Source organism: Cryptomeria japonica, chromosome 9 (assembly GCF_030272615.1).
Source record: "Cryptomeria japonica chromosome 9, Sugi_1.0, whole genome shotgun sequence".
NCBI lineage: Eukaryota > Viridiplantae > Streptophyta > Pinopsida > Cupressales > Cupressaceae > Cryptomeria > Cryptomeria japonica.
Window position 1 is genome coordinate 208,485,226 of NC_081413.1, and position 144,179 is coordinate 208,629,404.

A 144,179-nucleotide genomic window follows, 5' to 3' on the forward strand; every position below is an offset into this window, starting at 1 on the left:
TGGAGGCATTTCCATTATAGTTTGGACCTTTTTCAGGGTCAACCTCAATTCCTTTTTTTTAAATTATGTAACCAAACAATTTTCTTCATGTTACTCCAAATGCACACTTTTTAGGATTTAATCAGAGCTTGAATCTTTCCATTCTATCTAGTATGAGGCCTAGCTCTTGAATATGAATAGATCTATTCATAGTCTTTACTAGGGTGTCATCAACATAATCTTCCATGTTTTTATGCATCATATCATGGAAGATAGTGGTTACTGCTCTTTGGTAAGTTGCTCTCACATTCTTTAGACCAAACGACATAACATTACAACAGAAGGTTCCCCACACACATGTGAAAGCTATCTTTTCTTGATCTTCAGGTGCTATCTTGATCTGATTGTAACCAGAGAATCCATCCATTAATGAATACATCTCATATCAATAGTCATATCTACTATCATGTCAATGTTGGGCAATGGAAAATCACCTTTTAGACATGCCTTGTTGAGATCCCTGAAGTCTATGCAAACTCTAATAGATTTGTCTGCTTTTGATACAAGTACTATATTTGATATCCATTCTGCGTAGTCTATAGCTCTAATAAATCCAACTTTTAGCAACTTCTCTAGTTTAGCCTTGACTAGCAGTGCCACGTGAGGATGCATCTTACAGAGTTTTTGCTTAACTAGTTTAACTCCTGGTGTAATAGAGAGATGATGCATGATCAGATCAAGATCTAGTCCTAGCATATCTAAGTATGTCCATGCAAAGTTGATCTTCTTTTCTAAAAAAAGGTTGCTGAAATCTTTTAACTCTTCTGCTGATAATGATTGAGCTAAATGAATGATGTGTGGTGTCTCTTGACTCCCAATGTTCACTAGCTGAGTTGGCTCAATCAATATGGAAGATCTCTCCTGGAAGTGACTTAGCAGTATATCAAGTATCTCACCTTCAAGCGCCTCAGAGAGGTTTTCACCTTTAGGTATGTCCTTTAGGTAGGTAGGTTTGCCATCAGATCTTTTATTTTTATTTTTCTTCTTTTTTTGACTAAGATACTTGATATCCACTTCAGTCATGTTTTCATTTTGTTTGTTGGTGGAAGAGTACATGGGTTCAATTGCATTGAGATAATAAGCTAATGTATAGTCATTGGAAAAGTTAGGTACATTCAAGGGTTGGTTATAAAGAGTACAATCAATCAGTTCTAGATCCATTAAGGATAAGGTTGGAATAGGCTCAAGGGAGTTCATGGTACTATCATCATGGCTTCGGACTGACCAGTTGAGTTCTAGAAGACTACCTTGCGTATGTGTCTCGAGACTAGGAAGAGTTACGACAAGATTATCAAAATTCATGTTAGTATTTATTGGACCTAACCCAACTGACCTACTTCTAGCATCATCACCTACTTCAGATTGGACTATATACCATGGTGTGACAGTAGACAGTATCTCATCATTCATGATAGAGTAGTCATAATGCATTATTGAATAGTTGTTGTTATAAATAGAGCTAAGGTCTGAGTCATCAAAGTCATAAGATGAAGTTGCTGACTCATCTTCAAGTGGCTTAGTAAAGGTATATATAGTATCAACACCCACATCTTTGATGCTGCAAGTTCCTTCATGATTTGGTTCATTGATTGCTTGTATTTGACACACTTGTGGACATGACTTTGACAGTTTTGTTAATCCCTATCATCTCTATAAATTTCTGATGCCAATAGCTAACAAGATGAGAGGGGGGGGGTGAATCATACAAACTTAATCTTCCATATATTCAACAGATTCAACCTTAGTAGCTTATAAATCAAAATATGTAACCAAAATTGTAAAACATTCAAACTTATAAACACATAACATCACAACACATATAACACCAGATTTAACGTGGAAACCCAAATAGGGAAAAACCACTGTGGGATTTTGAACCCACTAAGAAATATACCCTTTTAGATTATCCTCGGTTAAAAGCAAATCTTGTTAAAGATTACAACCACATTGCTAGATGTGACCCGGTTAAGGGATTTCCCTCAGACTTGTTAGAATCTTGCAATTTGTTAGAAGTGACCTTGTCAAAGGATTTCAAACACTCATTTAGAATGTTACCTTGCTAGAGTATTTACAAATAAGACTATTAAGTCCACTCGATTAAGAGATTTTATGTCACTTACAAAATAAACAATAGTAATAAAATATATCTGCAACTTCACATCTAAAATGCTAATGCATATTCTATTTGCTCAAGACAATCTTGTCATAAGGCTTATCTAGTCCCTTGTTGGGCTTGTCAATCTGTTCTTCAATCAGATCTTCAAGCTTTTGAGCTCGGTAAACAATCCTGTAGCATCACTGTGCATACATTTGCCCACATCCATTGTTTATCAACAATTTCTTATTTATAAACAATTTCTAACCGCTTAAGCTCCTTGATCACATTTCCCATGATCAATCTTAGCCATCAGATCATTAAACTTGACTAGGTTCAATGTATCCTTCAATTTGAAAATGTTTTACCTCGCCTTGGAACTTGCATTCCTTCCTAGGCACTTGTGCTAGGTTAATGCAGTTCAATATGTGCTATAGATCTTCCTCTTGATTTTCCATTACCATAGATCCTTAACAAACTTGTGCATGACATACCAATCATTTAATCAACTCTAGCTCATTAGCATCCTTCATTAAATAATGCTTTTATCCATCCAATGCGATCTATTATAACTCGGTTGTTACTCGGTTAATACTAAACTTCACTCGGTAGACATTCCGCCTTCTTTAACTGACATCAATAATCTTAGGGTTTACCAACTAGGTACCTTAGGGTTTACCAGCTAGGTTCTTTGCTCGGTGACATGGTACAATATTAAACTTATAATCAACAACATGTGTAGGATATCAAAACAATCAAAACAACATGATCTCATCATTGTCTAACTCGGTAATAGTTGCCCATTGAATAACTTATTTCTCCCCTTTATTATCACATTCTTTCTGTGTCACTTACCAACCTCTTAATACTCATCAACACATACATCTCAAGATATGGCAACATCATACTAAATCAGAAAATCAATATTATTAAGACAGTAATCATCCTTCTTCAATTATATCAACAATCTCCACCAACCTTCTCAATATCCTTATTGAAATGCCAACAATCTCCTTTCTATTGTAATGCCAACAATCTCATTTTTATTGTAATGCCAACAATTTGCCCCTTTGGCATTGATGGCAAAACCAACAATTAAATGACAATACCAACTTGATTTATTCCAACTGATTCGGATTCAGATTGTTGTTAGACTTCTCTTGTTATCCTTGAGCTGTTAAAATCTTCTCCTGACCGTCTTCTCCCCCTGTCATTAGTCTTCTATTATTTTCTCCATTTAGTAGATCTTCTCCTTTTAGTCTTCTCCCCCTTTGACAACAATGCCAAAAGGAAAAAAAAATAATTCATGATTTCTTCCCCTGTGAAGTGATTTGCCTTGTTGTGTTACACATGTATCATCTTAGTCTCGATCAGAGCAACTTGTCTCTATTCACTATTTCCTACAAACCTTTAGAAAACCTCCTAAAGTGTGTAAATCAACATCAATCCACAAATAATATTCTATAGAGTCATCGAATTGATTCTTTCATTAAACTCTGTCAGTGAGTAAAAGATAGGGATAGGACCCCTAACTTGCTTCTGAGATACTCAAAAGTGTCCCTTGGCAGTGGCTTGGTGAAGATGTCTGCTATTTGCTCCTTTGAACTGATATATTCCAGCACAACTTTCTTCTCTTGAACTTCTTCTCTAAGATAATGATACTTTATAGAGATATGTTTTGTCTTAGAGTGCATTACTAGATTCTTTGAAATGTTAATGGCACTAGTATTATCATAGAATATAGTTACTGGCTCTCTAACTTTCTCATTTATTCCTTCCAACAGTTTCTTTATCCATGTTATATTTGTACAATTCAATGTTGCAGTGACATGTTCAGCTTCAATTGTTGATTGTGAAATGCATCCTTATTTCTTGATAAGCCAACTTACTAGTCTATTACCCAGAAAGAAAGCTCCACCACTTTTTCTTTTCTTGTCTTCAATGTTTCCTGCCCAATCAACATCAGTATAAACTTTTAAATCAAAATCATTCCTCTTTTCATATACTAAGCTATAATCTTCAGTGCCTCTCAGGTATCTAAAAAATTCTCTTAATTGCAGTCATATGGGTTTCTTTGGGATATGCAGAAAATCTTGCAACTATTCCTATTGCATGTTCTATATCTGGCCTGCTATGAACAACATATTGCAACTTTCCAATCATAGATCATTAAAGTGTCTCATCAACAGATGTAGATTCATCATTCTTTGATAGTTTATAGTTAGTAGTCATAGGAGTACTTACAGGTTTAGAATCCTCCATTCCAAATTTCTTCAAGATTTCCTTTATGTACTTGGACTGAGTAATGAAAATCTCATCTTTCATTTGCAGTATTTGTAAACCTATAAAATACTTTATCTCACCAATTAATGACATCTCAAATTCTTTGCACATTTCATTTCCAAAGTTCATGCATAAGGAGTCATTACCACAAAAAATAATATCATCAACAAAAATGGTCGAGATCAGTATTTCATTGTCCTCATCATTCTTCATGTACATATTGTTGTTTTCACTTGTCCTTATAAAACCAATCTTGATCTAATAAGAGTGCAGTCTTTCATACCATGCTCTAGGTGCTTGTTTCAGACCATATAAAGCTTTGTTCAATTTACATACCTGATCTTTACTCCTGTCTTCATCAAATCCTTCAGGTTGTTCAATATAAACTTCTTCTTCTAGTATACCATTCAAAAAAGTAGATTTAACATCCATTTGATATACCTTGAAATTTTTGAAAGCAGCATATGCCAACAATGTTCTTACTCCCTCAAGTCTAGCCACAGGTGCAAAAGTCTCACCATAATCTATTCCTTCTTCTTGAGCATAACCTTTGCAAACCAGTCTTGCTTTGTTCTGAATGACCTCACCTTTTTCATTTAGCTTGTTTCTGAAAATCCACTTTGTATCGATTACATTTTTGTCCTTCGGTCTTGGGACCAATGTCCATGTTTTATTCTTCTTGATTTGATCAATCTCTTATGTCATAGCATTTACCCAATCTTCATTGTTGAATGCCTCTTTTACTAGTTTTCAGTTGAAATTCAGATATCAGACATGTATTCTATCTCAGTTTGTTCCTTGTCATCACTGGATCATCCTTATCTCCTATAATCGGACTTGATGCATGATGTCTTCTGACATATTTGGCTAATATAGGCTCGGTAGGCTCTGTATGATCTTCTTCATCACTCGGTAACTAGACATTATCTTCATTTTCTTTAGCAACTTTCTTGGTTGAACATAAACAAATTCTTCATAATTTTCTGTTTCTTTGGAATTTCCTTCATCATTTCTTTCTGCAAATTCATCAATTTTCACATTTGCACTTTCTACCATTTTGTTAGATGATTTGATCAGACATTTAAATGCTTTCCTTCTAGAAGAATAACCAAGAAATGTTCCTTCCTTGCTTTTCTAATCAAACTTTCCATTTCTGTCATCTGTGTGAACATAACATCTACTTCCAAAGATTTTAAAATAACTTACTTTAGGTTTCTTGTCATACTAGATTTCATATGGTGTCTTCATATTTCCTTTCTTTAGTTGTACTCGGTTCAGGGTGTAAACTGTAGTGCTGATTGCTTCTCTCCAAAATGTTTGAGGTATCCTCTTTTCTATCATCCAGGTTCTGGCACAATCTAAAATTGATCTATTTCTTCTCTCACCTATCCCATTTTGATGAGGTGTTCTTGGTGCAGACACTTTCCTTTTTATACCATGATCATTGCAGAATAAGTTAAATTCATCAGAAGTGAACTCTCCTCCTCTATCAGATCTAAGACATTTCAGTTGTCTTCCTATTTCATTTTCAACTCTTACCTTGTACCATTTAAACATTTGGAAAGCTTTTGATTTTTCTTTTAAAAACATGACTGACGTCATCCTTGAGTAATCATCCACAAATAATATGAAATATTTATCACCATAATAACTTTGAACTTTCATGGGACCACAAAGATCAGTGTTTACTAGATCTAAAAGTCCTTTAGAAGTGTAGGACTTACTTGTAAAGCTTGATCTTGTCATCTTACCCATCTGGCATCCTCGACACATAGCATTCTCAGGTTGTTTCAGGCTCGGTAGACCTCTTACTAGGTGCTTCTTACTTATTTTGATCAGATTATCAAAATTTACATGACAAAACCTTTTATGCCATAACCAGGTATCTTCTATTTTTGCATATAGACATTTGTTCCGAGTTGAGTCAAGATGAAATGTATTACCTTTTGTTTGTATCCCGGTAGTAGCTAGCTTTCCATGTTTGTCATGAACTTTGACACATCCCTTCTGGAATTCTATTCGGTATCTTGTATTGTTTAGTTGTGCTACACTCAAGAGATTGTATTTCAAACCTTCAACCCAGTATACATCATCACATTTAGCATTGTCAAGAAGTGTTATAGATCGTTTAGCTTTCACCAGACATGGTGCATCATTACCAAATCTTACATAACCTCCATCATAGTCTTCTAATTTAACAAACTTGTGTTTATCACCTGTCATGTGATGTGAGCATCCACTATCTATGATCCAACAATCATTTTTATTTATGTGAGATATTAGGGCTTTTTCTTCATACCTTTCTTCATCTGATCCATCTTTAATAGCCACATAAACAACTTCCTCTGTATCAGTTTCGTCAGATTTATCATCATTGGATTCCTCATCAACTACTAGGCATGTCTTTCTGTCTCTTCTTCTGAAGTCTCGGTGTCCTCTATATTGGTTATCTTTCTGCCTGTTAGCTCAGTATTCTCTCTTTTCACTAGATTCTTTGTTAGGGCAGTTAGAAGCCATATGTCCTATTTTATCACAATTGAAACATTTTAAAGGTACCTTTCCTTTATACTTACCTTTTCCTCTCGGTAACCTTCTAGCTAATAATGCTTCAAACTCTTCTTTCTTTTTGATTTCTTCATATAGTTTGTGTACCTCTTCCATGTTTTCACAAAATCTTTCACTTGCTCCACTATGATTTCATTTAGTATATTTGTACTTTCTATTGTTGTAATCATCAGATTCACCAATATGAAAAGAACAGAATGCAGATTCTACTTTATTTACCAAAGACCTACTATTATCAAAATTACTTAAATGCATGTAGCTTACCAATAGTAGCATCCAAAGAAACTAACATATTTGGTACATGCCTTAGTTCATTGATTGTAGAGACTCGAATGGCATAAGTAGGTAGAAGTGTTCTAAGCAACTTACTTGTTACATCATTTTCTTCAATAGTTCCTCCTACTCCTTTGATTTGATTGGCAGTCTCCTTTAACCTTGTATTGTATTGAGTTATATTCTCACCTTCATTCATTCTCATGGATTCAAGTTGACCTCTTATACTATCTACTTTTGCTCTCTAAACATGTTCATCACTGCCATACACAGATATGAGCTTGGTCCACATTGCTTTTGCATCATTACAACCTTCTAGATCATTAAACTCTGAGCTGGTTAATGCTGATGTTATTTCAATCATAGCTTGAATGTGTTCTTGCTTTTCCTTTATCTCTTCCAAGGTCATCGGGTTGGTGTCTGGTGGTATGTAATCATTCTCCAAATAATATGTTGCATATTCTCCAATTCTTGATAAATGCAGCTTCATCCTTTTTTGCCATGTGAAGAAACTTGACTTGTTCAACTTTGGTGCATCCCTTTTATACATCTTCAGATCTTTGCCTGAAGTACCTTTAAACTTTTCTTCCAGAGTCCAAAGCCTGATACCAATTGTAAAGTTCTGATGCCAATAGATAACAAGATGAGAGGGGTGGGTGAATCATACAAACTTAATCTTCCATATATTCAACATATTCAACCTCGGTAGCTTATACTTCATAATATGTAACCAAAACTGTAAAACATTCAAACTTATGAACACATAACATCACAACACATATAACACCAGATTTAACGTGGAAACACAAATAGGGAAAAACCACTATGGGATTTCAAACCCACTAAGAAATATACCCATCTAGAGTATGCTCGGTTAAAAGCAAATCTTGTTAAAGATTACAAACACATTGCTAGATGTGACCCAGTTAAGGGATTTCCCTCAGACTTGTTAGAGTCTTGCACTTTGTTAGAAGTGACCTTATCAAAGGATTTCAAAACACTCATTTAGAATGTTACGTTGCTAGAGGATTTACAAATAAGACTGTTAAGTCCACTCGGTTAAGAGATTTTCTATCACTTACAAAATAAACAACAGTAATAAAATATATTTGCAACTTCACATCTGAAATGCTAAAGCAGATTCTATTTGCTCAAGACAATATTGTCATAAGACTTATCTAGTCCCTTGTTGGGCTTGTTGGGCTTCTCAATCTATTCTTCAATTAGATCTTCAAGCTTTTGAGCTTGGTAAACAATCCTGTAGCATCACTATGCATACATTTGCCCGCATCCATTGCTTATCAACAATTTTTTATTTATAAACAATTTCTAACCACTTAATCTCCTTGATCACATTTCCCATGATCAATCTTAGCCTTCAGATCATTAAACTTGACTAGGTTCAATGTATCCTTTGATCTGAAAATGTTTTACCTCACCTTGGAACTTGCATTCCTTCCTAGGAACTTGTGCTAGGTTAATGCGGTTCAATCTGTGTTGTAGATCTTCCTCTTGATTTTCTATTGCCGTAGATCCTTAACAAACTTCTGCGTGACATGCCAATCATTTAATCAACTCTAGCTCATTAGCATCCTTCATTAAATAATGCTTTTATCCATCCAATGTGATCTATTATAACTCGGTTGTTACTTGGTTAATACTGAACTTCACTCAGTAGACATTCTGCCTTCTTTAACCGATATCGATAACCTTAGAGTTTACCAACTAGGTACCTTAGGGTTTACCAACTAGGTTCTTTGCTCGGTGACATGGTATAGTATTAAACTTATAATCAACAACATGTGTAGGATATCAAAATAATCAAAACAACATGATCTCATCATTGTCTAACTCGGTAATAGTTGCCCATTGAATAACTTATTTCTCCCATTTATTATCACATTCTTTCTATGTCACTTATTGACCTCTTAATACTCATCAACACATACTTCTCAAGATATGGCAACATCCTACTGACTCAGAAAATCAATTTCTTGACATCAATGACAAAACAATATTATTAAGACAGTAATCATCCTTCTTCAGTTATATCAACAATCTCCAACAACCTTCTCAATATCCTTATTGAATGCCAATAATCTCCTTTCTATTGTAATGTCAATAGTCTCTTCCATTCAACTTCCTTTGGACTGATGTCTGGTTCTATTTCTGTAGCTTCTAATTCTTCTTTTGTAGTTTCATACCTAATTTGTCCTACCTCATTAGAGGTAGAGTTAGTGGGTGAAGAAATTGCTTGTGTCATTTCTTCCTCCATCTGTCGTTCATAGTCTTCTTGTCTTTTTAGTCTAATTTCTTCCATTTCTTTTTGCATTTTTAGGCGTATCAGCTCTTGTGCATCATCTTTGATATCACTGGATTCTTTAGGGGTTTCTGTAGTCAATGTATCTGAGAGATGGTTAGGACCCCATTCATACTCATTTGAATTAGTTTCTGAATCATCTGCTTGTTGTCTGTCAGTATATGTGACCGGAATGTTCAATGGTGCAAACAATTCTCTGATTTTGTATACTTCATCTCTCATATCCTCTAGGACTTCTACTTCCTGTGGTATTATAGCTAATATAACTGGAACTTGATTACCATCTGTTTCCTCTCTCTAGGTGGGCAATTCTTTTTATTCACCATCACATTCTTCCTGAGTTTGTTGAGTATTAATTTCTTGTGTTGTTAAAAGTAGTACCTTTTCCACTTATGTTGATGGTGGGGCATGTGCTTCTGATTTGATGACTTTCTTGGATCATATCCCATTCCAGCTTTATCATTGGTAGACTTAGTTTGTAACTGAATAGGTTCAACAATACCTTTTTGACGTTTGCCAAGAGGACCAATACCTGAATATCCCATGTGTTGAAGCATCTTATAGCCTAGACCATATTGTGTCGGAGAAATCTCACAATGTCGTATTTCTTTATTTGCACTGTCTTCTTTGAAAAGTGACTTGAGAACATCATCCTCTTCTATTTCACTTGCAAGAAAAGTAGAGGATTGTATAAAGACACCATCGTAAATGAATTTTGGAGTTGAAGTTTGTGGCTTCATAGCCTCTGATAGTTTTCTTGACTGTCTTGGTGATGGAGGAAGAGACATTAGTGAGAGTATAGGCTTTATTTTGTAGCCATCTATGCTAGTGTTTGTGATTTTCAATTTCTTTTGTAAATCTTTCAGCAAAGATTCTGAATTTTCAGGTGTGGATGCCACTCTATTATGAGGAACAAAAGCATCAGCACTCTGTGTTAATGCATTGCATGTATAACTTGTATCGGCAGGAATACTAACTTCAACTCCATTATAAGGAAACTTCAGACATTGATGATACGTAGATGGTACTACTTTCATTTCATGAGTCCATGGCCTGCCTAGTAAGATGTTGTATGAAAGATGAAGATCCAGGACTTGAAAAATGACATCTCTTTCTATAGGTCCTATCCTGATCGGTAATTGCACCAGACCCTTAGAGTTTCTTTCTTCTTCATCATAAGCCTTGATTGTTATTATCTTTGTTGGATCAATAACATTTGCAGAAAATCCCAGCTGTGTCAGTGGATTGTATGTATAGATATTCAACCCAGTGCCTCCATCTATCAAAACACATTTAACTCAGTGTTTATGGATCATGGCTTCAATGTGTAATGGCTCGTTATGCGGGTGACTCAGTGAGTTATCATCTTCTTCAGAGAAAGTGAGATAATAAGGTGAAGTCAGGTGACCTACCATAGATTGAAACCAATCTACGTCTAAATCTTTAGGGACACTGGTGGTAAGTAGAGCCTTGTCCAGGACCACTCTATGAGTAGAAGAAATCTTAAGCAGTTCCAAAATAGAGATTTGAGCATTAGTTCTCTTCAATTGTTCTGTTGGTATTATAATAGACAAAAAGAGATTGTTGGCATTTCAATTAGGATATTGAGAAGGTTGTTGATGATTATGGATATAACTGATTAAGGATGTTTACTGTCTTAATATTATTATTTTGTCATTGATGTCAAAAAAATGATTTTCTAATTCAGTATGATGTTGCCATATCTTAAGAAGTATGATTTGATGAGTATAAAGATGTCGGTAAAACACACAGAAAGATTGTGGTGAATAAGGGGAGAAATAAGTTATTCAATGGGCAACTATTACCGAGTTAGACAATGATGAGATCATGATGTTTAGATTGTTTTGATATCCTATATATGCTATTGTTTGTAAGTTTAATACTATACTATGTTACCATGCAAAGAACCTAGTCGGTAAACCCTAAGGTTATCACTATCAATTAGTGAAGGCGGAATGTCTACCGAGTGAAGTTTAGTATTTATCAAGTTGCACCTGAGCTGTAACTGAATGCATTAAATGATTAAAAGTGTTATTTAATGATGGAAGCTGATGAGCTAGAATATATTAAATGACTGGTATGTCATGCATGAAGTTTGTTAAAGAATCTATGGCAATGGAAAATCGGCAGGAAGATCTACAACACAGATTGAACTGCAATAACGTTGTGCAAGTTCCAAGAAAGGACTGCAAGTCCCGAGGCAAGCTAAAACATTTTTAGATCGAAGGATACATTAAAACTGGTCAAGTTTGAAGATCTGATGGCTAAGATTGATCATGGGAAATGTGATCAAGGAGATTTAGCGGTTAACAATTGTTTATAAATAAGAAATTGTTGATAAACAATGAATGCGGGCAAGTGTAAGCACAGGGATGCTACATAGTGATTACCAAGCACATAAGCTTGAAGACTTGTTTGATTAAATAGAGTATAGAGCCTCGCAAAGGGACAAGATAAGTCCTATGACTAGATTGTATTGAGCAAATAAGAATCTGCTTTAGCATTTTTGATGTGATGTTGCAGATATATTTTATTACTGTTATTTTGTAAAGTAACAGAAAATCTCTTAATCGAGTGGACTTAACAATCTTATTTGTAAAACCCTCTAGCAAGGTGACATTCTGATTGAGTGTTTGAAACCCTTTAACAAGGTCACTTCTAACAAAGTGAAGATCCTAACAGGTCTGAGGGAAATCTCTTAACCGGGTCACATCTAGCAATGTGTTTGTAATCTTTAAAAGGATTTGCTTTTAACCGAGCATACTTTAGAAGAGTATATTTCTTAGTGGATCTGAAATCCCATAGTGGTTTTTCCCTATTTGGGTTTCCATGTTAAATCTAGTGTTATGAGTGTTATGATGTTTATATGCTTATTAGGTTGCATGTTTTACAGTTTTGATTACATATATCTGTTTGAGCTACCGAGGTTGAATCTGTTGAATATATTGAAGATTAAGTTTGTATGATTCACCCCCCCTCTCTCATCTTGTTAGCTTGGCATTTGTACATAAAAATTAGTATCAAAACTGTCAATTGGTATCAGAGCTTTGGACTCTAAAAGAAAAATTTTAAAGGTACTTGAGGAAAAGATCCAAAGATGTATAAGAGGGATGCACCGAAGCTGAACAAGTCTAGTTTCTCTACATGGTAGAAAAGGATGAAGTTGCACCTATCGGGAGTTGGAGAATATGTTGTATATTATTTGGAGAATGATTTCATTACACCTAGCACCTATCCATTGACAATGGAAGAGATAAAGGCAAAGCAAGAACATATTCAAGCAATGATTGAAATTACATCAGCATTGACCGACTCAGAGTTTAATGATCTAGAAGGTTGTAATGATGCAAAAGCAATGTGGACTAAGCTCATATCTGTGTATGGAGGTGATGAACATGTTCAAAGAGAAAAAGCAGATAGTTTAAGAGGACAACTTGAATCCATGAGGATGAATGAAGGTGAGAACATAACCTAATACAGTACAAGACTAAAGGAGATTGTCAATCAAATTAAAGGAGTAGGTGGAGCTATTGAAGAAAAGGATATAACAAGTAAGTTGTTGAGAACCCTTCTACCAGCTTATGCTATTCGAGTCTCTGCAATCAATGAATTGAGGTTTGTACCTAACATGCCAGTTTCTTTAGATGCTACTATTGGTAAGTTACATGCATTTGAGTTAAGTAATTTTGATAACAGTGGGTCTTCGGTAAATAAAGTTGAATCTGCATTCAGTTCTTTTCATATTAGTGAATCTAATGATAGAATGAGTAAGTACTCTAAAGGAGATCACAGTGGAGCAAGTGAAAGATTTCACAAGAACATGGAAGAAGTGCACAAACTGTATGAGGAAATCAAGAAGAAAGAAGAGTTTGAAGCATTATTAGCCAGAAGGTTATTGAGAGGAAACAGTAAGTATAAAGGGAAGCTACCTTTAAAATGTTTCAATTGTGATAAGATAAGACATATGGCTTCTAACTTCCCTAACAAAGAATCTAGTGAAAAGAGAGAATACCGAGATAACAGGCAGAAAGACAACCAATACAAAGGACACCGAGACTTCAGAAGGAGAGATAGAAAGACATGTCTAATAGCTGATGAGGAATCCAATGATGACAAATCTGATGAAACTGATACTGAGGAAGTTGTTTATGTGGCTATTAAGGATGGATCTGATGAAGAAAGGTATGAAGAAAAAGATCTAATATCTCACATAAATAATAATGATTCTTGGATTATAGATAGTGGATGCTCACATCATATGACAAGTGATAAACACAAGTTTGTTAAATTAGAAGACTATGATGGAGGCTATGTAATATTTGGTAATGATGCACCATGTCTAGTAAATGGTAAAGGATCCATAACACTTCTTGACAATGCTAAATGTAATGATGTTTATTGGGTTGAAGGTTTGAAATATAATTTGTTGAGTGTAGCACAGCTAAACAACACAGGTTACCAAATAGAATTTTAGAAAGGAATTGTCAAAGTTCATGACAAGCATGGAAAATTAGCTGCTACCGGGACTCAAACAAAAGGTAACACATTTCACCTTGACTCAACTCAGAATAATTGTCTTTATGCAAAGATAGATGATACCTAGTTATGGCATAAAAGATTTTGTCATGTAAATTTTGATAATCTGATCAAAATAAGCAAGAAGCACCGAGTAAGAGGTCTACCGAGTCTTGAGAAACCTAAGAATGCTATGTGTTAAGGATGCCAGATGGGTAAGATGACAATATCAAACTTTACAAGTCCTACACTTCTAAGGGAATTTTAGATCTTGTGCACACTTATCTTTGTGGTTCTATGAAAGTTCAAAGTTATTATGGTTATAAATATTTCATATTATTTGTGGATGATTATTCAAGGATGATGTCAGTTATGTTTTCAAAAGAAAAATTAGAAGCTTTTCAAATGTTTAAATGGTACAAGGAAAGAGTTGAAAATGAAATAGGAAGACAACTGAAATGTCTTAGATCTGATAGAGGAGGTGAGTTCACTTTTGATGAGTTCAACTCATTCTGCAATGATCATGGTATAAAAAGACAAGTCTCTGCATCAAGAACTCCACAACAAAATGGGATAGTTGAGAGAAGAAATAGATCAATTATGGATTGTGCCAGAACCCTGATGATAGAAAAGAAGGCACCTCAAACATTTTGGAGAGAAGCAATTGACACTGTAGTTTACACCCTGAACCGAGTTCAATTGAAGAAAGGAACTATGAAGACACCTTATGAGATCTGGTATGACAAGAAACCTAATGTAAATTACTTCAAAATCTTTGGAAGTAGATGCTATGTTCACAAAGATGATAGAAATAGAAAGTTTGATCTAAAAAGTGAAGAAGGAACATTTCTTGGTTATTCTTCTAAAAGTAAAGCATTTAAATGTCTGATCAAATCATCTAACAAAATAGTAGAAAGTGCAAATGTGAAAATTGATGAATTTGCAGAAAGAAATGATGAAGGAAACTCCAAAGAACTAGAAGAATATGAAGGATTTGTATATGTTCAACTGAGAAGTCCTACCGAGAAAGCTGCTGAAGGAAATGAAGATAATGTCCAGTTACCGAGTGATGAAGAAGATCATACAGAATCTACCGAGCCTGTATTAGCCAAGTATGTTAGAAGGAATCATGTATCAAGTCAGATTATAGGAGATAAGGATGATCCAGTGATGACAAGAAACAAACTGAGACAGAACACATGTCTGATATCTGAATTTGAACCAAGGATAGTGAAAGAGGCATTTAACAGTGAAGATTGGATAAATGCTATGACATAAGAGATTGATCAAATCAAGAATAATGACACATGGACACTGGTCCCAAGACCGAAGGACAAAAATGTAATTGGTACAAAGTGGATTATCAGAAACAAGCTGAATGAAAAAGGTGAGGTCATTCAAAATAAATCAAGACTAGTTTGCAAAGGATATGCTCAAGAAGAGGGAATAGATTATGGTGAGACTTTTGCACCTGTGGCTAGACTTGAAGGAGTAAGAACATTGTTGGCATACACTGCTTACAAAAATTTCAAGGTATATCAAATGGATGTCAAATCTGCATTTCTGAATGGTATATTAGAAGAAGTTTATATTGAACAACTTGAAGGATTTGTTGAAGACAAGAATAAAGATTAGGTATGTAAATTGAACAAAGCATTATATGGTTTCAAACAAGCACCTAGAGCATGGTATGAGAGATTGCACTCTTATTTAATCAAGATTGGTTTTATAAGAACAAGTGAAAACAACATTATGTACATGAAGAATGATGAAAATGGAATACTAATCTCAGCCATATTTGTTGATGACATTATATTCTGTGGGAATGATTCTCTATGCAAGAACTTTGGAAATGAAATGTGCAAAGAATTTGAGATGTCACTAATTGGAGAGATAAAGTATTTTATAGGTTTACAGATATTGCAAATGAAAGATGAGATTTTCATTACTCAATCTAAGTACATAAAGGAAATCTTGAAAAATTTTGGAATGGAGGACTCAAAACCAGTAAGTACTCCTATTACTACCAACTGTAAATTATCAAAGAATGATGAATCTGCATCTGTTGATAGACACTTTATCGATCCATGATTGGAAAGCTACAATATGTTGTTCATAGCAGACCAAACATATCACATGCAATAGGTATAGTTGCAAGATTTTTTGCAGATCCCAAGCAAACACACATGACAACAATCAAGAGAATTTCTAGATACTTGAAAGGTACTAAGGATTATGGTTTAGTATATCAGAAAGGAAATGACTTTGATTTAAAAGTTTATACTGATGTTGATTGGGTAGGCAACATTGATGACAGAAAAAGCACAAGTGGAGGAGCTTTCCTTTTAGGAGAAAGACTAGTGAGTTGGCTTAGCAAGAAACAAGGATGTGTTTCACAGTCAACAACAGAAGCTGAATATGTTGCTACAACATTGAATTGTACCAATATAGCATGGATCAAACAACTGTTGGAAGGTATAAATGAGAAAGTTACTGAGCTAGTAACTATATTCTGTGACAATACTAGTGCCATTAAAATTTCAAAGAATCCTATTATGCACTCTAAGACAAAGCACGTTTCTATCAAATATCATTATCTTAGAGAAAAAGTTCAAGAGAAAAAAGTGGTGTTGGAGTATGTTATCACAAAAGAACAATTAGCAGATATCTTCACAAAGCCATTTCCAAGGGACACTTTTGAGTATCTCAAAAGTAGGTTAGGGGTCCTACCCCTATCTTCTACTCACTGACTGAGTTCGGTGAAAGCATCAATTCGATGAATCTACAAAATATTATGTGTGGATTGATGCTTATTTACAGACTTTAGGATGTTTTCTAAAGGTGTGCAGGAAACAAATACAGGGAACAAGAATTGAAGACATAATGCTCTGACCGAGACTGAGTTGACACATAACAGCAAGGAATTCACTTCTTAGCGGAAGAAAACATGTTTTAGCTCTTTTACTTTTTGGCATTGTTGTCAAAGGGGGAGAAGACTATTGTATGGGGGAGAAGTCTGATGATAGGGGGAGAGCATTTTAGAATCTCATAGCAATTTGAATCTGAATCAATTAAGTCAAATCAATTGGTTTTGCCATGAATGCCAAAGGGGGAGATTGTTGGCATTTCAATTAGGATATTGAGAAGGTTGTTGATGATTATTGATATAATTGATTAAGGATGTTTACTATCTTAATATTAGAGAAAGACTAGTGAGTTGGCTTAGCAAGAAACAAGGATGTGTTTCACAGTCAATAACAGAAGTTGAATATGTTGCTGCAGCATTGAATTGTACCAATATAGCATGGATCAAACAATTGTTGGAAGGTATAAATGAGAAAGTTATCGAGCTAGTAACTATATTCTGTGACAATACTAGTGCCATTAACATTTCAAAGAATCCTATTATGCACTCTAAGACAAAGCACATCTCTATCAAATATCATTATCTTAGAGAAAAAGTTCAAGAGAAGAAAGTGGTGTTGGAGTATGTTATCACAAAAGAACAATTAGCAGATATCTTCACAAAGCCATTTCCAAGGGACACTTTTGAGTATCTCAAAAGCAGGTTAGGGGTCCTACCCCTATCTTCTACTCACTGACCGAGTTCGGTGAAAGCATCAATTCGATGAATCTACAAAATATTATGTGTGGATTGATGCTTATTTATAGACTTTAGGATGTTTTCTAAAGGTGTGCAGGAAACAAATACAGGGAACAGGAATTGAAGACATAATGCTCTGACCGAGACTGAGTTGACACATAACAGTAAGGAATTCACTGCTTAGCGGAAGAAATCATGTTTTAGCTCTTTTACTTTTTGGCATTGTTGTCAAAGGGGGAGAAGACTATTGTATGGGGGAGAAGTCTGATGACAAGGGGAGAGCATTTCAAAATCTCACAGCAATTTGATTCCAAATCAATTAGGTCAAATCATTTGGTTTTGTCATCAATGCCAAAGGGGGAGATTGTTGGCATTATAACAGACAATAAGAGATTGTTGGCATTTCAATTAGGATATTGAGAAGGTTGTTGATGATTATGGATATAACTGATTAAGGATGTTTACTTTCTTAATATTATTATTTTGTCATTGATGTCAAGAAATTGATTTTCTAATTCAGTATGATGTTGCCATATCTTAAGAAGTATGATTTGATGAGTATAAAGATGTCGGTAAAAGACACAGAAAGATTGTGGTGAATAAGAGGAGAAATAAGTTATTCAATGGGCAACTATTACTGAGTTAGACAATGATGAGATCATGATGTTTAGATCGTTTTCATATCCTACATATGCTATTGTTTGTAAGGTTAATACTATACTATGTTACCGTGCAAAGAACCTAGTCGGTAAACCCTAAGGAACCTAGTCGGTAAACCCTAAGGTTATCGCTATCGGTTAATGAAGGCGGAATGTCTACTGAGTGAAGTTTAGTATTTACCAAGTTGCAACCGAGTTGTAACCGAATGCATTAAATGATTAAAAGTGTTATTTAATGAAGGAAGTTGATGAGCTGGAATAGATTAAATGATTGGTATGTCGTGCATGAAGTTTGTTAAAGAATCTATGGCAATGAAAAATCAGCAGGAAGATCTATAGTGCAGATTGAACCGCAATAACCTTGTGCAAGTTACAAGAAAGGACTGCAAGTCCTAAGGAAAGGTAAAATGTTTTCAGATCGTAAGATACATTGAACCTGGTCAAGTTTGAAGATCTGATGGCTAAGATTGATCATGGGAAATGTGATCTAGGAGATTTAATGGTTAGCAATTGTTTATAAATAAGAAATTGTTGATAAACAATGAATGTGGGCAAGTGTAAGCACAGGGATGCTACATAGTGATTACTGAGCATAGAAGCTTGAAGACTTGTTTGATTAAACAGAGTATAGAGCCAAACAGAGGGACAAGATAAGTCCTATGACTAGATTGTATTGAGCAAATAAGAATCTGCTTTAGCTTTTTTGATGTGAAGTTGTAGATAGATTTTATTACTGTTATTTTGTAAAGTAACAAAAAATATCTTAACCAAGTGGACTTAATAGTCTTATTTGTAAAACCCTCTAGCAAGGTGACATTCTGATTGAGTGTTTGAAACCCTTTAACAAGGTCACTTCTAACAAAGTGAAGATCCTAACAGGTCTGAGGGAAATCTCTTAACCGGGTCACATCTAGCAATGTGTTTGTAATCTTTAAAAGGATTTGCTTTTAACCGAGCATACTCTAGAAGAGTATATTTCTTAGTGGATCTGAAATCCCATAGTGGTTTTTCCCTATTTGGGTTTCCATGTTAAATCTAGTGTTATGAGTGTTATGATGTTTATATGCTTATAAGGTTGCATGTTTTACAATTTTGATTAAATATATCTGTTTGAGCTACCGAGGTTGAATTTGTTGAATATATTGAAGATTAAGTTTGTATGATTCACCCCCCCCTGTCATCTTGTTAGCTTCGCATCTATACTTAACAATTAGTATCATAACTATCATGTTTGACAATACTATAACCAGGAGATAATGATGAAGCCAGTTGTTTTGATTTAGCCATGATTGTGTCTGTTTGTCTATTTGGTAGACTTGAAGTTGTTTGATTGAAAGTTTAGGAACTAGCTCCTAGAAGAGTAATCTTCCTTTGAGCACGAGTCATGACATTAGCAGTTTGTGTTTGATTTTGGTGATCTGGGACTATGATCACATTGCAATCTTCAGTTTGAGCAGATTCAATCATGTTGATCACATTATCATTGTTAGTGTAAGTATAATTGACTCTAGCTCCTCCCTTGGATTTTGAGGAATCTCCTTGTTCATAAGTGGGTAAGGGATCTTTAAGGGCCTTATGATCAACATTAGTCGCGTGATTTCCAACAACGATCTTGCCTACATCAATGAGATCTTGGATTTCATGTCAGAGTTTCATGTAGTTGTTTATGTTATGTCCCTTGTTCTAATGGTAGTCATAATATTCATTTTCTCTCCACAATTTGGGTCTAGTTTTTGGGTCATATGGTCTAGAATAGTCTAGCAATGTTATCAGATTATTTGCCAATAAAGTTTTAAAAGCTGATTCATATGATTCATCTAGAGGAGTAAAATCATGCTTAGACTTTCAAAGCCAAGGTTTTTCTTTAAACCATTCTCTTGTTTTCTTTGGGGGATTCTCTGTTGTAGTTTCAGCTGCCTTGAGTGCTTGCGTGCCACTGGCCAAGTTAAATATTGTGGATTTTGTTTTTGCTTGGAAAATATCTACCACTCCATCATTAACGACATTCTTGCTGCTATCTTTGCCATATTTCCAGTATTTACTCTTTTCTTTAGAGCTAGAACCTTGCGATGTTTCTTTCCAAAGTGATATATCTCCCTTTTTGATAAGCACGTCTTCCATTCTGAGGGCGTTATCTACCATTTTGTTGAATGAAGGATGTACTTGCATCTAGACATTGTACTTCAATTCAGGGACTAAGTTGTTGACAAAGATATCCATTTTCTCAAGATCTGGGATAGTCCATGAATATCTAGAGAACATCTTTCTCCATCGTTGGAGGAAGGTGAGAAAGAGTTCTCCTATCTTTTGTCTGGTATTGCAAAGCTCTATCATAGTGACTAGGTGATGAATGTTGTATGAGTATTGTTGTAAAAATAGCTGGATTAGTTCTTCAAACATTTTTATCCCTTTGGGTAGGCTTGCGAACCATTCCACTGCTTGACCCCCTAAACTCCTTGGGAAAAGGCTCATGAGGTACGTTTAAGCATGCATGAACTCCATACAAGTGGCACAAAACTCTCTAACATGATCTTGAGGATCTAAGGTACCATCATATTTGTCAAATTTTGGGATCTCAACTCATGAAGAAAATGGAGACATGCAAAGGTTTTTGTCAAATGGGAATGGGTATATTGTGTCCAGAGAATATTGTTTTGGCATTTTATCTTTGTCTTCTATTCTTGTGACCGCAGTTTGTAATTCTTGCATTTGTTTGCTTATTTTTCCCCATGGTGTCTCTTCCTCTTTAGTGAGGAGGGCCTCCACATTATAACCAGTAGGGAGTTTGGCACCTTGCTTTGCTAATTCTAGGAAATAGTCTTCTTTTTCCCTAGTCATGATGACCTTCATCATTTTTCAAAATTGTTTATCATTCTGACATCTATGTACTTCAGCTTTAGGAGGTTTAGGAAGCTCAGATTCAGTCGATGAGGAATCACTATCAGTGGCATGATTGTTAAAGTCATCATGAGTGTCTCATTTATTAGCTTCTCTTTCTTGTCTTTCCCCAGACATGGTGGGAGATAGGGGTTGACCAAATATTGGTATGTCGTAAACTGGTATTTGTGACGAGGATGGTTTATTGTAAAAGGGGTTTTCCACAAAGAATGGATTGTCTTTTGACAAAAAGGGTATTTCTTTTTCTTTGTCTCTTTTGTTGTGAGAATTTCTGGTTTGAACAGGTATTTGTAACCGACAGGACTGAGAGCCAAATGTTTTGTAGATGTCAAGATCAAATTGTAGCTAGTAGTTCATTTAACGTAGTGATTGAGAGAAGTAACTAAGATCTGGTCTAGTTTCAGGAATGATCTATCTTGTGTAAGACATTATCTAAGTTAACTTAGGTTTGATAAGATATTTGTTTGAACTAGCTTAAAGATGATCGACAAAATCATGCAACACAACGACAGAGGTACACTATCAAGGTTGTTTATGCTCAGGAGGATGATAACCAGTTTTAGGCTCGCTTTAAACTATTTTGGACAGGTTTGACTATTTTGGACTGGCAAAATCAGAGACCCGTACGACATAATTTCTGAAACCATACAATAGTATAACAGGTTCAGGATGATGGCAGTTCTATTTCGTACAAGTTGTTGCCTAGTATCGTACGACAAATGGGTAGGTCCTGAACGACAAATAATTCTGAGTAGTTATTTTTCGTACAACACATGATTTATCTTGAAACGACAGACTGTTGGGTTTCATACGACAGAGAATTGAGCTTTTTACAACAATTTAGTAGACTCGTACGACATAGGATATGGTGTAGGATGACAATTTACTAGACTCGTACGACTGTTAATAGGACAGAGACAAAATTTTGAGTTTTTCAATGGCTGGGTATGACAACTAAGTATGACCAATTCTGAGATGGACTGATTTTTGACCAGGATAGACTAGTTTGTGACATGGACAAAGTTTTGATCACTGAGTTTGTTGATTTGTTTTCTCTAGTTTTAGTATTCCAATTTTAGTTTGAGGGATGAAAACATAGAAAACATGCAGTATGAATAGTAACTCCAATCACAACATGCAAACCCTATGGAAGTTGGCTTAGAGAAGAAAACCTTTGCTTGCTGACTTAGGTACACACCCAATAGCTAATCAGAATATCGCTATTGAGTCTCACGCAATGGATTCTCAGTGCCGTATTAGCCAACTCCAAATGTTAATGGGGGCATGATATGGCAAGTGTCTTGGGAGAGTTACTATCTCTCTTGCACAAAGATTATCAACCTTTCAGAGGTGAATCAGATAGCTTCTAATTTTAATTGGATCTAGTAAGGGTTTCGTTTGGTGCATCAAGGTATAAACTCAATTAAGAGGTCTCCCAGCCTTGAAAACCAAGGTTCAATATACCCAAACGTACTGAGGAGAGCTATTCCCGAGCACTGTCGTTGACTTGATTTTCATCAAATCATGTTTATTTTATAGTGGGTTGGAGTACTTGGCATTTAGCCGTTCCCACTTAAGTCGTTCCCCTCACACCAACTGTAATGGCTTTAAGAATTTTTCAACCCCTCAGGAGGGCAGGCCTGCTAAAGATTTACAAATATCAAACAAAGAAAAAGCCTCAAGGGTCTAGATTTCTGATTATCTTAGAAAGACAAGAGCATACTCTCCTACCTCTCAGAATTTTCCAAAAAAACACAAAAGACAGCTTTGTTCATTACCCAGATAGCAAGTTAGGTGCCTTAAAAAAAATTAAAGAATACACAATGTTTGATTGATTTCTCTTTAGGCAACTTGCAAAAACAACGCATAAGTAGTCATGTTGTTTTTATTCTTTGACAGGCATGTGTTTGATTGATAAATTCTTTGACAAGCGTCCTGCAAGAAACTAGTTAGGCTGTGAAAATACCAGGCAGACAAAAGACAATTCAAGGTTTAGCATCAGTATAATCAAAATTTAATTCAAGAAAAAAACCCCGAAAAGTGAAACTTGCTTTTAATCTAACAGAGAACAGAATTGTACGACAATTCTCATAAAATGGAACAACAAAAAACTTTTATCGTACGAGTCAGAAATCAATAAAGAATGACAGAAGATAACAAAAGTAGTATGTCGTACGAGTCCATATTATGATTCGTATGATAATTTACAGGATATAATATTGTGTCATACCATAAACTGAAGGCTTCAATATAATATCGTATGATGCAGTGAAACTGCTCATACAATATTTCACAGAGACTATACAGACGGAACTTGCAGGATAAAAAGAATGATTCTAAGGCTGAAAAAGTAGTTTTCTACCCCACGGTGGGCACCAAAAATGTGTGTGTGAAAAGTGGACCTGTATCTATATCTAGAATACACAACACTTCAATTAAGTCATTACATGTATGGTTAGACAGATATAATCAATGGATATGAAAAACCATAACAAATCGACCCATTGGCTTCTAAAAGATGCGAGTATAAGATTGCTCTCAGATTTGTATAAGCAATCCAGTGACTAGACTACACCGAGACGAAGGATTTTAATCTATATGAGCATGATATTAATGCTAGATGGATGCAAGATTAATCTAACATGATTTAAGCAATAAATGAGATAAATGATCTAAATATGTATGCAATATTCTCAATGAACCTAGAGCAAAAATAGCATAATAACAATATATTCTCTAGGATTTTTTGAATGAGAGATGAGAGCCTGAATTTATAGAAAATTCAGAAAGAAACCAAAGGCTGAGATCAAATGATGATGAGTAGTCAAGATTTTCCAAGAGGAAGCACAATCTAGGTGAATTGATGTGGTTGGATGCTTTTCTCAGTTTTAAAGGAAATTGAACTAAAATTAAGATAAAATCAAGAAAAACTGATTTATTCTCTATTTCATTCAATTTTAATATTTAATTGTTTTAATTGCTTTCTTTGAGATTATTCATCAATTTTTAATTTCTTTTTCAAGATTATCTCCAATTGATTTCTTTTCTCAAATTTTAATTCTTTTTTGTCAATTAATTCCTTTTTTGAAGATTTGTGCTCATAATTTTCAATTCTTCTTTCTTGATTTGTTTCCTTTTTTGAAGATTTGTGGCAAATTGATTTATTTTCAAATTAATTCCTCTTTTTGATGATTTAATGGAAAATTGATTTATTTAATTAAATATGCAAAAGATATTTAATTAAAATAAATAAGATAATTGTTTAAAATGATTTACTTGAAATGATCAATTAATTAAATAAATATTTAACTAATTTTGAGTGATTAATTTTGCCATGTGACATTTGATGATTTGAGAAATTAATTGTGTGCTCAAGATTTATTTAATTGCCTTTGATTAGGACCTTGGTGACGTTGTCGATATTAGGGGCCCCTGGTTTAGATGACCATTTTTAGGGTATTACACTACCTTTATCGGTCAATGTTTCAAATGCAACAACTTTAGTCATAAGTCAACCATGTGCAAAGAAGTGATAGATCATTTCCAAAATAAGAGATGTTATGCTTGTGGAATGTTTGGACACATATCTAACCAAATCAGATGAACTTCAGGCCTATGCAAAGAAATGTTGTTTTCTATGCATGCAACAAATCTGACCACATTTCAAAATATTGCAGAGGCAAGAATGTGAGTTAGAATGCTCCGATAGAAAAAAACAAATCAAATGAAAAGGGAAAAGCGAAGTTTGGAGAGATTAGAGAATAGGGTAAAAGCACAAAATTATGTCACGTTTTAGGCCAACTTATCAATACAAGTGAATTTACATAATTCTAACCAAAAACTAATTTTAGTCAAACATATGGTCTATATAGAATCATTATCGCTAAGTTATATATGGGCCACAACTTTTCCAATTGGAAATGTTGACTAAATATATATTTTATACCACTTTGGTTCTAATTACCAAAAGCAATAAAAACTCGATGTTTCAACAACTCCTACTCTCATAAATAATATTTTTCTTGAAATGTAAAAATACCCTTTTATAGATCTATAAGTGAATTTTCTAAACTATATATCTTTTAATATTTTAACTAGTTTTTATATTTTATATTTTATTTTTATTGAATGTAGGTCATCAACACTAAAATATGAGGTTGATTATCTTGTCAAGGAAAAATATTTAAATTTATTTAAAAATTTTGAAAAAAATATGATGCAATAGAGAAAAGAATCTATGTCAAGATGATATAATTATTTTCTAATTTTGATAATAGTTAAGAAAAAAGTGGTGGGAATTGGAAATAGTTATATTTCAACACACAACTTTTCAAAATTATTGAAAAAATATATATTTATAAAAAATAATAAAAATTATATCCATGCACTAAAGTTTCAAGTTATCAATATATATAAAACACTTGAAGAAAAAAACGTAAAATTTACTAAACAAAGTGTGGTGGCTTGTGTAACTTCAATTTCAACATTTTATCAGCAACTAAATTAAAGTGTTTACTTTATAAAAAACTACATTCAAATAATTTTTTAAATTTTTTTTAAAATTACAAACATAAAATAGACAAAAGAATATAAATTTTATTAGTTTACATCATTTCAAAATTCAAAACATGTATTTCACTTTCTATTGATTTAATTTTAAAATTTGAATCAACATTGACCATTTCCTTTATAAATGTGTGACATAGCTTTGTACTTTTACCCAACAACATAAGAAGATGTGGGTTAAGAAGGAATATTCAAATGCACAAAATGGCTCCACACCAAATTCTGGTGTTGGAACCTCATCCGATAACTAAGGCATTTGGGCCTTAGGGGGAAGCTTTTGATGCAGATTCTTAAAACCCCCTTTCATAGATCTGTAACTAGCTAAGGAAGGTTGTAGATGATTAATATTAATTATGTAGTTGATATTCAGAAGATTACATGCCTATATGATAATTCCTTAGAAAATAGGGCATCCAAAAAGCCTTTAGGGTTGTGCATTTATTACAACTTAAAGTTAGGTTTTTGGTGGATAAAAAGGCATTCTATCATTCATTCTTCACATTGCAAATCAAGAGAACGAGCAGAAAAGCAAGGCGAATGATAATGAGCAGCGATAGAAGAGATTGAAGTGATTTGATAGTGACTCCTATCATCTGGTTGAAATTGAAAAGGTATTTATCCATGTTCTAGCTATTTTTCATACCCTACTTTCAAAATGGCATCAACATCTAGTGTAGAAACTTTGTTGGTAGTAGAAATCACTGAAAGGGCAAGGACAATATTTAAGAAACATCCATTCAAATCATTCAAAGATGATTTAGAAGGAGCATTTTCTTTTGTGGCATATGGCATGTTGTATAATGAGGATATTAGGGCATACATTCATTGTAATATCAAAGAGCTTGGAAAGATAGACATGTTATCATTATACACTAAGCATATGATGGATGGGATGGGGAACCTAAAGCTTGAATTCAAATCATTACAAGACAAGGGTTTTATCCAGTTTGTTCACTTTCTGGTATTCAATGAACCTGAATGGATCAAGTATGTCTTGAGTTTAATCCATGATGAGTTTATATGGCTAGATAGACCTCACAAGATCATAAAGAAAGTCATTCAAGTGGTAACCTATTTGAATTCAACCGGTGAGATCCCCGGTCTAAGAAATGTCAAGAACACCATAGTGGTAGAGATTACCGGATCCCAGCATGACAACCAGTCAATGATAATAAGTGATATCATAGAACATGATGTGATATTTTCCTCAATGGTGATAGTGTTGGCATGATGATGATTTTTATATTTGATGACTTTATGTGTTGTCATTGATGGCACACATATGTTTTGATTGGCATGGTCATCTTTCAAACCTATACTACTATTAAGTCTTTGTATTGTAAACCGGTATCATGTGTATAGAGTAATTCTAACTAGTATGAAGGTGTCTAAACTAGTATATGTAGACAACCGATATATGTAGTTAAGACAATCGGTTTTGGTCAATTCCACTGTTACCAATTTCAAGATGCAGTGGAGAGAGACAAGGAAGCACATGGAGACAATCAGTCTGTGAGTTTGATGCAATCAACACTCAATCGGTTTCCCACTTTGTGTGATGAGTTATCATTGGTTGTGATGTGTTACCACCAACTGACACTTTGGCAAAGATTTGTGTTGTGTTAAGTAAGATTGTCTAGATTCGTTGAACCTAGAAAATTGTGTTGAGTTTCAGGAGCCGACATGAAATCTAATGTCTATAAAAAGACATTGTGATGAGTTATTTTCATATGCAAGATATGAGTTATGTTATGAGTTAGAGTTGATGCAATTTTTTGAAGGAGTTGCAAAGTATGTTGGTGATGCAGTAATGAGTGAACATAAAAGGATCTAAACAAGTAGAATGTGTTATTTCTAGATCATACCACTTGTTGTTTTCTAATCACTATAGTAGTTAAATCCACTAACCGAGTAAGCTCTAACAAGATTCATTGTAGAAATCCTCTAACAACGTGGTTCATTAACTTAGATCTAAATCCTCCACTGAGGTTATCTTTAATTAGGTATAGCTCCTAATAGGGCTTGGGATCTTTAACAGTATCTACACCTAATAAAGAATTTGTGGACCTTAACCAATCAGTTACCTATTTCTGCAGATAGTTAACTTGTGAGTTCCATCTCACCATGGTTTTTCCTAGTTGGGTTTTCTATGTATAAATACTTGTGTTATGGTGAATGTTTTACTTGTTGTGAATGCTTTTATAACACTTTAGATTGCATGCAAAGTCATAAGTAAACTATTTAAATATATTTACCAGTCTGTGATTAAAGTGTTATTGTTTTTGCTATCACTGATTCACCCCCCCTCTCATTGCTTTATAATTATGTTCTTGACATAAGTAGAAACATGATTACATAGTCTCATCTAGCTCCCTAGGGTATATTGACGCCACTGCTTAAATTCCATACTAAATTTATGATTCTTAATCCATGCATTAGATTAACAATCAACATGACATTGTACATATGCACTTAATTATCTAGCTATAATAATGTCTCCATGCAAGAGTATACTATATGGGCTACCCTCTAATCTCTAATGCATTCTACTATCTATAATGCTTAGAAATCTATGGATCTACATGTCTTAGCCTACCTAAAGAAATGGCACTTCATACTCTTTCTAATGCATGATATTAAATGAGAAACCTCTATCATATGCACCTTACTTATGATTACACATTCTATGCCTACATGATTACCATACATTCAACTAGATGATCTATCACACCATGCAACACATAATTACTAACTCTCATCCTACAACATACATGCTACTCAATGCTTATGCCTTAACATGCTAAAGAAGATCTCCTACTACCATTTTCTTAATGTTCTTATCACTGCTCACATGTTAGATGCACCATCTAAATGTCAAACAACCTAGTACTACCATGTTTCTAATGCTACTACTGCTGCCCATAAGCTTAATGCATCACTTACTTAACATCCAACCTATTGCTAACATGTTCTTAACTACCTTACTACTGTCCTTGCACATAATACATTATGTACATGTCATTCCATCTACTGTTGTTATGAGGTGCATACCATGCTTACCTATACTTGATTTCAACACACAACTATTATTTTATTGCAGCCATCTCATTGATGGTTTCATAATCAATTATGTCTCATACATGCCTAATTTTCTAAGTCTTGTTATGATTTCCAACCACATGGCTGATTTGGATACTATATTATTAACTATGGTTTTGTTGTATTTGTCATGCTTTCTTGTTTCCACATTGATTGTTTGCTAAGGTATTTTATTTAAATGCCATTACACAAATAAAGGGATCTCATAAACAATACACTAACATCTACTTGTATTACATCAACATTCTCATGAGAGCACATCACTGCTAAATACTAGTTTGTTTCCAATGTTTAAAACATAACATGAAGAAAGTAAATAAATACATCTTTTCTACATTACAACATGGAACTAACTCTATGTATATTCATTACATGCCATGATAATGTCACATAATTGTTCAAATTGGTGCTCCAAGAATAATTCCATCATAAACGCATAAGATTACAACATACTAGGTACAATGCAGCATAAGCATGACAATTACAACACAAGTTTAAAATGTTGTCCTAATGATGAAAAAACTAAGAGTCTATACTATTTTCACATGATTATAATGCTGTCCAAAAAGAGGCATAACCATTCCTAAATCCATAATACATATGAACCATTACATCACAAACCAAGAGATGAAGTCCATAGAATGCCTAACTCTAGTGTATATCATGGATACACTACATGCTAATATTATATAATCCATATGATTCTAAGATTGTTCAATCTTCAAATGGTTCCTACACTATTACACAACAATTACATCTCATATGATATGAAGTTTGATACATAAATCTTCTTCATAGAATCCATATCCATCACGAAGAAAGATCCAAGTCCACGAATAAGAAGTACAACAACAAGGAGGGAAAAACCCCAATGGAATAAAGCTCCAACCACCCGACCAATGTGGAACCTACAAGGAACCTTCCCCCAAGATAGGAGATACCGCTAGGTCCCAACTCACACACTAAACCTAGGTTGACACTTTTAACGAAAGGGACTATCACCAACAAACATTCACACACACAACCACACACCAATGTGAACAATGATCAAGAAAACTCTAGAGACCAACACAACATTAATACAAAGATGCAAAAGTGAAACATAAGGGAAACACAAGTACAAGGGAGTGTCATCAAATACTAAACCAAGAACAAGGCACTAGCCTATGGGCATGCAGATCCATCTCAACCTATGAGAGACCAAGGGAGATTGGCTTATCATCTCCATGGCCTTCTCATGCTCAAAACATCCTCCCTAGGACTGAGTCATGAGGCACTATCAATTTATTATCTTGTTAATTTTCTAGCTACCCATACTCATTCATTAATTAGTTATCACTTGATTAAAATATAGTAAACTCCCTTACGCCCATGATGTCTGGACTTCACGCATCCTTACAATAAACCTCATGATAGTCCATCTCTCATTACCCCTAGATGTCGTAAAAGAGCCCACTCCCAAAACATCAAACTGTGCCAAACAATTCATAGACACATGCTCAAAATGACCAAACATCAACATACAAGAAAAGAGACTAGCCTCTTGACCACAAAAATCATAACCCAAGTTGTAACACTGTTGCAATCAAGTAAAAGACAACCCAACAAGGTCTTCACACTTGCTGTTATAAAATCAGTAGCATAAGCAAGTCATCATCATGGAAAAATCATCATGAGGGGATGTCAAAATAACAAAAAAAAACTCACAAACAACCATGACACCAAATTGAATTAAACCTCATTTAAAATACAATTCAACAAGCAGCCTCCAGAAACCAAATACATCAAGACACATTACAATTGATTACTACACTAAAGAACAAAGAAATAAGTTGGGGCAGTGAACATGTCACACTTAGCCCACGCTATCACTCCCGAGCTCTCCCCAAATCACGATTAAACTTCACCAATAAACACATATAGACTCCTTGGCTGAACATTACTTGGCTCTTACAACCAATAAATGTAAACACATGGCTAGAACAAACAAGTTAAACAATGAAATAACTATCGTTGATTACATAAATACATATATGAAACCATAACATACTCAGGGAATTCGAGAAGGAGAAACAATGCGAATTTTAACAATAATCTAAAAAAACCACATATTCTTAAACACTATATCATTGCCCAACCATAGAATTGGGCAGCTGAAGCACAAATGAAACGACCATTAATGAATTCATGAATAAACAGTAAACTGAAACTAAATTTCATAATTATTAATGCAAACTAGGTGAATGAAATTACACCTCATGCGTTCGCAAGATGGGCAAATTTATTTCCAGCAGGGAAATCAACATTTGTAGGTTTGCAATGCTAAATATGGTGGTGTTGTGCAGTAGAATCCACCACAATATTGGTAGTTCTATGCACACACCATATCGTGGGTGGTACTATTGCACCAACATGATGTTGGTGGTGCTGTGCACACACCATATCGTGGGTGGTGCTGCTGCACCGCCACAATATTGGTGGTGTCATGATACCACTATGTGGTGGGAGGTGATAAGCACCTCCACCCCATGGTGTTGCCATGACAACACCAAGTTGTGGGGGTGAAGGTACCTACCATGATATGGGGGATGCTTGTGGTGCGAGGTGTTAAGGACCTCCACCCCATGTTGTTGCCACGACAATAAGTCATGGGGGTGTAGGAACCCACTACAATATGGTGGATACCACAACATCCCCCATATTGTGGGTGGTGTCGTAGCATCCAACCCACAATGTGGGTAAAAATAATTACAACAACAACAAAAATATTAAGGGGGTGATAGTAATACGATTTGCAAGCCTTCAAACATGGGTAATGCAAAATATGGATAATCCAAAATGTAGGGATAACAACAAACATCAAAACAAGTTATACTGATCAACACATGGATCAAAACATGAAGTCATGAATTCCAAAATTATCAGCAGTCAACAAGAAATCACAGACTCCATGGAACACAAGAAGGATTTGACAATCAAACTTCTCACAATTTACATTATGAGAAATAAACTACACATTATACCCTGAGTTTACAAGCATCTTCAAACATAGAAGAAACACATAAACACTAAAATTTGAGAGAAATACAAAAGGGGAAATAGGAGGCCAATCTCTTTCCTGTGTTATGGAAGAGAACCTCTGATGGAGAGCTTGCCCACTGCCTCTAGTAACTGCACAAATCCCCTTCTAGAAAAAAACTCCAAACCACAAATTGCAGAGCCAAAATCCCCAAATTCTCCCTAGTGTCAGTAGAAAAATGAGTGCAGAAGAAAACAACATGTTTTCATGACAAGCAAATAAAAGCCCAAGAAAAATAGTGAAAACCCTAGCCCTTCAATTAGCCAATGGGAATATTTCATTTTGAAATATATTTCCCTCTTCAACTATGGCATTATAATAAACTTATTTATTTATCATTTTATTCTATTTCTACTTATTAAATATACTAATTAATAAACTTGATTAAATAGTCAAATAGATCAATTTATTGAATAATCAGACTACACAATAATAGCTAAATAGAAACTAAATTCGACATTAAATAAATAATCTAATTAAAGTAATCAAAGTAAATAATTAATTAAAGATTAAAATCGACAATAAGTAAATAAAATTAATAAAGAGAAATAAATTAAATAATTCAATAAATCAAATCAACTAAAAACATAAATCATTAAATTTGATCTCAAAATCCCGATTGAATATTAACTCAAGTTCAAGCGGGGAAAAATAATAAATAATTAAAAATCGTTAAATCTTAATAATTTGAAATAACACTATTACTAATAGTCATAAATTAGTATTAAATAGCTACTCATTCATAAGCAATCAATTACCATGATTTAAATAAATCAAATAATAAATCTATCACTATACTCAATTAACTTCAATCAAATAACCAATCAACTGAATAATCAAACTCACCATGCCACATACTCACAAGTCATGATGATAATGACGACAGGGCGAACTTCGCCAAGACTAACGATAAGGACTCGACGTCAAACCTAGACCTAGAGTGTGGGTAGGGCACCAACAACATCTCTGAACCACATATTTGCCATCAAGAAGAGACATGCTCGCATCTGTAAAGCTAGGGGAGCTTGTACCCGGTTGCTCGAGAGGAATGAATGTCTTAGTACCTACAACACTGCAACCACAATGAAGATACATGTGCATATATATATACAAGATAGTTAGGTGGAGGGATATCACAATGGCACATCCATCTCGCAATGAGTGATGTGACATTGATCCCCCCATGAAGACAGTCAACATATCCATACAGTGAACATATAACCCATGAAAAATTGTATCATAAGTAAATCAAACTAGGGTTAGTATATCCATTCCAAGATGAGGCATGATCCATAAAGTCCATCAAAATACACGATAATCCAAAATGCCATTACTTACCATCTACAAATCATATCCAGTCATGAGCACAGTCAATAACATCAATAGTATAAGATCATGTAATGTCTATCATCAAAATCATCAATTGAGAATGTAAATAGTCATAATCAATATCCATGCACCACATAAGTCAAATCATAACTAGCGTATCCATCGCACAAAATAAAAGTCCGATCGAGTCAATCCAAAATGAAACAAGAGTCTACTCAAGAGTGGGCACTACATGCTTTGGGTTTTTCTTTGGTGATGTATGTAATGTGTTGACATGTTTGATGAGGAATGGTGTAACATGGGCCACTTCTCATTCCTTCCCACCACCAGAATGTTTAGTGGAGACCTATTTTAGATCTTTGTCTTAGCTAACATTGATAATTATGTTTTTTAGGAGACAATATATGTAGGAGTATGGATTGATGAGATGATATAGGAATTTTTGTGTTGAAGACATGTGATATTGAAGGAATCCAATTGTTGTGTGAGTATAGTGTTGTGGATTTTTACTCGAAGCAGTTTTGGTATTGTAGACTATGTTTTTGTGGTGGATTCTTTGTAATCTCTCTTTCTTCTTCAGTAGTGAACCTTTAAGGGTAGTGAGTCCACTGACCGTGAGCCTTTCAAGGCAGTGATCCCACTGGTAGTGAGCCCATCTATAGTGAGAATCTTGGTTGTGAGTCATCCTTTGTAAAAATCACCTTAATTAGTATCACCTTAACTAGTGTCACCTTAACCAGTGTTTATATATTGAGAATTAACATTCCTTGTGGTTTTTCCCTTGGGTTTTCCACGTAAATTATGGTGTTTCTTTTGTCCAATCTATTTTGTGCATGTACTCTCATGTTTTGTTAATTCTCTTAATCATTCTCGATCTGTGAATTAAAGTTAAAAGAAAATTTTATTGTCACCTGATTCACCTTGTCCCCCTCTCAATTGCCTGAATATTCAAAAAAAGAAAGAGAATGTATCAAATGACAAAGCATGATCCAACAAGTAGTAAAGCTATGAGCTCATGGAGAGAAGAAAGGAGAAAGCATGGATTCTACAAGCTAGCAAGATGTGTTATGCTAGGTGATCCATGAGAGAGAGTAAGGAAGGTGGATTGCATGAGCTAGCAAGCTGTGTCATGCTAGGTGATCCACAAAAACATGAATTCTCATGGGAAAACAAGTTGTCTTATGTTGTGTTATTCATGTAGGAAGGAAGAGTCATAATAGTCTAGCAGATTATGTCATGCAAGATTCACTCATCTAAAAATGCAACACAAGGAGGGTTGAAAGATCTAGAAAACTATAACATTCTAGTTAGCCTACTCTAAAGAAATTTAAAAAGATTATGAGTTGAAATCCTACTATATATGTCATTCTCTAGATTTAGGCATTAATAATTTTGGTCTAGTTTCAAGCATGCAACAACCTAAATAAGACATGAAATAAGGATATCCTGTAGACACCCAAAATTGTCATGTCTAATTAAATAAATATTTTATTTATTTAATTATCTAAGCCTAATTCTTCTATTAATTAAATAAATCTTTATTTATTTAATTAATTCATTTATCCTCTTCTAGCCTTATTTCTCATTTAAATAAATACATTTATTTATTTAAATTATCCCTTTCCTAAATTAAATAAATATTTTATTTATTTAATTGTCCTACTTCTTCTATTAATTAAATAAATCTTTATTTATTTAATTAATTCATTATCTTTTTCTACACATGACACATGTCATTCATCTCTTATTTCCTACACTACCTACCTCTTTCATTATTTTGGTATTTCTTATACCTACCCTCTAATCCTAGCCGACCTCTCTTTTTACACCTCTCAATCTTAACCCTCCATTTTCTATTGTGTCTTCTATTTAAGGAGATGCTTTCTTCATTGTCAAACCCTAATGACATATTCTAATGACATACCCTAATGACTAATGACTAATTTTGGAGTACTTGGCTACACTACGATCATACTTGCAACCACATTCCGTTCTTTGTTGAGCTCTTGTGCATACAAAAATCTGAGAGCAAGCATATCAAACAAGATCAATGGAGATAGGAAGAATGGAGATCAAAACCCTAGTGGACATGTGATGGTATAATCTTTGTGATTTTGAGTTATTTTGCATTGTCTTAGGTTATCTTCATATGTTATGGTGGATCTTTGTTCATTGTTAGGCTAGGGTTTGGTGGTTGAATCCATTTTAGTCTTTCAATATTGTTGTTTATTGCTATCCATTTTCACCATATACATTTTGGCACGCCCGGTGGGACTCTTGTCCCTTTGCATTTAACATTTTGTTGCAGATTTTGCATTTTTGAAGTTGCAGATCGGACGATTTCGACGACATTTTAGGTTTTTTCCGCGTCTGCGAGTGTTCGGATCGCGTTTTTGTATTTCAGAGGCGTCTGTGACATCTTTTATCGCGTCTGTGTTTCTGTCATTTTCTATTTTTGCAGGTTTCCGAAAGTCGCGTCTGTGATCCCGAGTCGCGCCTGTGATCCCTAATCGCGTCTGTGAACCATCTGATCGCGTCTGCAGAATAAAAAGGCGTCTGTGTTCTGAAATCACGTCTACGAATCACATAACCACGTCTGTGTCGGACAGACGCGTCTGTGTCTGGTATAACAGCGTCTGTGCATTCTGTTTTGCAAAATTTTTTTCAAGTTTTTCGATTCGGCTTTTCGGATTTTGTACTTAGGGTTTTCAGATCTGGCTTATTTTTGGCTAACCTTTGCAGATCTAGCTAACCTGGTTTGTACAGCTTGCTTTGGAGGCAAACACGTTTTTGTTGAAGGCCCCTTTTCACAAAGTCTTTTTGGGTTTTCTTAAAATTTACCTAACTTGTGTGCTTGCAGGAAGGGGTTATCATTTGAAACAACCCAAACTACTAACAATTTTGTTGCAGGGCCTTAGCTAGGGTTTTGTAATTTTATTTGTGTGCCTTGTCTTCATAGCTTAGCAAACACTTCAATTGGTGCACTAAAATTGAACCATTGTCTTTTGTGTCTTGAGCAATAGGCTCTTTTTGTTTATTCTTTAGAGGGCCTGTCTTCCCGTGTGGTCATTAGGACTACTAGTGAGAAGAGAACGACCCAAGTGGTAGCGAGGAAAACCCACCTCATCCAAACCACTATAATCAAATGTATTCGTGGTGAAAACTATGAATAACGTGTGCTGATTAGTTCATACCGACACTATGTCTCCCCATAAACCCGTTTGATCAAATTTATTTGATCATTTGTAGGGCGTAACCCCTACCGGCTGGGAGCCTTCTGTATTTACAGAGCTGAAAGTGCCGCATGTATGGCCACATGAGCGGATGCCCTTACTAGTACCTCATTGTTTTAGATGCCCAAATCCTTCTAGTTGTTGAGGCAGGAGGTCGGACCTCTGGTAGCGGCCCACACACATACGGTTCTTAGTAGAGATACAAAGTTCGCCATGGGGAGTTTTCATGGGGACTGATACTTGGCTGACCCGAGAAGTGAGTGCCGAGGGTGGAGCCAGTGAGGTCAAGCATCTAAGTATCCGCTCTGAATAGCGTAGCCTCGGGGGTAAAACCCCATGTGGGATCAACAATTATTGTCCTGGCCAGCCATAAGAATTGTGCTTGACTTATGATAAACACTCAAACAATCAAGACAAAACAGCAAAACATTGTGTCTTTTGTGTCTTCAAGTGTATGCAAAAACTTTTTACATCAAACAACACACTTTTTGGAGTCTAAACAGTCTGCAAACATTGGGTCATCAACACTGTGTCCTCTTGTCACGAAAAACAGTCGAAAAATCAGATTTGGTCACAGCAAAACAAATTCACAGATAGGAAAGATTGCACTAAGGTTACAGAAACGCGTCTGTGTCTGTTAAAACTGCGTCTGTGTCTGATAAACGCGTCTGTGAAGTACAGAATAGCGTCTGTGTTTTTACCAGCGTTTGTGTCGAACAGAGACACGTCTGTGTCTGGAAATAGCGTCTGTGAAGTATACAGGCGCGTCTGTGTCCACAATTGCAAAAAAAAAAACTGTCAGTCTTAGCAAACATCAACAGGAAATCTCAGAATCACGTTTGTGTCAAACAAAAAGCGTCTGTGTCTTCAAACCGCGTCTGTGAAATATACAGAGGCGTCTGTGTCAGGATTTGAAAAAAGTTTAACAGTCAAGCAAACAAAGAAATCAGTTTCGGCACACTTGAGCTTCCTAGGTTATCTCTTCAGGTTTCATCTAGCATTCAGCCTGTTCTAAGGTCTTACACAGTCCATCATTGCTTCATACCTCATTTTACAGTCATACTTGTCTAAACTTGAGTCAAAAGGTCACTTGCTTGTCCTCACTATACTTTGTCAACACACTACATACTACAACACTTTGCTAAGTGGTCCCTCATCAAGGTTTCTTACCTTTGGGTCTCATTTGGTCTTACTTAGAGTCAAGGTCAGCTTACCTCATCAAGAGAAACTATCCTCTCTTTGGAAGTCACACCTACTCTACAACATACATATTTGGTCTTACACTTTGGACATTGCAAGTAAACTTCAGATTCATTTACACTCCATACAACTCTTGGTCTTACATACTCTTGTCATTTTCGTCTAAGTCTCTCACATATTGGTCTAACACCTAGTTCATGGTTGAAACCCGTCTTCAAAAATCTAGGAGAAAAGCTAAAGAAGCTCAAGGGCCCGTAAACATGAGTTCTTATGAGTATGACAATGATGTCTTCTACAATCCTGAGCACACTACATTACCAGACATGAATGTTTATAGACACAATCCAAATATGGAAAGCGCAAACGCTATACACAACGCTACACACAATGATAATGTGGACAATTCTTCAATACTATCAGCAGACATACAAGAATCTATAATGGATCCTCAATTCAATAGATTGGTTGAAGAGATAATGAGGAGAGATCGTCAATACTTTCTAAACATGATGGCACAAAGTGGAGCTAAGATACCACATGATTTTGACTTATCTCAACTTATGGAAAGTAGACCTTCACAACAAACTCAACCAAATAGTGGAGGACCAAATAATATGATGCCGGAGTCACCATCAGTTTTGCTTCAGAAACCAGCAATCCCACATACACAAGCTCAAATGCATGATACTTACACTCAAAGACCATCATGGAGGCCTTATGCTCAAACACATGCTCAAGATATGGGTCAACCAAGACAAATGGATACTCAAGGACTTCCTCAAAATTTTGACACAAGGAGACCTCATGCCAAAATTGGGGGCAACACAATGGAAAATGAAAGGCCTATTGAATATGGTTTATACACACAAAACAGATATGGGGTCCCTCAACAAGAAATTATGCCAAGTGCTCCATACATGTCGCAACAATATAGACCTCCATATGGACATGTCTACGATCAGTATCATCCATACATGCAACAAGCTCCTCCTCAAATGGGTGTTTCAAACATGGGATATGCTACAAGAAATCCATCTCCTCCCAAAAATAATTTGGAGCAACAAATTAGAGATCTACAAAAGAAAGTGGAAGACATGGGCACATCAAAACCCACATATACTATGAGAGATATATGCCCTTATCCCTTTGATAAGAGCATTCCAATGCCTCCGTTTCCTCCGCACTTTGCAACACCGAAATTTGATAAATATAGAGGGAGAGGAGATCCCAAGGCACACATAAGACAATTCTTCACAGCTTGCATTGAGGTAGCGGCAGAAGAAACATACTTAATGAGGTTGTTCCCACAGAGCTTAGGAGATCAAGCGATGGAATGGTTTTCTCAATTACCTCCCGGTATTAAGTCATGGGGCGACTTGGCAGAGGCATTCATTCAACATTTCTCTTACAACATTGAAACAGATGTCTCAGTTACTACCTTGTGCAATACGAAACAAAAAGAAGGAGAATCTTTTGCGTCATTTTTGCAAAGATGGAGGAACTTAGCTAGCAGATGCTCTTGTGAAATCCCGCAAAAACAAATGGTGGAAATGTTCACACAAAATGTTAACAAGGCTATTGGTTATGATCTCAGAAAAGCTTGTTTGTCTACATTTAAGGATGTCATTGAAAAGGGCCTAGCAACAGAAAAGGTCTTGATTGAACAAGGAGTTATCAAACTATTCAAAGAAAACAAAGAGGACTTTAAGGGAAAGGACAAACCAAAGTTTTGGAACAAGAACAAGAATACAGTTAATGATGGTGTTGTTGATGCCAACACAGTGAGACCAAAGTTCGTCTTTTCTGGATCAAGTTCTACCAACAATCAAGTGAACAATCAAACGGCTGCTAAACCACGAAGGAAATACACTCCATTGGGAGAACCACTTGAATCAGTATTCAAAAAGCTTGTAGCAAACAAGGTGATCACGGTCCCAGATTTTCCTCCATATGAACCAAAGGTAAAACCGAATTGGTGGAATGATGATGAATATTGCGAATTTCATAAGAGCAAGGGTCACAAGACAAGTAATTGCCATCGATTGAAAAACATTGTACAAGATCTCATTGACAGAGGAGATATTGAGATTGAGGGACATTCATCTAACCAAGAGCATGAGGTGTTTAAGGAACCATTCCCAAAACATGACAAGGGAAAAGGCAAAGTCACAGATGATCAAGCAAATTACACCAGAACATCTTACAATTATGATTCCACTATTAATCACATCTCAATGGACAATCATATTTCTACCATTACTATCAAAAATAAAAATCCTGAGAATCCTCCTCAGCGACCTAAAATTGTCCTAAAAGGTGTGGGATCTTCATCCGAAGCTACCTCTGAATGTCATGTTACAACTCGTCGAGGTAAGATCACATTGCCAGGAACCTCTTCTAAGAATACCAATCTTCCGTCAACTAAGCCTGAGTACGATCTTGTAGAGCAATTAGGAAAAACACCCGCACTCATCTCTATTCTTGAGCTCTTACGTATATCTCCTGCACATAAAGCTGTCCTTGACAAAACCTTGAGAGATACTGCTGTCCCTACGGATCTAAACGTGGATCAGTTTCAAGCCATGGTGGGATACCTATCCGTTCCACACTCCCTCACATTTACAGAAGCCGATGACGCCTCCATAAGTCAGCCTCACAATGCACCTCTACATATTGAAGCCTTCATACATAAACACCGAATAAAACGAGTCCTGATAGATGGAGGAGCAGGTCTTAATATTTGTACATTGAGCACCATCAGACAATTGGGATATTCTGACAAAGCTGTGAATGCTACAAACCAAATCACTATTAAGGCTTATGATGATGAAGAGCGCTCGTCCAAGGGCACGGTCATCTTACCACTCAGAATAGGGCCAGTAACAAAGGACGTGATTTGTCAAGTCCTGGATCTAGACCTCACGTATAACATATTGCTAGGACATCCATGGATTCATGAAATGAGAGCGGTCCCATCAACATACCATCAGTGCATAAAATTTCCTCATAATGGAGTCGAGGTAACGGTCAATGGTGATCCAAATCCATTCATATATTGCAATAACTTGAGATCACATACTGAGATTATCATTCCCAGCAATCGTGAGGCTACTCCTTCTTCAGCATATATTGATCCTGAGTCATTAAAGCCCTCGACATCCAAACAAGGTGAACTTAGAGCCAAGTTTCAAGACAAAGGCATGGGAGAATACACTCTGAGTCAAACAATGTTCTTACGACAAGTCATGAACTCCCCCAAGGAATATGGGAGACCACATCCTAATAAGCAAATCTCCATCATGCTCCTCAAATGGGATCCTACCGTCTTTCAAAAATGGGGCGAACTAGAGGAAGAAAGTTTATATAAAATGCTATATAAGGACGCTGAAGATGATACACATGATCAAATTATAATACCCTGTGAAAACTATGGTAAAGGTTTCAAAATTCTGCAGAGATTCGGGTATGATGGAAAAAGTCCTCTCGGACTACGCAAAGAAGGTGTCATGGAGCCTCTACAACCTGAGCTAACTACAAGAAGGGAACGCTCTAAGGGGCTTGGTTTTCTAAACCCCAAGATTCAACACAAGAGAACAAAACAGATATGGCGAGTCAAAGTGGCTGAAGTTCGACAAGAGGATAATTATTCCACAGACTCCAATGAGTGGGAATGGGGTTCAGACAAATCCTCCAGCGATTATGAACTTAATGAGACATTTAGAGAGCCAGATGAACCTACAGAGGAGGAGGAGTTTTACAAGAAATTCAGAGTTGGTCAAGAACCGACCCATAAGGATCCCGCACAAGCTTCGTTTCAGGGCCCTAGGTCAGGATCACATAGGATGAGGACACCTGTCCCTGAGGGTGCTACTAGTGATGATAATTTGGACTCACTCACGATCGACACTGATGAGGAGAGTGCCATTGACGACCTCGATGACTATCTTGACATACCTGAATATAACCACATCTTCACTATTAGCCTTGCGGATTCTAAAAACACTAAAGATCTTCCCCTCGTTCACCCCCAACTCATTGACTGGGATCAGGATGGACCACCACAGATTGATACATTTCAAAATGACGAAGCTATTGTTGATTATCTTGGCATTCGCGATGATCTTCCTCTTGGAGACCATAAAGCAGGATACGCCATAGAGCTAAATAACATGGCATACTTTGGTGAGGGTGTCGGGCCTTCTAGTCGCAAAAATGTGAAAATAAAGACAAAACAAGGGTCTTATGGCGAAAACCACACTGTGGCGCTCTCTGACTCTAAAAAAGTAAAAAGAAAGGACGTATCTGAGGGTGAAAACCTCTCTGAGGCGCCCGAAGATGGAAGGCTTGACATTCTCCCAGCATCATACGAGGAAAAATCATCCATGTTGGTAGAGGAGACTATAAAGACAAACATTGGTACAGCAGAGGTTCCACACAACATATTTTTGGCTCAATCATTGACAGAGGCCGAGAAAGCAAGGTTCATAAGCTTCTTTAAGGAACGACAAGTCAACTTCGCATGGTCTTATGCTGATATGCCTGGACTAGACCCCGACTTAGTAATGCATCATTTAACAGTCAAACCGGGGGCAAAACCAGTAAAATAGAAATTGAGAAAAATGCATCCATAGGTGGCATTGCTAGTCAAGGCAGAGCTGGAGAAATTACTAGATGTCGGATTCATACGCCCAATTGATTATCCTGAATGGATTTCCAACTTAGTACCTGTTAGCAAACCAGATCGCAGCATCCGAATATGTACAGACTTCAGGGATATCAACAAGGCTTGTCCGAAGGACGATTTCCCATTACCAAACATTGATTTAATTGTTGATCTCACAGCAGGCCATGAGATGTTATCTTTAATGGACGGATTCTCTGGATATAATCAGATCAGGATTGCACCTGAAGATCAACATAAAACATCATTCACTTGTCCATGGGGAACCTTCTGCTGGAATGTCATGCCCTTTGGGCTGAAAAATGCAGGTGCCACATATCAACGAGCCATGACTACTATCTTCCATGATCTCATGCATGTAAAGGTGGAAGATTATGTCGACGACCTTTTGGTTAAATCAATAGACAGAAATACACACTTGGACATACTTTCAGTTGCTTTCGATAGGCTGGAAAAATACAAGGTAAGATTAAACCCAAAGAAATGTGTCTTTGGAGTAACCTCCGGGAAGCTCCTAGGATTCATTGTGTCTAAAAGAGGAATAGAAGCGGATCCAGCAAAAGTCAAGGCTATCTTGGACATGCCGCCACCCAAGAATATCAGTCAACTTCGGTCTTTACAAGGGAGACTCCAGTCCATACGAAGATTCATAGCACAACTTGCAGATAAGTGTAATCCTTTCCAGCACCTGCTACACAAAAACATTAAGTTCAAATGGGACGAGAACTGTCAACAGGCTTTTCAGGCACTTAAAGACTATCTTTTGAACCCGCCAGTTTTGATGCCACCAATCCCGAATCAACCATTGCTACTTTACATATCAGCTACTCCAACAGCACTGGGGGCACTACTAGCACAGCGAATACCTGACGGCAAGGAAAAAGCAGTCTACTATATCAGTCGCACATTGGTGGGATATGAGCTCAACTACACACCAATTGAGCGTGCATGTCTCGCTGTGGTCTTCGCTTTACAAAAATTACGACATTATATGCTCACTCACAAGACCAAGTTGATTGCCAGAATTGATCCACTAAAATATCTGCTCAACAAAGCTACACTTACTAGGCGACTGGCCAAGTGGGTAATGATTTTGAGTGAATTCGACATTGAATACGTGGACAGAAAAGCAATCAAAGGACAAGCCATCGCAGATCAACTGGCAGATTCTCCCATGATAGATGATGTTCCTCTACAGTCAGAATTTCCAGATGAGTCCATTCTAACAATATCACCTGCAAAGCCATGGCAACTATATTTTGATGGCTCATACACACAGCACGGGGCAGGAGCGGGTATACTCTTTATAACTCCCCAAGGCGATTCTATACCAAAGTCATACCGCTTATCATTTCCTTGCACCAACAATATAGCGGAATACGAGGCATTAACAATGGGGTTAAGAATTGCAGTTCAGTGGAAGATCCAGGAACTTCGTGTTTTTGGCGATTCTCAACTTGTCATCCGTCAAGCAACTGATGATTATCAAACAAAAGATGAAAAGCTAATGCCTTACAAACAACTGGTAGATGATCTGAAACAACACTTTGCAAAGATAGAGTTTGAGCAGATACCAAGAGAACAAAATCGCGCTGCTGATGCCATGGCTACAATTGCTTCACTCATTGACCTACCGCAAAATGAGACCTGTTATGAGTTCCTGGTTGACAACCTGTTGATTCCGTCATATGAGATTACTCTCACGGAAATGATATGCGTTGTTGGTCCTGAATCCCAGTTATATGGTTCCATATTCACATACCTTCGCGACAACATCTTACCTCCCGATTTATCGAACAACCAACGCCGCACTTTCATCCGCCAATCCTCCCGATACGTTATCCTAGCTGATATCCTATACCGACGAGGTCTAGATGGCACCCTCCTTAGATGTTTAGAGAGTGACGAAGCTCAGATTGCGTTACGAGAAGTGCACGAAGGGATATGTGGTCCGCATACTAGTGGTCCTACCTTGGCCAAGAAACTCATCAGGACTGGATACTACTGGCCTACTATGGAAAAAGATGCATATCAGTTTGTCAAGAAGTGTAAGCAGTGTCAAATTCATGGAGACCTCATACATGCACCAGCACAAGAACTACAGCCACTTGCATCTCCTTGGCCCTTTTGTCAGTGGGGACTCGATCTCATAGGCAAGATTCACCCTCCTTCTTCCAACGGACATAAATTCATTATCACAGCCACAGAGTATTTCACAAAGTGGATTGAAGCCGTGCCTCTCACGCAAGTTACTGGGAAACAAATCGCTACTTTCATCCTGAACTACATCATTTGCCGATACGGGATTCCTACTTCCATTATTACCGACAACGGGCGTCCTTTCAAGAATCAGGATGTTCGTGAACTCTGTGAGCGATTCCATATCTCTCATCGTTTCTCCACACCATATTACCCCCAAGGTAATGGCCAAGCTGAGGCGTCTAACAAAACAATTCTCAAAATACTTAAAAAGACAGTCGACGACGCTGGCCGTAACTGGCATGTCCAACTCAATCCCGCACTTTGGGCCTATCGTACCAGTGTCCGCACACCTACAGGAGCTACACCTTACTCACTTGTCTACGGTGCTGAAGCCATCTTGCCTATTGAGGTCGAGTTACCTTCTTTACGGGTCTCCTTGAGAAACATAATCAACGATGAAGACTACAGGGTCTCTCGCCTACAAGAACTAGAACTGCTGGAGGAACGACGACACACTGCTTTTAATCATCTCAAGGCTTACCAACAACGAATGAGTCGCAGTTACAATCACAAGGTCAAGCCTCGCACATTTGAGGTAGGTGATTTAGTCCTCAGAGAGAACCCCAAGAATCAGCAAGATAGAGAAAAGAAGGGCAAATTTGAACCCAACTGGCTTGGTCCTTACATCATCACAGCAGTATATGGATCTGGGGCATATCAGCTCTCTACTACAGAAGGTGAATCCTTGGAGGATCCTATCAACAGCATGCACCTTCGTAGGTTCTACACATAAGCTCTTTTTGAGTATCCTAATGCAAAAATACAAAAAAATCAAAAATTCAAAAATACAAAAAAAATTATAAAAACAAAAAAACCGTTACTTGGTGAAAACCTGGCAAACAGGCGCCTTGTGACAACAAAAAAATTGCAAAATCCAAAAAAGTAAAGAGAAATAATTTCGTCCAACGGTGAAAACCACTTCGGTGGCGCCCTGGGCAAGTACCATGGTGAAAACTGGGTCACCAGCGCCATGCGTAGGGACTTTGCTCCTCCCTCCTTCAGGATTCCCTTTCATTCTTTCACTTCGCACACACTCACGACCAATTCACTCACAATAAACTTACCCATTCCCATCATGGCTTGTTATTGATCTACCCAAGATTGATTAGCCATCCATAATAAATCAGATCCTATCTGTGACTACGGCCAATTCCTACGTCTAGTAATGGGTGTGGAACTGAGAACATCACATGTTTCGAGGAGTACAGTTTCTTTCAGCTCTCTTCAGTCTATCCGCGCACAATTCGCAATAAAGCAACATTTTGCATCGCAGATCCGCAATAAAGTTCCATCTTCTCCACAATAAGGTATCAGTTTCATGGATTCAGTCAGTTTCCAAGGAGACACAGCAGCAACAATGGGCTTCAACAAAATCAAATCTTTCAACAGACTCAGACAACATATGGTTCAGTGTTAATCTATCCTTTTTGTGAAAGTAAACATTGTGACCACAATCAAAATTTGACTTAAACAAGTGACAAGAGACACAAACTTGAGGACTACAGTGGATGTGGGTGTCGAGTCTTGGTTTTCTTTTGGTTTTATCTTTTTGGTGACATGTCTTTTAGCTTTTCCGGGATGTCTTTGACTAGAGATTCTATCTCCAGGATGTCTTTGACTAGAAAGGCGAGGATGGGGTATCGTCACTTATTTGCATTTGCTGTCTGTGGATTGTCTTTTAGTAATGCTATGACTTGTCCAAGGATATGAGGACACTGTGAGTCTAGTGTGAACTGGGGCATTCCTTGTTTGTGACTGTCTTATCTCCATGCAAACAGGTACAATGACTTTCTGGGCCGAACATATGCCTCGATTGTCATAACCTATTCTGCCATAATAAAGCTCAATGATGATAACGCACAAGAAGCTCTTTCACGTTCATATCTTCTGTCTTCCATCCCCCTTTCTTGATTGACTTCCATTGTCCTTCTCGAGTCCGCGTAGCCCGCTATCACATGACTGAGTATAATGACACACCAAAAACATTTGCATTTCATATAGTTGCACCTGCATCACCACATATAAGCATTTCATACATATAGATATTATAATTGCATCACATCCTGCATACAACACATGTTAGCACATCTCACATTTTCATTATGTAAATAATCATTTGCATCACATACATTTTCATTCGCATCATGCATCACATATACAACATAAAAGAACAAAAGTATATTGCATGGCATCATATAAGCATCCATATCCTAAAACATGCATCACATAAGAACATCTCATCACATAAGGTACACATGCATATAGCTACCGCAAAAGATGAATCATCTCATATATATAATCAATCAAATGTGTCATAATACAATGATGTCAAAAGAATCATATGGCTACAAAAGAATCACCCGCAGGTGTCTACAATACAACAATGATACATCTACTGATACAATGGGAGCCCACTATAGCTATGAGGAACTCCCTCCCTCGGAGCCGCCGCGCCTCGACGGAGTCTGAGCTATAGATGGACCCGCCCCAGGATCCCCCTGTCCCTCTGGTGGTGGTGGAGGCCCCATAACCCCACCGCTGGATGCCTGTCTCCTGCGGCTCCCTCCCGTAGCCGTCGCTGTGCGCGACGACCTCTGGAAGCTCCTAGCCCGCTGCTCTGCTGGCACGGCTGCATAATATAGATCCCTCCAGTAGGCGATCTCCTCTCCAGCTCGCAAAACATAGGCGTAGCCTGCCCCTGCATCCTCTGCTGCCCGCCTACCTACCCTCAGAGCTGTCTCGGCCTCGGTATATCTCTGGATGGCCTGATCCCTCTCCCGCTCTGTATCTCGGACCCTGATCCTGAGGTGGTTCCTCTCTCGAACCAAATCCTCAATCTCATCTGCCTGGCCCTGGCAGATCTCCCGCAGCCTCACCACCTCATCCTCCTCGGAGTCTCCGCTCTCCGTCCCTGCCTGTGGCTCCTCCTCTACAGGTGCCTGTCCCTGTGCCTCTGCCTGCACCTGTCCCTGTGCCTGTATAGGTACCTGTGGCTGTACCTGTCTCTGTCCCTCTGGCTGCACCTGTCTCTGTCCCTCTCTGGGACCCTGTGCTGCTGGCACCTGTAGGGGCAGTCCACCCCGTCCTCTCACCACTGGAGCTGCTCTCTCCTGACCTCCCTCCCTCCGAGGTGCTACCCGTCTCTCTCCCACCACTCCCCTCCGCCTCCGCCGGCCCCTACCTGCATCCCCTCCTCCCTCATCATCATCTCCTCCACCCTCTCCATCCACTGGCTCTGTTGGATCTGTCAATCTAGGAAATGGATGCTCTGCCCAGTACGCAGAGTACTCTGCGTCCATCCCTGCATCATCTACCTCTGGCCACATGTCCCATGGCATCGACATCATCTCTGCTAGCTGCATCACTGCCTAATCATAAGATAGCAGTGGGCCAAACTGCACCCGATCTCTGACTGTACGGGCATACATGCCCGAGCCTCGCGGCATCCTCTGAATCCTGCCATACTGCCTGCATACCCTGTCCACCAGCTGTCTCTCTAATATATAGGGCGTCCGCCCAATCAGGTACCTGCTCCGGAAGGTGTAGGGCAGCTCCAGTGCATCGTCCCCCCACTCCTCGCACCCCAGGTACGGCCTCCAGATCACCATATCAATGTCATCAATGACTCTCCTCCAGTGCTCCAATCTCCCAATCCGAGGCTGGGATGTGATCATGGCATACAAATGAACAAAACTCTGTCCCTGTCCTCTACCTCTGAAATGAATCGGCCTCGTCACTGGAAGGTGCTCATAGGCCCACACCTGCAAGAGAGTCACACCGCAACCCAAACCCACTGATCCATGGTATACAAACTGATGCAGCTCATAGTACAAATGTGCTAGGACACATGGCCCCCACGCATACCTAGTGTGCTCTGCCATCAGCGTCTCCAAGGCCCCTCCCCAACCCACTGCCAATCCTCGTGTGGCCCTGTCTGGACACAAGTATCCACTGATAACTCCCCCAACAACTGCCGGCAATGCCAATCCTGTGGCAGTCATGGTGTCCCAGGCTACATGGCCTGCTCGCATCTCCAACTCAGGATCCTGAAAGACCCGTCTCAAGGCCTCCCTGTCACCGTCACGGTCATAGGGGATCAACTCTCCATCAATAGGAACATGTAATATCCTGTATACATCCTCTAGTGTCACGGTCATCTCACCCATCGGCAGCTGAAACGTGCATGTCTCTGAGTGCCATCTCTCGGCCAGTGCAGTCAGCAACCCCATGTTTGCCCGAAACTCGGGCACATAGAGCATATATGTGAGACCCATCTCCTCAATGGAAATCATGTCCTGGATCGACAACTCTGCTCGCAGTCTCTGTGTCGACGGGAATCTCTCCCGTGACTCTAACATCGGCAAATACTCCTGCAGTCAAGCAAATCAATCTTGTCAGTTATCGTGGCATTCACTGTTTATCACAAAATGCTACTCGCTACCCAAATGCATATGGCTATCTACCCTAGTGACACTCACTGTTCATCACAAAGTGTTGCTATCTATCCTAGTAGTGCTCCCTGTTCATCACAAAGTACTACGTGTGTGACATTCCCTGTTCATCACAAAGTGTCACTCACATTCGCACTCCCTGTTCATCACAAAGTGCTGCATATCCTGGTGCTCCCTGTTCATCACAAAGTGCCTTGATCTATCCTAATCTTCCTAGAGGACCTGCTTGAGTGTATCCTCTCAGCAGCTTATCCAATTGACAGCGTATGTTCATCACAGAACTGCCGATTTGACCTAAAGGACTAAAACCATGCATTTAAACACACAAACGCACTTTTTCAACACACACGCGCTTTTAACTCATAAACGCGCTTATAGACTGCATAAACGCGCCTCTGCAACATAGACGCGCTTTCAAAACACAAACGTGCCTATGCCAGACACAAACGCGACCAGGGAACACAGACGTCCCTGCATGACATAAACGCTATTCAAAAGCACAGACGCTACTACATTTCACAAACGCGTCCGCATTCAACACAAACGCGGTTCCAGGCACAGACGCGCCTGGACCCGACACAGACGCGCCTGTTGGACACAGACGCGCCTGGCGCTGACACAGACGCGGTTGCGCGTTTTTGCACTTTTAAACTACCCTATTTCTAGCGCATTTATTGCTCCTAAACATGCATTTATGACAAAACTTGAAATGCGTGAAAGTACGAGGAGGTTTTCGAGTACTTACTGGCTCTCCTGCATCGGCTGGTCGCTGGAATCGGCGGACACGGTCGAATCTATGAACGAATGCCATCGCTGCTGACTGCTGCTGCTCTTTTCTCGCTCTGCACTGTGATCTCGTAAGGGTGTGAATGACAATGAGGATGTATTTTGCCCATGGTCTATCTTATAGCCTACCCTAGCCCTCGCCCTCATTTCCCGAGTCAGTCTTCCTCATCCCGTGACTTTGTCACTTTATCCAATCAGTCCATTCTATCCCATCTTTCTTATCGAGAGATTGTCTGCAATCTTTCCAGACTTTTTCATCCAATCTCTCGAGGGGGCATATCATTCCCATCCTGGGGCAACTCTGTATCAGTTCATCTTATCTTCTTTGAAACAACGCGACAAGCCGCATTGTCTCAAAGAGGGGCAAAATGTAGACACCCAAAATTGTCATGTCTAATTAAATAAATATTTTATTTATTTAATTATCTAAGCCTAATTCTTCTATTAATTAAATAAATCTTTATTTATTTAATTAATTCATTTATCCTCTTCTAGCCTTATTTCTCATTTAAATAAATACATTTATTTATTTAAATTATCCCTTTCCTAAATTAAATAAATATTTTATTTATTTAATTGTCCTACTTCTTCTATTAATTAAATAAATCTTTATTTATTTAATTAATTCATTATCTTTTTCTACACATGACACATGTCATTCATCTCTTATTTCCTACACTACCTACCTCTTTCATTATTTTGGTATTTCTTATACCTACCCTCTAATCCTAGCCGACCTCTCTTTTTACACCTCTCAATCTTAACCCTCCATTTTCTATTGTGTCTTCTATTTAAGGAGATGCTTTCTTCATTGTCAAACCCTAATGACATATTCTAATGACATACCCTAATGACTAATGACTAATTTTGGAGTACTTGGCTACACTACGATCATACTTGCAACCACATTCCGTTCTTTGTTGAGCTCTTGTGCATACAAAAATCTGAGAGCAAGCATATCAAACAAGATCAATGGAGATAGGAAGAATGGAGATCAAAACCCTAGTGGACATGTGATGGTATAATCTTTGTGATTTTGAGTTATTTTGCATTGTCTTAGGTTATCTTCATATGTTATGGTGGATCTTTGTTCATTGTTAGGCTAGGGTTTGGTGGTTGAATCCATTTTAGTCTTTCAATATTGTTGTTTATTGCTATCCATTTTCACCATATACATATCCAAACAAGATATCACATAAGGAAATATGGAAAAAGGATGACCAAGCAAGGTATCATGCAAGGAAATCTACAATTTGAATGGAAAAAGGACAACCAAGCAAGACATTATACAAGGAAAGTTGTAAATTGAATTGAAAAAAAGATAACCAAGAAAGGCATTATGCAAGGAAATCCACAAAAAGAATATCCAAGCAAGGCATTATGCAAGGATATCTACAACTTGAGTTGTAAAAACAAGTATAACCAAGCAAATCATTATGAAAGGAAATCCACAACTTGAATTGAACAAGGATAACCAAGCAAGGCATTATGCAAATAAATCAACAACTTGAAGTGAAAAAGAATAACCAAGCAAGGCATTATGCAAGGAAATCCACAAATTGAATTAAAAAATATGTTACAAGAGGCCATCATGTATGCCCTCCTTAAGATGTCAACAACCCTATGTTGATTTCTTAAGGTAGATACAAACAAGGATACACATCATCATCACCAAGGAAATATTTTTTAGGCAACAATCTATATAACTCCAAGCTAAAGAGGCATAACTCTTATAAGCAAGAAAAAAATAGCTATAAAAGAGATATCTTGTAAAAAGTGTAAAGAGATCCTTTTGAGGGATGCACGGACGAAGAGATATTTATCTAAAGATATTCAGCTCTAAAAATAGAAGGTATATTTGATAAACATAACGTCTTCTAAAAAAGGGGAAGGAAACTAAGAAGACACATCTTCTCCATTGCTAGGAAAAGTTGATTCTTAGTATAAGATTACACACATTCACTAAGAAGAGATAATTTATAATAAGATGCACCAATAAAGCCAAACAAAGAACAAGTCCAACCAAGGAACATATATGTACTCACATGGATGACCACTCTATGTAAGCAAGGACCTCAAGTTATGATAAATGTAATCTTTAGAAAAGGAAAGAGAATTGAAATATCATCCTTGCCCCCCAAGAATGGAGAGAAGGAAGAATGACTATTATGTTGTTGTCCAAGTATGATTAGAAATTATGTTCTACAACCACTCATGACAAAGAGCCCCAAATCAAGGTAAACTATCAATGTCATAAGGTAAGGAGCAACATTATAGGGTTAAGAGAATGCTAAGGAACTACTTCCAAATTTGTATTGAGAAAAAGCATGAGATCAATTGTAAGAGTAATATGACCTTTATCATATTGATCTTGAAAAAAATCCTTAAAATCTTGACAATTTCCAAGAGAGGGAAAATAACCATGATGAAAAAGACACTACACATCACCATCTTTGTTCTTATTATAATTATTGACATACCTTATGAAAGGTAAAGTAAAATTCATGTCATATTTCAACCTCCAAAAGGTTCTTGTAGCTAATTTTTATTGATTGTCAATATAGATAGGTCTTTTAACTTGAGGTGTAGGGCAAGGTACACTAGTGGTGGAAGAAAGAATTTTTTCTTGTCGTAAAAGAATTTGCAAGGAAGGATAATTTTTTGATGAAGAAGCATGTTTAGATGGATGACAGTTTTAAAGTTTTGTAAATTACTCCTTAAGGATTTTAACCTTAAGAAGATCATCTATATATGTCTATGAATTGGGATATCCTAAACCCTCTGTAGTAGATTGTGTGGTAGGATCTATAGGGATCTTTCTTCCTTGTTCTTTCTTTCTAGGTCCTTGTCCTCTATAGCCTTCTTTTGAAATAATATCATAGGCAACCTCATATGATGTTTTTAATTGTGGAGGATTTTGATTATGAATTTCCTTAAAAATAATTGTGTAAGGGCATGTTGAAGGACCAACATGATGGATATATGAATAAGGGGTATCCATTATAGGAAGATTATCCTTTATATCATCATTATTTATGTCTTGTTTTGTAGGCTGGGGGGGAGGATCCTCATCATATAAGGATTTATATTTACTCAATTTTATGTTAGGGGATAGGTCATGAATAAAGTGCATAACATCATATTGCCTACAAATATGTTGATCAAGATAAGTTCTATGAGAATAAGAAGGATCTAGAGGGATTGATATACCAACATGTTAACCTTTCCCTCCTTCCACCAAAGTATATTTATGAGAAGAGGATGGTGTCATGTTTCTCTTCAATACTTCTTCTCCATTAAAGAGATCATTAATAAAAGTATTGACTCTTTCCTCATTATCATAAGATACCCTAGGAGAGGTATAAGTATTAGCTTTTTCAATACCATCTCTAGGATTATTGTGAATATTATCCACTAAAAACCTTATGAAATATACATATTCCATCAATTTTTTTTAATAATGTCACTATGTAACCACATGAAATATGCATAAAAAGTTTGGAAAATGAATTATAAGAGGGAAATATTATTGAAACTCTTAAAATACAATATGTGAAGGTACTAATAAAATAATGCAAACAACATTAAATGTAAAAGGATATTATCCAGCGTATATTTTTTATAAAAATAGCTAATAATTAATGTTATCACATGTGAAATAGAAAACAAATCAGATTTTGTCAAATCTATTAAGACAAATTAGATTTGAAAACAACAAATCAAAAGTGTGTAAAAGCATTAGGTTCACCAAAATTTAAGGTGTTGGAATTAGGGCTTCAACAACTTGATGGATAATAAAGCCACTGAATTCACTAAGGACCAACCTTACATTAAAGGAGGGAATTGAACTTGATTGATCCAAATCCTAAAAGGACTTAATACATATCAAGTTAATTCTTCCTTTATTAGAGTTGAAATTGAATTATAATTAGGGTTGATTTGAAATTGTAGAGCTAGGACAAACAATGAAAATTGACATAAAATAACAGTAACAAAATGTTCCAAGTGTCATGCAGAGCTATAAACCTAGATCTAAGGAAGAAAAATGGATTAGAACTTGAAATGAAAAGTTTGGGCAGAATTGTCAAGATCAAAGGAGAAGGTTGCCTTGCTCTTATAAATATTGGGGGCTGACAGAGTAGATATTTTTTGGATTAGGGTGTCACATAGAATCCATTGTTAGAAGTCCATAAAAAATGCCAATGACTGAGGGGAGATAATCATCCTATTCCTCCAGTTTTTGTGCCTTCAAAAGTTGATTCTGAGTATCATTGTCTAATTTACTAGAATCCTCTCTCATAGCTCTTGAGGCAATTTCCTACACACAAAAAGAAAGAAATAGGGTTATTGATGGGGTTTTCCTTGGGTCAAACCTTGATTTAGGAATTAACCTTGAATTGAACTGAAATTGTAATTAAAGTACTAAATTAAATGTTATATTATAATACCTGAAATTTGTAATGGTTGTGTACATAGGGAAAATTAACACCTAATATACCAATGTTGTTGGAAATTGACACTCATTGGATTAATTTTGTTGTAATTAATGGCAACAAGATATGATGGAAGTTATAAACTGACACTAGGAGGCATATATCGACAGATACTGGCTTTGGAGCATTTAAGGCTACACCGACACCGACACTGGCATCGACATCAATACTTCTTTGGAAGCCGACATCAAGGAGGATTTACTTAAGTCATTTTGTAATTATTATTGTCAAGGCCGATATTTTTGTAAATGTAATGTAAGCCGACATAAGGTATATCATTTGTAATAGGTATATAGGTCAGTCTGCTAGGTTATTTTGGGAATGAAGAAAGATATATAAAATGTGTGGATATAGTAGAATATAACAGAATTGTATGATGCAAAATATATGTATGGAGATCATTTTGTATGCCAATGCTATATCAAAAAATGATCTATAGATAGCTTAGAAAGCATTCCTGGAGGAGAAGAGATACTCATAGCAATTTAGAGTTTATGAACTGGTACAAAGCAGAACCAGAACCATAACTCTATTTGGCATAGCAGATGCATTCTTGAGTTTATTTTCAGTAATTTACTTTGGAAGAAATCTTGTAGTTAGTGAGGCTCTTTAGTGATGAACAGTATGCTCTAGGTAGTGTGTCTTCATGCAAGTGCAGGCCCCTATTATATGTAATATCTTTTCATATGGCCAGTGAACTGATACTGTGGGTCACAAATCCCATCATGGTTTTTCCTCATTGAGGTTTTCCACATATAAATTCTATGTGTTATGGTGTTCATTTATGTGGATGGTTTATTTTCTTCTTATTATATGTTTATTTGTTTACCAATATATATATATATATATATATATATATGCATGGCCTAGAAAGTTAAAAACTGTTCATTCCGGTAGAACACTAATTCACCCCCCCCCCCCTCTTAGTGTTCTTGGATCCCAAAAATTGGTATCAAAGCCTGGTACCTTGGAAGAAGTTTAATAGCTTGAGGAAGATCCTGAAATCGGAATCTTTGAACATGGCTATGGAGAAGCAACTTGAGATGGCTCTTGACGATTATGATGCTAAAAGGACAAAGAACTTGAAATTGCAAGAAGAATTGAATTCTACAAATGAATTCATTCTTATCCTGCAAGAGAGGTTATCATATGCTCAAGCCAAGAGAAAATAACTTTAGCAACAACCGGATGATGAGGAGAAAAATGCTCTTAAGGAACAATGTCAGAAACTAAGTCAAGAAAACATGCTCATGAAGAATGAAATGCAAGATTTGACTATGAGGTTATCAAAAGATATTGAGGATAGAAAGAAGAAGGAAGATAATCTTGTTATATCTCTAAAGAGAAAATTTGATGAATGTGATAGATTGAATCATGAGAATAATTTGTTGAGAACTAATTTGGCACACTCCTAGAACAATGAACAAGAACTTGAAAGACAAGTAACCACTTTGAGAGATGATCTAACTACTGCAAGTGAGTATAAAGAAAAGTTTAGGATCTATGTTGCACATTTGGATGACTTATTGAAAAGACAAAGATAGATTGATGATCTAGAGGACTTGGATTTGTACAAGGTGAACGCTCTGGTACTGCAAATGAAGATCAGACAACCGGTATGTAGAACTCATCAGAACAAAGGAAACTAGTAAGGAAATCTAATGCTTATAAATTCAATGGTAGATGTTTTGTTTGCAATAAATTTGGGTATATGGCTAAACAATGTATAAATAAGGCAAATAAAAACTACAATTGTGTTCCTGGTCAATGCATAAACTACAAGAAATATGGTCATAGATCATAATATTCTAGAATGAATGTTAAATTTCATGCATGTGGAAAGTTTGGACATTCTGCTAATCATTGTAGGTCAAGAAATGATACCGGATAGGTCAAAGCAATTCAGAAGAACAATGTTACATGTTATGCATGCAACAAAATAGGTCATGTTGCTAAATATTGCAGAAGCAAGACTCAACCGGTTAATAATGATAAAGATAATAAGAAAGAAAAGAAGAAGGTAGATGAAATACAACAAGATCACACCAAGAAATGGGTTAGAAAATCTAAAGAATCAAGTGGAGATGGATCTATACCGGTAACTCCACCGGTAGAATAGAGTATTCCTCCATCAATAGGAAATTCCACTAGTAACTGAGGCATAAGCCTTAGGGGTTGGAAAAGTCATTGCTAAATTTTGCATATTACCCTGGAAGAGATCTAAGGAGATCTGGATAATTGTGTTCATCATCGATGAAGGTTCACCCGACACATAATTGTGAAACCAACATCCATAGGGTTGTTGGTGAAGCATTTATTACAAAAAATTAGGGTTTTATTCGTTGATAAAAGAGGGTAAGTGAATTCATTTTTAATCACCGATCATTCAAACATTTAGAGCAAAGTAAAGGTGAGTCAAGAGCAAGCAGAAGCATTGTGAAAAGATTTTGAGCAATTATCAATCTTTCACTGACATTTACTTTCAGGAATTTTTATGACATGGCATCTATATCTTCAGCTCCTACTCTTATTGCAAATCCCACCATTGTCAAAATAAAGGATAGGTTAAGTCTAGTCTTTAAGGAGGTTCCCAAAATTACAAAAAAAGGAAGACTTTGCAAGAGCATTTTCTAGGGTTCCTGATGACACAATGTATGTTGAAGATGTGAGGGCATACATTCACTATACCCTTGAGGATTTGGGCATTGAAGACATCAAAAGCATGTATCAATTTGTGATACTAGGAGACTCTAGAACCATCAAATAGGAATTCAAATCAATTAAGGATCTAGGGTTAACCGATATTCTGTTCATACCAGAATTCAAAGATGAGGTGATCAGATACATTCTGAGTAGGGTTCACAACAAATTTATTTGGCTAGATAGGCCTTACATGATCATGAAGGAGGAAATTCAAGTTGTCACCAGAATATCCAGGGTCAGATAAGAACTTGGCAAGAAAATTTCCAATAGAGAGGTCGAAAACCTCACCGATACTACACTTGATAGTAGATCAAGGAGGATAAGCACAATCACTAACACAGATATAAAGTTTGCAAGCATGAGCATAGGTTACAAGGTAACTCAATCCACCCAATTGAATTTTTTTGCTAGTTCATGCATTCATGTTGCATATCGGATGCTGAGAAATAATGTGAAATATGATTATGTGAGTGGATGAGGAGTGAGTTGATGTTAAACCTTGGAAAGGTCAAAGGAATCAAGAAATGCACCTTTAGATATGGAAACTTGATTGTTTGTTTAATGTTTTACTTCCTAAATGAGTTACCTGGTATAGGGAACAAGGATTGGGCTCATAACATAGTGGTAGGTATGCAGATCAAGGATGCTATCATCAGTCTTGGTACTAATAGAGATGAGAAACTTTGGGGGTATTTTAAGAATTTTCAAGAAAACATGAAGAAAAGGGAGAGAATTTCAAACAACATTGTGGAAAAGTATTCCACTAATATCTGTTTCATGGTAAAAACTGATGAAACTCTTATGGAAGTAGTTGAACCTAAACAAATCTAGATTATTGAGCTTGGATATGAGGTGGATGATAGCATTTTTTAACTCTATGCAAATATGTTGTTAGATGCCCCATTACATGATAAGACAAAACATTTTGGTACAACAGGAGAGAAGGCTCTTGAAGTGAAAACTAGTTGTAACAGGAAGAGAAGAGAGAAGAAAATAGAAAAGATGTTTGTATATGTACAAGATGTGATTTATAAGATAGACACTCAACTAGGTTCCAAATCAAAACAGGCTGCTAAACAAACATAGGTTGGTACTTAAAAAGTGAAGAAGCCACAAGTTCATATTTCCCCTATCACTTCTAACTCTGATCCTAAGGATAATGAACCTCTGGCTTTCAAAAGGGTGCAAAGGAAGAATTTGGTAAAGTCACCGGTAGAGTAGAAGAAGGAAAAGCCTAGGAGGAGACTTGTTAGAAAGGCAACTAAGCCCACTGCACCTCCACCACTGGCAAGGAAGCCTATGCAGAAGAGGAAACAAGTCACACCAGCAAGCACAAGAAAAAAATAGAAGGGTGATGATACTAGAACCAGTAAGACCACAATGACCTATGCTGAGCTTATTGATGAAATTACAAAAGATGGAATATTGAAAAATATATCTAAGTATTATGAAGATTTAGAAGAGAATGAGCAAAGTGAATTAGAGGAGGATATTTTGTTGTATATAGACATCTATAAGAAAGCCTTAATTGAAATTTTGAAGGAAATACCTTTATCTTTGTATAATAAACTTGAGGCTAGGAGACTTGACGATGTCAAGAGAGATAGGGAGATCAAAGAAGTTGCACTTTTGGAATTGTCCAATACTGTAAATAATGAGGAAATGAAAAGATGTATTGACACTACAAATAGAACAATCTTCAGTAGTAAATATCAACAGATAAGCCTTATGATGGGGAGAGTAAATGAGGTGGTAAATGAGACAAGTAAGGGATGGACCAAATTCTTTCAGAAAAACCCAGAATTTCTCACATCTCAAGAAGAATTTGCAAGGACAACATTTTCCACCATTCCTGACAAATCAAAGTTCAACTCCAGCTTTGACACAACCGGCAGTAACTATAGATACTCAAACAGAACCGATAGCTAAGGAGAGTGTACAGTCTGTACCGACACAAACCATTTTTTTGCAAGGAAATGTACATGACACTAGAAATTCTGTGGATAATACTCCACTGGTAGTAACCGACACTACACCAAGTGGCGAAACCACCGATGCAATAGAGGTTGAGATGGACAAGGTAAAAGACACTAAGTCCATACTAACAGGTAAAACTGATTCCTCGATAAAGGTTTTGGCAATTGACACTTCTCAAGTTGAGAAGAAATCAGTCTCTGAGTTGAGTCCAATAGAATTAATGATGATGGCTACTCATAAATTACTGAAGGAAGGTACTATAGATAAAGAATTAATTGATCAATCAGTCTCTGTATTGCACATATTACCTGACTGTCAGATTGAAGATGGAGCAAGCCCTTCTGGTAAGCTCAAGACTCTAACATAGCACATATCCAACAATTTTCAATCTTTGAGGCAGATAGCATACTGACAGGATTTGGAGAATTTCACAGCAACAAAAACAACAACTTTTGTTCAGCTTATAGAAACAAGGAAGAAGAAAATTGAGGAAAAACTTATCCCTATTGAGGTTTGTTCAAAACAATGTACAAATATCTATAGAGTTTGTTGTAACATAAAAAGTCTTACAGCTAATGTAGATAGCATATTGAAGGAGTTATATGATAAGATGGCTAAAATTGCTAATTATTTTGATGGATTGACTACACTAACCACATTTGTTGATGGACAAATTTTATCCTTGGAGAACCAATTTTATTCTTTTGAGAAGGAGAGAGATAAAATCATGAGAAGAGCAAGAAATATAAGAGGATTGGTGTCCTAGACTAGATTCATTGGGTGTTCATAAGAAAGAGTGCATGGATATGATAGCTAAACCCACACTAGAAAATATCCAAGAGAAAGAAACACTTTCCCACTTACTAAGTGGACTTGCATCTATTTTTGATACTTTCAAATCTGGCTGGGATACATATCTTCAGTTATTACAAAAGGCATACTCGAAAATCCTGAAGATGACTAAGCTCTAGTAAAACTAACAATATTCTTTTATTCTTTCAATTCTTTCACTGGTCTTTGGCATTAATGTAAAAGGGGGAGTATGTTCATATGTGAAAAATATCAGGGAAACACATTTCAAATCGAGTGTATTGCTCAGGGGGAGCATATTAGTAGGGTATCCATTTTTCACATGAGTGTTGCCATAAATGTCAAAGGGGGAGATTGTTGGTAATTGATACTCATTGGATTTATTTTGTTGTTATTGATGGCAACAAGATATGATGCAAGTCATAAACTGCCACTGAGAGGCATATACTAGTAGATACCAACTTTGGAGCATTCAGGGCTACACTGGTACTGACACTGGCACTGGCATCAATACTTCTTTGGAAGCCGACATCAAGGAGGATTTACTTAAATCATTTTGTAATTATTATTGTCAAGGCCGACATTTTTGTAAATGTATTGTAAGTTGACATAAGGCATATCATTTGTAATAGGTATATAGGTCAGCCTGCTAGGTTATTTTTGGAATGAAGAAAGATATATAAAATGTGTGGATATAGGAGAATATAGCAGAACTGTATGGTGCGAAATATATGTATGGAGATCATTTTGTATGCAAATTTTATATCATGCAATGATATATAGATATCTTAGAAAGCATTCTTGGAGGAGAAGAGATATTAGTAGCAGTTCAGAGTTTATGAACCGGTATAGAGTAGAACCAAAATCAAAACTCTATTTGGCATAACAGATGCATTCTTGAGTTCATTTTCAGTAATTTACTTTGGTAGAAAGCTTGTAGTCAGTGAGACTCTTTAGTGATGAGTAGTATGCTCTAGGTAGTGTGCCTTCCTACAAGTGCAAGCCACCATTATATGTAATATCTTTTCATATGGCCAGTGAATTGATATTGTGGGTCACAAATCCCACCATAGTTTTTCATCATTGAGGTTTTCCACAAATAAATTATGTGTGTTATGGTGTTCATTTATGTGGATGGTTTATTTTCTTATTGTTATATGTTTATTTATTTACTAGTATATATACACATGGTCTAGAAAGTTAAAAATTGTTCATTATGGCAGAACACTGATTCACCCCCCCTCCCAGTGTTCTTGGATCCCAACAAATGAAACATTAAAGTGAGAGAATTTAATTGAAATGAATAGACATGGAAATGCAAGAAAACTCCCTCAATTACGTCCCATTGCCATCTATCTCCAAGGACCTATGTAGTCTTCAATTGGTGCTCTTAGATTATGTGCAATGAATCAAATAGATGACTACTTGAAGAATGAGATTGATGAGATGAAATGCAAACACTTAAAATCTATTATGAAAGCAAATGTAAGCTAAACAAAGATAATTGATGATGATAGTGTTACTAAAATGAAGCTATGATGATAATATGGACACTAATATGTGAGTATTAAGATACTAATGAAACCATGATATATACCAAATATTCTAAAAATGCTACTAAAATACTTCTAAAACAAAGATAAAATGGGTTCACATATCAATTGACAAACTATCATTTGTTGGATGGAAAAATTCAAGGATCCTAAAAATGTTGGAAATGCCTCTATTTATAGACTTTCCAAGGTAGAAGGATGATGTGGCAATAATCAAGAGCTGAGATTTGTGAGATTTTGCCAATATCAAGAGGTCAATGAAAAACACAAAATAGAGACAAAATATAGGTCAAGAATAAATTGTATTCTCATCAATAGATAGATGATCAAGACATCAATAGTCCTTACATACAATGAATATGTGCTTGCATATATAGGCAAGGCTATATGGATATGTGAGAACACAAACATGACATGTGGCTCAATAAGAAACAAGGGTAGGTAGGAAATAGGTGTGGTAGGTAGGAGAAATAATAAAATATTCCACATGAGGTGGATCACCCACCGAAGGTGGAATTATCACTCCACAATAAGTGAATATGATAGAGTAGTAACAAGATCACACCATAAAAGGTGGAAATTCTCCTACACACACTATCCCAATGTGGCACAAACACCCAAGTGTCTCATACCAAAACTACTATGAAAAGCATTATCCTAAGTAAACTTAAGTAAGGTGTAATAATATCCATGATGAATAATTATTTACACCAACACCCCCTTTAAGTGCAACTTAGGGGAATGCACTTAAGTTTATAATGCAACTAAGCAATGCAAGATGGGTCCCTACTATGAGGCCATGTTAGGTACCCATGTACAAATGAAAATGCATGCAAACCAATACAATGAAATCTCTCATAAATCAAGGAAAGAGAGAAAAAACCAATGGGAAAAAACCCTTCCCCAAAAGAGAGATAAAAACTATACAAGAGAACTCTCATAGAAGTATGTGAGGAACAAAACCCCATGTGAGTAAAATGTCCCCCCCATATGAGAGAAGAAGACAATCTAGGAAGCCTCCCCTCAATGTAGAATCTACACCAATGGTAGAAGCTCGAGAATGAATGAAGAAACTACTCCATGAACATCAAACAACATTCCTCCCCTTAGGAAGAAACAAAACCAAAGGTGTATCCATGAAGTCTACCCAATCATGAAGGGAATATGTAGGAAAAAAACTCGTGATGAATGAAGTCTCTGAAAACTACTCAAGTGTCCCCTTATTGATGATGAAAGATACCCCCTCCAAAGGTGGTGAACTGCTCCACACTACTGAAAAAGGCACTCCAAGATCTAGTGGAGATGAAAGTAGAACAAATCCCAAATACTCACATGTCTCCTCAAAGCATAAAGAGACTTCCTCCAACTGTTGTACATAAGAATCCACAATCATATCAACCTTGAAAGAATGATCATGTAGAGAATGAACAAGAGGGTTAGAGTGTTCCCTCACAACAATCAAAGAAGGATCATCTTCATCAAAGAGAAGATGAATATCATCAATGATGTCTCCCAAATCTGCAATGTAGGATTCCACAAACAAACCTGCAATGTCTGTCAAGTACTCATCCCATGAAACTGAAGCTGGAAGACATGAAATATCCTACTGCACTGAATCATATGATGGCAAAACTATCGCACTATCTGCATCATCAGGTGTAATAGGTGATGTGATATCAATAGGAGGAGATGAAACACAATGCTCAATAACGGGCTCACATGTGAGAATCCCCAAGTTCTCCACAAAATCTGAACCATCACAAGAAGTGTGATCATCATGTTTAGAATCATCATATGTGAAATCATCATCATCAACAAAATCTGAAAAGGAGTATAACCGAGATGCATGATCAACCACCACGGTCACAATGATAGCTCTAGTCTCCAAGTCTCTGATGAAAACTGACTCAAGTGTGAACTCCACAATTCTCTTAGTTGCGCCATGTGTGATTTGATAGATGGAAAGGATATTGTTTGTCAAGTGGGGTACACACAACACATCATTGAAGGAGTTATCCCCAATAGGAATAGATCATTTCCCAATCACATCCATGTATGTATGATTTCCCATCAAAATCTACGGCATGGTGCAAGGCTCAAATGAAGAGAACATAGACTGTGAAGATGTCATATGATGAGAAGACCCTGAATCTAGAAGCCATCTCCTTGAATCATGACTTGTAGTAGCACAAATAGCTTGTCCTTTTATTTTCCAAAAAGAGTGAGTCTTCCCACTTGTAGAATCCATGAATGCTTTCTCTTTTCCTTTTGAATGTGAGGAAGTGGAAGTTGATGAATCATCCTTCTTGTAGACATTAGGCAAGTTAATGTTATGCTTTTTGAGGATACGTGTGAGCTCATCAATCTTCTTAGAATGGAAACGATGCTCCTCATGACCAAATATTTTACAATAGGCACAAGAATGTCTCTCCCTCTTTGGAGAATTGTCCCTCTTGGAAGAGGATGAATCTCCTTGTTGTTGAGAAGGTGATGCTTTGACCTTAGGCTTTGATTGCCATTTCTTCTTGTTTGAGTTGTCCTTTCCTTGATTTCCTTTGTTCCCTTGAATTGCCACTAATGCTTGAGACTTAGAAGTCTCAAGAATTCCCATGTTTATCAACTTAGTTTTTTCCATCATCAACATTTCAGCGAAAGCATCAAATGTAGGCATTGTGTAGCTTGAACCCATTGTCATCCTATGGGTTCGGAAACTAGAAACAAATGCTATATATTCTTGTGGAAGCTTGCACATCAAGTTGAAGATCAATTGAGTATCCTTCTTATCAATGCCACAATCCTTGAGTTGTGCCCTCAACCCTTTTGCCTTAGTGGCATAATATTGTATAGTATCAAAGTTATTGGGATCTAACATGGTGAGATCACTATCAATTTGATATCCCCTAATCTCATCAACTTGACCATACAAGTCTTGAAACTTTTGCCAAGCATCCTTGATTAGAGTAAATTTATCAATATGAAAAACAAGATCCTTTGATACAAACTTTCTTAAGGTACCAATTGCCATGATATTTTTAGTGAGCCAATCCAAGTGACCAACAGGATCAACCTTAGGATTAGCGAGAGCAACAATAGTTCCATCAATATAATGAGTTAGTCCTTTTTTCATAAGTTTACTCCATGCATCATTTTTCCAAGTAGCATAATAATGATGAGTTAAGAGAGGAAACTTAGAAGAAACCATAGAAGAAAAATAGAAAGAACACAAGAGACACCCCCTCAAATTCAATCAATCAAAGTACCCCCCCAAAATGATGATTTTGGCACTTTATATGTAGTGCGTGTACAATAGGCCACTTGCAAAAAATGGAAAGGTGGGCTTCTGATTTTCTTTTACAACTACCCCAATATGATAAGAACTACAATGCAAAAGACCATCAAGATAAATCTATGCAATACAAGTGCCAAATTGGCCAAAAAAGACCATATGCTAATAGTACAATTTATACCCAAATTGTTGCAAACTGATAGCATATTATGAGAGTGGATGAAAAATCATGCACTTTAAAAAAAATGGCACATGAAAAGGAGTTCGTATGAGCCCAAACGGAGTCCCAAAAGTTGCAGAAATGGGGATTGGATAGGTACAGTCACCAAAACCTGATATTTCTAAAAATTATGTTTATAAAAACCAGAAAATAATTCCACCACAAGAAAGTACATGAAAAATTAGCCCATTTCAAAACAAATTGCACCAAAAAAGGAGCAAAAATGAGCAAGATATGGCCATTTGAAGTTGAATTGCAAAATCAAAAAGCTCAATGAAGGGGGCTTGCCAAATTTTCAAAAAATTGATGACTTTAGAAAAACATGAGGTTAAATTTGATGGTTGTCTAGCCATCACAAAAACTTCACCTCCCTGCTGACTAGGCGTCTGTACCATACGGACTATTGATGTGGAGTATAATCAAGCTGAGTGGGTGCCAACTAAGTGCTGACATGGCATATGGTACTGCCGATGTGGCTTCTTGCGTGGTTGCCAAGGTGGTGGAGGGGCCCGATAGGCCTACAACTAGTGGTGGGAGAAGTAGTCGATGATGGAAGTTTGCCAATCGGGACACGACTGCTGGAGGAGGTTGCACGGAATGGAACAACACCATAGAATGGTAGTCGAATGGGGTACAATGGGGGCCAAAGACCAAAGCTAGGGCTGAGAGTAGTGGCAACACCACCATCTAGAGTGATACATATGGCGGGTGGTGCAGCAGGTGTTGGCGGGGCCCGGGGTACACTAGAGATGCAGGTTGTCGGTAGCTCGGGAAATGTCGGGTGCAGGTATCGAGAGATGAAGGTGTCGGCAAAGGGAGGTACATGGTCAGCAGATGGAAAGTGTAAGTAGCCGGAGCATGAAGCAACTATCGGAGATCGTGTGGGGGGGTACGTAGTTGTATGGTATGGTGACTACAGCTGGCGACAGGGGCTTGCAAAAATTACAACAGGCATTGCAAAAAAAATTGACGGTATGGGGTAGGGTCGGACCCCACCACAATAAATTTTTTTTGCGATTTTTTTTTTTTAAAATAAAAATTCTGAAATGCGTACCGTACTGCCCAAATTGGGCAAAAATTTTCTCCAAGCCCGAAATTTGACTTTCACCAATATAGGAGAATTTATAGTCAAAATTCATGGAAACGGCCACCCAGATGCAATGGCAAGGTTGGATTTGGTCTAGGATGCCTCCAAAAGATGTTCCTCCTTATATATTCCTCTTGACGTCACAATAATGCCTCTCAAGGATGGATCAATGATGCTCTAATGGCTTTGATACCATGTGAGATTTTGCCAAGATCAAGAGCTCAATGAAAAGTACAAAATAGAGACAAAATATAGGACAAGAATAAATTGTATTCTCATCAATAGATAGATGATGAAAAGATAAATAGTCCTTACATACAATGAATATTAGCCTGCATATATAGGCAAGGTTATATGGATATGTGAGTACACAAACATGACATGTGGCTCAATAAGAAAAAAGGGTAGGTAGGAAATAGGTGTGGTAGGTAGAAGAAAGAATAAAATATTCCACATGAGGTGGATCACCCATCGAAGGTGGAATTATCACTCCACAATAAGTGGATATGACAGAGTAGTAACAAGATCACACCATAAAAGGTGGAAATTCTCCTACACACACTATCCCAATGTGGCACAAACACCCAAGTGTCTCATACCAAAATACTATGAAAAGCATTATCCTAAGTAAACTTAAGTAAGGCGTAATAATATCCATGATGAATAATTATTTACAACAACAAGATTCAACCTGGAGAAATGAATGGTGAGGATACAAAATCCATTTATGAAGATAGTGAAAGTAGATGGGAGTTGGAGATGGTTTCTCAGATTTATGGATAAGTATGGGCTCAAGCGACAACCTAGATTAAATGGGTATGGAGACAAGTACCCAAGAGGTTTGTTCACAAGTACTCAAGTGGATGTAGAAAATCTAATTTTTGATTTTCAAAATATTTAATTTCACTTATCATATGTTGAGGTGGTGATGAGGCGGAAAAGATAAGAGGATGTGGATTTTGGATAAAATATGAGGAGTTTTGAAGAGTTTTAGAAAAGTGAACTATATAATTAAATTAATGAATTTAACTATATAATAGAAGAATATTTGAATGACTTGCATCCAATTAATAATATTCTCTAGGTCAAATTTATGTGTATACAGGTTGATTAAAGTTGATGATGCAACTATCTTTGAATGTGATCACAAATGTTGATACAATAACATGACTTGACATAACATGAACATGACCTAATCAAAAAAACATGCTTGCATGAGAATCAATGTGATTTTATACATGATGTTTGAAGGATGTGTTGGGATGAAATGTTGCCTTGAATGATTGATAATGCTTGATGAACATACAAATGATGAGGCATGAATGTGATATAAAAATTAATTGAGGGGATGCCTTTATGCAGGGTTCCTTAGGTAAATTATTAATTATTCCAACCTCCAATGGTCACATTGAGGAACGGGGATGAAAAATCATTAGGGAGAGAGAACTCCCTAACTTATTTAAATTGGAGCATGTTTAAGGGGGACCATGGCACCCAGGGTACCTTGGTCTAGACCGGGGCACCTCAAGCACCCTAGTCCTCCAAAAATAGGGAAAACAAGTTTGGGTTCAAAAGGGCATCATGGTTCCAGGATGGGTTCCACTCAGTTCTGTAGATAGGTGACATCAAATTTGGAGTAAAATAGGCCAAAATGGGCCTAGGGGAGAATAAAGATGGGACACACTAAAGTAAGGGTATAATCTAATGAGGTGTGAATTGTACTAGTTATAATTTATAATGCTACAATCACATAATTTACATATGTTTTATTTGTACCATGACATGTTACGTACATTTATTTTCATTTGCATTCATAATCACTATTATCCTTTGATTATCATAGTCATATGCATGCCACTAAGATGATCAATATTTTGGTGTTTATCTGTATACAAATTGGAGAACTATGAATATTAAATTTAAATTATTTGTTAATTAGTAAATTTAGAGGGATTCGAGGTTTTCTTTATTGAACTAAACCAAGGTATTCTTGCATTCCCTTCAAATTAATAACCAATGACATGTTTCATTAGATCTGTAGTACATGCTCTAAGGTAACCTCTATGCTTCCTACCCTATATATGTCATATCACAATCATAATATTTAGGAACACAAGAACTTAGATATGACAATCCTCATAATTTATTTTTTTTAAAACCATTTGTTATACCCATTGCCAATTCTACATATCCTACATCCATCTAGAATCATAATAATATTGTAATATTTGGTTGAAAATCCTACCCAATATATAAATGAGTGGAGAAACAAAAATAGAGAACTTAAAAATTAGCGAAAATAAAATATTGTATTCTACTCAAGAGAATACAAAACTTACAATGAGCTTGATAATTTGTGTGTTCTTGAAAAGGGAACTCCTTGGTTATATAGGCCAAGGTGAGGCATGAGATAGCATAAATTTATGAAAAGTATCTTAATCTTATGATATAGGATATAAAGTAGATAAGTGTCATAAGATTGTAACAAGCGGCTTATTGTTATGATATGATGAATAAAATGGATAAGTATCATATGATTGTGATAAGTGACTTAATATTATGATATGAGTTAAAAGTGATAAATATCTCATGCAGACGCTAAGTAAACTTAACTAATAAGATGTGAAAGGGACCTAAATGGATACCAGATGAACTAGTTAGATAAAGTACCCTATTTAGACCGACACCCAACTTAAGTTTAACTTAGGAAGATGTATATAATGTAAATATGGGTCCTAACTACTAGGCTTGATGAGGTACCCATGGATAAAGAAATATTTCACAATTGGAGAAAATGAAAAATAAACCAATGAGACAAAAAACCTCTCCAAAAGATTAAAAATAAGAACAGTGCTCTCAAAATGTAAAGGGAAAATCCCTCCCATAAGAGAGAATGAATAGAGAAGATAAAGTGAACCCCTCTAAACATATAAAAATTTCAATAATGGTGGATGATTGACATGAAACTTTAAAGATGATCCAATATTTTTGAACAACATCCCCCTCCCTTTTCATGAAGAAATAGAGTGAATGATGCATCCATAATATCTTCCCATTTCTTAAAGAATATGAAGAAAGAAGGATATGTCTCTAGAATGTGCTCTAATATCACAATGTCAAGAGTCCCAATCTTAATTGAAGAAGGTGATGATATAGAACAATGTGAAGATTGATGTAGGGAATGGACCAAATATGAAGATGAGTCCTCCAAATGTTGCTATAAAAATATGCCAAATGGTGATAAGAACTTATATAAAGAATCAAGAGTCATAGAAGAATATTTCAACATGAATGGATATTGTAGTGTCGTAAATTATTACCAGTCCAATTTACACTTGGGTAAAAGTGCAAAAATATGTTACATTTCAGGCCAACTTATCAGCACAATTGAATTTAAGCAATTCTAACTAAAAATAAATTTTAGTTAGACATATGGTCTATATAGATTCATTATAGCTAGGTTATATATGGGCCACAAATTTTCTAATTGGAAGCATCTACTAAATGTGTAATTTATACCACTTTGGGTCTAAATGCCAAAAAATTTTTTTTTTTTGAGAAACTTGATGTTTCAACAACTCCTACTCTTATAAATTTTTTTTTTTGAAATGTAAAATACCCTTTTTATATATCTATAAGTGAATTTTTCAAAATATATATCTTTTAATATTTTCATTAGTTTTTATATTTTATATTTTATTTTTTATTGAAAGTAGGTCGTCAACACTAGAATATAAGGTTGATTATCTTGTCAAGGAAGAAAACTAAAATTTATTTTAAAAAATTGAAAAAAAATGATGCAGTAGAGAAAATAATCTATGTGAAGATGATATATTTCTTTTCTAATTTGGAAAAATAATTAAGAAAAAAGGTGGTGCCAAATGAAAAGAGCTATATTTAAGTAAACAACTTTGCAAATTTATTATATATATATATATATATATATATATATATATTTAAAAACTAGTAAAAAATACATCCATGCACTAAAATTTTAAGTTATCAATATACACAAAAAATTTGAAGAAAAGAAGGTTAAATTTACTATTAGTGTGATGCCTTGTATAACTTCAATTTCAGAATTTTATCAGCAACCAAATTATAGTTTTTACTTTATAAAAAAAACTATATTCAAATAATTTTCTATTTTTTTTTTAAATTACAAATATAAAATACAAAAAAAAATATACATTATATTATTTACAACAGTTCAAAATTCAAAATATATATTTTTCTTTCTATTGATTCAATGTAATAAGTTGAATCAATATTAGCCATTTTTCTTGTAAAGCCTGCCAAAATATCCTAGAAAAAATAACTAAACTAACTAACAAATAGAGATAAATTTTTTTTCTAAAACATCTACTAACGCAATATATTAAACCATCATTACATAAGATCATAGAATAACTTCACATAAATGGATAGAACATCATGAACATATCTATATCCATAACACCATATAACACAAGTGGAAATAACATCATAACCATAAACATCTCAAAACATACATATACCCATTTATAGTTTCCCCTAGGGTACTCCAACATCAATACTTACTATCCACAACACATAACACATCCATATCAAGAAACCATTTACATCTATAAAATAAATTACATTCTTCCCAATTAGTTACTATCCTCCTTATTATGGAAATCATTTACTTTCAATGCATAATTTAGCATGACCCTTAATCCTTTAAGTTCATTTTAGGGATCCAACCAAGTATTCCTCATTCCCTTATCTTTCATTATTCATCTATCACATCTTAATTATACCTATATTTTTCACCTTCAATGGAACTAGATTATTTTCTTAAGAATATCGTTTACTCAACGCATCAAAATTATTAACCATTCATACACAATTTTATAACAAGAAGAACTAATCTTATTTTCAATTGGAATCTCATGCAACTAACCGATTGAAGAACCACATGATACAAGAGGAATGCACATAATCTAATCATTCAATTTCCTAATCAACATAAGATCTCAATCTCATCATAATGAACAACCTTACAACATGAATCATATAATGAACACAACATCTTATACCATCACAACTACTACACCATGTCCTATTGCATAAGAATACTTGATACAAGTACATAGTCTCTTTTACATTTACAATGTCATCATGATACAATTAACTATCTTAGTACATAGAAATAAGCTCAAGAACTATCCACATAATAAAGAATCATAAAATCCACATCCATGCATGCTAGCAACCAATGAGGAACATCCCAATGGAATAAGGCATCAAACTACCTGACCATGTGGAACCAAATAGGAACCACCCCCCATGATAGGAGATGACATGGGGTTCCAACGCACACTCAAGACCTAGGCTAACATCTAATAATTAAGGGACTCAACATGACATCCACAAGATAACAACCATAACAATGAATCAAATCACATCACAAGGTTGATCATAAATCAATAAACTCCTAGAGGCATAATAAAAAAATGAAGGCATAAGGATAATGGACACATGTAGGGAAAGAGTTTCATCGCATGTATTAATCATGTGAATCTGGGAACCTGTCTTGACATCCGTGATACCCATGCGGAGCCATCTCAGCCTAAAAGGATATCAAGGGAGTTTGGCTTACCTGGATCACCAAGGTCTTCTCAACCATTCCTAGATCAACATAAACATACCAAGGACATGATTTGAGGCCACAAATTCATTTCTTATATTATTAAGGTGATTTTCTTCTACCCAACATACTTGAGATTAATTAATTATGTAATCACTTGATTACAAAATGAACTCCCAATGAGATATCCCGTCAGTCTAGAATCTGAGTAACTTGGCTGTGTAATCCTCATGACCCTAATCACTCAAATGGAAGCTCAATCCCCCTATCCATGGAACATAATGTTAGGATGAAAATTACATCAAAATAACATCACAACAACATCATGAAGGGTCACAAATGATATAAACACGGTCACAACATTACTGATACAATATAAAACATAAGAAGATACATATGCTCAAAGATCGAGCAAAAGCCGCCATCAAAACATTGCAATAACGAACCAAAGTATAAACATGATATCAAATGACAAATCAAAAGAAATACCACTCATCAATAGTGAGTCAAGCTCATCTCATTGGAGCTTATATAAGCATTCCTCAATAGCAAGGCATTCTTCCTCTCACTAGAGCTATATAGCCAAAGGGCCTAATCCTCAATGGTAAGGCACAAAACCTCTTACTGGGGAACAAAATCATCATGCAAAGATAAAAATAACATCATAGACATCTTTGATAAATCCAATGCAATCCAAACATGCCTATGGAAAATGCACAAAAACTGGAAAACCATTCACAATGACCAACACTAACAAATTCGACATCCTGAAAGCAGTCTAGCGCAGCTCTCAGAATCCAGATTAGCACATCTAGGAGATAGATTAGCACTCCTAGTCCATGTTTTAGCAATCCTAATCTTAGTTTTAGTATTTTGGGTGTTAGAAATAGTGTTTTGGGTTAATATGCACAAAAACACAAAAAACAAACAAAATGTGAAATTCTACTCCCTAAACAATCTTTCAGCATACATAGAGAAGACAATCTTTCAAAAATGAAATTGCAGAGAAAAGCCAAAAGCTCCAACTTGGAAATCACAATCCAAACAAAGGAAGATTTGATGAAGAGAAATCCAATCCAGCAAAACAATCTTCAATCCAGGCTCCAATGAATTCAAAAACAAAAAATGCAATCCAAAATCTACCGAAAGCTAACCCAGACATCACACACATAAAACTCCATAAATAAAAATCAAACTCCAAACTATAGAAATCTCCTAGCCAATCAGAAAATTCGGATAAACTATATATTATACCTACCTTGCATAGTATCGAGGTAAATATTATTTAATAGTATATTTTACTTACCCATTCAAAATCAACCAAGCAAGAAAGAGGGTAGGTAAACTTTATATTATATCAGGTTATGCAAATAATATTAATATATCAATATAAATATGAATGGGTTAATAATAATAAGTCAAATCCTAATAATAAATAAATAAACAAAATCCTTGTATAAATAGAAATTAGTAAATAAATATAAAAATCAAATTAATAATAAAACATAAATAATAAATTATCCATTAAACAATAAATAAATAAATAACAAAATAATAAATAATTAATACAAATCAATTAAACATTAAATCAAATAAATTAAACTCATTTAAATTAATCAAGCCAACTATAAAACCTCAATAATAAATAATACAAATAATTAAATATCCATACTACATGATATATTAAATTAATTAATATAAATATTAATAAATCACATTAATCCAATTATTAATTAAATAATAAACACATACTCGCATCACCTCAATCAACCTCACAAAAGGGTCAACATCAACACATGACTCTAACCACCAACTAGCACCATGACACAATTAACAAGATGAACAACTAAGCCTAGACTATGAGAGGGAAACACATGCCATCTTTGACAACTTGACATTGGGATAGAGACACACTTAGACCTATGAGACTAGGTGGAGTCAATGTCTAGTACCTGCAATCTTGCATCCACCATTACACATGATGCAACATATATACAACACATATACGTCATAAATGATGAGGCAAGTGATAGAGAATTGTAATATCATATCATGCTCGCAATGAGTGTTATGGCATCATCTCTAGTCACGAAGACACTAGAAGCCAATCACAAACATCATAGCATCAATTCAAACATCACATTCATAGAGTATGTAGTGCCACCAATAAACCCGAGGGAAATCTATAGCAAGAAACCTTAAAAGAGTGGAATAATTTTATTTTTTTGTTTACTAACCCAGTTTACATTGTTTGGGTTAATGATATAAAGTAATAAATTGGTTTCATGGTTTCGACTCAAGTTAATTGCTCTTTTAAAAGTTGACTTATTATACTCATAACACAAGAAGATTAGTGTTAGCAAGTTTCTCATTGGCTCCCTAGGGCATTGACATCACTACTAATATTAACATCATTGTGTACATGTTTATCACTTAATATTTTCCATCATGAAGTAATGATATGTTAAGCATATCTAAGCATCTATATGAGTTGCCTTACTACTACCATAGCTATCGATGCACACAAGCAACTAACCAATGCATCAACCCCACACAAGACATTTTATTACTTCTACCCTCTACACTTTTAGTGCATACAACTAGCTACAATACTTAAAAAACTACCAACTTGACATGAGATACACTACACAATCATTGCACCTTCTATTAGCCAATGCATAATTAAAAATCAGCTACACAACTACTTGCATAATGCGCCCTATAACCTTATACCATACACCACCATGAAAAGATATGAGCTACTATAAGTGAAATGACTACTACTATACTACTATCTACACTTTAATCCAACACTTGAGAGTCATTCTACCATACTTAATCACTATCATACAATCATACTAATGCAGCTACATATTCAATGACATCTACTAAGTATTATTAATTTTATTTCAGTGGTCATAATATTAAGTTCATGCTCACTAGGAACACTATGTATGTCAAGTTATTAGGTTTTTATATCAGGTTTCATTCTTAGGCTGATTTTGTTTCCATGGAACTATATACATCATCATTATGAGTATTCTTTTATGATCTAGTTTGGTGTTTTTAGCATGGTCTTTTCTTTTATGCCATTGTTCAATTCCTAATTTTACATTGAGCTATGTGTGCTCTTTAGTTGCATCGGAATCTTGTAATGCATTTGTTTGTCCACATTTGTATCATTCAAGTGTCAAGGTGATTCATAGTGTACACAGTTAAGCATCTTTAAATCATTGCCTTAATCATATTTTACATCATTCCATCTAACATAATAGCTTACATGAGTGAATGAGTTGCTGCATTAAAACTAATCTTAACTAGAGCATAATGAAATTTCAAACAACTAACTAAGATACTCATGAATGAACATAAAGAATCCAACAAGGTTACATGTACTAGTTCAAGGATTTCAATGCTGCAAATACAAGTTATCATTACAAGAGTTTACAACCACTTGCTCCCAACTTACATTAATAGATTAGCATCATTCCATTGGAAGTCCAAACTGATATATATATATATATATATATACTCATGTTTACAATAGGGTTGTTGTTACATTAAGTACAATTGTGAGTACTACTCACTTGTTTACAGTAATCCTAATCTACTACATAATGACAATGTCTCAACCATGAGATGATATGATACAAAAATTTGCTTCAAAGGTTCAAATCAACATTAGAAGGAAGTCCAAGAGCACACATGAGGAATACACCAACAAGAGGGGAAAACCCCAATGGCAAAAATCTCCAACCACCTGACCAATGTGGAACCTACTAGGAACCACCCCCCAAGCTAGGAGATGTCACTAGGTCCCACTCAGACACTAGCCTAGGTTGACACTTGACCGAATTGTTGGTATTACAGTAAGAAAGATTGTTGGCATTTTCAATATCAGGAGATTGTTGATATTCATTAAGGATATTGAGAAGGTTGTTGAAGATTATTGATATAACTGAAGAAGGATGATAACTATCTTTATAACATTATTTTGTCATTGATGTTAAGAAATTGATTATCTGATTCAACATGATGTTGCCATATCTTGAGAAGATTGATTAGAAGAGAATTAAGATGTCGGTAAAAGACATAGAAAGAATGTGATGAATAAGAGGAGGAATAAGTTATTCAATGGGAAACTATTACCGAGTTAGACAATGATGAGATCATGATGTTTAAATTGTTTTGATATCCTACATATGTTGTTGATTGTAAGGTTAATACTATACTATGTCACCAAGCAAAGAACCTAGTCAGTAAACCCTAAGGAACCTAGTCGGTAAACCCTAAGGTTATCGATATCGGTTAATGAAGGCAGAATGTCTACCGAGTAAAGTTTAGTATTTACCGAGTTGCAACCGAGTTATGACAATGCACATTGGATGGATAAAAGCATTATTTAATGAAGGACAATGATTAGCTGGAGATGTATAAATATTGGTATGTCGTGCATGAAGTTTGTTAAGGATCTATGGCAAAGGAAAATTGGCAGAAAGATCTACAACACAGATTGAACCGCATTAACCTTGTGCAAGTTCCAAGAAAGGACTGCAAGTCTCGAGGCAAGGTAAAACATTTTCAGATTGAAAGGATATATTGAACCTAGTCAAGTTTGAATATTTGATGGCTAAGATTGATCATGGGAAATATGATCAAGGAGATTAAGTGGTAATGTATGCAGGCAAGTGTATGCATAGGGATGCTACATAGTGATTACTAAGCACAGAAGCTTGAAGACCTATTTGAATAACAGAGTAGAGAGCCGAGCAGAGGGACAAGATAAGTCTTATGACTAGATTGTTTTGAGCAAACAAGAATCTGCTTTAGCATTTTAGATGTGAAGTTGCAGATAGATTTGTATTACTATTATTTTGTAAGTGACAGAAAATCTCTTAACCGAGTGGACTTAACAGTCTTATTTGTAAACCCTCTACCAAGGTAACATTCTAGTTGAGTGTTTGAAATCCTTTAACAAGGTCACTTCTAACAAAGTGAATATCTTAACAGATCTGAGGGAAATCCCTTAACTAGGTCACATGTAGCAATGTGTTTGTAATCTTTAACAGGATTTTCTTTTAACCGAGCATACTCTAGAAGAGTATATTTCTTAGTGGGTCCAAAATCCCATAGTGGTTTTTCCCTATTTGGGTTTCCACATTAAATCTAGTGTTATGATTGTTATGATGATTATGTGATTATGACTTTGCATGTTTAGCAGTTTTTGATTATATTGCTGAAGTGTAAGTTGTTGAGGTTGAATCTATTGTTTTTATGGAAGATTAAGTTTGTATGATTCACCCTCCCCTCTCATCTTGTTAGCTATTGGCATCTGTACTTTACACTAAGTATCAGAACTATCACAAATGACTAGCCTAAACACTCCACATACACAAACATACCACCATACAACACAAAAAACATCAACTCTAGAGGTCGGTAATCATAAAGAAAATCATGAAAATAGCACAAGAGACTCACATGTACAAGGGAGTGTCATCGCATGCCAAAACAAAAAAAGGGCATAAGCCTATGGGCATGCGGAGCCATCTCAACCTTAGGAGAAAGACCAAGGGAGATTGACTTACCATCTACATAGTCTTCTCATGCTCAGCCTAAAACATCCTCCCTAGGACTGAGTCATGATGTATTGGTAAATATATATATTTTTTAAGTTAACTAACTACCTACACCCATTCATTAATTAGTTATCGATTAATTATAATACGAAAAAATCCCCTATGCCTACGAGGTCTGTAATTCATGCATCCTTACAAGGAACCTCATCATAGACCATCTCTCATGACCCCCAATAACATAAAGGAGCCCACTCCCTTGACATGGACCCGTATCAATAACACAAGAGGCTCTACAAAAGATAAGGAAAGCTAAAATAAATGACATGCCATAATGTAACCATGCACAAACACATCTTCAAGAAATTCTCGACATTAACAGATAAACAAGAGAACCTCTTGACCAAAGAGTGCAAAACCAAAATATAAGACTATTGCAACATAACTAAGAAACTCAAAAGTGTCTCCACACTCATTTTCCAATAAGAAACAATGAACAAAAGAACACATCCTCATGGCATGAAGCATCATGAGGGTATACATGAAACAAAACCCATGTGTCAATAAAAGAGCAACTGAAATCTCAGCCAAATCAATATTGCAACAATAGTTAAAATGATCTCTAGGATTAAAACAACCAACTCCTGACATGTGACTTACACTAAAATAAACAAGTAATTGATTTGGGGCAGTGAGTGTTTCACACTTATCCCATGCTAACACTCGCAGGCTCCCAAATTGTGGACAAACTTCCCCAACCAGATTGAAACATTAACAATCATCACTACTTACAACTAAAAGCATTTTTTTGCACAATGACATAGCACTGGACAACTCAAATGGAATATCAAATTGAATTACACTAGTAGGTAAGGAGAGTCACGCACTTGAAGACATCATAATGGCATTCACAATGAATAATTTAACTAACTAATGAAACCATACTTATGTAACTGCTGAAATAAAGATAAATATTGAAATTTTGTGACACCAGGAAAGTACCAAATTCCTCATCCCATGCTTACAATCATTTCCAGCAAGGTGTAATTTGGCGTTTACAATAGTGTTAAAATTGCTTGCATATAGCAAATTGATTTGTCTCAAATTGTATTGTGTTGTAGGAAAATTCAATATCATAAATTTCATGCTAAAGAATTGTTTTGGCATGTTTTTTTTTTTTTGTTTTTTTTTTTTTTTTTATTTTAATGCGGAAGGACCCAATTAATTCGCAGATTTAATAATCTGTTGGGGGAGGGTGTTTAACGCCACCCCCATAGCATTGCCCAAAAGAATTAACAACAACAAATATATATATATATATATATATATATATATATATATATATATATATATATATATATATATATATATATATATATATATATATATATATATATATATTTTAAAACAATTAAATTAAATTGAAGAAAATCCCCCACACAAATAACAAAGGAGGTTGCAGGTCCAACACTCATGATAGGGGGTGCATTTATATTTATTTACCCTATCAATTAAGGAAAGCATAAAAAAAATTATCTATAACCCAGATGGATTCAACTTCACAGGGAGGATTCAATACATAATGTATTTCACAACTAGTAAAAGAAATTCAAATCTTACAACAATAAAACCCCCAAAGTTCGGATTCTTCCATTAAATAAAACCCCATAAATCAAAAGCAATTATAACAACAATATCTTTCTGGTGCAGAGCACCTTCTACTACACCTCTATTTTAAGCACATGGTGGTGTGTACATGTTCATTTGTGTTGTAATAATGGGTTGGATTAATGATCACCCTTGATGTAATTGAGTGCCTATTTTTATGGTCAATAATCTCTTAGGTGAGCATATAAACCTAGAGGTCTATTAGGCCATGAAGGCTTGGACTTTGGATTTTCAATAATGGTGTGTCTAGGATGTTGTCTTAGGTGTTTGGAGTCTAAAAATGACAAATAATGACCTTAGACGTGTTTCCATAAGGTCTAAGTGGTTATAACCAATGTTGTCCTAAGTTGCAAAATGTTGCATTTGTTGTCAAGCAACTTTTCAAATTTGTTGGTAGGATGCCAACTACTTCTCCAATGCTCCTAACTATTCAAAAGTTGGTTATTGGCATTGGAAAAGGTTTATATATGCTTGGAAAACCATGGGAAAGATAGAGTTGATATTTTTTTAAAGTTTGGTGGAGAAAGTGAATAGAACAAGTTTGATTTTGCCATAATAGTGAAATTTTTCCGTACTGTCTGTATAGGGTGTGAGATCTATTGAATAATTTTTGGTTTTATTAGAAAGAGCACTAAAATATCTTTCCAATGCAATTGGTTTGACCTCTTGAAGTGAAGTTTAGTGGAAGTTATAAGCGTTTTACCCTCTGCAGGTCTGAAACCCTCCATTTTCAAGGGTTACAATGCAAATGGGACCCTAACTTACAATCTACTCATTGGGATCCAATGGCCATTGCTAGAATGCAAGTTAGGGGCATGTATTTTGAGATTCCAAAGGGGAAAGGTCAGAGGATTTTGTTGGTAACCTTACCACCAAGCCCTAATCTAAACTGGTTGAGGGTTTAGATTAGATTAGATGAGTTTCATTGAGAATACTATGAGTAATGATGAGATGATGAGTTGAACTGATGGAATTGGAGTATTTAGACATAGAAGAAACCTCCTAAAGAGTTGTAACCTTCATGTGATCCCATTCTCATATACCTTCTTTGTAAAACTAGTCTAACCTAATCAATTAGGCCTGTGACCCAAGTAGGTGTTGAAGAGTGTTGGAAAAGGGTGGAATTCCAATATTTTGGAATCTAATAGTAATCCAGAAAGGGTATCTAAAACCTAAATTTTTTATTTTCTGGTATTATTTGGAGAAAAATAAAAAAAGATAGTGAAATAGGGCTACTAACTGGTAGGCCTATGCCGGTAGGCCTGTCTAAGCCTCAAAAGCCAATCTTTGCCTTGTGCTCTAAAGTATCATTGTGGAAGACCTTAATAGGTCTTAGGAAGTGTGTAGAAGTGTTGTTCTATCCCTTGTTAGGGGTAAGAGTTGGATTTCACACTTGAAGTGTGGTTGTAGCCTTGAGAGATACTCAAGGGATAGAAGACTAAGGTGTGTGGGTAGGTTTATCACATTAACCTACTAACCTCTACATCAAGTTGTATCAGAGCCTCAAAAGAGCATTGGGAAAGAATAAATCAATCGAAGATGCAATAGAGAATAGTGAGGAGATTCCCACTAGACCCATGACAAACATGGAGTTGGCTAAGATAGTGAGGGAGCAGGTGGCCAAGAATGAAAAGATGGAGGAGGAGATAGAAAAGTTGAAGAAAGAATAGACAAGCAAGGGAGTTGCATTAGCATCTAATGGAGAGGGAGAAGAGGAAGAAGAGAGACAACTGATGCCAATAGATCAAAGGCAATTTGTTGAAGCCCTTAATAGGGTAGGAAGAAGAGACAATAGAGTGAAACTACCTACATTCTCTATAAAGATGAATCCAGATTAGTGTATGGATTGGATACAAGCAATGATCAATTATTTTGAATGTGAAGAGGTACCTAAAAACCAAAGGGTGAAGGTGGCTAAATCCAAAATGAAAGGTCCAACTCTTAGTTGGTGGAACTTTCTACAAAATGAAAGAGATGAAGAATGAAAGAGACTTATAACCTCATGGAAGAAGACGGAGATAGAGATCAAAAGGTAGTTTGTACCTAAGGACTATGAGATAATCTTGCACAAGAGATTACAAAATCTAAGGCAAAGGGATTCAGATGTCAGTACTTACACTAAGGAGTTCCACATGATGATCCTCAAAGCAAAAATTCCAGAGAGTGACACAAAAGCTAGCAAGGTAAATGAATGGTCTTATGTTCAGTATTCAAGATGAATTGAGTTTTTTCAACCCTAAATCAGTGCACAAGTGTTTTCAGATGGCACTTAGGATTGAGGAGAAGCAAAAAAGGAGGGGAGAACACAATAATAGATGAAAGGGTACAAGTTTCAAAGGCAAAGGTAGATTCAATGGAAGAGTATCATCTCCTAAACCCCAAGGAGATTCCAGCCATTAGGAACAAGAGGGAGAATCAAGGAACAAAGGTAGCTTTAGAGGAAGGAGGGGAAATGGTAGAGGAAGATTTGATGGAAGAGGACCCATTGTCTTCACCAGTAGGTGTTTTTCATGGAACCAAGTTGGGAATCAGTCATTTAGATGTCCTGAGAAGCTAAGAAATGGTAGGAAAGGAGGTGATAGGAGAGCACATTTAATACAAGAAGAAGATAGTCAAAGAATGACCTCCTACCACACATCAAATTCAAAGTCTATAGACCCAGAGCAAGGAGAACTCTTGATGATCAATATGACCCTCTTGAAAGTGCCAAACATTAAAGAACCACCTCAGAGGAAATCTCTTTTTAGAACCTCCTGCAAGGTACAAGGCAAGGTATGCAAATTCATTGTGGACTCAGGGTCCACATATGACATAGCTTTTGTTGAAATGGTTACTAAGCTTAACTTGCAAAGAATACCTCATCCCCATCCTTATAAAGTGTCTTGGTTGAATAAAGGTCAACAAGCCTTGATTAGTGAGAAAGTTTGGATAGAATTTTTGATAGGTGAATACAAAGATAGGGTTTTGTGTGATGTAGTAGAAATAGATGCTTGTCATATGCTACTAGGTAGGCCTTGGCAATATGATGTATATGCTAGGCATGAGGGAAGGAAAAATATTTACACCATCACCAAGAATGGGGTTAACTTCACTATGACACTTCTTTTGGATGATAGTAAGGATAAGCACATTGTGACTAGTGTCATGCTAGTGGATGAGAGGGATTTAATAAAGGGTTTGAAGGAGAAGGATACTCCTTGCTTTGCAATAGTTGTCAAGCCTAAGATTGTACCTAAGAGCCAAGAGATAGAAAGGAGAGTAGGTCCTAAAGACGTTCAAAATATTCTAGACTGGTATAAGGGGATAGTTGTTGATAGTACCACAAATTCCTTACCCCCTCAAAGGGAAATTAGTCATTGTATTTACCAGGCGCTACACTACCCAATAAGGCAACATACAAGCTTACCCCTGAACAAAATGCAGAAGTTGCAAGATAGATCCAAGAATTACTTGAGAAAGGGTTCATTAGGGAGAGCATAAGTCCCTATGTAGTCCCTGTAGTACTAGCTCCTAAGAAAGAAGGAACATGGAGGTTATGTACCAACTCTAGGGCCATCAATAAGATAACAATCAGATATAGATTCTTAATGCCAAGAATGGAGGACTTGATGGATTATCTAGGAGGGGCCAAGTACTATTCCAAAATGGATTTGAAAAGTGGTTATCATCAAATAAGGCTCAGAGATGGAGACCAATGGAAGAAAAATTTTAAGACCAATGAAGGCCTATCTGAGTGGATGGTAATGCCATTTGGACTTTCCAACGCCCCTAATACATTCATGAGACTCATGAATGAGGTTTTTAAGCCCTTCATCATGATGGTATGATGAAAGAATAGGTATCTGGTAGATTACTGAGAGGGGGGGGTTTAATCAGTAAATAAAAAAACTAATACAAACTTCCCAAACTCAAACTCAAACATACAAATTAAAATTATCAATGAAATACCACTATCAAGATCAATACTCATTAGAATATCGGTTGACTATTATAGCAACTTAATAGTAAACAACATTTAACTTGTAAACATCCAAATGCTTTATCATATGACAATGCTTCTTTTCTCAATGCTTCTGGTTATCATGCCTTATTAGAAATAGTTGAATAGTTAATCAAATCAACCATAAGATCATAACCACAAAAACATTCACCACATGACACAAGTATTTATATGTGAAAAACACAAATAGGTAAAAACCACAGTGAGATGAGACTCACAAGATAATATCCAAACTCTTCTGAAGTTCGCCCTGTTAGGTGCCAAGCTTGTTAAAGCTTTTACAAAAGTCTTGTTAAGAACCGATCCTGTTAGGAATCACCCAGTTAAGGGATTGAATACAAATGCATTGTTAGAAGCAAATCCCCTATAAGGAGTAACCTCAGTAGAGGATTTGAAAATACAATCTAATGGACCACCTTGTTAGAGGATTTAATAAGTAACCAAGCTTGTTAATGCTTACCTGGTTATTGGATTTCAATTTTTCTATAATTGTTAGAAAACAACAAGAGTTTCTTGATCTGTCTAAATAGCATTACATTTTCTTGATTAGATCCATTTAAGATTCTATCTGCCTTTACTCAAATTGTAGACTCATTCTCTAGTTCGAAAACCACACACTCAACTAGTTTCTACCAACTCTTGCCAACCACAAACAAAACAACTTCATCAGCCTTAAATACAAATCAATTAGGTCGGTAAAACAACAAAAATATAATCCTCTCATCAAGATTACAAACAGGTCGGTACAAGAATGACCATTGGATTTCATAGCAATCTCTACACATCAAACAAGAAAACCTCAACCTATACTTGATTATCACTTCATTGAGCTCAGTAACTCATCATGCGCTTTGCATTAGATGCAATACACTTTTCTCATTTCCTAGACAAACAATCATGCCAAAAAATTTGGAACTTGTCTTCATACAATGACCTTATGTATCACCATCATTACCACTCAACATCAAATCATAAACCAACATAAACAATTCAACAACCTTAATTAGTTACTAGTAGGGTTACCAGTTACATAACATAGAAAGGGTTTAACCTTTTACTCCAATTATCGATTCAACTCACAAACTTACATACTAGTTTACAATAACCTTCACAAAGCTCTTCCTACCGGTTATAATACAATATTAACAATATCATTACCAGTTCAATTGACATCAATGACAACATAACATATCACTAATGCAATCTTCATGCAAATGCCAACACATCAATCATTTTTTACTACTGTATCTAGATGATATATTGATTTTTAGTAAAGACAAGAATGAACACCTAACGTACTTGGAATTGGTGTTGCAAAGGTTACATGAGGAGCAATTGAAGATCAATTTGAATAAATGTATCTTCTTGCAGGAAGAACTAGTGTTCCTTGGGTTTGTGATCTCTCAGGGAAATTTGAAAATGGATCCATCTAAGGTGGAGGCAATCCTAAATTGGCCAACCCCTTAGTCGGCAAGTGAGGTAAAAGGTTTCCATGGGTTAGTAAGGTTTTATAGAAAATATATTAAGAATTTCAGTGGGGTTAGTGCACCAATGATAGAAATCATAAAAGGTGGAAGGAAAATGTCAATTTGTCTAGACTAAGGAGGCTAATAGATCTTTTGAGTTTTTGAAAACTAATATTTCTGATCAACCTATTTAATTACCCCCTGACTTTCACAAGGTTTTCACTATTGAGTGTCATACATCAAAGAAGGCCATATGAGAAGTTTTGAGTTAGGAAGGTAGGCTAGTGGCATTTTTCAGTGAGAAACTAAATGAGGCAAAGAAAAATTATTCTTCATATGACCTAGAGATTTATACTATGGTGCAATCTCTTAGGAAGCAGAGACATTATCTCTTACCTAAGGAGTTTATTGTATATACTAACAACTATGCTCTAAGTTTTTTGAACAGGCAGGAGAAACTAAATCACCAACATATGAAGTGGATGGAATATCTCCAAGCTTACACTTTCACTATCCTGCATAAGAAAGGAGTGGCTAATAAAGGTGTCAATGCACTTAGTAGAAGGAACTTAGCAATCTAGGAGATTCAATTAGAAAGCATGGGAATCAATGCCTTAAAAGACATGTATCAAGGGGATGAAGATTTCAAGGAGGTATATGAGGTTTGTAAGGACATGAATGATAGGTATCATACTGATTTTTCTAATTATATTCTTCAATAAGGTTTACTTTTCAAGGGAAGTCAACATTGTATTCCTAATTGATCCATGAGGAAAATATATTGTAGAGGAAAAACATTGTGGGTCTTGTTAGGATACTTTAGACTTGATAAGATACTTGAATTGGTTAGGAGATTCTACTTTTGGCCTAGGATGCAATCAAATGTGAGAAAGTATGTGACAGAGTGTATGGTATGCCAAAGGGAAAAGGGAACAACTTCAAATGCAGGTCTATATACTCCATTACCCATCCCTACCAAACCTTGGGATTCAGTTAGCATGGACTTTGTCTTAGGTCTTCCTAGGACTAAATCAGGATATGACAATATATATGTTAGTGTGGATAGGTTTTCCAAAATGGCACACTTTTTGCCATGCAAAGTTACACATGATGCTTCCAATATTGTAAGCTTGTTCTTCAAGGAGATTGTTAGACTTCATGGGTTACACTTAAGCATTATATCAGGTCGGGATCCTAAGTTTGTAGGACATTTTTGGAGGACTTTGTGGCGTAGGTTGGGGACAAACTTGTCTTTCTCTTCTGCTTATCACCCTCAATCTGATGGATAGACATAGGTGATTAATAGATCCCTTGGTAATTTATTGAGATGTTTGACTAAGGACCATGGGGTCACTTGGGATACTATTCTGCCACAAGAAGAGTTCTCATATAATGACTGTGAATAGAAGTACATGACTGAGTCCTTTTCAAATTGTATATAGGACCCATCCTAGAGGTGTTCTTGAACTCCGAGAAGTGTAGAATATTGAAAGGAGGAGTGCTCAAGCGGATGATTTTTCTGAAGTAATGAGGGACATACATCAACAAGTCTAGGATAGATTGATACAAACCACTAAAAAGTATAAGAAAGCAATGGATGTCACAAGGAGAGATGTTCAGTTCAAGGTGGGAGGCATGGTGATGATTCATCTCAAAAAATAAACTCCCTAAGGAGAAGTACACCAAGCTACTCATGAAAAAGATAGGTCCTCAAGAGATTCTGTGGATGATGTTTGTGTTGCAGGTCTATTTGATTCTTCTAGTCCAACTATGTTGGAAGGACTTCCTCCCCCTCTCAAAGTTGAGATTGACTGTATTTTAAATCAAAGGGTTAGCAAGTACACAAGGAGGAAGACTTACTTGGAGTACCTAGTCAAATGGAAAAATCAACCTTTAGAGGATTCTACATTGATTACTTTTGAGGCCATTGGGAAGATCAGAACTAGATTTGCAGACATCCCAACTCAAGGGACTTGAGTTTTTTTGGGCCTAGGAGTATGGTGCAAAGCACCTTCTACTACACCTCTATTTCAAGCACATGGTGGTGTCTACATGTTAATTTGTGATGTAATAATGGGTTGGATTAATGATCACCCTTGATGTAATTGAGTTACTATTTGTATGGTCAATAATCTCTTAGGTGAGCATATAAACCTAGAGGTCTATTAGGCCATTAACGCTTGGAATTTGGATTTTCAATGTTGGTGTGTCTATGATGTTGTCTTAGGTGTTTGGAGTATAAAAATGACAAATAATTACCTTGGACGTGTTTCCATAAGGTCTAAGTGGTTATAACCAATGTTGTCTTAATTTGCAAAATGTTGCATTTGTTGTCAAGCAACTTTTCAAAGTTACTAGTAAGATGCCAACTACTTTTCCAATAGTCCTAACTAATGTGGGAAAGATAGAGTTGAGATTTTTGTAAAGTTTGGTGGAGAAAGTGAATAGAACAAGTCTGATTTTTCCATAATAGTGACATTTTTCGATACTGTCCATACACGGTGTGAGATCTACTGATGAACTTTTGGTTTTATTAGAAAGAGCCCTAAAATACCTTTCCAATGCAATTGGTATGACCTCTTTAAGTGAAGTTTAGTGGAAGTTATATGCATTTTACTCTCTGCACAGCTGAAACCCTCTATTTTCAAGGGTTACAATGCAAATGGGACCCTAAGCTGCAATCTACTCATTGGGATCCAATGGCCATTGGTATAATTCAGGTTAGGGGCATGTATTTTGATATTCCAAAGGGGCGAGGTCAAATGAGTTGGTTGGTAACCTTACCACCAAGCGCTAGTCTAAATTGTTTGAGGGTTTAGATTAGATTAGATGAGTTCCATTGATCATACTATGAGTAATGAAGAGATGATGAGTCAAACTGATGGAATTGGAGTATTTGGACATAGAAGAAACCTCCTAAAGAGTTGGAACCTTCTTGTGATCCCATTTTCATATACCTCCTTTGTAAATTCAGTCTAACCTGATCAATTAGGCCTATGACCCAAGTAGGTGTTGAAGAGTGCAGGAAAAGGGAGGAATTCCAATCTTTTGGAATCTGATAGTAATCCCAAAGGGGTGTCTGAAACCTAAATTTTTTTAGGGTGTTGTTTGGTATTATTTGGAGAAAAATCCAAAAAGATAGTGAAATAGGGCTACTAATCGGTAGGCCTATGTCGATAGGCCTATCTAAGCCTCAAAAGCCAATATTTGCCTTGTGCTCCAAAGTATCAGTGTGGAAGACCTTAATAAGTCTCAAGAAGTGTGTAGAAGTGTTGTTCCATCCCTTGTTAGGAGTAAGAGTCTAATTTCACACTTGAAGTGTGGTTGTAGCCTTGAGAGAGACTCAAGGGATATAAGACCAAGGTGTGTGGGTAGGTTTATCGCCTTATGATGCCAACCTCTGCATCACTTTCTCACAAAAAATAAAATGACAACACATAACCAACATTGAGAACATGACAAAGAAATTAAATAGAATAGAAAAAGAAAGCAAAAGAACCTACCTTTACCCTATGTGATGGAGGAGAATTCTGAAGTAAATCTTTGTTCACCTCCAGTCCAACCACAAAATCTCCTCAACCAATCTTGTCTAATTAAAAATTTCCAGCCAACCCAAACTATAGAATCCAAAATTCCTCAATGGCAAGCAAGAAACAACAAAAATTGCAGAGATTTTTCCCTAATTGTGAAAAGAGAGCCTCCCCCCAAAATGCGTTCACGAGAAGACAAAATAAAAATCCCCCAAATTCCATCATGTTGGCATTATGGATGAATTAAGTATGTGTTACTTTGATGTTTTTTCACTGATGTCAACACTAGCTGTTATGGTTGGTTACCGACAGACAGGTTTTGGTTATCGACAGAAGATCTAGTGTTACTGACAGAAGGGACTATCTATTGGACACTTTTGACATGTTTGGATCAATGGAGTATGTTTAATTTTATGTGTTTCATGTTCCTGGAGTATGTTTTGGTTAGTTGGTATTAACTCGGTGACCGATCCTTGTTGGCATTTACATGAAGATTGCATTAATGATATGTTATGTTGTCATTGATGTCAATTAACACTAGTAATGATATTGTTGATATTGTTGTAATATTGTTTTGTAACTAGTAGGATGAACAAGTGAAGGAAACTGTAACTGGTAGGAAGAATTTGAGAGTTGAACCGGTAATCGGTAAACCCTAACTGATTAAGTTTGGTGAATTGGTTATATTGGTTTTTGATCTGATGATGAGAAGCAATGATTATGACACCTATGATTATTGTATGAAGACAATTTCAAGTGGTTTTGGCAAGTTGTTGTAATGATTTTTATCTAGGGAATGAGAAAATGTATTGCATATAATGCAAAGCGCATGATGAGTTACTAAGTTTGATGAAGCGATGATCAAGAAGCGATCAAGATTTAATTGAATGATGTGAAGATATTGCTATGTAATCTAACGATCATACTTGAACCAACTTGTTTGTAATCTTCATGAGAATTAGGTTTTTGTTGTGTTACCGACCTAATTGATTTGTTTATAAGGTCAATGAAGTTGTTTAGTTTAATGAGTTGGAAAAGAGTTAACAAAGATCAGTTGAGTGTGTGGTTGTCGAATCGGATGATGTATCTACAGTTTGAGTAAAGGTAGATAGGAGCATGAAATGGATCTGATCAAGCAAGTGTAGTGCTATTCAGACAGATCAGCAAACTCCTGTTGTTTTCTAACAATTATTGCAAAATTGAAATTCCCTAACAGGGTAAGCTCTAACAATCTTGGTACTATTTAAATCCTCTAACAAGGTGATCCATTAGCTTGGATTTTCAAATCCTCTACCGAGGCTACTCCTTATAGGGTATTTCTTCTAACAAGGCATTATAGTCAATCCATTAACCAGGTGATTCCTAACAAGATTAGTTCTTAACAAGACTTTTGTAAAGCTTTAACAGGTTAGGCTCCTAATAGGGCAAACTTTAGAAAGGTTTAGATAGTTATCTTGTGAGTCTGATCTCACTGTGGTTTTTGCCTATTTGGGTTTCCACGTCAAAAATATTTGTGTCAAGTGGTGAATCATTTTGTGGTTATGTTTCTTATGGATGATTTACTTAACTACTTAACTACTTTGATAAGTTATGATAACCGGAAGCATTGAGAAATGAAGTTTGATGATATATGAAAAAGCATTTGGATGTTTATTAGTTTGAAGTTGTTTACTATTAATTTATTGTAAAAGTCAACCGGTTTATCTTATGAGTTTTTATCTTGACAGTGGTATTAGATTGATATTTATAAGTTTACTTTGAGAGATTGATTTTTGAGATTGGTGAAGTTTGTATCAATTTTTCTATCTACTGATTCTCCCCCCCTCTTAGTAGTTGACCGGATACTTATTCTTTCATCATACCATCAATTGGTATCAAATCTTATAAGGTCCTCTAAGGTCTAAGCCTAACAGCTTGAGGTAAAGATCTTGCAGATCATGATGAAGAAGGAAGGTCCAAAGTTTAATAGAGAGAACTATAGGATATGGAGTGACAGAATGAAAATTTATATCAAGAGTCTTGGAAGTCAGTGTTGAGAACATGTCAATACTAAGTATGTTACACCTACTAGGATGTTGACTGATGATCAGAAGAAAGAGCAACAAGAAAATCATCAAGCATTAGAGGCTATTATTAGTTCTTTATCTGATGCAGAGTATGTAGATGTTCATGGTCTTGAGGCTGGATATGAGGTATGGAAAAAACTTGAAGATATTTATAGCAGTGATGAACATGTTAAGATTGCTAAAGAAGAGATTCTAAGAGGAAATTTTGATGACATGCGGATGGATGAAGGTGAGAACATCTAGCAGTATGGTCAAAGGATAAAGGAGATAGTTAGTAAAATTAAGAGTATAGGAAGTAAAGTGGAAGATGCCATAGTGATCATTAAGGTACTAAGAACCCTACTACTGGTCTATGCTTTCCGAGTTGCAGCTATTCAGGAGCTGATGTCCATTGACAAAACAAAGGTAACTCTTGACTCCATTAGTGTCGTGCTTACTGATTTTCAATTAAATGGTTATGATGGTCGTGTTTAGAAATCTGAGTCTGTATTTAGAGCTTCTGTTTCTAACCCATCTGTGAGGAAAAGTAGAGATGCCAATCACAATTATGAATCTAGATCCAATAGAGAAGATGATGATGAAGACGGTTTAGTTGAGCTTTAAGAATTATTGGCCAAGCGGTTACCTAGAGGTACAAGTAAATATAGAGGTAAATTACCTTTGAAATGTTTTGCATGCAATAAGATTGGACACATAGCTGCTAACTATCCCAAAGGTGACAATGAGCACAAAAAAGAGAAATTCAAGAAGTATAAGGGTAAAGGAAAAAGAGATTATCTTATTGTTGTTGATGGTGGTATCACTGATGAGGAATCTAATGGCGATGATAATGAAGACATTGTGTTTGTAGCTATTAAAGAAGAGTTATCAGACCAAAAGGCATTAGTATCCAAGATGGATAACTCTGATGATTGGATCATTGATAGTGGTTGTTCACATCACATGACTGATGATCGGACCAAATTTATTTCTTTGAAGGAATTTGATGGTAGAGTTGTAAGATTTGGTAATGACTCACCCTGCATGGTTAAAGGTAAGGGGACTATTTCTCTTAATGGAAAGAGTAGTGCAAATGATGTCTACTGGGTTGAAGGTTTAAAGCACAATCTTTTGAGTGTGGCACAACCCAATGACAGAGGATACCCATTGGAGTTTAAGAATGGTATGAGCAAAATCTATAGCAAAAAAGGTGAACTGATTGCAACCCAGAAGAAAACTAAAGGTAACTTGTTTCACCTTAATCCTAGAGTCAACAACTATTTAATTGCAAATATAGTCTATAGTTGGCTTTGGCATAGGATATTATGTCATATAAACTTTAATAACATTGTTAAATGGAGTAAGTCCAAGACAGTGAGAGGATTGCCTCAGTTGGACACATTGGTTAATCCTCTATGCAAAGAATGTTAGTTGGGAATGATGACATCCTCAACTATCAAGAGAAAATCTTTTTCAATGGAACATTTGTTAGATTTGGTTCATACAAATCCTTGTGGACCAATAAGGATAAAAAGTATTCATAGTGATAGATATTTTATGATCTTCACTGATGATTTCTTAAGGATGATGTGGGTCAGATTCTTGAAAGATAAGACTGAAACTTTTGGTATGTTCAATGCATTCAAGGCCTTAGCTGAGAAGGAGAGTGGTAAGAAGATAAAGTGTTTGAGGACATATCAAGGCGATGAGTTTACTTCTAGGGAATTCACTAGGTATTGTAAAGAAAATGGTATCAAATGACAACTTTCTACACTAAGGACACCATATCAGAATGGTATCGTAGAAAGAAACAACCAATCAATTGTTGAAGCTGCTAGGACGATGTTGATACAAGGAGGTGTAGCGAAAACTTTTTGTAGAGAAGCTGTCAGCACAGTTGTCTACACTATGAACCAAATTCTGATAAAAATAGGTAAGGACAAGACTTCTTATGAATATTGGTATGGAAGATCACCTAATTTTAGTTATTTCAATATATTTGGGGGCAAATGTTTTATTAAGAGAGGTGATTATATTAGAAAATTTGAAGTTAAAAGTGATGAAGGTATATTTCTTTTCTATTCCACCAAGAGTAAGTCCTACAAGTGTTTTAACAACCAGACACAGAGAATTATTGAGAGTGCTGAAGTTCGAGTGGATGAATATCTTGAAGTCTCAGAGGAAACCAATTTGGAGAAATAGGATGAAGATCCTTGCATTTTGTTGTTGGAACCAGAGACTGTGAAATCTGAAACCCGCAAAGCAAATATTGATGTACCAGTTCAACGAGAATAGATAAATTTGGAAGAAGATGATGATAATGAAGAAGTTGAACCTAAAGATAATGATCATGTTATTCCAAGATATGTGAGATTGAATCACAATCTTGAACAGATTATTGGGGATAAGGATGCTAGAGTACTAACTAGAAGAATAATCAGAGAGAATTCTTGCATGATCACTATTGAACCAAGAACTGCTAAGGAAGCATTTGGTAATGATCATTGGGTTAAAGCTATGGAGGAGGAATTAGATCAAATTGAGAAGAACAACACATGGACCCTAGTATCTCGATGAGTAAATAAAAATGTGATAAGTACTAAGTGGGTATTCAGGAACAAGTTCAATGAAGATTGTGTTGTAGTTTGCAACAAAGCTAGGTTGGTTTGCAAAGGTTATGCACAAGAGGAAGGAGAAGACTATGGTGAGAATTTTGCACCAGTGGAAAGACTAGAAGGTGTCATAAGTTAACATGCATTTTCAGCACACAAGAAATTCAAGGTATAATAGATGGATGCTACGTTAGCATTTTTGAATGGGATACTGAAAGAAGAAGTATACATTGAGTAGCCAAATGGTTATGCTTTGACTGATAAGAAAGACATTGTATGCAGATTGCATAAGGCTTTATATGGATTAAACCAGACACCGAGAGCATGGTATGAAAGGCTTCATATACATCTGATGAAGATAGGCTTTCTGAGAACTAGTGATGATAGTAACACATATCTCAAATTTGAAGGAGATAAAATACTAGTCAGTGAAGTATTTGTTGATGATATCATATTTGGAGGTAATGATGACATGAGCAATAGTTTTGCAGATGAAATGAAAAATGAGTTTGAAATGTCTTTAGTGGGAGAAATAAAAAATTTCATAGGCTTGCAAATACAACAAATAAAGAATGGTATTTTCATCACATAGTCTATGTATGTGAAAGAGGTCTCGAAGACATTTGGCATGAGTGACTATAAATGAGTTGGGACACCAATGGTTATAGGTTTTAATTTCTTTAAGGAAGATGAGTCCAAATTTTTTGATGAGAAGGAATATAGGTCAATGATTGGAAAATTGTACTATGTTGTTCACAGTAGACCAGACATAGCTCATGCAGTTGGCATAGTTTCTAGATTCCAAAAGATTCCTAAGGAAACACATTTGATAGAAACCAAGAGAATTTTTAGATATCTAAAAGGTACTATTGACTATGGATTATGGTATCCATATTGAGGAAATTTTGACTTGAAGGTGTACACAGATGCAGATTGGGCAAGAAATGTTGATGAGTGGAAAAGAGAAACCAATGGAGCATTTTTTCTTGGAGGAAGATTTGTTTCCCGGAGTAGTAAGAAGAAGAGTTGTACTTCACAATCTACTGCTAAAGCTGAGTATGTTGCATCTTACATGAATTGTACTCAGGCTATATGGATGAGGCACATTTTGGAAGGTTTTAAGATGAAGATTTCAAAACCTATAAATATTTAATGTGATAATACAAGTGCCATAAATATTTTCAAGAACCTTGTTTTGCACGCACGAACCAAGCATATTGCATTGAAGTATCATTTCTTAAGGGAACAAGTACAAAGTAAAGATGTGATATTAGAGCATGTTTCTACCATGGAGCATCTTGTAGATATTTTTACTAAACCTCTGCCTAAGACTACTTTTGAGTATCTTAGAAGTCAGCTAGGGGTTGTCCCTGTTTATGAGGTAAGTTAAGCATGATGTAGATTACATCAGTCTCAAAGCTACTTGCAAAATTTTACAAAAGGATTGGTGTAGAAGTGGAGTTATTCCATAGGGGGAGCATCAAGTTGTAGATTATTGATGATGCACAGTAAAATTTGACAATACATGTTTTGCTTTAAATTTGGCATTGTTGTCAAAGGGGGAGAAGAATTATGTGATTATGGGAAGAAGAACTAGGATCAAGCTGAAGACATGGAGATCATGGTGAATACTTGGTAATGTAAACCTAGATTCCTATTCACAATCACAACAACAATCAATGGTATTGATATTTGTATTGCTATCAATGCCAAAGGGGGATATTGTTGGCATTTGCATGAAGATTGCATTAATGATATGTTATGTTGTTATTGATGTCAATTAACACTAGTAATGATATTGTTGTAATATTGTTTTGTAACCAGTAGGATGAACAAGTGAAGGAAACTGTAACTCATAGGAAGAATTTGAGAGTTGAATCGGTAACCGGTAAACCCTACCTGTTGTTTTTGATAAACCCTAACAATTAAGTTTGGTGAATTGGTTATATTGGTTTATGATCTGATGATTAGTGGCAATGATTATGACACATATGATTATTATATGAAGATAATTTCAAGTGATTTTGGTGAGTTTTTGTAACGATTTTTATCTAGGGAATGAGAAAATGTATTGCATATAATGCAAAGCGCATGATGAGTTACTAAGTTTGATGAAGCGGTGATCAAGGAGCGATTAAGGTTTTCTTGATTGACGTGCAAAGATTGTTATGTAATCTAATAGTCATACCTGAACCAACTTGTTTGTAATCTCTATGAGAATTAGGTTTTTGTTGTGTTACCGACCTAATTGATTTGTTTATAAGGTAGATGAAGTTGTTTAGTTTAATGAGTTGGCAAAGAGTTAGCAAAGATAAATTGAGTGTGTGGTTGCAAAACTGAATGATGTATCTGTAGTTTGAGTAAAGGTAGATAGGAGCATGAAATGGATTTGATCAAGCAAGTGTAGTGCTATTAAGATAGATCAGAAAACTCTTGTTGTTTTCTAACAATTACAACAAAATTAAAATCCCCTAACCGAGTAAGCTCTAACAATATTGGTACTATTCAAATCCTCTAACAAGCTGATCCATTAGCTTGGATTTTCAAATCCTCTACTAAGGTTACTCCTTATAGGGCATTGCTTCTAACAAGGCATTATAGTCAATCCCTTAACCAAGTGATTCCTAAGAGGATCAGTTCTTAATAGGACTTTTGTAAAGATTTAACAGGCTAGGCTCCTAACAGGGTGAACATCAGAAGAGTTCAAATAGTTATCTCGTGAGTCTCATCTCACCGTGGTTTTTACCTATTTAGGTTTCCACATCAAAAATATGTGCGTCATGTGGCTATGTTTCTTATGGTTGATTTACTTAACTACTTAACTACTTTGATAAGTTATGATAACCAAAAGCATTGAGAAATGAAGTTTGTTGACATATGAAAAATCATTTGGATGTTTATGAGTTTGAAGTTGTTTAGTATTAATTTGTTGTAACAGTCAACTGGTTTATCTTATGAGTTTTTATCTTGATAGTGTTATTACATTGATAGTTCTAAGTTTACATTGAGAGATTTATTTTTGAGATTGGTGAAGTTTACATCATTTTTTCTATCTACTGATTCACTCCCCCCCTCTCAGTAGTTGATCGGATACTTATTCTTTCATCATACCATCAATGCTATCATACACTCTTGTAAACCCTTACCGACAGAGCTTTTATTGAGAATCTTCGACAGGATGCATAAGTGGTGTTGGTGCAGGTTCTAGATATATTTCAGGATGGTGAAGATGTTCTTTGATCATGCCTCAATTGATTGAAGATATCACTTTGGTGTGGTGGACCTAGATTAGGTCCAGTACCTATCTAGGTTATGGACCAGTATTATGTTAACGTGTTCTCTACACATTACCGAGATGATTCATGGATTGGTTATTGTTGTTTTGGTCTCAAGCCGACATGGCATATCATTGTAATATGGATGTATTTAATGATATTATTATAATATCTTTTAGGTGGCCGACCTAATTGGTTTAGGCCTTAGGGTTGGTATAAATTGATGTAAGATCTCATTGTAGATCATAGTATGGGAATGGAAATGTAATATCATATGCAAAGGAGTTTTGGTCGATCATTGAGGATCAAATTGGGTTTAAAGAAGAGGTCAAAGGCCTCTAGTATTGAGCTTAAGCAAGACTGTAATCAAGCATGGTAGATGCTATCTCTAGTAGTTCATCCTTTTGGATTGTTGTCCAATTATCTCAAGGTGGTTATAACCTCTCTATAGTCAGTGAGACTCTTTTGTAATGAGTAGTACTCTCTAGGTAATGTGCCTTCCTACATGTGGAGGCCCCTCATTGTATCACATGCTTTCTATAGAAGTATCATTTGACCTTGGGTAGGCTTTTCACTGTGGTTTTCCCCTTTCCAAGTTTTCCTTGTACAAATCATGTTGCTATGTGGTAAAATTGCATTGTGTTGATTATTGTTTTATTGTTAATTTGTATTGTTTACCGGTATCTGTTTCTACCAGTATCTATTTCTGCTATTCCGGTACTTAATGTTTATATGCTCCTGTTAAAGTGTGGTTTGATTGATATAATTTGTTAACAACTGATTCCCCCCCCCCTCTCAGTTGTTCACTAGTTATCCTAACAATTGGTATTAGAGCTTTGTTCCTCTTTTGCAGAAGCTTAACCGCTGGAGGAAGATCCTATGGCAACTAACACTTCAAATCCACTGGCAACTATTTTTAGAAGAGAAATCCTGAAGCTTGATGGAACAAATTATGGGATATGGAAAATACGAATCGAGACTAATCTTAGATTTCTTGGCAAGGATATTTGGGAGATCATTGAGAAAGGATATACACCTTATGATCTGACATCTAGCAATCCTGCTCCTACAGACTTGGATAAAAATATTGAAAATGATTACAGAGCTACAGAAGCCCTCTTGTGTGCACTTATTGATCAACAAATCATGGGATTGATTGATAAATCATTGGCAAAGGTTATGTGGGATAAATTGCAAACTCTAAATTAAGGTGACCCTATTGTCAAAATTGCTAGACTTGATGGTTACCGGGTAAGGTATGAAAACTTGAAGATGGATGACAATGAAAGAATTGCTACATTTATGGAAAGAGTAAATGATATTGTCATGGGAATTCAATGTTTTGGAGGATCTCTGAGTGAAGATGAGATAGTTTCCAAAGTCTTGAGAGCCCTTCCACCAGCTTATAAGATGAAGGCAACTGCAATTAATGAATTGAGAATAATGGCAAACACTTTAGTTAACAGAGACATTCTAATCAGGAAGTTATTTGCTTTTGAGCTTGAAGAATTTGGACTTTGTGGAGCTGCAAAGTCTCAACCCGATTTTCATGCATCATCATCATCTACAGGAAAGAATGATTAGAAACCCCTATATATAAAAGAATTAGAAGATATGAGGAAAGAGGATGAAGAATTTGAGTAACTTGAAGCCCTATTAAAGGACCGACAAGAAGTAAGTTTGAAGGAAAATCACCTTTTAAATGTTTTGCATGTAATAAAATTGGTCATTTTTCATCTAGATGTCCTGAAAGAAATGCAAGATTTGAAGAGAGAGTTAATAAATCATTTGAGCCTAATGAAAATAGATATAGATTCAAGAGAAACAAACAATGCTACATAGCGAATGAGGAAGGAGTAAGTGATGATTGTGAGGATGAACTGACAACAGACTCTGCTAGTGGATCCAACAATGGAAAGGAATGGTTGTTCTATGCTTTAAAGGAAGATGAACCAGAACCGGCTATCAAGAATGAAGAAAAGGCCCTGGTAGCAAAAGTTGAAGATAAGGATGAATGGGTAATTGATAGTGGATGCTCACATCATATGACTAGAGATAAAAGGAAATTTCTATCCCTGCAAAGAATACAATGGCGGCCCAGTCAAATTTGGAGATGACAAAGCATGTATGATCAAAGGTAGAGGTACTATTTCTTTGGATGGTAAGCATAATTTACTGATAATGTCTATTATGTAGAAGGTTTAAAGCATAATCTTTTGAGTTTTGGTCAACTGGTGGACAAGGGATTCCAACTTCAATTCAAAGATAGAAAATGCAAAATCATTAACAAAACTGGTTTGGAGATTGCAACCGATATTCAGACTAGAGGTAATATCTTTCACTTGAACACTGGTAATAAGACATGTTTGATTGCTCATATTGATGAGAGTTGGCTATGGCATAAGAGGTGGTCTCATGTTAATTTTGATTGTATTGTTAAGATTAGTTCAATTAAGGAAGTTAGAGATATACCTAAGATTATGAAGCCTCATAATCCTATATGTAAGGAATGTAAATTGGGAAAGCAAGTTAGAACTTTTAAGAGCATACATGATAAATCTAATGATGTTCTTGATTTGATTCATACTGACTTAAGTGGTCTAGCAAGGACTAGAAGCTTTCAAGGTGATAGGTATTTCATGCTAATCATTAATGATTATTCTAAAATGATGTGGGCGACTTTTCTAAGGGAGAAGTCTAAAGCTTTTGAGAAATTCAAGATCTTTAAAGAAAAGGTAGAAGCATAAACTAGATTGAAAATCAAATGTCTAAGATCAGATCAAGACAGTGAGTTCACTTCTCATGAATTTAACAGTTATTGTGAGACAAATAGAATTAGGAGGTAGTTATCTACACCTCAAACTCCTCAGTAGAATGGAGTAGTGGAAAGGAAGAATAGAACCATTTTGGATGCAACAAGATCCATGATGATGGAAGCCAAATTGACTCACATCTACTAGAGAGAAGCAGTTAGTACAATAGTCTACACATTCAATAGAGTTCACATCAAAGGTGAAACCGATAAGACCCCTTATGAATTATGGTTTGGAAATACACCTACTATTAAATATCTCAAAATTTTTGGAAGTAAATGTTATATCCAAAAGGATGATTCAATTGGGAATTTTGATCCTAGATGTGATGAAGGAATATTTCTTAGATATTCAATTCAAAGCAAAGTATATAGATGTTATAACAAATGATTGCAGAAAATCATGGAGAGTGCTAATGTGAAAGTGGATGAGCAATACAAAAATCAATCTATATCATATGACAGGGAACCAATAGTGGAAATGATAATAACTAAACCGACAATGCCTCAATCGGTACAGGAAATTGAGACAGTTACTCCAGTACAATCAAAAAATTCAACTGTGACTGATGATTAGAACAATGAACCTGAAGTTCAGAAGACACCAAGGTATGTAAGAATAAATCATTCTAAAGATCAAATCATTGGAGATAGGAACAAGGGAGTTATGAAAAGAAGAAGACTAGCAAATGAAGAGGTATGTCTTATTTCTCAAATTGAACTGACATCTGTTATTGAAGCTTGTAAAGATGAACATTGGTTAAAAGCTATGGAAGATGAATTAGATCAGATAGAGAAAAATGAGACTTGGACTTTAGTTCCCCGACCTAAAAATAAGAATGTTATTGGAACTAAATGGGTTTTGAGAAATAAACTGAATGAGGATGGTCAAGTTGTAAGAATCAAAGCTAGATTGGTTTGTAAAGGATATTCTCAAAGGGAAGGAATTGATTATGGTGAGAAATTTTCACTTGTACCTAGAATTGAAGCTGTTAGACTATTTCTTGCCTATGCAGCTTATAAGAAATATAAGGTCTATCAAATGGATGTTAAATGTGCATTCTTGAATTGTGAGCTTGAGGAAGAAGTATACATTGAACAACCTGATGGATTTTCACTGACATATGATAAAGATATGGTTTACATATTGAGGAAAGCTTTATATAGATTGAAACAAGCTCCTAGAGCTTGGTATGCAAGGTTGGATAAATATCTTTTGAAGCTTGGTTTTACTAAAGGTAGTGCTGATAGTAATTTATATTATAAGATCACTGATCATGCTATTCTGATTATTGAAGTATTTGTTGATGATATCATTTTTGGAGGAGAAGGTAAATTGTGCATGGAATTATCTAATCATATGAAGAATGAATTTGAAATGTCCATGATTGGTGAGATGAGATTTTTCTTAGGTTTGCAGATTACTCAAACTAACAAAGGCATATTTATCTGTCAAACTAAGTATCTAAGGGAATTGTTGAATAAGTTTGGTATGGATAATTCTAAACCGGTAAGTACTCCTATGGTGACAAGTGAGAAATTATCTATCAAAGATGCATCTACACCAGTAAATTTGACAAGGTATAAGTCAATGATTGGTGGCTTGTTATATCTAACTCAGACTAGGCTAGATATTATGAATGTAGTGAGTATTGTTTCAAGATATCAAAGTAATCCTAAAGAAAATCATGAATGTGCAGTAAAGAGGATATTCTGGTATTTGCAAGGAACAATAGAATATGACTTATGGTATTCTAGAGATGATGACTTCACTTTATGTGCATATACTAATTTAGATTGGGCAGGAAATACTAATGACAGGAAGAGCACTTCTGGTGGAGCTTTCTTTCTTGGAAAGAAACTAGTTTCATGGATCAACAAAAAAAAATCATGCATTTATTTATCTATTGTAGAAGCTAAGTATGTTGTAGCAACAACTAATTGCACTCAAGTCTTGTGGATGAAGCAAATGTTGAAGGATATGAAGGTAAATTGTAGTGAACTGGTAGTTATCTATTGTGATAACTCTGCAGCCATTGACATGTCTAAGAATCCATTATTTCACTCTAAGACTAAGAACATATCAATAAAGTATAACTTTCTGAAGGACAAGGTGGAAGAAAAAGAAGTCAAATTGGTTTATGTGAACACTAAAGAGAAGATTATAAATATATTCACTAAACCATTGTCTAAGGAATCATTTGAGTATTTGAGAGACATGTTAGGGGTTTCTGCCCCTCCGACAGAGACTTGATTGATGTAGTTAGGCATCAGTCTGACATACATTATCAGAGATACTATTCATTCTGGCACTAATGAGTGGTGCTACTACACAGGGAGAGTAGTCAACTTTGAGATTCAAAGGCTTATATCATTGCTTTGATATTTTTATCAGATTTCTAGCATTGATGTCAAAGGGGGAGTGATAGTGATGTGAAAAATAAATTCAAAACTTTACAAAGACATTATTCACAGGGGGAGAGTTATTGATATTCAGGAGATTGTTGGTTGTCTTCCCAAGGGGGGGACTTGTTTGCCATTTCTTGGTAATTAGATATTTTTCACATCTAGTGTTTCCATCAATGCCAAAGGGGGATATTGTTGGCATTATGGATGAATTTATTATGTTTTGCAATTATGTTTTGTCATTGATGTCAACACTAGCTATTATGGTTGGTTACTGATAGAAAGGTTTTGGTTATCAGTAGAAGATCTAGTGTTACCGGTAGAAGGAACTATTTGTTGGACACTTCTAGCATGTTTGGATCAAGGGAGTATGTTTGATTTTATGTGTTACTGTTAGGATTCCCAAAGATACTGAGAGGGGGGATGAATTAGTATCTGATTGATAATAATGTTTTCTTAACTTATAACATGAAAAGCATATTAAAACTGTGTACCGGTAAACCAGAAATAGTGCAACAAATAAGAATAACAACCACAACATGAAAAGCACACCATAACACAATATTTTAACAAGGAAACCCGATGTGGGAAAAGCCTTGGTTGGATTTTTGACCCACAATATTCACTTACTAGCCAATAAGAGAATATTACTCCTTACAATAGGGGCCTACACATGCAGGAAGGCCAAGTGCCTAGAGCTCACTGCTTAGTTACAAAGGAAGTCACACTAACTTACAAAAATGGATTATACAAATCCAATGTCTTGTACTACTTCAGATTAGCATCTTCTATGCCAGATTCAGTACCGATTTAAGCTTTTACTACATACATAAACCCTTAACCACTAATTCACATATTAGGTCTGCTACCTTCTATTCATATTTCACATCATATCATATCCTAAATGATATACAATGATCTCATACATATATGAATCATATTACAATCCACCATGTTAGCTTACAAAATATTTTACAATTAATTACAAAATATATTTATACAAAATTGTTGTCGGCCAGGGTGCTGATATTCTTCCTTTTCGGTGCCATTGTTCTGTATGCCGGTGTAGAGTCTGTCGATGTTGGTGCCTATGTCTGCCTACCGGTATCATATGATTGTAAGGTACATTTTCCAACAATCTCCTTCAATCACCTACAATTTCTCATTAGAGTGTGCATTTTCCAACAATCTCCCTCTTTGGCATTGATGGCAACACTCATGAGAAAAATAAAGAAGTGTACAAAAAGATATCCAAAAAGAATCTGCCAAAATTTGTCATACCAAAATGTGTACCCAAAAATGTATGGTCCCCCTGAACTAATGATGTCCTATTCTGATCATTTTTCTCATCTCACTACTCCCCCTTTGACATCAATGGCAAAGGTTGTCATTCGCTGTCAGTAGAGTCCTGCCTAGATTCTTGTAACTGGTGGGTTACAATCTGGAATATATCTATCAAAATTAGTTTTAAGCTGTCGCTAAATCTTGTGCTTTCCTTTAATGCCTCTTGGGTCATCTAAACTGTACTGGTGAGTATGTGCATTTTCTCTTCTGGTGTCTTAAGTCTGGGAACTAGAACCTCAAAAATTTCTTTTCTCAAAGAAATGAGGTAGTCTAGTTTTAGACCAAGTTTACATTTCAAGCTCTTTGCCTTATCCTTAACTTTCTCTTTGTCCTTCTCTGACTTCTCAATTTTCTCTTCTAGATCTCCAATTTTCTTTTCTATCTCCAAAAATGAATCGGATGTACCTATCAAATTGTTAGCAACATTGTTTATTTCAGTTTGAGTTTTGCTAATCTCTGAATCTATATCTCGTGTCAAGATGTCTATTTTGCAAGTATTCCTGTACATTTTCTTAAAATCCAAAATTGTTTTTCCTAGAGCCAGTAATAAGGTGTCCATTTTCTCCTTGTTCTTCTTTACAATTTCCTCAAAGAATTTCTCTTTTTCCTTAATCAATCTCTCTTTAAATGTGTCCTCATTTATTTGATCTACTGTCAAAATGTTGCCGGTGATGAACTTAGACAATGTGTCTAGTTGACCTAAAGAGTCTTTATTATCCACTATGCATTTAGGTACTACTAGTTTAAGAATAGGGATTGTATCATCTATAGCCTTATAGGCTTGTGCATTGCACTCTGTGATCTTCTTTATTGAATCCAATAAGACCTCTGTCACATTTGTAGGTCAAAATTCTGCTATGGAAGTACCAGATGTCTATCCAATTATTCTTACAATATCCATACTGCCGGTTGTAGTAATCACCTTGCTTGATTCGACCTTTGGTAGGTCAGTCTGTGTTTGCATTTCTACAAACAAAGGTTTGGGCTTTTCAATTTTGGCTGGTGGCACTATTTTTGTCTGAACTTGTGTCTCAACCTACTTCTATTCTGGTTTTTCAATCTATATCTCAGAAGGTTTTTTTGAGCTCTCAACAGCCAGTTTCTCAATCTATGTCTCTGTATGCACTTCCGGTTTCTCTGTTTGTACCTTTGCACTAGCTATTGTCGGTTCTCCTGATTGTTTTTCAGTTTTATCTACCAGTTTCTCTAATGGTTTACCAGTGGTGTCCTCTGCCATTTGCTCTGTTTGAGTAGGTTTTTCTGTGTTTATTTTTATTGTATCATTAACCTTAACCTCAACATCTGCAACCACCGACTCAGTAGTCACTTCTTCCTTCTTATCCTTAGTGGTTTCTCTGTCAACCACAACATTTACTTCTTGAGTATCTATATTTATAGTGTACAAAATTTCAGATTCAGGATTAGTATCTTCAAGTGGAGTCTCCATACTCTCAGTGGCTGGTTGACTATTTGTAGTATCTACTAGTGGAGTATCTGAAGGAGGTGGGAGCACATTATCAGTTATTTTTAGGCTTGGAGGTCCACCTACCTTACCTTTCCCTATATCCCTATCCTTTTGATATACTCCGATAGTTTTGGGTCTCAGTAACTCTTCATGTTTCTCTTTTTCTATAAAGAATATATCCCATGCATCTATTGTTTCCTCAGAGACTTCATTCACTCTACCTGCCATCAGTGCTACATGCCGGTGAGCAGTTGAAAATACTGTCCGCTTAGCTTCACTGATTAGCTTGTCTATCTCATTAGGTGAGTTTACAGGATGCACTACAAGTAGTTTTTCAATTTTTATTTTCTTATCCAGCTCAACAATAGCTACCCTTCTAGCTTCTAGTCTTCTATACAGATCATTTGGTATTTCATCAACAATTTCCATCAAAAATTTCTTGTATATATCCAAGTGTAAGATTACATTGTTCTCTATGCTTTCCTTGTCATCAGCAGATAGAGTGTTATATATTTTGTTGATGTTTTTCAACTTATCATCCTCTGTTATTTCACTCAAGAGTTTATCCAGTGGAGAAATATCTTATTTTACCTTCTTTTTCTTAGGAGTCAACTTTTTTGCTGGAGGCCTCACTGCCTGTTGCTTTTGCCTTGTTTTCCTAGGTGTAGGTGAGGGTACCAGTGAGGGTTTTCTTTTCCTTTCTACCCTTTTAAATACTGCTAGCATATCACTCTCAGAGGAGGTTCCAACCAGTGAAAGATGAGCTTTCGGTTGAATTCCTTCCAACTTACTTTCTTTTATACCAATTTGTTTCAAAACATCTTCCTTAATTGCCTTTGCCTGTCGGGTTCCTTTCCTTACTGTTTCTTCAACTTTCTTAACCCTTTTTCTAGACTGAATTCCACTTTCTATTGTTTCAACATTTCCAAAGACTTTCTCAGTGGGTTCCTTTGGTGCTTCAAGGAGGGCTTTTGCATAAGTTTCAATAATGTTATCATTTGTCTCATAGCCCATTTCAGTTAGCCAGATAGTTCTAGGGACAACTGCCTCCATCCAGATTTCATCTTTCTTGATTACAAAACAAATTTCTTTCTGATATTTGTCCATAATAGCTTGTGACAGTCTTATCCTTGTCTTCATTCGAGCTTTTAGTGCTTGAAAATGTTCATTTAAGTTTTTCTCTCTGTCTTCTCCTATGTTGTTCAATAGATCCAATAGTTGCTTTCCTACCGATATATCAAAGCCAAAATCTCTTCTACCAGTACTGCATACTTGTTTAGTGATATACAACATTAGACAAACAAGAAAATTTCCAAATCGAAAGGTTCCTTTCTTATCTCCTTTAATATTCTTTAGATTGTCTATCAATTCATCTTTGAGCCATTCACACACATCTATTCTAGCATTATCATTGACCATGTCATATGCACTTTTAATACATAGGCTAGAATCTAAGTTCAACCTATTTGCATGTGTAGCCTTGTAGCCTAAAATCATACTAATGAATCTGACATTGATGTCCTTTACATCATTTACCCTTAGATACCTTTTGTCAAAAGTTGCATCGGTTAAATCCATCACTGTGTCATTTGAGACTCTTTTGGTTCTGTCAGGTCTGCTACTGGTGGAAGGTAACCCTATTACTGCTTTAACGGCTTCTTTGGTGATTTTATGGATTGAAACCAACCAAAAGAATTCACCATGAACTCTTCTTAGCACAATTCTTATAATATCCTCAGGAAAATCAAGAATGCTAAGAATATCCACAAAGCCTAGGGTTTCTCCTATCTTGTGTTCTAGCTTGACATTACCATCTTCATCACAAATCACAGTGCTATACATGTTTTTGATCTCATCATCACCTAATTCCTCTATATGGCAATGTATGTATATCCTAGGGTCTTCAACATATACTACTCCCTTAGGAATTTGAGAAATTGCACCTATGTTATCCTCTTTCTTCACAATTTCGGTAACTAGCTTGAATACAGGTCAAGGGTGCTTAATGACCTCAATCATGGTAGGGTTTGCAATAAATTTAGGAGTTGATGAAGAAGCCATAATTATAATTATCTCAATCTTCCTTAAAGATGAGTGCTTCACTTCTTCGCTAAGGATGCCTTTGCTCAGGAATTTTTGTGCTCGAAGATTTGAATGCTCAGTGAATGAAAAAGGAGCCAAAACACTTGCTTTATAATGTTATTTTCTCCAACTACCACATTTAATGCTTGCCGGTTAAGTCACAACTTAACTCATTAGCCAGTATAGAAGTAATTTCAAATTCTTACCATCAACCGAGGGTATAATAGCATGTTTTTCAATTTGTTGCTAAACCCCCGAAGGATTTTCCTTTAGTTAGATGAGGAGTCTCCTGTCGGTGGAGTATTACTATGTTCTACTGGTGGAGGGTTATCCCCATTAACATTTTGATCTAACTTTCTGATCCATTGTTTTGAGAATTCTTTCTTTACCTCTTCAACCTTTTCTTTACTTTTCAGGCTAGGACCTTTGTTATTTGCCGGTGGGGACTTGCTTCTATAAAATTTTGCAATATGTCCGATCTTTTTACAAGCATAACAAGTCACATTGTTTTTCTTAATAGCTTTCCCATATCCTATGCCGGTATGTGTTCTGCATTGATTAGATAGATATCCAGATCTTCCACAAACATAACATCTTACATTCATTTTACAATTTTCTAAGTTATGACCAACTTTGTTGCATTTAGAACATTGACTGGTGGGTGTATTAGTGTTCTGATAATTTCTAGATCTACACTGATTTTATCTATGGCCATACTTGTTACAGTTAAAGCATTTCCCATTGTATTTGTAAGCATTAGGTTGTCTTATCAGTTTACTATGATCATGATTGTCTGCAGTACTGGAGCTTTCACCAGTTTCAAAGCCAAGGCCATTTGTATCACCATTAGGTTTTTGATTCTTCAACATGTCAACAAGTTCTTTTGAACTTTTCTTTAATTTCTCTTTGTGTTGATTTGCAACAGTCAGTTCATTCTCCAAGATTCCTTTTTGTCTCATGAGTTTAGTTCTGTCATTTTGTGTGTGCATCAAATATGTCTTTAACATATCATTTTCATGACTGAGTCTTTTGTTTTCATTTCCTGCATCATTTAGTCTTCTAGTCAAGTCATCTTCATTCTTCTTTCTATCTTCAATTTCTTTACAAAATCTCATAGTCATATCTTGCATCTCATTCTTCATTGTACAGTTATCTTGTCTCAGTTGGTTCACCAGATCATTAAAAGTTTCCTTTTCATCTTCCTCTTTCTGCATCTTCTCACAAAGTTCTCTTGTTTTATTCCTTGCTATAGTGTAATTTTCTTGAAGTCCTTGAATAATATCCTGAGCAGCCTTCAGATCTTCCTCAAGTTTTATATTCTTTACTTTTTCTATATCATAGTCTGAAAGAGCTATTTCCAATTGTTTTCTCAAGTTTTCCATCTCTACCGGTGACAAGATCTTCCTCAAGCTGTTAGGCTTTTGAAAATAGAGGACCAGGCTCTGATACCAATTGTTAGGATTCCCAAAGATGCTGAGAGGGGGGGGGGGTGAATCAGTATTTGACCGGTAATAATGTTTTCTTAACTTATAACATGAAAAACATAGTAAAACTGTGTACCGGTAAACCAAAAATAGTGCAACAAATAAGAATAAAAACCACAACATGAAAAGCACACCATAACACAATATTTTAATGAGGAAACCCGATGTGGGAAAAACCTTGGTGGGATTTGTGATGCACAATATTCACTTACTGGCCAATAAGAGAATATTATTGCTTACAATAGGGGCCTACACATGCAGGAAGGCCAAGTTCCTAGAGCTCATTGCTTTGTTACAAAGGAAGTCACACTGACTTACAAAAATGGATTATACAAATCCAATGTCTTGTACTACTTCAAATTAGCATCTACTATGCCAGATTTAGTACCAGTTTAAGCTCTGCTACATACATAGACCCTTAACCACTAATTCACATATTAGGTCTGCTACCTTCTATTCATATTTTGCATCATATCATATCCTAAATGATCTACAATGATCTCATACATATATGAGTCATATTACAATCCTCCATGTCAGCTTACAAAAGATTTTACAATTAATTACAAAATACATTTATACAAAATTATTGTCGGCTAGGGTGCCAGTATTCTTCCTTTTCGGTGTCGGTGTTTTGTATGCTAGTGTAGAGTCTATTGTTGTCGATGCCTGTGTTTGCCTGCTAGTATCATATGATTGTAAGGTTTCCATCAATGACAATACCTTAAATCACCTACAATTTCTCATTGGAATGTGCATTTGCAGACAGTTGCATGTTCTTGGAGTATGTTTTGGTCAGTTGGTATTGACTTGGTGATCGATGCTACCATACACTCTTGTAAGCCCTTACTAACATGGGTTTAAGGTTTTACTAGCAGAGATTTTATTGAGAATCTTGGACATGATGCATAAGTGGTGTTGGTGCCCCTTCTAGATAGATTTCAGGATGGTGAAGATGTTCTTTGATCATTCCTCAATTGATTGAAGACATTGCTTTGTCATGGTGGACCCAGATTAGGTCTGGTACCTATCTAGGTTATGGACTAATGTCATGTTAACATGTTCTCTATACATTGTTGAGATGATTCATGGATTGTTTATTATTGTTTTGGTCTGAAGCCGACATGGCATATCATTGTAATATGGTTGTGTGTAATGATGTTATTATAATATCTTTTAGGTGGCCGGCCTAATTGGTTTAGGCTTTAGGGTTGGAATAAATTGATGTAAGATCTCATTGTAGATCATAGTATGGGAATGGAAATTTAATATCATATGCAAAGGTGTTTTGGTTGATCATTGAGGATCAAAATGGGTTTAAAGAGGAGGTCAAAGGCTGCTAGTATTGAGCTTAAGCGGGACTGTAATCAAGCATGGTAGATGCTATCTCTATCAGTTCATTATTTTGTATTGTTATCCAATTATCTCGAGGTGGTTATAACCTCTCCGTAGTCAATGAGACTCTTTTGTAATGAGCAGTATGCTCTAGGCAGTATGCCTTCTTGCATGTGTAGGACCCTTAGTGTATCTCATACATTCTGCAGAAGTATCATCTGACTGTGGGTAGGCTTCCCACCGTGGTTTTTCCCTTTCTGGGTTTTCCACGTACAAATCACAGTGTTATGTGGTATGGTTGCATTGTGTTGATTATCTGTTTTATTGTTAAGTTGTACTGTTTACTGGTATCTGTTTCTACTGGTATCTATTTCTGCTATTCTGATACTTAATGTTTATATGCTCCAGTTAAAGAGTGGTTTGATTGATATAATTTGTTAACAAACTATTCACTCCCCCCTCTCAGTTGTTCACCGGTTATCCTAACACATCAAACCCTAGCTAGAATAATAAAATATCTCCATATAATATTCTTTATGACATAATTAAACATAATTAATCAATACACAACTCAGCATACCATATACTCACATATAGTGATGACATGATGAAATGGTGGTTCACGCAAAGACTCACAACAACACTAGCGACTAAAACAGACCTAGAGTGTGAGTAGGGAACTAACGACATCTCAAATCACATATTTTCCATTGGGAAGAGGCACACTCACACTTGTTAAGCCAGGGGATCTCACACCCAATTGCCCGAGAGGAATGAATGCATTAGTACCTGCAACCACAAAATAATACACGTGCATACATACATATATACATATGATAACTCAATGATGAATGATAAGTACCAAACTGATACTAAGAGGGGGGAGAATTAGTACAGTCAAAAACACTTTCCTAAAACTAGTTAGATAGCAAACACTGCAAATTACTAGCAAATAGTAACACCGGTTTGAAATAGAGTACAACCAGTAATGCTAAGAATGATTGTGACAAGCATTAACTGGTTAATCACTTAGCTTTCCACATAACTTAATACTAAACTTTCATTTCACCCTTACGCATGAAGAGGTAATCTATCATCAAAAATATAATAACAACTACTTCAGCATGATTTACCTTCAGACCCAAATCACTTAAACCATCACATGAAAAACACCACACATGACAAATAGATTTTTCACGTGGAAACCCAACTGGGAAAAACCACGGTGGGGATGAATACCCACAAGCTATTTTTGAACTCTTTAGAAGTTCGCTCTGTTAGGAGCCTAGTCTAGTTAAAGACTATTACAACAAGTTCTATTAGGAACCGATCCTGCTAGGGATCACCCGGTTAAGGGATGGCTAAATACCTAGTTAAGGGTTAAACCCTGTTAAAGGTTACCTTGTCAAAGGATTTCATGAACTTAATGGCTTTGAGTCGCCCTGTTAAAGGATTTATAGTAAGCTGATTAAAGCTACCATGTTAAAGGATTTTCCAACTATTGAAGTGGTTAGAGATCAACAAGTATTACAATGACCTGGTAGTAGCACTCAATGCCAATGCATATCTGCTTTGATTTCTTCCTTCTGCACACACACTATGTAGGTATCACTCCTCCTATCTGGTCTGGCAAGAATCATGTATCTCTACTCTTAGATACACACACAACATTTGCCAACAACCTCAACATGAAACATAACATCGACCTTATAGAACACAGATAGGTTGGCAACATAAACCCTAAACCCTAAACACTTAGGTTAAGCAATTGATTGGTTCAATCCTGACCATTGAGCACTTTGCATTTGAATACATTGGCCTTGAATAGATCTCAAGACATTCTCCATCGTTCATTCTTCATTGCTTCATGGAGGCAATAACCCATCATGCATTCTCCATCGTTTGTAAAGACTTCGCACAATCCTGAGGTAGATAGGATCAATCTCCTTCATGCAAGATCCTTCACATGAATGAGACAGATGTGGCAACATGATCTGATCTCCATTACAATGCTAACTCATCACATAATGTCATCAGTTGAATCACACAGGCTTGGAACACTTCAATCGGAAACTCTGAAGCTAAGACTACCAACCGGTAGTCCTACCACATTCCATTTACTAGCTCTCATTGATATACTGGTTCCAATTCACAACATCATACCGATTCACTTGGACAAGCATACCGCTTCACTTATTTCACATATATCGGTTTACACCACCATACTGATTCTCTTTGCTAGTTGCTTAACTTCAATATACCGGTTCACTTCTCAGCATATTGACATCAATGACAACATACAATATCATCATGTCATCATACTCTTGCACAAATGCCAACAACATATACATAGAAGACAAGTGGAGGAATTTTGCAATGGCACGTCCTGGTCGCAATGAGTGACGTGACATTGATTCCCCCATGCAGACAATCACATAGTAAACATACTGTAAACACATAGCATATGCAACATCACATCATGGGTAAATCAGACTAAGGTTAGGATACCAATTACACAATAAAGAAAAATAATTAAAATCTATCAAAGTACATGTTAAATTGAAATGCTAACATTATCCATCTATGCATAAACTTCAACACAAATACACATAGAAATCAATCATCATCATATTAACATCTAAATCACATAATGTCATAACTAAAATGAGCATACTCACTATTATCAGGAAACATAAAATCAAGCAATGTATGTCTACAATCATCAATAAAATACACATGGAAAACCAGAATAACCTCCATGCATCATGTATGTCTAATCATATCTATCATACCCATCATTCAAAATAAAGATTTGATCAAGTCGACTAAAATGGAATGGGAGTCGGCTCAAGTGTGAACTCTACACCATCATCTGTGCAACCAACAGATAGTATGAGTCCTCATAATGTCTAACTTCCTAATCAAAATCTTGAACATCCTTCAATGGCCTTAGTGAATCTATTGCGAGTATCGCATCAACCAGGTCAAGTAGGGACATTAAATCCTCCCACCTTGGGTTTGACTTACTCCCAAAAATTACAAAGGTTAAGATACATCAAGTGTTACTTGATCCAAACACTCCTCTATGCATAAATAATAATTAATTTTACTTTAACATACTTGCCAATAGTCCATCCGTTCTACTTAATATTGGCTTCGACAACTATGTATTAAATAGTCATTTCCTGATCGAATGTGAGGTTTCAATATCAGAGTTCCCCATTCTTTCTTTATTCATCCAGTGCAAATGTATTCCTCAAGAGACATCAAGTAATAATTATTCTACTAGCTATTAGGTAGTACTGAATTGCTAAGATATTACCATGGTAACATCCTTTAACCACATTTGCAAAGGTCAAAACTCTTAATTTCTATCAACCGAGCAGGCATAATTGAGATAGTCTGTACTATTAAGAATATCGATACTCCTTTAACATCTATGTGTATACTCATGAGTAGACAATTAGGCCTTTGCACTATACTTCCTTCCTAAGATGTTCCAAAATCACTAAAGATTCCATGACATGGGTCCAAGCGAGAGATAAATTTCTCAAAAGTGTACCTCTTTAGGCCAATTTTTAGTCAATTCCACTTAGAACATCTAAAATTAGGTGACCTATTTCTTCAGAACCACGAAACTTTCATCATGTAGACCGCAAATTTTTCCCCACCATGCTTCCACTACGGTACTCATTTTGATCATCCTTATCTATTAACCACAGAAAAGTAATCACACAAGTTCAGGAAACGTAAGATTAAATCATCTGGTTTACTTGACTATTTTATCATCGTAGGACCATTCAATCCCAAGAACTTCTATCCTTGTTACAATCAAGGATTTACCAACATATTTACTCCACCATCGTATTTCATCTATTCACTAAACATCCCCGCTACTCAACAATTTTATGAATTCCATGTAGCTCTTTGTGTTGTTCTCCCTTGCACATACTATCAGAGGTCCAAAGGGGACATGATAGAAACAACACTTAACACATAACAAACTCACAATGTAACCACATTCAGGATAGGTAACCATAGAAAGGAAAAGACAAGCAAAAGAAAAAAAAGTCCATAATTCGAAATCATGATAGGAAGAAAAATTGTCAGCAAAATCGAATCAAGAATGTGTTGTGGCAAGAGCCACTAAAAATAATGATAGTTCTGATACTTAATTTTAAGTACAGATGCCAAGCTAATAAGATGAGAGGGGGGGTGAATCATACAAACTTAATCTTCCATAAAAATAACAGATTCAACCTCGGGAACATATACTTCAGTAATATAACCAAAACTGCTAAACATGCAAACTCAAAAGCATATAAACATCATAATACTCATAACACCAGATTTAACGTGGAAACCCAAATAGGGAAAAACCACTGTGGGATTTCGGACCCACTAAGAAATATACTCTTCTAGAGTATGCTCGGTTAAAAATGAATCCTGTTAAAGATTACAAACACATTGCTAGATGTGACCCGGTTAAGGGATTTCCCTCAGATCTGTTAGGATCTTCACCTTGTTAGAAGTGACCTTGTTAAAGGATTTCAAACACTCAATTAGAATGTCACCTTGCTAGAGGGTTTTACAAATAAGACTATTAAGTCCACTCGGTTAAGAGATTTTCTGTCACTTTACAAAATAACAGTAATAAAAATCTATCTGCAACTTCACATCTAAAATGCTAAAGAAGATTCTTAATTGCTCAATACAATAGGACTAATCTTGTCCATCTATTGGGCTCTATACTCTATTATCCAAATAGGTCTTCAAGATTCTATGCTCGGTAATCACTATGTAGCATCCCTATGCATACACTTGCCCACATACATTGTTTATCAATAGTTCCTTATTTATAAACAATTCACCAACTGCTTAATCTCCTTGATCACATTTTCCATGATCAATCATAGCCATCAGATCTTCAAACTTTGACCAAGTTCAATGTATCCTTTGATCTGAAAATGTTTTACCCTGCCTTGGAACTTGCATACATTTCTTGGAACTTGTGCTAGGGTATTGCGGTTCAATCTGAGCTGTAGATCTTCCTGCCAATTTTCCTTTGCCATAGATTCTTTAACAAACTTCATTCATGGCATACTAATCATTTAATCATAGCAAGCTCATCAGCTTCCTTCATTAAATAATGCTTTTATTCATTCAATGCATTCTGTTATTACTTGGTTGCAACTCGGTAAATACTAAACTTCACTCGGTAGACATTCTTCCTTCATTAACCGATAGTGATAACCTTAGGGTTTACCGACTAGGTTCCTTAGGGTTTACCAACTAGGTTCTTTGCTTGATAACATAGTATAGTATTAACCTTACAATCAATAACATATGTAGGATCTCAAAATAATCTAAACATCATGATCTCATCATTGTCTAACTCAGTAATAGTTGCTCATTGAATAACTTATTCCTCCCCTTATTCATCACATTCTTTCTTTGTCTTTTACCGACATCTTTATACTCATCAAATCATACTTCTTAAGATATGGCAACATCATACTAAATTAGAAAATCAATTTCTTGATATCAATGACAAAATAATAATATTAAGATAGTAAACATCCTTAATCAGTTATATCCATAATCATCAACAACCTTCTCAATATCCTTATGCCATCAATCTCTCCTTGTCTATTATAATGCCAACAATCTCCCCCTTTGGCATTGATGGCAAAACCAATTGATTTGACCTAATTGATTTGGATTGTTGTGAGATTCTGAAATGCTGAAATGCTCTCCCCCTGTCATCAGTCTTCTCCCCCATACATTAGTCTTCTCCTCTTTTCTATAGTCTTCTCCCCCTTTGACAACAATGCCAAAAAGTAAAGAACTAAAACATAATTTCTTCCTGTATGAAGTGATTTCCTACTATTATGTGTCAACTTAGTCTCGGTTAGAGAATTTGTCTTCAATTCCTATTCCTTGTATTTGTTTCCTACACACCTTTAGAAAACATCCTAAAGTGTGTAAATCAACAACAACTCCTAAAAGATATTCTGTAGAGTCATTGAATTGATGCTTTCACCGAACTCAGTCAGTGAGTAGAAGATAGGGGTAGGACCCTTAACTTACTTCTGAGATACTCAAAAGTATCCCTTGGTAGTGGCTTGGTGAAGATATCTGCTATTTGTTCCTTTGTGCTAACATACTCCAACACCACTTTCTTCTCTTGAGCTTCTTCTCTAAGATAATGATATTTGATAGAGATGTACTTTGTCTTAGAGTGCATAACAAGATTATTTGAAATGTTAATGGCACTAGTATTGTCACAGAATATAGTTACTGGCTAGGTAACTTTCTCATTTATACCTTCCAATGGTTGTTTGATCCATGCTATGTTGGTACAATTCAATGTTGCAGCAACGTATTCAGCTTCTGTTGTTGACTGTGAAACACATCCTTGTTTCTTGCTAAGCCAACTCACTAGTCTTTCTCCTAAAAAGAAAGCTCCTCCACTTATGCTTTTCTTGTCATCAATGTTGCCTGCCCAATCAACATCAGTATAAACTTTTAAATCAAAGTCATTTCCTTTTTGATATACTAAGCCATAATCCTCAGTGCCTTTCAAGTATCTGAAAATTCTCTTGATTGCTGTCATGTGTGTTTCCTTAGGATCTGCAGAGAATCTTGCAACTATACCTACTGCATGTGCTATGTATAGCCTACTATGAACAACATATTGCAACTTTCCAATCATGGATCGGTAAAGTGTCTCATCAACAGATGCAGATTCATCATTCTTTGATAGTTTATAGTTGATAGTCATAGGAGTACTTACTGGTTTTGAATCCTCCATTCCAAATTTCTTCAAGATTTCCTTTATGTACTTGGATTGAGTAATGAAAATCTCATTTTTCATTTGCAGTATCTATAAACCTATAAAATACTTTATCTCACCGATTAATGACATCTCAAATTCTTTTCTCATTTCATTTCCAAAGTTATTGCATAGAGAGTCATTTCCACAAAAGATAATATCATCAAAAAATATGGTTGAGATTAGTATTCCATTTTCATCATTCTTCATGTACATATTGTTGTTTTCACTTGTTCTTATAAAACCAATCTTGATTAAATAAGAGTGCAATCTTTCATACCATGCTCTAGGTGCTTGTTTCAAACCATATAAAGCTTTGTTCAATTTACATACCTGATCTTTATTCTTGTCTTCAACAAATCCTTCAAGTTGTTCAATAAAAACTTCTTCTTCTAATATACCATTCAGAAATGCAGATTTGACATCCATTTGATATACCTTGAAATTCTTGTAAGTAGCATATGCCAACAATCTTCTTACTCCTTCAAGTCTTTTCATGGGTGCAAAAGTCTCACCATAATCGATTCCTTCTTCTTGGGCATAACCTTTGCAAACTAGTCTTGCTTTATTTTGAATGACCTCACCTTTTTCATTCAACTTGTTTCTAAAAATCCACTTTGTACTGATTACATTCTTGTCCTTCGGTCTTGGGACCAGTGTCCATGTGTCATTCTTCTTGATTTGATCAATCTCTTCTATCATAGCATTTATCCAATGTTCATTGTTAAATGCCTCTTTCATTGTTCTTGGTTCAAATTCAGATATCAGACATGTGTTCTGTCTCAGTTTGTTCCTTGTCATTACTGGATCATCCTTATCTCCTATAATCTAACTTGATGCATGATGTCTTCTAACATACTTGGATAACACAGGCTCGGTAGGCTCTATATGATCTTCTTCATCACTCGGTAATTGGATATCTTCTTCATTTCCTTCTGCAGTTTTCTTGGTAGGACTTGTCGGTTGAACATAGACAAATTCATCATAATCTTCTAGCTCTTTGGAATTTCCTTCATCATTTCTTTCTGTAAATTCATCAATTTTCACATTTGTACTTTCTACTATTTTGTTAGATGATTTGATTAGACATTTAAATGCTTTACTTCTAGAAGAATAACCGAGAAATGTTCCTTCTTCACTTTTCTGATCAAACTTGCCATTTCTATCATCCTTGTGTACATAGCATCTACTTGCAAAGATTTTAAAATAACTCACATTAGGTTTCTTGTCATACCAGATTTCATATGGTGTCTTCAAAGTTCCTTTCTTCAGTTATACTCGGTTTAGGGTGTAAACTGCTATGCTTATTGCTTCTCTCCAAAATTTTTGTGGCACTTTGTTTTCAATCATCAGGGTTTTGGCACAATCCACAATAGATTTGTTTCTTCTCTTTGCAATTCGATTTTGTTGTGGAGTTCTCGGTGCAGAGACTTGTCTTTTTATACCATGATCATTGCAAAATAAGTTGAACTCATTAGATGTGAACTCTCCTCCTCTATCTGATCTAAGACATTTCAGTTGTCTTCCTGTTTCATTTTCAACTCTTGCCTTGTACCATTTAAACATTTGAAAAGCTTCTGATTTTTGTTTTAAAAACATGAGTGGCATCATCCTTGAATAATCATCCACAAATAATATGAAATATTTATCACCATAATAACTTTGAACTTTCATAGGACCACAAAGATCAGTGTGCACAAGGTCTAAAATTCTCTTAGAGGTGTAGGACTTAATTGTAAAGCTTGATCTTGTCATTTTACCCATCTGGCATCCTCGACACATAGCATTCTCAAGTTTTTCAAGACTCGGTAGACCTCTTACTTGGTGCTTCTTGCTTTATTTTGATCAAATTGTCAAAATTTACATGACAAAACCTTTTATGCCATAACCAGGTATCATCTATCTTTGCATACAGACATTTATTCTGAGTTGAGTCAAGGTGAAATGTGTTACCTTTTGTTTGTGTCCTAATAGTAGCTAACTTTCCATTCTTGTCATGAACTTTGACAATTCCTTTCTGAAATTCTATTCGGTATCCTATATTGTTTAGCTATGCTACACTCAACAAATTGCATTTGAAACCTTCAACCCAATAAACATCATTGAATCTTGCATTGTCAAGAAGTGTTATGGATCCTTTACCTTTTACCAAACATGGTGCATCATTACCAAATCTTACATAGCCTCCATCATAGTCTTCTAACATAAAAAACTTGTGTTTATCACTTGTCATGTGATGTGAGCATCCACTATCTATGATCCAAGAATCTTTAGTATTTATGTGAGATATTAGGGCTTTTCTTCATACCTTTCTTCATCTGATCCATCTTTGATAGTAACATAAAATACTTCCTTTGTATCAGTTTCATCTGATTTATCATCACTGGATTCCTCATCGGCTATTAAGCATGACTTTCTATCTCTTCTTCTGAAGTCTCAGTGTCCTCTGTAATGATTATCTTTCTGTCTATCATCTCATTAATCTCTCTTTTCAGTAGAATCTTTGTCAGGACAGTTAGAAGCCATATGTCCTATCTTATCACAATTGAAACATTTCGAAGGTAGCTTTCCTTTATACTTACCTTTGCATCTCGGTAACCTTCTGGCTAATAGTGCTTCAAGCTCTTCTTGCTTTCTGATTTCCTCATACAGTTTGTGTACTTCCTCCATGTTCTTAAGAAACCTTTCACTTGCTCCACTGTGATCCCCTTTAGTGTACTTACTCATTCTATCATTGTAATCATCAGATTCACCAATATGAAAAGAACTAAATGCAGATTCAACTTTATTTACCGATGACCCACTGTTATCAAAGTTACTTAACTCAAATGCATGTAGCTTACCAATAGTATCATCTAAATAAACTGGCATATTAGGTACAAACCTCAATTCATTGATTGTAGAGACTTGGATTGCATAACTCGGTAGAAGGGTTCTTAACAACTTACTTGTTATATCCTTTTCTTCAATAGTTCCACCTGCTCCTTTGATTTGATTGACAATCTCCTTTAGTCTTGTACTATACTGGGTTATGTTCTCACCTTCATTCATCCTCATAGATTCAAGTTGTCCTCTTAAACTATCCACTTTTTCTCTTTGAACATGTTTATCTCCACCATACACAGATATGAGCTTGTCCCACATTGCCTTTGCATCATTGCAGCCTTCTAGATCATTAAACTCTGAATTGGTCAATGTAGGTGTTATTTCAATCATTGCTTGAATATGTTCTTGCTTTCCCTTTATCTCTTCCGTTGTCAATGGATAGGTGCTCGGTGTGATGAAATAATTCTCCAGATAATATACAGCATATTCTCCAACTCCTGATAGTTGTAGCTTCATCCTTTTCTGCCATGTAGAGAAACTTGACTTGTTCAGCTTCAGTGCATCCCTCTTATACATTTTTGGATCTTTGCCTCAAGTACCTTTAAACTTTTTCTTCTGGAGTCCAAAGCTCTGATACCAATTGATAGTTCTGATACTTAATGTTAAGTACAAATGCCAAGATAATAAGATGAGAGGGGGGGGGGTGAATCATACAAACTTAATCTTCCATAAAAACAATAGATTCAACCTCGGTAACATATACTTCAGTAATATAACCAAAACTGCTAAACATGCAAACTCAAAAGCATATAAACCTCATAACACTCATAACACCAGATTTAATGTGGAAACCCAAATAGGGAAAAACCACTATGGGATTTCGGACCCACTAAGAAATATACTCTTCTAGAGTATGCTCAGTTAAAAGCAAATCCTGTTAAAGATTACAAACACATTGCTAGATGTGAACCGGTTAAGGGATTTCCCGTAGATCTGTTAGGATCTTCACCTTGTTAGAAGTGACCTTGTTAAAGGATTTCAAACACTCAATCAAAATGTCACCTTGCTAGAGGGTTTTACAAATAAGATTGTTAAGTCCACTCGGTTAAGAAATTTTCTATCACTTTACAAAATAACAGTAATAAAAATCTATCTGCAACTTCACATCTAAAATGCTAAAGCAGATTCTTATTTGTTCAATACAATAGGACTAATCTTGTCCATCTGCTGGGGTCTATACTCTGTTATTCAAACAGGTCTTCCAAATTTTGTGCTCGGTAATCACTATGTAGCATCCCTGTGCATACACTTGCTTGCATGCATTGTTTATCAATAGTTCCTTATGTATAAACAATTTGCCAACCGATTAATCTCCTTGATCACATTTCCCATGATCAATCATAGCCATCAGATCTTCAAACTTTGACCAGGTTCAATGTATCCTTCGATCTAAAAATGTTTTACCCTGCCTTGGAACTTGTGCTAGGGTATTGCGGTTCAATCTGAGCTATAGATCTTCCTGCCAATTTTCCTTTGCCATAGATTCTTTAACAAACTTCATTCACAACATACCAATCATTTAATCATAGCCAGCTCATCAGCTTCCTTCATTAAATAATGATTTTATTCATTCAATGCATTTTGTTATTACTCGGTTGCAACTCGGTAAATACTAAACTTCACTCGGTGGACATTCTGCCTTCATTAACCGATAGCAATGACCTTAGGGTTTACCGACTAGGTTCTTTTCTTAGTAACATAGTATAGTATTAACCTTACAATCAATAACATATGTAGGATCTTAAAATAATCTAAACATCATGATCTCATCATTGTCTAACTCGGTAATAGTTGCCCATTGAATAACTTATTCCTCCCCTTATTCATCACATTCTTTTTGTGTCTTTTACCGACATCTTTATACTCATCAAACCATACTTCTTAAGATATGGCAACATCATACTGAATTAGAAAATCAATTTCTTGACATCAATGACAAAATAATAATATTAAGACAGTAAACATCCTTAATCAGTTATATCCATAATCATCAACAACCTTCTCAATATCCTTATGCCAACAATCTCTCCTTGTTAGTTATAATGCCAACAAATAACTCAAGTAAAAGAAATAAAATAAATAAAAATTGTTGACCCAGCCCAAGTAAGATTAATCTGAAACCACATTACCCACAATAACGAGAGATTCAAAATCAAATAAATAATGTATTCATTCCACATCATGAGGTGACTACTATTAGTCACACCAGAGGGAGTAACCCCTACATGACACCCAAGGGTACAATAGCCTTGAATGAGTAGAGAGTGCATGCCTTGCGACTATGATCTTTTCTTAGCTCCCATATTCTCCTATTTTCCTTTAATGTAATGCATCCCTTCTTAAAATATCCACATGGGAGTCATGAAAAGAAATATATTTATAAGAAAAAGGTTGGAGTGATCAACATATCTTGGTCCACACAAGAGACACACTCACATCAATGTTGTTGCTTCCACATATCCCATATACCATTAGACCATATTTGTAATGTCACTATATAAACATAATTTTTGAGGTCTTTCATGATCACTTAAGGAGATAACATTCTTACACCATTATGCTCTACACACAACTACAACATATAGGCAATTAAGTTTCCTTCATAACGTCATTAAGTACTTAATTCCAACACACACTTAAACTATTAGTAGGTCTTCTCCTTTAGTGAAGATTAGGTTATCATCTTCTAATCATATCCATACTCATTATTAACAAGTATTGTTCATTCAAAGCCAGGCCGACGGTATGGTTTGTTTGCTTAGAAGGTGGCATTGATAAATTCATGGAGAGCATGAAAGGAAACGATGAGAGACTATCAAAGAAATTTGTGGCCTCCTGGGAGGAAAGAAGGGTCACCATGGGTGGTATCTCATTTAGAGTCAATGAGAATATCCATAGAGGGTAAGAAATGGAAGAAACAAAGCCGCATTTCAGACACCACCAGTTTGAACCAATTTTTCCATGATGGGGAGAATCCTATGAAGAGGGTTGGTTGTTGGCAAATTCACACTCCAATGAGAAATTGTATGTGATTGAAGGTATTGTCATTGATGGCAACCTTGCAATCCTATGATACCAGCAGGTACCGGCACTGGAAGACTCAACACTGACATACAAATCACCGACACCAAAAAGATTGATCACCAGCACCATGGCTGACAGGAATTTTGTTTAAATATATTTTGTATTTAATTGTAAAATCTTTTGTAAGACGACTTGGTAGATTGTAACATGACTCATATATGTATGAGATCATTGTAGATCATTTAGAAGGATAAGAAGATAGAAGGATTAATGCAGACCTAATATGTGAATTGTAAGGCAGATATAGGATAAGGGTTTGTGTATGTAGCAGAGCTTAAACCAGTACTAAATCTAGCATAGTAGATGTTGATCTAAAGCAGTACAAGAAATTGGATTAGTATAATCCATTTTGTAAGTCAGTGTGACTTCTTTTTGTAATTGAGCAGTGAGCTCTAGGCACTTGGCCTTCCTGCATGTGGAGGCCCCTATTGTAAATAGAAATATTCTCTTATTGGCCAATAAGCAAATATTGTGGGTCACAAATCTCACTAAGGTTTTTCCCACATCAAGTTTCCTCATTAAAAATACTTTTTTATGGTGTGTCTCTTATGTTGTGGTTATTTCTCCTATTTACTACATTATTTTTGGTTTACCAGTACACAGTTTTGATATGCTTTTCATGCTATAAGTTAAGAAATTTATTATACCAGTCAGATACTAATTCACCCCCCCCTCTCAGTATCTTTGGGAATCCTAACAATTGGTATCAGAGCTTGGTCCTCTACTTTCAAAAGCCTAACAACTTGAGGAAGATCTTGACACTGATAAAGATGGAAAACTTGAGAAAGCAATTGGAAACAACTTGTTCAGACTATGATGCAGAAAAAGTGAAGAATATCAAACTTGAGGATGATCCGGAGGCTACACAGTATATTATTCGAGGACTTCAAGAAAATTTCACTATAGCAAGGAATAAGAGAAGAGAAATTTGTGAAAAGATGCAGAATAATGAAGATGAAAAAGAAATTCTTAATGATCTGGTATACAAACTGAGACAAGAGAACAGTACAATGAAGAATGAGATGCAAGATATGACTATGAGATTTTGTAAAGAAACTAAAAATCAGAAGAAGAATGAAGAGAACTTGGTTAGAAGACTAAATGATGCTGGAAATGAAAACACAAGACTTAGTCATGAAAATGATATGTTAAAGAGAGATTTGATGCATACACAAAATGACAAAACTCAACTCATGAGACAAAAAGGAATCTTGGAGAGTGAACTGGCTACTGCAAATCAACATAAGGAAAATTTCAAGAAAAGTTCAGAAGAACTTGATGACATGCTGAAGAATCAGAAACCAAATGGTGATGCAAATGGCCTTGGATGTGAAGTTGGTGAAAGCTTCGGTACTGCAAAGAATCATGATCATAGTAAACCGATAAGACAACCTAATGCTTACAAATTTAATGGAAAATGATTTAACTATAACAAGTATGGTCATAGAGAAAATTAGTGTAGATCTAAAAATTATCAGAACACTAATACACCCACCGGTCAATGTTCTAAATGCAGCAAAGTTGGTCATAATTCAAAAAATTGTAGAATGAATGTAAGATGTTATGTTTGTGGAAGATTTGGACATCTATCTAATCAATGTAGAACATAAACCGACATAGGATATGGGAAAGCTATTCAGAAAAACAATGTGACTTGTTATGCTTGTAACAAGATTGGACATATTGCTAAATTTTGTAGAAGCAAGACACCACTAGCAAATAACAAAGGTCCAGCTTGAAAGGTAAATAAAAGGTTGAAGAGGTAAAGCAAGAATTCTCAAAACAATGGATCAAAAAGTTAGATCAGAATGTTGATGGGAATACTCCTCCACCGGCAGAACAGAGTAACACTCCACCGGCATGAGACTCTTCATCTAACTGAAGAAAAATCCTTTGGGGGTTTAGCAACAAACTGAGAAACATGCTAATATACCCTCAGTTGATGGTGAGAGGTTGAATTACTTCTTTACTGGCAGATGAGTTAAGTTGTGACTTAATTGGAAAACATTAAATGTGGTAGTTGGAGAAAATAACATTATAAAGTAAGTGTTTTGGTTCTTTTTTTATTCACCAAGCATTCAAATCTTCGAGAGCGCAAAAATTATTGAGTGAAGGCATCCTTAGTGAAAAAGTGAAGCAGTTCATCCAAGCACTCATCCTTAAGGTAGACTGGGGTATTTGTAACTATGGCTTCCTCATCCACACTTGAATTTATTGCAAACCCTACTGTGATTGAAATTATCAAGTGCCCTAGACCCATATTCAAACTTGTTCCCAAAATAGAAAAGAAAGATGATACCCTAGGTGCATTTTCTCAAATTCCTAAAGGACTAGTATATGCCGAAGATCCTAGGATATACATACATTGTCATATAGAGGAATTAGGAGATGATGAAATCAAAAACATGTATAGGATTGTGATTTGTGATAAATCTAGAAATATCAAACCAGAACATAAGATAGTGGAAACCCTAGGTTTTACTGAAATCCTTAGTGTCCCTGATTTTCCCAAGGATGTTATAAGGATTGTGCTAAGCAAAGTGCATGGTGAATTATTTTGGTTTGATTCAATTCATAAGATCACCAAAGAAGTAGTTAAGATAGTAACAGGGTTACCTTCCACCAGTAGCAGGCCCAACAAAACTAAAAAGGTCTCCAATGACATAGTAATGGACCTAATCGGCGCAACATTTGACAATAGATAACTTAGAGTCAATGATGTGAAGGACATCAATGTCAGATTTGTCAGTATGATTTTAGGCTACAAGGCTACACATGCAAATAGGTTAAACTCAATATCTAGCCTATGTATTAAAAGTACATATGACATGGTAAATGATAATGCTAGAATAGATGTGTGTGAATGTCTGAAAGATGAATTAATAGACAATCTGAAGAAGATCAAAGGAGATAAGAAAGGGACTTTTAGATTTGGAAATTTGCTTGTATGTCTAATGTTGTACATTACTAAGAAAGTACTTGATATTGGTAGGAGAGATTTTGGTTTTGATATACCGATAGGAAAGCAACTATTGGATACATTAAACAACATGGGAGAAAACTGAGAGAAAAACATAAATGAACATTTTCAATCACTAAAGGCTCAAATGAAGACACAAATTAGGCTATCCCAGGAAATTGTGGATAAATATCAAAAGGAAATATGTTTTGTAATTAAGAAAGATGGAATCTGGATGGAGGCAGTTGTCCCTAGAACAATCTAGGTAACTGAAATGGGATATGAAAAAGATGATAACATCATTGAAACTTATGAAAAAGCCCTCCTTGAAGCACCAAAGGAACCCTCTAAGAAAGTCTTTGGAAATGCAGAAACAATTGAGAGTGGTATTCATTCATAGAAAAGAGTTAAGAAAGTTGAGCAAATAGTGAGGAAGGGAACTAGACAAGCTAAAGCTATTAAGGAAGATGCATTGAAGAAAACTGGTATTAAGGAAAGTGAGTTGGAAGGACTTCAACCAGAAACTCATCTTTCACCGATAGCAACTTCTTTTAAAAGTGATATACCGGCAGTATTCAAAAGGGTAGAAAGGAAAAGAAAACCCTCATCGGTACCCTCACCCACACCTAGGAGAACAAGGCAAAAGCAACATGCAGTAAGGCCTCTAGTTAAGAAGTTGACTCTGAAGAAGAAGAAGAAGGTAAAACAAGACATTTCTCCACTGGATAAACTCCTTAGTGAAATAATAGAGGATGGAAAGTTGAAAAACGTTAGCAAACTGTATAACACACTTTCCACTGATGACAAAGAAAACATAGAAAATAGTGTAATTTTACACTTGGATATTTACAAGAAATTTTTGATGGAAATTGTTGATGAAATACCCACTGATCTTTATAGAAGACTTGAAGCTATAAGTGTAGCTATTGTTGAGTTGGATATGAAAATAAAAATTTAAAAAATTACTTGCAGTTCACCCAGTGAACTCACCTGAAGAGATTGATCAATTAATCAGCGAGGCCAACCGGACAATATTTTCAACTAGTCACTGGCATGTAGCACTAATGGTAGGAAGAATGAATAAAATTTTAGAAGAGAATGCAGACCAATGGGACATATTCTTTATTGAAAAGGAGAAATAGGAAGAACTCAAAAGACCCAAGACTATCAGAGTATATCAAAAGGATAGGGATAAGGGGAAAGGCAAGGAAGGTGGACCTCTGAACCTAAAAATAACTGATAACTTACCCCCACCTCTTTCTGATACTCCACCAGTAGAAACAATTGACACACAACTGGCTATAGAGAGTATGGAGACTCCTCTAGAGGATACAAATCCCGAGTCTGAAGTTTTGTATACCATGAATATAGATACACAAGAGGTGAATATTGTGGTAGATAAAGAGACCATTGAGGAGAAGAAGAAAGGTATGGCTATAGAGCCACCGACTGTAGATGTTGAGGTTGGAGTTAGTGAGACTGAAAATATAAGCACTAAAAAACCTACAGATACAGAGAAACCGGTAGAGGACACCACTGAGAAACAATCTAAAGCACTGGTAGATGAAACTGAAAAAACAATCAAAGGTGAATATAGAGAAACTGGCAGTTGAGAGCTCATATAAATCCTCTAAGGCACCAGAACAGAAACAGGAACACCCACAGGTTGATACACAGGTTGAAAAACAGGATGAGATTCAAACAGAGATAGTGCCATTGGCAACAGCTGAAAAGACTAAACCTTTGCTAGTAGAAATGCAAACACAAACTAACCTACCAAAGGTCGAGACAAGAAAAGTTACTACTACAATGGATAGCACGTAAATTGTGAAAATAGTTGGACAGACATCTGGTACTTCAATGACATAATTCAGACCAATGAACGTGACAAAGGTATTATTGGATTCTATTAAGAAGATCACTGAATGTAATGCACAAGCCTATAAGGCTATTGATGACACAATTCCTATTCTTAAATTGATAGCACCCAAGTGCATTGTGGTTAATAAAGATTCTTTAGGTCAACTAGACATATTGTCTAAATACATCACCGGTAATATTTTGACAATTGATTAGATAAATGAGAACACATTCAAGGAGAGAATGATTAAGGAGAAAGACAAATTCTTTGAGGAAATAGTGAAGAAGAATAAGGAGAAAATAGAAACCTTATTACTGGCACTAGGAGAAATAATTTTGGAAACTGTACAAAGACACCTACAAATCAAATATTTTAACAGAGAACATAGATTCAAAGATAAGCAAAGCTCAAGAAGACATTAACAATATTGCTGACAATTTAATAGGATCATTAGATTCATTTTTGGAAATTGATAAGAACATTGCAGATCTTAAAGAGAAAATTGAGAAGTTGGAAAAAGACAAAGAGAAGATAAAGGATAAGGCAAAGAACTTAAAATGCAAACTAGGTCCTAAACTAGATTACCTCATTTCTTTGAGAAAAGAAATTTCTGAGGCTCTAGTTCCCAGACATAAGACATCAGAAGAGAAAATGCACATACTAACCAGTACAGTTCAGAGAACAGAAGTGGCATTAAAGGATAGTAAAAGATTCAACAATAGTCAGAACTTGGTATTGACAGGTCTTTTCCAGATTGTAACCCCTCGGTTACAAGGATCTAGGCAGGAACAACACTCCACTGACAGCGAATGACAACCTTTGTCATTAATGTCAAAGGGGGAGTAGTGAGATGAGAAAAATGATTAGAACAGAGACATCATCAGCTCAGGGGGAGCATACATTTTTGACAACATAGTTTTGGTAAGATGTTTTGGCAGATTCTTTTTGGACAACATTTTTTGGACACTTTTTGATTTTTCTCATGAGTGTTGCCATCAATACTAAAGGGGGAGATTGTTGGAAAATGCACACTCCAATGAGAAATTGTAGGTGATTGAAGGTATTCTCATTGATGGAAACCTTGTAATCCTATGATATTGGTAGGCACCGACACAGACAGACTCAACACCAACATACAAATCACCGGCACCAAAAAGATTGATCACCGACACCATGGCCGACAGGAATTTTGTTTAAATGTATTTTGTATTTAGTTGTAAAATCTTTTGTAAGATGACTTGGCGGATTGTAACATGACTCATATATGTATGAGATCATTGTAGATCATTTAGAAGGAGAAGAATATGGAAGGATTAATGCAGACCTGATATGCCAATTGTAAGGCAGATATATGATAACAGTTTATGTATGTAGAAGAGTTTAAACCGGTACTAAATCTAGCATAGTAGATGCTGATCTAAAGCAGTACAAGACATTGGATTAGTATAATCCATTTTGTAAGTCAGTGTGACTTCATTTTGTAATTGAGCAATGAGCTCTAGGCACTTGGCCTTCTTGCATGTGCAGGCCCCTATTGTAAACAGTAATATTCTCTTATTGGCCAGTAAGAAAATATTGTGGGTCACAAATCCCATCGAGGTTTTTCCTAGACTGGGTTTCCTCATTAAAAATACTGTGTTATGGTGTGTCTCTTATGTTGTGGTTATTTCTCTTATTTACTGCATTATTTTTGGTTTAGCGATACACAGTTTTGATATGCTTTTCATGCTATAAGTTAAGAAATTTATTATACCGATCAGATACTGATTCACCCCCCTCTCAGTATCTTTGGGAATCCTAACATTGGTAGCTTCAAATGAGAAGAGATTGCGTTGCCTTGGCATGAGGTCTACTATATCATTATAAAATATTTCACCCTTGAAGGATGGTATGGGGTCTTCTACTACTATCACCTTCCTTTCCTTAACCATCTTAGGAATAAAGATCTTATCTCCATTCCTTTTTTTCTGCTGCACTCTATGGATTCTAATGTGAGAGATATTGCGGAAGCCAAGAAGAAAGGCAAAGAATTTACTATTCTCCACCAAGGCCTTATCCTCTGCCTTTACAATTTCCACTTGGCCATATGCCCCCCTCGCATGATTTCTATCTAGAATGTGCCTGAAAGCCAACCCCTGGTCATAGTTGCTGATAAACTTGACATAAGCTCTCCTTATCTACCCGAACTTGGCTCCTCTAGTAAGAAGAATAAAAAGCACCATTCGCAGGATGCAAAACCCCCTCAAGAAAGTGAGAATCTAGGAAATTGACTCTAATGTGGAGAATGTGGATGAAGCTAACACTCCCCACCGCTCTGTGAGATTGGCATCCAAACCCCTTGAGAAATCTTTAAGGGACCCCTCCTCATGTCATGAAACTGGGGATTCCATCCCCTTTGACAATGTGGCCCCATTTCAATCCACCTCGACCCCCCACTCTGCTAGCTCCACCCATGCTTATGAGAGTCCAAAAAATTCCATGAGCCTAGATGTCGACCCCAAATCTTGGGCCAACTCTCCATCCTCTACTCTCAGGTTTGATAAGATGATGGTGGTGGAGGAAGTGAGTAGCATCAAGGAGGAAGTAGATGGAAAACTGATGGATTTGGAAAAGAAAGTGGAGGGAATGTTTGAAAACCTACAAGAAATTACCAGCAAAATGGAGGCCATTGAGAACAAGTTGCAGGACATCTCCAGGTTTGCTCTGAATGTAATGCACAACTCGATGACCACTCTTTGTCTCCTATAGGAAATCACACTCAAAGTTAAAGGAAAGGAGGATGAGGACTATAGGGAACTCTTTAAATTCACCACCAAGGAATGGGTAAGGAAGCTCCTCCCCAAGAGGAGCCATGGCAAAAAAAAAATAGCTGTGTTTTCTATGGTTTGGGTTTTTGTTTTTTTGAATGGCCCTAATGGTCTATCAGCTTATAGTTATAGTTTCTGGTTATGCTTGGACCTAACTTTTTTTTTCCTACATGGCATATTTTAATTAAGACTTTTATTTACCCGGTTAATATGTGTAGCATGTTTAAATTTTTTGATAGAGGAAAGTTTAGGAGGCTATGATTTTGCTGCTTCTCTACTGACAGTTGTCTAGCCACTATTTTCTTATCTGAACCTGGGACAACCCCCTTGTTTTGGCTTCTTTTAATATAAAAAATAAGTATTGTTCATTGTAATGTTTTCCATACCTTCTCAATCCAAATGAACTTCATCACACCTCCCATGAGTTTCATCCTCATCTCAAACAAATTTGAAAGAGTCCATTTACTCCATCCATTCATGTTTCAATTCTAACCAACAATGAAAAATCTAATAATTTGATCAGTAGAACATAATCAATCCACCAACAACAAATATCCATATCATATCAATATAAATCTATCACCAATCTTCGTAGGTGTTCCATGGGTCCAAAATGTGAATACAACACATGAAAACTTCCATTGTTATGACTACCATAGTTATGATAGTTTTGATGGTATTTATAAAACTTAGCATCACACCTTCATAGATCCATGATCCAACATACCAAACAAGACATTTAATTCTGCCCCAAACATATTCAATCATTAGACATCAATAAATAACAAATAGTGCAACAATACTGGATAGTATAGAACTCTGTCATCCATAACTTGCACAGCAAAGAACATTAAGAAAATCTCTCCATTGAAAATATCTATAACTTGGTTAGAAACAATATATCCAAATTTCATAAAGATCCAATGATGAAATAAAAAGTTATGCCCTTCGTACAGAGACTGTTTTGACTGTCATAAAAGAACAAGAAAAATGTATGTTCAGTCTGCCTAGGGAATCATTTATCCCACAAATGGCACAACCATTCAAAATGAAACCAAAACCATATGAAAGGGAAACCAATCCACTAATAGAATCCAGAATATTATAAATTTTCAATAGTTAAATTTAGAGTTATGATCAACCCCTTGCACTTAACCCTGTCAATGAGGGTTTCTAGGTAGATTTTACAAAACACATTCAAACTCTCACCATACTCCATGGATGAGGCTCAAAATTATTTCAAATCAAAGCAGATTAATCACACTAAATATTCCAATCAATTTTTATATTCATTCAATCCATTAGACTAATCAAATATGTATGGAAACAAAGAATAACATGGTTGATCATAGAAGAATAGTTAAGAATTACATAAAATAATTCCTTTATTATTTTTATATGATTAAAAATACATGCTGAGATAATCCATCATCATCCTTCCTTCCTTCCTTCCACAATCCCTTCTTGGGTGATTACATTTCAGTCACACAAAATTTTAATGACAGTCACCTTGTCTAGACTAGGTACGACAGTTAGAGGTTTGCATTAACAACCTTTGTAAATCCTTCCTCCAACTGATCACCCTCATTGAATTTGACCAAAAAAGAATATTTATAATACTTTCAACCTATTTGGCAGTTACATCTTCCCAAGACCTAATGAGAGCCTTGGTGCAACTTTTACAACATAATTTGTTGCTTGACCACATTTACATAATTAACAACTTTTCAAATTTGAACTCCAAACTTCACAAAACCTTACAAGGACATTATCAACACCTCCAAACACATGTATATGGACTTAAAATAACTATTTACATCCTCTTTACCATTCATTACACTTTTACACAATTTATCCTCCTTGACCATATCAGGACTCTATTGCATAACTTGAGCAACTTATTTCAAATGAGCTACATTATGTTTGTAATTACATCAAAAGGACTCATCATACTTCAATTAAATTAAAATTACCTTAAAGCCAATCATAGACCCAAATACACACAAAATGGCTCATGATCTTGACCTTGATTAGATGCTCCTACACCAATTTTGCTCCATAGTAAATGCTAGAAGTCCTTCTTACACAAATCTTATCCATTACCATGGACCATTCTATTTCTAACCTAACTCCCTGACATAGTAGGGTCTACTTTATTTCTCTCTCTTTTAACCATGATATAACACTTCATTACACCTCCATACATGTTGTGGTCACCTCACCATTCCACTTATCATCTAAATATAGGTCATTACCCAAGAGTTGTCGATACCTTATTATATGCTTAGTCATAGTCTTAACTTTCCTTTTGCATTTTTGTCCTTAATCACCTAAAAGGAAATAATATAGAAAGAAAATCCTTTTCAAAGTATACAGCTCAAGATGAGGGGTTGCATGCAATCATTTTCTAAACACCCGAGCATAGAGAAAATGACTTATGTACTCAGGTAGACACTTAGAATTGATAGGGCCAGCGAGACTACTCAGTGTCATTGAGCACCCCCTTTCTATTTGAGAACATGCATGCAAATTGATCACTTACTTAACATATGGTTGTGATGGTAGGGTAGGGGTTTAGAAAGGTACAAGTTCAAGCGCCTACGATTAATGAGATGCCACAGTGGTTTATGTTGAGAACATCATGCGACATGCTTTACAAGTGGTCAATAAATTGTGAACAACAAAGAGTACCTTATATCTTTGCTATACTATATCTTACATTGTTGTCTTGGTATTCTATATATATTGATGATTGGAAATTCAGGGTCTTCAACAATTCAGCTTTTGGAGGTTTCGTTAGGCCTTTGGAAGGTTTCCTGAGGAAAAACCCTTACCTGATCCAAGTTACACCTCTTGGAACCCTTTCCCTCAATGAAAGTAGCTCGCGGTTTGAGTTCTAGGTGCAAGGTTATGTCAGGTCAAGTTAGGGTAGGTTCAAACATGGATGTTGAAATTTTGGGTATTTCCAACCCTATTATATCAACAAACAATGGTGACATTGGTATTTATCACTATGGGTTTACATGATCCTTGAACGTCATGGACTGGCATAGGTCCAATTCTGGAGTGGAATAGATCACTTCTAACTTGCTGCAATACAACTCCTAAAGAAATTTTTTAGCATGATGAGACATACAAAAACAATGTAACATCTAACTGGCATAATGAGCTCACACATAACTAGAGTACCAAGTGTAGAACCCAGAACTCATAAGTTATGCTCTGATACCAACATGTAGCACCACAAATAAACCCTAGGGAAATATACAACAAGACACCTTAAAAGAGATTTTTTTGTTTTGTTTACTAACTTAGTTTACATTTTTTGGGTTAGTTCTCTAAAGTGATAAATTGGTTTAATGGTTTTGACTCAAGTTAATTGCTCATTTAAAATTTGACTTATTATACTCATAAAACAAGTGGAATACCCGCTAACAAGTTTCTCATTGTCTCCCTATGGCATTGGCATCACTACTAATATTAACTTCATTACGTACATGCTTATCACTTAATAATTGCCATCATGAAGTAATGATCTGTTAAGAACATCTAAGCACTATATGAGTCGCCTTACTACTACCATAGCTATCAATTCACACAAGCAACTAACCAATGCAGCAACCCACAAAAGACATTCGATTACTACTACCCTCTACACGTTTAGTGCATACAACTAACTACAATACTTAAAACACAACCAACTTGACATGAGACACACCACGCAATCATTGCACCTTATATTAGCCAATGCATTATTAAAAATCAGCTGCACAACTACTTGCATAATGCACTCTATAACCTTATACCATACACCACCGTGAAGAGATATGAGCTACTATAAGTGAAATGACTACTACTATACTATTGTCCACACTTTAATGCAACACTTAAGAGTCATTCTACCATACTAGTCACTATCATACACATGTTATCATACTAATGCAGCTACATATTCAACGACATCTACTAAGTATTAGTAATTTTATTGCAGCGGTCATAATATTAAGTTCATGCTCACTAGGAACACTATGTATGTCAAGTTATTAGGTTTTTATATCAAGTTGCAGCCTTAGGCTGATTTGGTTTCCATGGAACTATATACATCATCATCATGAGTATGCTTTTATGATCAAGTTTGGTGTTTTCAGCATGGCCTTTGATTTTATGCCATTGTTCAAGTCATAATTTTACATTGAGATATATGTGCTCTTTAGTTGCATTGGAATCATCTAATGCATTTGTATGTCCACATTTGTATCATTCAAGTATCAAGGTGATTCATAGTATACATAGTTAAGCATCTTCTGATCATCGCCATAATCACATTTTACATCATTCCATCTAACATAATAGCTTACTCATTGAGTTTTTGCATTAAAACTAATCTTAACCATAGCATAATGAAGTTTCAAACAAATAACTAAGCTACTCATGAATGAACATAAAGAATCCAACAAGGTTGCATGTACTAATTCAAGGATTTAAATGCTGCAAATACAAGTTATCATTACAAGATTTTACAACCACTTGCTCCTAGCTTACATAAATAGATTAGCATCATTCCATTGGAAGTCCAAACTGATATATATATATATATATACACACTCATGTTTACAATAGGGGTTGTTGTTACATTAAGTACAACTATGAGTACTACTCACTTCTTTACAATAATCCTAATCTACTACATAATGACAATGTCTCAACCATGAGATGATATGATACAAAAAATTGCTTCAAAAGTTAAAATCAACATAAGAATGAAGTCCAAGACCACACACGAGGAATACACCAACAAGAGGGGAAAACCCCAATGGCAAAAAGCTCCAACCACTTGACGAATGTGGAACCTACTAGGAACCACCCCATAGCTAGGAGATGTTACTAGGCCCCACTCACACACTAGCTTAGGTTGATGCTTGACCAAATCACTAACTTCAAGACTCCACATACACAAACATACCACCATACAACACAAAAAGCATCAACTCTAGAGGCCAATAATCATAAAGAAAATCATGAAAATAGCATAGGGAAATCACATGTACAAGGGAGTGTCATCACATGCCAAAAAAAAATGGGGTATAAGCCTATGGGCATGCAGAGCCATATCGACCTTGGGAGAGAGACCAAGGGAGATTGACTCACCATCTCCAAAATCTTCTCATGACCAACCTAAAACATCCCCCCTAGGACTGAGTCATGAGGCACTAGTAAATTTATTATCTTTTTAAGTTAACTAACTACCAACACCCATTCATTAATTAGTTATCACTTAATTATAATAAGGAAATCTCCCTTATGCTAACGAGGTCTGGACTTCATGCATCCTTACAAGGAACCTCATGATAGCCCATCTCTCATGACCCTTGGTAACATAAAGGAGCCCACTCCCTTGACATGGACCTGTATCAATAACACAAGAGGCTCTACAAAAGATAATGCAAGCTAACATAAATGGCATGCCATAACATAACCATGCACAAACACATCTTCAAGAAATTCTCGACATTAACAGAAATGCAAGTGAGGCTCTTGACCAAAGAGTGCAAAACCAAAATATAAGACTACTGCAACAAAACTAAGATACTCAATAGTGTCTCCACACTCATTATCCAAGAAGAAGTAGTGAACAAAAGAACACATCCTCATGGCATGAACCATCATGAGGGCATAAAAGAAACAAAACTCATGTGTCAATAAAAGAGCAACTAAAAGCTCAGCCAAATCAAAATTGTAACAATAGTTAAAATGGCCTATGGGATTAAAACAATCAACTCTTGACATGTGACTTACACTGAAATAAATAAGTAAATGATTTGGGGCAGCGAGTGTTTCACTTTTAGCCTGCACTAACAATCGCAAGCTCCCAAATTGTGGACAAACTTCCCCAACCAAAACTCATGGAGACTCATGATAGAAACATTAACAATCATCACTACTTACAACTGAAAGCATTATTTTTACACAATGACATAGCACTGGACAACTCAAAAGGAATATCAAATTGAATTACACTAGTATGTAAGGAGAGTAACGCACTTGAAGACCTCATAATAGCATTCACAATGAATAAGTTAAGTAACTAATGAAACCATACTTATGTAGTAGCTGAAATAAAGAAATAAATATTGAGATTTTGTGATGTCGGGAAAGTACCAAATTCCTCATCCCATGTTGACAATCATTTCTTGTAGGGTGTAATTTGATGTTTACAATAGGGTTAAAATTGCCAACATATAAATTTGCACCTAGCAGATTGATTTTTCTCAAATTGTATTGTGTTGCAGGCAAAGTCAATATCATAAATTTCATGCTAAAGAATTGTTTCGGCGTGTTTATTTTATCTTTTATTTTTTTATTTTAATGTGAAAGGAGGCAATTAATTCACAAATTTTATAATGTACTAGGGGAGGGTGTTTAATGCCACCCCCATAGCGTGGCCCAAAAGAATTAACAACACCAAAACAATTTATTTTTTTGTAAAAAAAACATTTAAATTAAATTGAAGCAAATCCCCCACACAAATAACAAAGGAGGTTGCAATTCCAATGCTCATGATAGGGGGTGCATTTATATTTATTTACCATGTCAATTAAAGAAATTATAAACAAATTTATCTATAACCCAGATGGATTCAACTTCACAGAGAGGATTCAATACACAATACATTTCACAACCAATAAAAGAAATTCAAATCTTACACCAATAAAACCCTCAAAGTTCAGATTCTTCCATTAAATAAAACCCCATAAATCAAAAGCAAATATAACAACAATATCTTTCTCACAAACAATAAAATGACAACACATAACCAATACTAAAAACATGATAGAGAAATGAGATAAAACAGAAAAAGAAAAGAAAAGAACCTACCTTTACCCTGTGTGATGGAGGAAAAGCTTGAAGCAAATATTTTCTAACCTCCAGCATAGCTACAAAATCTCCTCAACCAATCTTCTCTAATTCAAAATTTCCAGCCAAAAAAAATTATGGAACCCAAAATTCCTCAATGGCAAGCAAGGAACAAGAAAAATTGTAGAGATTTTTCCCAAATTGTGAAAAGAGAGCCCCCCCCAAAATGCATTCATAGGAAGACAAAATAAAAATCCCCCAAATTCCATCAAACTCTAGATAAAATAACAAAGTATCTCCATATAATATTATTTATGACTTTTAATATTAAGTCTATTTTTCCGTTTATTTCATGGGATTTCAAAATTAAACTAATAATACCATAATATTATTTATAATTAAAATTGCCACTGGGAATATAATATTGAAATAATAATAAAAAGGTAAATATGTAGAGGGACTTATTTTAATATTCACCCCCATTATCAAATATCGTTAATAATTAAAATTATTTAAATAATCAAGTCACATACAATAAATAATAATTGAATCGCCATTAATTTGATAAATATTTGGGGTGAAATAATTTAATAATTATTAATCGCCACCCGACTTCAAAATCGCTAGATTATAATAATAATTCAAATAAACGAAAAGAAAAAATAAATTATTATTTAAATCTCAAAAGCGCAAATAATGAAATAATCAAAGATTATTAGAATATCAAATATCAAACTTTAATAAATCGAAATAAACATTATTAAATAAATTATTATTTAATATTTAATGGCCTCTGAACATAATTGATCAACAGACATAATTAAACAAATTAAATTAACTGACCAAATACATAGCTCAACATACCACATACTCACATATCATGACGAAATGGTGGTTCACACCAAGACTGATGAGAACAATAGGGATCAAACTAGACCTAGGGTGTGAGTAGGGAAATAATGACATCTTCGATCACATATTTGTCATTGGGAAGAGGCATGATCGCACTTTTCAAGCCAGGGGAGCTCGCAACTGGTTGCTTAGGATGAATGAATGCCTTAGTACTAGCAACCTGCAACCACAAAATGATACACGTGCATACACACATATATACATATACATAATAGACAAGTGGATGATTTTTGCAATGGTATGTCCCTCTTGCAATGAGTGACATGACATTGATTCCCCCATGTATGTTAGGATTCCCAAAGATACTGAGAGGGGGGGGTGAATCAGTATCTAACAGGTTAACAAAATTTCTGAATTTATTAAGTAATTTGTACTCCAAAATAGTGTACTGGTAAACAAGAATTAAAGCAATAAATATGAAGAGTAAAGACAACATAGAAGGCACACCATAAAACAAGATTTTTGGCAAGGAAACCTGGTGGGGGAAAAACCTCGGTGGGATTTGTGACCCACAATAGTCACTCACTGGCCAATGAATGGATATTATTTACAATGATGAGCCTGCACATGCAGGAAGGCCAACTGCCTAGAGCTCACTGCTCAAATACAAAAGGAATTCTCACTGACTTACAAAAATGGATTATGAGAATCCAATATAATTTACTATTTACAAAAAGCATCTACTATGCCAGGTTTAGTACCAGTTTAAGCTCATACAATAACCATAAACCTTTCTTCAAAATTTGCCTTGATATTCACTCTACATATCCATCATATCATATATCCTATCTCATGTGTCTACCAAAATGATCTACAAGATCTCATATTTATATATGAATCTTATTACAATATGCCATGTCAGCTTACAAAAGATATTACAATTAGATACAATATACAATAATCAAAATCCTATCGACTAGGATGTCGGTAAACATTATTGTTGTTGTTGGTGAACTATTTGCCAATGTAGAGTCTATTGGTGCCGGTGCTATAAGATTTCAAGTTTGCCATCAATGACAACACCTTCAATCACCTACAATTCACATTGGAGTGTGCAATTCCAACAATCTAGACAATCACACAATAAACATACTGTAAACACATAGCATATGCAACATCACATAATGGGTATATCGAACTAAGGTTAGCATATCCATTACACAATAAAGAAAAATCAGTAAAATCTATTAAATTACATGATAAATTGAAATGCTAACATTATCTGTCTATGCATCAATTTTGACATAATACACATAGAAATCAATCATCATCATATTAATATATAAATCACATAAAGTCATAACTAAACATGAGCATACTCACTATTATTAGGAAACATGAAATTATGCAATGTATGTCTACAATCATCAATAAGATACACATGGAAAACTAGAATAACCTCCACACATCATGTATGTCTAATCATATCTATCATACCCATCACTCAAAATAAATATCCGATCAAGTCTACTAAAATGGAATGAGAGTCAGATCAAGGGTGAAATCTACACCATCATTGATGCAACCAACAAATAATGTGAGTCCCCATAATGTCTAGCATCCTAATAAAAATCATGCACACCCTTCAATGGCCTCGACAAACCTATTGCAGGTATCACATCAACTAGGTCAAGGAGGTTCATTATAGAGTAGGGTTAGTATAATCATAATGTCATCAAGATCTCATTAGCACTATGGTTCACCATGAATAATGAACACATATAAATCATCAAATATAGATCCATCTTTATATCCAATACAATCATGAAATAGGGTTAGTACATAGCATGATACCATCAAATCATCATAAATTAGACTGAGCTAGCTCAATATAATCCTTTGTTGTACAAAAAGACAAAACAAATCAGGGAGGGGCACAACATTTCTTTATAAAAGTGTGAAACAACTTTCTACTTTCACCCACCTCATATTTGTGCCCCTACTTTAGCATGTCCTATTCTCTAGGTTTGAGGCCATGAACATCCTTTTGTGGGTCCTACCATGTGATGGCCACTCTATTTTAAGATTGTTTTGGTCTTGATTGAGGTAGGAAAAGGGCATGGATTGCCTTAGTCTTGACCATGGTGCCCTAAAATGCATAGTTCCACTCAACGAGGCCCCAATTTAAAATGGGGTCGAGGCTTTATCTCAATAGTAAGTTTTGATCTTAATGGCTCTGCATGGCATTGGAGGTCAGCCTAATTAGTAATTTACCTAAAACCCCCTAGATGAAGACATTTGATTAACCTATTTTCATCTAACAATCTAAATATCATATGTTGACATATCCTATCACTCTTGCATCTATGAAGCGTTTATCATCAAGAATTTTCAAAGATCTTCAAGGCTGCATATTCATCATTCAACCATTATAGAACAAAATTACATCAATCTTATGCAAACATGTATGTGTTATTTTGGTTTTGTCATGTCATGTCATGTCATTTCATACAACATATGTGATAACATTCAAAGAGAAAAAAATCATCATCAGCAAGTGCAGATCTGAGGTATATGTATCTAGCATTATTTTCAGTGTTTACATTATTTCATTGTAGTGCCCCTCCTTGACTCGTCCTTTTGAGAGGGTTTGAGAAATACTTTTAGGTTTGTGAATGTTTTGATATCTCTTTTGCATTCTTATACTTATAGTCTTTTTGAAATTAGTGGAGTAGTTATGATTTATGTGGATGAAATTACATCTTGGACTAATATGATGATCAAACTTCTGTGTAGTGATCTAGATGCACTCATTATTCATGTATCGATTATATTTCTTATGAGGATATGATGACATCTTATTATTGCTAACCCCACTTTATGATTGTAATGGATGAGATGATGCTTTGTTGATTGCGATTGTCTTACTATTGTATTCGTGATAGAGACAATGTCATACCACTCATTATGAGCATGATATGACATTGTGATTCTCTCACTTGCTTGATCATTTCTAATATATATTATGGTATATGTTTCCCTATGGTTATTGGTGGTTGTAGGATTTGCTAGTACTAGAAATCAACTCCACCTTGCCTCATAGGTCTAAGCATGTCTTAATCCAAATGGAAAGTTGATTGGAGATGGCATGAGTTCCCTATACACACTCTAGGCTTAAGCTGATACCCTTTTCAGTTAGTGTCTTGGCTTGAGTCATTGGTCTATGCCATATGGTATGTTATTCAACCCTATGTTGGGTTTTCTTGTGAGTTTGTGATTATTTATTTTTTGGCCAGTCAGTCAGCACCTCCTTGGGATTTGCAAAATGGCTTCCTCCTGCCTCCCATGGATCGTTGTCTCTAGCCACTCTCCCATTCACTGACAGCTCAAGCTTTTGGTGTAACAAAAGCAGCGATTCCAACAATTGGTATCAGAGTGTTGGGTTATAGATTCAAATCCAAGGAGGTCACCTTGTGGTCTCCTTAAAAGAAGTTCATGGAACCCCAGTCAGTGCTGAGGGGGGGGATTGTTGGCCAGTCGGTCAACACCTTCTTGGGATTCAGACATGGCTTCCTCCACCTCTCATGGATCCTAGTCTTTGTATGCTCTTCCATTCACTGACAACTCGAGCTTTTGGTGTAATGGTAGTGGTGATTCCAACATTATTAATTAATAATTAATCAGTTTATATAGTTTATTTAGTATTAAATTAAATTATTGGATGACATTAATATTTGATATTAATGTGTGAATTATTATTGGAGATCTATTATGACTGTTTATTTATTTTCTATTATTTATGTACCTACCCCTTGTTATAATTGGTCCTATTGGGAGTCGTGATTGTGGTGCAGAGCACATTTCATTACATAGCTAATTTTCAAGCACATGGTGTTGTCTATAGGTTCATTTTTTTGGATATCATTAGCATATGTTGAATGAGTATGTTGGTATGACAATAATTTATGTTGTCATTGATGTCAATAAGTGTAAGTGAATCGGTATGCAGATTGAAGAAGTTGGTGAACCGATATGGAGAGGCATGAGGAGATTCAGTGAACCGGTGTTGGGGTTTCACTAAGTGTGATTACCGGTTGGTAGTCTCAGCTCTATGGTTATTTGTTTGGCGATCCATCTTGTGTGATGAACCGATGATACTCTATGTTGAGTTAGCTGAGAGATGTGATCAAGGTGCCATGTCAGCTTTATGTGCGTGAAGGATTGAGGCATAATAAGATCGATTGCGTTTAAAGTCTACCTCGGGAATGATCATTCTTCTTAAGTGGTATGAGAAGAGAGCATGATGAGTTACTGATTACCATGTGCGGTGATGAATGAACGATGCAGATTGTCTTGTGATCTATTTAAAATTGTAATGCTCTATGCAATATGTTTGGACGGTCAGGATTGGACTGCTTGTGTTGTAAACCTAAAATACTTAGGGTTAAGGGTTTATGTTACCGACCTATCTATTGTCTATAAGGTCGATGATGTTTGATATTAAAAATTTGTTGGCAAATGTTGTGTGTATGTATCCAAGTGAAGAGATACTTGATACTTGCCAAACCAGTTAGAGGTAAACTGTAGAGTGTGATTGCAGAGTAAAGGATATGAAAAGGATCTGCCTTAGCATATAGTGTTGTTATCATATTGTAGTTTTTCCTATTGTCTTCTAATCATTTCAATAGATGGAAAATCCCTTTACCGGGTACCCTTAACAGGCTTATTGTAAAACCTGTAACCAGGTGACTCAAGATCATTGAGTTATTTAAATCTTCTAGTGAGGTAACCTTTAACAGGGTATATAGCCATCCCTTAACCAGGTGATCTCTAACAGGATCGGTTCCTAGCAGAACCTTATTGTAAATTCTTTAACTGGACTAGGCTCCTAATAGGGCAAGCTTCGAAAGAGTTCAAAACAAGCTTGTGGGTATTCATCCCCACCGTGGTTTCTCCCATTTGGGTTTCCATGTGAAAAATCTGTGTGTTATGTGTTATGCATTTTTCATGTGATATTTATGAAGTATTTGGTTGAAGGATTATGCATGCAGGGTTAATAGGTTATGGTATTTTTAGTATACCACATGCATATGTTAATGGGTGAAGTTGATGTTTCATAATTGATTGTATTTAAAGTATTCAGAACTATCAGTTTATGGTGTCTGGTGTCTTACTGTGTTTAATCGGTATTGCCATGGTTAATTTCAGTAATGGTGATAACCTGTTGGTTTTGCTTTAGCAAGATAAGTTGTTAAGAGAGTTTTTATCTATACTAATTCACCCCCCCCCTCTCAGTATCGGTTGGGGTATATGTTGTTCATCATTATTCATCTTGTAATTCTGGGTTGGATCAATGATCAACCTTGATGTAACTAAAGGCCTATTTTGTATGGTCAATAATCTCTTAGGTGAGCATATAAACCTAGAGGTCTATTAGGCCATGAAGGCTTGGAATTTGGATTTTGTAAAAGTTAGTATGTCTAGGATGTTGTCTTAGGTGTTGGAGTAAATAATAACCTTGGTTGTGTTTCCATAAGGTCTAGGTAGTTAATAACCAGTGTTGTTCTAAATTACAAAATGTTTCTTTGGTTGTCACGCAACATTTCAAAGTTGCCGGTAGGATAACAACTACTTCTCCAATGGTCCTAACTATTCAAAAGTTGGTTATGGATGTTGGAAGAGGGTTCTATATATATGGACAACCATAGGAAGGTGATTCGAAGGTTTTGTAAAGTTTGGTGGAGAAATTAAATAAGACAAATTTTATTTCACCATATAGAGATTTTTCTATATGATTCGTACAGAGTATGAGAATTCCTAATGAAGTTTTGATCTGGTTAGGAGTAACTCTAGAACACCCTTCCAATGTACGAGGTCTAACCTCTCGAAGCAAAGTCTAGTGGAAGTTAAAAATGTTTATTTTTTGCAAGTTGAAACCCTCCATTTCAAGGGTTATAATGCAAATAAGACCCTAACTTGTAGTCTACTCATTGGGATCCGATGGCCATGGGTATAATGCTAGTTAGGGATGTGTATTTTGAGATTCTAGAGGGGCGAGGTCAGAGGAGTTGGTTGGTACAGTACCACCAAGCCCTAGTCTAAACCGGTTGAGGGTTTAGATTATATTAGATGAGTTTCTTTGAGTAGATAATAAACAATGATGAAATGGTGAGTTGAAGTGCTAAAACTGGTATTTGAACATAGGGGAAACCTCCCAAAAAGTTGGAAACTTCCTATGATCCCATTCTCCATACCTCTTTTGTGAGACCGGTCTAACCTGATCAATTAGGCTTGTAACCAAGTGGTGCTGAAGAGTGTAGGAATAGGGTGGAAAACCAATCTTTTTGAATCTGATAGTGGTCCCAAAAGGGTCTCTAAAACCATAATTTGGTTAAAGTGTTGTTTGTGGAGAGAAGTCCTAAAAGATAGGGGAATAGGGCTACTAACCAGTAAGCCTGTGAAACCTATACCAGTAAGTATGTGAAACCTGTAATTGGAGAACTGTAAAACCGGTATCGGTAAAACTGTGAAACCTGTACCGGTAGACCTATACCGGTGGGCTTGTCTAGTCCTCAAAAACCAATACTTGTCTTATGTTTCAAATAAGCATAACAAACATAAGAAGACCTGATGTGTTTGGGTGGGTTTATCACCCTACTATTGTCGACCTCTGCATCAAATTGTGAGGATATTATTATTTAATTGTTTATTTATTTAATTATATTATTTATGGTTTTATATTTAATTGGAGCATTTATTTATATTGCCTTTGATTTATTTTATTGGGCTTTGATTTATTATTATTAGTTATTATATTATTGCATTCTCTTGTTACTAGTTGAGTAATAAAATATTATGTTTATACCTACCCTATTATTTTACTAGTTGAGATTTGGGGGTAAGAAAACAATATTATTTTATATTCTTACCTCAATTTTTGGGAGGGGGTTGGTATAGAATAGAGTTTATTGGAATATTTTGATTGGTTGGGATTCTTCTATAGTTTTTTAATGAGATTTTATTTATTGGATTTTTAAGCATTTGTGGTAGTTAGATTATGGATTGATTTTTTTGAGACTTTGGAGAATTTTGAATGTTTTTGGGGATTTTGGTTTTGATTTGGAGCTTGGTTGGATTACTAAAGCTTGTTGGATTTTTGAGATTTGGATTGCTAATCATCAACTCTCTTTTGGCATAATTTCTATTGTCCAAGTCGATTGATTTTGTCTCTTTGTGCATTTG